At 39.0% G+C, this 129,324-nt stretch overlaps 9 protein-coding genes and 1 long non-coding RNA gene across 15 annotated transcripts; 4 read left to right on the forward strand and 6 right to left on the reverse strand.

Annotated features, from left to right (window-relative positions):
* Positions 1 to 210: 210 nt before the first annotated feature.
* Positions 211 to 7,240, reverse strand: LOC106152533 (uncharacterized). Its single transcript, XM_087008803.1, has 4 exons — positions 6,985 to 7,240; positions 4,132 to 4,270; positions 1,943 to 3,424; positions 211 to 1,651 (listed from the first exon to the last, which is right to left on the reverse strand). Exons 1-4 carry the CDS (start codon positions 7,165 to 7,167, stop codon positions 1,341 to 1,343), a joined length of 2,115 nt encoding a protein of 704 aa, XP_086864929.1. The 5' UTR covers positions 7,168 to 7,240; the 3' UTR covers positions 211 to 1,340.
* A 1,249-nt stretch (positions 7,241 to 8,489) lies between these two features.
* On the reverse strand, positions 8,490 to 11,198 carry LOC147762793 (uncharacterized). The gene is made up of 2 exons (XR_015333466.1): positions 10,019 to 11,198; positions 8,490 to 9,583 (listed from the first exon to the last, which is right to left on the reverse strand). It is a non-coding gene; the product is annotated as an uncharacterized LOC147762793 (long non-coding RNA).
* Positions 11,199 to 19,591: 8,393 nt separating this feature from the next.
* Positions 19,592 to 26,525, reverse strand: LOC147762794 (uncharacterized). The gene is made up of 4 exons (XM_087008804.1): positions 26,227 to 26,525; positions 23,297 to 23,414; positions 21,136 to 22,599; positions 19,592 to 20,937 (listed from the first exon to the last, which is right to left on the reverse strand). The coding sequence occupies exons 1-4, from the start codon at positions 26,413 to 26,415 to the stop codon at positions 20,627 to 20,629; spliced, it is 2,082 nt and encodes a 693-aa protein (XP_086864930.1). The 5' UTR covers positions 26,416 to 26,525; the 3' UTR covers positions 19,592 to 20,626.
* Positions 26,526 to 27,122: 597 nt separating this feature from the next.
* LOC106152536 (uncharacterized) lies at positions 27,123 to 33,594 on the reverse strand. 2 transcript variants are annotated; one of them, XM_087008806.1, is made up of 5 exons: positions 33,135 to 33,594; positions 29,511 to 29,640; positions 28,683 to 28,916; positions 28,141 to 28,260; positions 27,123 to 27,673 (listed from the first exon to the last, which is right to left on the reverse strand). In XM_087008806.1, the coding sequence occupies exons 1-5, from the start codon at positions 33,246 to 33,248 to the stop codon at positions 27,342 to 27,344; spliced, it is 930 nt and encodes a 309-aa protein (XP_086864932.1). In that variant the 5' UTR covers positions 33,249 to 33,594; the 3' UTR covers positions 27,123 to 27,341. The 2 variants fall into 2 exon arrangements, with proteins under 2 accessions (XP_086864932.1, XP_086864931.1); XM_087008805.1 differs by lacking the exon at positions 33,135 to 33,594 and adding an exon at positions 31,598 to 31,884.
* A 2,165-nt stretch (positions 33,595 to 35,759) lies between these two features.
* On the reverse strand, positions 35,760 to 42,478 carry LOC106152537 (uncharacterized). 2 transcript variants are annotated; one of them, XM_087009443.1, is made up of 5 exons: positions 42,145 to 42,478; positions 40,205 to 40,322; positions 38,667 to 38,801; positions 37,659 to 37,997; positions 35,760 to 37,192 (listed from the first exon to the last, which is right to left on the reverse strand). In XM_087009443.1, the coding sequence occupies exons 1-5, from the start codon at positions 42,313 to 42,315 to the stop codon at positions 36,861 to 36,863; spliced, it is 1,095 nt and encodes a 364-aa protein (XP_086865569.1). In that variant the 5' UTR covers positions 42,316 to 42,478; the 3' UTR covers positions 35,760 to 36,860. The 2 variants fall into 2 exon arrangements, with proteins under 2 accessions (XP_086865569.1, XP_086865570.1); XM_087009444.1 differs by lacking the exons at positions 40,205 to 40,322; positions 42,145 to 42,478 and adding an exon at positions 39,374 to 39,703.
* A 1,438-nt stretch (positions 42,479 to 43,916) lies between these two features.
* On the forward strand, positions 43,917 to 46,297 carry LOC106152540 (tripartite motif-containing protein 2). The gene has a single exon (XM_013526152.3). It carries the CDS (start codon positions 44,215 to 44,217, stop codon positions 46,168 to 46,170), a length of 1,956 nt encoding a protein of 651 aa, XP_013381606.3. The 5' UTR covers positions 43,917 to 44,214; the 3' UTR covers positions 46,171 to 46,297.
* A 1,647-nt stretch (positions 46,298 to 47,944) lies between these two features.
* Positions 47,945 to 87,639, forward strand: LOC106152539 (ATP-binding cassette sub-family A member 2). Of its 2 annotated transcripts, XM_087007445.1 has the most exons (44): positions 47,945 to 48,375; positions 49,951 to 50,044; positions 56,421 to 56,532; positions 57,207 to 57,364; positions 57,664 to 57,785; positions 58,195 to 58,764; positions 59,979 to 60,080; positions 60,636 to 60,737; positions 60,978 to 61,040; positions 61,538 to 61,717; positions 62,069 to 62,216; positions 62,539 to 62,663; positions 62,965 to 63,093; positions 63,312 to 63,579; positions 63,862 to 64,447; positions 64,743 to 64,893; positions 70,074 to 70,278; positions 70,783 to 70,974; positions 71,798 to 71,868; positions 72,139 to 72,245; positions 72,661 to 72,792; positions 73,065 to 73,145; positions 73,372 to 73,568; positions 73,910 to 74,095; positions 74,484 to 74,783; positions 75,240 to 75,515; positions 75,732 to 76,361; positions 76,610 to 76,914; positions 77,219 to 77,391; positions 77,711 to 77,885; positions 78,459 to 78,574; positions 79,004 to 79,151; positions 79,479 to 79,602; positions 80,037 to 80,169; positions 80,319 to 80,439; positions 80,632 to 80,703; positions 80,965 to 81,071; positions 81,398 to 81,539; positions 81,851 to 81,985; positions 82,431 to 82,534; positions 83,056 to 83,260; positions 83,601 to 83,738; positions 84,092 to 84,262; positions 85,374 to 87,639. In XM_087007445.1, exons 1-44 carry the CDS (start codon positions 48,307 to 48,309, stop codon positions 85,413 to 85,415), a joined length of 7,767 nt encoding a protein of 2,588 aa, XP_086863571.1. In that variant the 5' UTR covers positions 47,945 to 48,306; the 3' UTR covers positions 85,416 to 87,639. The 2 variants fall into 2 exon arrangements, with proteins under 2 accessions (XP_086863571.1, XP_086863572.1); XM_087007446.1 differs by lacking the exon at positions 49,951 to 50,044.
* Positions 65,667 to 69,527, forward strand: LOC147762795 (uncharacterized). Its single transcript, XM_087007601.1, has 2 exons — positions 65,667 to 66,733; positions 68,392 to 69,527. Exon 1 carries the CDS (start codon positions 65,667 to 65,669, stop codon positions 66,726 to 66,728), a length of 1,062 nt encoding a protein of 353 aa, XP_086863727.1. The 3' UTR covers positions 66,729 to 66,733; positions 68,392 to 69,527.
* Positions 87,640 to 88,142: 503 nt separating the features above from the next.
* LOC106152446 (uncharacterized) lies at positions 88,143 to 89,449 on the reverse strand. Its single transcript, XM_013526030.2, has 2 exons — positions 89,144 to 89,449; positions 88,143 to 88,626 (listed from the first exon to the last, which is right to left on the reverse strand). The coding sequence occupies exons 1-2, from the start codon at positions 89,277 to 89,279 to the stop codon at positions 88,304 to 88,306; spliced, it is 459 nt and encodes a 152-aa protein (XP_013381484.2). The 5' UTR covers positions 89,280 to 89,449; the 3' UTR covers positions 88,143 to 88,303.
* Positions 89,450 to 89,649: 200 nt separating this feature from the next.
* On the forward strand, positions 89,650 to 103,656 carry LOC106152447 (cyclic AMP-dependent transcription factor ATF-6 beta). Of its 3 annotated transcripts, none has more exons than XM_013526031.2 (14): positions 89,650 to 89,831; positions 94,427 to 94,530; positions 95,511 to 95,634; positions 95,992 to 96,071; positions 96,442 to 96,832; positions 97,038 to 97,189; positions 97,677 to 97,754; positions 98,141 to 98,248; positions 98,605 to 98,702; positions 98,956 to 99,252; positions 99,673 to 99,870; positions 100,244 to 100,364; positions 100,736 to 100,820; positions 101,187 to 103,656. In XM_013526031.2, exons 1-14 carry the CDS (start codon positions 89,759 to 89,761, stop codon positions 101,378 to 101,380), a joined length of 2,103 nt encoding a protein of 700 aa, XP_013381485.2. In that variant the 5' UTR covers positions 89,650 to 89,758; the 3' UTR covers positions 101,381 to 103,656. The 3 variants fall into 3 exon arrangements, with proteins under 3 accessions (XP_013381485.2, XP_013381486.2, XP_086863574.1); XM_013526032.3 differs by lacking the exon at positions 89,650 to 89,831 and adding an exon at positions 92,613 to 94,220; XM_087007448.1 differs by lacking the exon at positions 89,650 to 89,831 and adding an exon at positions 92,613 to 92,993.
* The last annotated feature ends 25,668 nt before the right edge of the window (positions 103,657 to 129,324 follow it).

Raw genomic sequence — 129,324 nt, forward strand, 5'->3', positions numbered from 1 at the left:
TCTTCAACCAATTCTGTTTATTTTAACATTGAAAAGAAACGGTTGTTAATATGTGTTGGCCCACATAAAAATCATAGAATATTTTAATAACTTCACTTGCACTGAAATGCTCCACTTAAGCAGTGCGAGATTGCTGGGACCAAATTTTACCTCAAATTGCCACTCTTTTTTTTATGTTTTATTGCATTTCCGCTTGGTCTATAGCACAAATAGAAGAGGGTTTAATGACCTTCGTGTTTTCAATGTATTTCTACAATTATATCCAGTCTGATCAATCAAAGTTTGTAGGTGACACATGGAAACAACTGGTATGTGTCACAACCTAAAGAATTTATGGGTATTGTAAGGCAATATTTAATGCAACTACGGGAAGGGTTTCAAGGGAGAACAGTTTCACACAGGTTTTTTCAAACCCTAAATAAGCTGAAATATTCTATTAGGATCCCTTTCAACATAAAAATGTTATCCTCCAAACATATTTAAATACAAAATGTTATCTTTCGGAGCAAACTTTCAGTTAACAGTCACCTTATTATACATGTGCTTATTCCTCTCATCTATTTACAGTGTAGATACTTTTTAAACAATATACATATGAAAAATAAAATGTTAATCCAAATTCCTCTCTCTAAGACATTCAATCAAAAATAAAACTCATCTTGTGCACATTGTAACCACTTTTTACCAACACCCACACAAAAATCAATAAATCATGTTTTTGCATGCCAATTTTCAAAAACTCAAAAACCCACTTGTAGTGGTTTTAATAATTGTTTGGTCAATAATTGAACCATTTTGGCAGTAAAAAAAATACGCAATTCATTTCAGCTTAGCTATTTTGTTTACTATTAATTTGCAAAATCTCGGTTGAACAAACAGGAGTAATTTTTCAACAATCTTGGGTATATTTTATGTAAAAAATCCCATTTGTAGATTTAACTACTATATTCAAATGTATTAGTAAGAACAGACTTTATGGCGGTTTAATTAAAATGGCATTAATGTTTTACCTATCTACTATTGTCGTTATGGTTCAAATGTACATCAAATCTCAACTTTTAAAAATGACATTTTCCCTGCGTTTACATATAATTATAAAACTTTAAAAAAATCGTTATAAAGACAGTAAAGTTTTTACAACATTTAGGCCAGCCTAGAACATAGAAATGTCCTGCATTTCGCAAATTTTGTTGTCTTGGAGTACGTACGCAGTGCACTTATAAATTGCCTATTCGCAAAATCATGTTTTAAAAGTCATGCAGTAAGTAGGCCTATTGTTGCAGCTTTTTGACCTCTCAAATCACTGTTCACGTGTCTTCTTGTATTGTCACGAAAACTATTTATCTGCAGGTCACGCCGACATCCTCACTATGGCTGCAGTCATTGGTGCCCCAACCCCTGTGACTGCAAAGCTCTAATCTAGCCTCCGTGCCTCGGCAGCCGACGTCATCCAACCAAATTGGTCCGCTGCCCCTTCCGTAGCGTGCAGAGGTCTGAACTGTCACTCTGCCGTATGGGAGGCCTAGTTGTCTACAGACCACTCTGGCGTCTACGGTACTGAAGCTGTCGTCACACACGGTCCCCCATCGGCCGTTGTGGAAGATTTCAACTCGCCCCTGGTAGGATGCTCTGCCACCGACCAGACGGATAACTGCAGGGTAAAATTCAAGTTTTTAAGTTCCAAATACATAAGCCTTATTTAAATTACAACAATTTGATATCACTGAGTTATAAACAATAAATACTACAGTACCATACTCGGGTTAGAAAAAGAGGTGAACTGATAAACTAAGTCAATGAACGCAAAGGTACCAGGCTAATTTATCTCAACTGGAAATTATTCCACTTTGTATAAATTGCGGAACTTATTTCTTTGCAAATATGCTCAGTTATGACAAATAGATGTAAACAAGGTTAAATTTCTTACGAAAAGGCAACTCACGTCGAGTTGACCCTGATCCACTATCTCCTTTGAGGCCCTTTGGTCCAGTTGCCCCTCTTGGACCAGGAGGTCCCCTAGGCCCCGGTGACCCACGCAAACCTTTAAGACCACGGGTACCAGGCTGACCTGTCTGTCCTTTGGCCCCAGTACTGCCCCTGGCTCCTGCAGAACCCTTAATTCCTTTAGGACCAGGCATTCCACGTGGTCCTTGATTCCCCTTCGAACCATTTGCCCCTTTCAAACCTCTAGGACCGGGGGCTCCTTTTGCTCCTTTTAGCCCTGCTGCTCCTGACAGCCCGCGAGGCCCCGGGCTCCCTTTCAACCCTACTGCACCTGGGAGGCCTTTTGGTCCGGTAGGACCACGGGGTCCAAGACCTCCTTTTGCACCGGTTGAACCATTGGGTCCTCTCGCTCCTGGAGCCCCCTTTGTTCCCTGTGGACCCCGTGGACCTTGTGGTCCTCTAGGGCCCTGTATTCCAGGTGTCCCTTTCAGGCCTCGGGGACCAGGAGAACCGTTTTGACCTTTCTGGCCTTTTGGGCCTCTGGCACCAGGAGTCCCTGCCTGGCCTGGAGCGCCTGCAACTCCGCGTTCACCCTTTAGTCCTGCTGACCCTTGCTGCCCTTTAACGCCCTTTGATCCTTTGGCACCTGCAGGTCCTGGGCGCCCTGGGATTCCGTTTGGTCCGATTGGACCCGTTTCGCCTTTCATTCCCCGTCTACCAGGAGGTCCAGCCTCTCCTTTGATGCCCTTGCTCATCGTACCAGACCTCCCAGTTTGCCCTTTGGGGCCTTGCGGTCCCATGGCTCCTTTGACCCCCTTCATCCCTTTGTTACCTTGATTACCTTTTGGACCTGCGGGCCCTGGGATACCTCGTTCCCCTTTCTGTCCTCTAGTTCCTCTAATGCCGGGCTCACCCTTTATCCCCGGCAATCCAATATCTCCAGTGTCTCCTTTTGATCCTTTTGAACCTGGCACCCCATTTGGACCATGTACACCTGGCAAACCTGTCGGTCCTCTCGATCCGGCGTCACCTTTTACACCCTGTGCTCCTGGCAGGCCAGTTAATCCAGGTAACCCTCGCTGTCCTTTTATTCCTTGACCACCGATCTCTCCCTTATCACCTTTTAGTCCAGGACTACCGGCTTCTCCACGGGGTCCACCCGGCCCAGTGCCACCCGGTGGCCCCTCACCACCCTTATCTCCGCGGTTACCCTTTGGCCCTGGCTTCCCGCGGCTTCCCTTCGGACCAGGTTGTCCTGGTGAACCCGGGGTACCACGTTCCCCTCCGGAACCCTTGGGTCCGTTAAATCCAGGAGAACCTGGAATTCCAGGAGCCCCTCGCAGACCCGGTGACCCCTGGGGTCCCGTCTCTCCATTGTTACCATGAAGACCAGGGTCCCCTCGGGGGCCTCTGTCCCCCTTTGGACCTTTTGTACCTGGTTGACCAGGGAGACCTGTATTGCCTGGAGGACCGGGAGGACCTACATGATATAAAGAGACATTGGCTTAAGTGGATTGTTATTGATTTCTCTCCTGTTGTGGTAGACTTAGTTTATGGACATGGAATTAAAAAAAACAACACAAATTTTTACCTCCTTTTCGTTATAAGATAGAGGCCTTAAATAAAATGGTAGATTTTAAGATTGTTATTATTCAACAGACATTTTAAAAGTTCAAGAAGGGGTAGAGATTGAAGGCTGGACTTTAAACAGGCATTTCCATATCTTCATTCATATATTTTATTAGCAGCAAATTTCTAAATTTTGCTTAATTTTTTTAGTGGACAATAAAAACAAGTTAAGTCAAATCAAATTTCAAAAATATTGATAGATTTATTGGCCCACAAACGTCTATTTCCCCCCTGCTAAAACATATCATCTTTCCGTATGGATGAGTTCAGATAAAAAAAAAAAACAAAAATGAAATACCATGTTGTGGTTGTACATGTGTATTATGTATTACTGCAGAGGTAAAGCTTAAGAATCATAATGATGTTTTTGTAACAGTTACGGCTATAGTGATTTCCAAAATCGTACATTTTACAAAATTATCTGGTATTTTTTAGAGCATCTATACTTCTTTTCTTTTCTGCTGTACGTGACATATTTTAACATAACTTCCTTGAACACGTTAGGCATAAATATTGAAATTTACTTTAAAAGCTGCCAATGAGTCCTTTTCTTCTTACCTTGAATGGGCGGTAGTGACGTCTCGTTTATGCGAGAAACCGTTAATTGCAACTCATTGTTTGTGGCCTCCACTTTACTTATTCTCTCTTCTAGGATTTTTTTCTCTTCTCGGAATTCATGAAGAGTTCTTTTGATTCCCTACAAAATCAGAGAAGTGCTCAGAGAGTGCATATCACCGCTGAGACGTCCAGCGCAGTTCTCTTCATCAATGAAGCAATTTACTTCACCGTGTGTATTTTTCTGATGATATATACCAATTAGTATCTACTGGATTCTAAGTTCTAAAAAAATTTCATCATGTCAGAAGTTCTAAGATAATTTATCAAAAAAAAGAAAAAAAAAATCCGTCCATATTTTTTACGTAGATTAACAAACCAATGCACTACAAGCAAAAGCAACAGCTTAAGCAGGGAACTAGAGGGAACTATTCTTTTGAGTTCTCAAAAGTAACCTCTGCCAAGTAGGTTATGTTTCCGCCTCCGCTTGTCTGTTTGTCATGGATATTTTTTTAATGAAATTTTGAGGATAGTTCAGAAATGGGTATATTTAAAAATGATCAGGTGTCGGTGGTGATTCGGATCACCAGCTGGATTAAGGAATTTTACAAAGGATTTCTCAGCATTGCGAGATAGTGTAACGACGTGCTAAGTCGTAGGCCTGTTGCGTTAGTTGAGATTACTTTGCAATCACACCGGTAGATGTCTCTGTGGTTTAAATAAAGTCTGGTGTTCCGCTCTGAATGGACACGTAACGGCGCGTGAACTAGTCTGATTGGTAATAAAGATGGGACTCTTAATAAATAGTCCCATTAAATAAAATGCTCTCTGAAGCTGTCTGCACTCTTAGTTCCGAGATTCAAACTACTTCACACTCAGCTTGTTGTTGAAGATATCTACATAAGCAAGTCATGTATTGTAAGGTAGGCCTACACTTCTCAACAGCCGCGTTACAATAGGGCCAACCTAGCATATTTTTTGCTTATCACTCCACAGATGATGTAGTTATCGGTGAAATTTCAATAATTCAGAAAATGAGAATTAAGTTTATTAATTAACTGATAAATAAAACATGTAAATAATGAAAATAGTGACTTGGTGGAGGTCTGCGCTCTCTGAGTATAATATAATATAAATATAATATAATATAAATATATTATACATATAATATAAATACTTGTTTAGTTTTTTTAGATCAACGCAGAAAAATTAAACAATTTTCTCTCTTTCACATCCTCTCTCTTTTTCTTGCTTATAGATCAGGAACGAGGCAACAAAATGGCAATTTCATATAAACCGATAATTTAGAAATTCATAAACAGGACCTATTGACTAATGCTGTTAACAATCAATGCAATACTTCCAGTTGTGCATTGTGCCTAGGCGGTTTTAGACTCTGCCGGAATAGGGTTTGGCGTGTGACACACACACACACACACACACACACACACACACACACAGTTGTATGAGAGGCCATTTCCAGACCCTGTTGTACTAACTTTGGATTGACATATCACCGAGGGGATTCTCGCTTAATTGCAATTAACTTGAGCAGCTTAAATGTCTGTCACGCCTGCTGAGGCTGACAGGGGGTAATAAACTATCGTTTTGCAGCTTTAGTGGGCGTCCCAGACGTCTAAGCCGCTTGGGCTGAGAGCAATTTATTGAGGGACCTCGTGGAGATGGACCGATCCTGTTAGATCGACCCATCTGGATCGATCTAAATCCCTGGGGAGTCTCACTAAATTGTTGTCAACTTACCGACTTAAATGTCTGGCACGCCTACCGAATCAGCTAGGTGGTAGAGATAATTACCCCCTAACAGCTTTGCTAACCGTGACAGACATTTAAGCCCGTCAAGTTGACAGCACTTTAGTGAGACTCCCAAGGGAGATAGATCGATCCAAATATCTGTCGGAATGGACCCTATGTCACGAGTTCAATGACGACCTAAAGCTGGTGCTGTTTGATAAATCCGGATTCTAATGTAAAGAAGCGCTGCTGAAATTAAATGAAGGAAGAAAACAATAGGCCACATACTGCGAGCGGCCAAGTTTCAATGTGAAAACACTGCATGTGGAGGTTTAAATGCCCTTGGTGTCAGAGTCAATTTAATAAGATCCTGGAGGTTTATTTTTCATTTACAACAAGTTTCTGTACTGCTGTTAAATTTAGAACAGACTTGGGGGTAGGAAAATCTTGGGTATGGAGCCAATAAAAGCAGGATTTCAGTTTAAAAGCGTCTCCTAAAATTAAGGTGAGGGAAGGGGGGAGGCGGGGGTAGCATTACGTCGATTGCAGATGCGTTTGCACACATGGCTTTCTAAGAACCCCCTCCCCACCCCCTCCTTTTCCCCGGCAGTCGGTATCAGTAGTTTTACCATTAAGAATGGCAGTCTTAGGGTGCATACCCAGAGATTTAGATCGATCCAGAGATTTAGATTTAGATTGACCTGACTTGCAGTCAGCCGAGCGTGCACCGTAGTTAATTGCCCCCTTACAGCTTTTAGTAGGCTATTATTTTATTTTTTAAGAAAAGCGTGGTATGAATTTTGTGTGAGTAATAACAATGAACATCCTGTTAAGATCTTCTCAATCTGTTCAATTTTCATGTCTTTCCTTCATCACGTAAAATTTTACTTGCTTCAGATTTACCCCAAACACCATTTACTGACATTTCATGAATCTTTCGACTTTTAACGAAAAATACGTATTTTTGCATTTAAATAAAATTGTAAAATAAAATATTTCAATAATTTCAGTAGCAGTTAGCATGAAAGATAACTAAGAGGTGTAAAGTATTGTCAAATAATCGTCATCCATGTAACACTTTTCGAATTACAAACAATTTCTCACCAGAATTTCAGCTTCAGAAAACGCTTCTCTTTCCTGGGCAAGTAGGAGATTCCATCGATGATCTGCTCCTTCCACGAAATCGTCTCTTTCAGAATGCATTACCTCATATTCCGTCGTTGGCTGACTTTGAACAAAGTGGATAATAACTAATAAAATGAAAAATTTTGAACCGATTATATTCATATTTTCTTTTTGAAGTAAATAACTTTTTAAAAAACGATTGACTGAATCCCCGCGCACTGTGTTGAAATATATATCGAAATAACGGAAATTTTGACTCTCACATGACGGATGTTCAAAGGTCATTTTTGCCAGTTATTTATCTTGTTGCTCATTATATGCTTCCTTCTACAACATGTCAGGTCTTTTTAGCACAAAAGGAGTTAATCCTATATTATATTTTTTTAAAAGTTTTTTGGCAGCAGTCGCTGACAGTCTTAAGAGCTTGTCCACGAGAGAACCAGCCCAGGGTGGCAAGGTGGGGGTCAGCGGATTTCAACCAAATTTGTTGTATGGAGGCATATTAGGAAGTTATTCATGAGTTAGGAAGGAATCCCAAAAATATCCTTTCTTCAGAGAATTATAGCCTATTATAAGTCATGGCTTATGTAGCCTCTTTGAGACTCCATTTTTACCTTGGAAAAATAATGATATATTTTGTGTAAATTAAACAAAAATGGAGAAAACTAAAAAATATTAGACCTTACAATCATTGAAAACAATCATTTGGCTTGCCACAGATATATGTAGAATTCAGATAAGACCCTGCTTGGGCGAGCCACACCCATTTATAACACCCCTCCCCCCAAAGTCCAATTTTGATACTACCATCTTTAATTGCATATATCTCCATCTTCACAGGGTTTACAGCTATAAAACTGCATGAATATTTTAGGCAGATATGGGTCATTCCAAATCAAGTTTCAAAAGTTACTGCTGTATTAAAACAGGTACTGAAAAATACCTCCAAAGTTGGCCATTTTTAAGGCAAAAAATCATGGTGGATTCATTCAAGTCTATGTAGACGATAGGTTTGATTAATTTATTAAACCATTTTGCTCTACAATGATGTTACTAAATTTATAGGGCTGGTGAACATGGAAAGTGGGTGTGTACTAATGAATATCAGGTCAGTAGGTCAAGGTCACTGGGCTTCATATTTGTAAATTGCCATATATGGACTTCTTAATTTATATGGACAAAAAATTTAGAGGAAATAAATCATAGATTCTGTTACTTTGGATAGGCACTGGCAATTAACTTGAGAGTTTACAAGATAATTTTAATATATATATATATTTTTTAATATCATCAATTTGGTGAATACAAATTAAAATCTTAGTTTAGTAGCGATTTCTTTTTGGTGCAATATTTATCATATTGAGATCAGGATATGCCATAGTATTTATGATAGCAAAGCCAGAACAAATCTTTTTCAATTATCAAGAGTTTTTTTTTAATCATCCACACCACTTTTTGGTGACTATTTATGAGCATACAGTAACTAAAAAATTATTCAATTTAGTTTATTGTTGTCTCAGATGAATAATTACAAATAATAAAAAAATCACAAAATTATAATATAGCAATACATGCAAAGCAGTGCAACATTAGTTGTGATCATTACAAACTATATCATAATGTAGCAAAACAAGATAATTTTCTATTCAAAAAGCAAAACTAACACAACCGCAAAATATATCCTGGTGTTATGAAACATCTTTGCAGTTTTGTATCAAACATTACAGCTCATAACATCAAAGTTTTTAATACATTAAAAAATAACTGCCGATTTTTTCTTCCTGAATAGTCTGTAACCCTCCTTACTGACATTTCAATCTCATCTTCATGCTCACAAATGCTAGGTTCTGCTGGCCTGTTTCTTGTGCCCTTCTAAACTCCTTCAGTAAAAACTCCTTTACTTTATTTGAATATAGTTTCAAAGGTTTAGATGACTTTAAAGCTCATCCATTGTGTAACTCAGTGAGATATTCAAGAGGGTGGAGTTCTCTCACAGCTGATGTGCTTTAAGTTTTTCTTTAGTCAGATTGTTGGCCCACTAGACTTTAATTTGATCAAAAGCTGTTTTTTTTTGGCACATTTCATAACTGTGGTCTAAAAAAGGACCTTACAAATACTCTTCAGTCTTAGTAGCAAAAGATTTCAGAGAAAACTTCTCTGGACAAGAAAAAATTTCCCTGTTTGTGATCTTGCTTGGTATAGTCCCAGTTGGCATATTTGCCTCAGAAAAACCCAAATTAACTTTAACATCAGTATCACTCAAGTTAAAACTGCTCAAGGAAGGAAGACACCTTTTCTCATGTTGTAGGAATCAAGAAAGCTAAATTGTTGTAATTGGACACTCCAGTCCACGCAGGTTTGGAAGATGTCTGTCTAGCTGGATGTAGAAAATGGCTCCAACTGCAGAAACTAGGGCCTCATGCATCTCCTCAGCATTTGTTATATTGTGGCTTTCATTTACATACATGCCTTTTTACAACAGCCATCATTTCCACACTAGTTTCAGTTTCTGCAAGACTTTGGACTCTTTTGCTGACCATAAGATCACTGTGTGTCAAATAACACTTCTCAAATATGCCTGAAATATAAATATAGCTTACTATAGACACATGAAAACACTTATCTGAAAGTTAATTGATACATTGATGAAAAATAAATTATTATCCCATTTGTCCATGTTTTATAAGTAAGGCATGGTTTAGAATATTAATTATGATGAGCGTAGCAATTTTGCCAAGACCAGCCCTAGCTTCAATCTAATTCCAATTGTTACCCTTAAATTTATTTTACCCAAGTACCATTAAACCTACATAAATACCCACACAAATATAGCTTAAAAGATAAAATTATCACAGGTCCTTAGGCTGCAATTTCATTATTTGAAAGGGGGTATTTTTCTTTTTAAAAAAATGGAGCGTTTACCATTAAAAAATTACACCTAGATCATTTTTCTGAGTGAACTTTTTTTCTGGATTTTAGCCTGTATTAAAATACAAACAAACCCGTTTCTTACCTGAACCAAGTGGCATCAGTATATTCAAATGGCTTTTTGTCTACACTGACATCTGCAAGTTAATCCCATGACATATTTCGTTATAGGCTCGTTTTCCCGTGTGGATGGTTTCCAGCACAAACCATGCCCATATCCCAGTGCTGGTCACATGGTGTAACCCATTTATTCTCCCAAAGATACTTGAAAAAGTCCAATTGCTGTCATCGGATACAAAAGAATTCACACCTGACAAGAATCAGTGTGCTTTCGTAACTCACGCTGTTTTGCTTCACGTAAACGCGACGAAGATGACTGTTAATATCTCTGTTGCAATTTTTCAATACACTACATGTTTTTTTATATCTGTAGACAGAGTATAAACCACATGATATACGACTTCGTTGAGGAAGATTTGTAAACAAACAGTCTGCGATTTCCGCCATGTTGGATAATGACGTTGTGTTGTTCTGACGTTAATACATTAGTTTCACATGGTTTTAAAATGTGTTAGATGCTTGTTTTAACCAGAAAAAAAATTAGAATAGGTAAAATGAAAATAAAAAGTTCAATAACAGTGTTTTAAACCATTCGTTGACTTGAAAGAGATGGCTGAAGTTCAGTGCACCGATATACGTGTTCGGATATATTTACGAAAAATGAAGAAATTAGGTCATGTTCTATCTGTTACAACGGACAAGTTGTAGAACAGCAGTAAGTTTTGATTTCATGTATAAATAGATTAATGAGTTATCTGTTAGTCCTGAACACGCTTTACCCCGAAGACCTGTGAAGATGAAGATATTGTCAAAAATAGAAGGGGGGTGTTCAAAGCATGTGGTTTGTAGGCCTGAGAAAAACGCTTGGTTTGTTACCATGGAAACAAAGAGAGTGGAAAAAGTGTATATCATTTTAATCCCCTATCTTTACGTTATAATATATCACCAAACTAAATCATTTGGTGACACCTGTATAAACTTTAAGGCCAATCAATATAACCCTGTTTTTCAGAAGAATTTTTGGTTGATAAACCCCCCAAATTGTCACTGGCCATATCTCTGTAAGTAGGGATTTTTTTCAGGAAATATTGCAGCCTCAGATATTGTTCATATAAAGGTTCAAACACACCAAATATGATGTAAATCCGTTCACCCCCACCTTGCCGCATTTTCTACATTTGGTTTGGTTTTTCTCGTGGACACACACTTAAGTTATAAGCCACTCATCACAATATGTATACATGTACATGTATGTATAGTGTCAAAATTAGAATGGGGAAAATAGCGACAAATTATGTGACTTTTTCCTAATTTTTTTTTTCATTATTACATATCATCATCTGTTCAGAGGGGCAGGGAGGTCTTATTATACATACATACATACATACATACATACATACCACCAGGGCACGAGCAAATTGGGGAAAATAGCGACAAAATTATACAAATCATGTGACTTTTTTACTTATTCTTTTTATTTCTATATATTATCATCTGTTCAGAGTTACAGGACCTATTACATGCGCGCGCGCACACACACACACACACGTACAAATGTACAACTAGGGCACTATTCTTTGTTGTTCACGAGGAAGTGTGGTGCTCTATGAGTTAAATATTCACTTCAAAAGTCATCTTTGGTGGAGACATGACATAACGAAGGAAACAATACAATTTGTAATCGTGATGTGGTACCATTACTTCCTGGGTATGAGAGATAGGAAAATATACGCAGTAAACATTTTCCTGTGAAATTAATTTAATGGGTAAAAAAAGAAAAGGCATATGCTTTCTTCACAAACATTTATTAAATATTGAAATAGCATGTTCCTGTCCCAACTGCACCAATCTAAAACAAAAAAACTAACATCGCCAAAAAGTTAATTTTTCGCATGCATAAGCCTAAAAGAAAATAAAGCATCGTCCCACCCTTCGTTAATGTTTGCCATTACAAACGGATATATATTTAGACAGTCAGTATTGTGATAATATGTACTACTTTTGTTCCTTTTCATGAAGTAGAAATATGTACTTGTTTTGCTCATTTTACTGAATAAGACCAAAGCATTATATAGTTACACTTTATCCTCTTTTAAGATTAAAATCGACGAAAAACGTTTCCTGGTTACAAGCAGGTAACCCCCACGTCCCTCTGGTGGGAACAGGAAATACCACCCCGCACACTGTGTTGGCACAGGTCCAATCTGGCCTCTGTGCCGCTGCAGGAGACATTTTGTATCCAAACAGGCCCCTCGCCCGCACCATAGTGGGCTCCAACATGGACAGCTGGGCTAGAATGAGGGAGGTTGAGCTGCTTGCAAACTACCTTGGCGGCCTTGACATTAAAGTTATCATCGCACACGGTACCCCATTGGCCATCCACTAAGATTTCAACACGCCCCCGATATGGCGTTCCACCATTTACCAAACGGAGACGCCATTCCTGCTTGGGATTTTCTAAAAATTGGAAATTGGAAAGAGTATTTATCCATGACAATTACCATTTTGTTGACATTTGAATTTATATATATATATATTGTGACGAAAATCGCATAACAGAACAACACATCAAATTGATAGACAAAGTATGCAATATCTTAATTTTTTTTATCAGTTTATGTCAGCTTCACACCGTGTGTATTTTTCTGATGATTATATTCATACATGTCAAGCTAAAATTTGGAAGCATCACTATTTTGAATAATTATAAAATAACCAAATGAGCTTAGGTAAATATTTTAACCAAATGCTGATGGATAATGCACCCACCATTTGCTACCTTTTTACACATTGAAGGTTTTCCAAATGCATGATATTTTTTTAATTATTGAAAAACAATTTCATGTTTCCGAACTTTTTTAGTCGATTGTATTATTATTGTGTATAGTATAAGATATTCGCCGATACTGAATATAAAGCAGAATACACAGAAAACCCTCTAAAACCTGATTGATCTGTTGGGCTATAGCGAGGTGCTTCATCGTGTATAGTGTAGCTATCTTCATGAACGCAGTCGGCGCCCGGGAGACCAGGGGGACCAGGTGGACCTCTAAGGCCAGGTAAACCTAAATAATAAAGAAACTTAATCAAAGTCTAGATTAAAAGTCTAGATTAACAAATTACAAGCAATTTCATTTCATGTTTTGCATGATCAGTTGGAATTTTTACCGATAACTTTTTATTAAATATGACTAATGCGTATAATGTCATCCACAAAAATACAAGCTTAAACAAACTTAAACACGTTTGTATTTTAATACAAATTTTAATTTTTTTAAAAAAAGTTGAATAAAATCGCATTTCGAATTGTGAACGCTAATGTGCCTTTCGTAAAAATAAAAAGAATATGGCATTCTTCTATCTCATTTCAAATAAGATATAGGTCAGTTGAATAATCTTTTTGTAATGAAGGTTTTTTTTACATACCACTTACTACCTTAAAAGTGGTTTTATTATTAGTATTTCATTGTTGTTATTCATTCTCATAACCAAATATCGTAAAAGTCACTGGTTCTCCCCCACATACCTCGGGGACCAGGAAATCCAATGGAGCCTACTGGACCTCGAATGCCTGGAGCCCCCACCTCTCCTTTTTCGCCCTTACATCCACATCCGTCGAGTTCTCCGATGAGTCCAGCCGACTCCATTGTGCTTCTCCTTCCTATCATCTCTACTTCCCCTTTCGGACCTAGCCATCCAGGGTTGCCCTTTTCTCCGTTTCCGGGCGGGCCAGGAATGCCATTAGTGCCAGGAATCCTAGGGATCTCCGATGATCCCGGAAAGCCCGGAGGACCTAAAAGGATACAGTAACTGACTTGTTCATTCGTCTTAATAAATGATCACAGTATAATAATAAGGATTTTAGTGCCTGACTATAGTTTACGTATAAGGTTTAAAAAACTTTTCATAGTGCTGCACTGCTGAGTCCGACACTCACTCACTCGTCATCATATCATTGATCCAAACAACACGCTCAGACTCCGACCAAAAAATTGAAAAAGAGTGGTGAGCAAGGTTTTATGTGACGCACGCAGTGTAGAGATATATAAGTTTTTCTTTTAAAATTTTATCCTAAGCAGCACAAATAAAGGGAATAACATCAAAGAATGAACAGGGCTAAGATTGATCAGCTTCCTCAGAAAAGAAGACGACAGATGGGAAAGGAGAGAGCTGGTGGCAAAATCCTGAAATGGCGCTCCTACGGTAAACCAGACTGCGGGATAGGATAGGATAGGACAGGACAGGACAAGAAGCAGCGCTGTGTCGGTCTTGCCATATATCCTCTTACTTCTTACTGGTAACTGTGCAGTCTCAGTATTCCGAGAAAGCTCAAATTCCAAGGCTTTAATTCTTGCCTCCAGCTGCTGCATTCGTTGTTCGAATGAAATACTCTCGTTGGCGATCTCTCTTTTGACGGACTGTAATAAAATTAAAAAGCCTGTGAGTAAGGTCTTTTAGTGAAGAAGATAGCAACTTGGGGACTTCTTGTGTCTACTTTTCAATCCTAACCTCTACTTGTCAAGTCGTTAAGTTGCCTTGTTTTTAAATAATTTAAGCTATTTCGTAAAGTTTCTGATATAATATGATTAAGCCTTCTATCAAGGTCAATCAGTGGAGCACGTTGACGTCCATCTTGGATTTTTGCAAAATGCCCAAAGATACTCACTTGCTATCCAACATATACATCCTCGACATTTAATAAAATGTTTTAGATATAAAGGTATACCAAGGCAAAAAAGTATTATTTTTGGGGGAACGTGAAATATGCGAATTAGAGAAATAAGTAGTCAGGTTTGTCAGTACCAATTATCTTATTGCATTGTGTGAAGCACTGTTGCATTACGTAATGTTTGGTGTTTTCTTTGGGTAGTACTCTTTGTGCTGGTCCAAGTAATACTCTACGCGCATGGTTCAACCAAAAACTTCTCAATATTTCGGCATCGCCTGCACAGTAGATATTGAAATTTTGTATATAAGTAGCAAAAACTGAGTGAAGAAGTGTGTGCCAGAATGGCGCAAAACAGATAGACATTGACAGATAGCTTATTGTGTCACATGGAATGCACTGCACTGTCTAACAGTGATATGCCCAGACTGGTGTACCAACACAGAGGCAAAGCCCAAGGCACCCAAAACCTACCACCGGAAACAGAACCCAATGTTCTTCACCCAAACCCAATATAGAGGTGCATTTCACATGCTGAAGTGTCAAAAAATAAAAATGAATGAATTCCAAATTGTATACAATATTTCAAAACATATATGTGTATAGAACAAAAATCCACGACTGTCTCAACTGAAATTCAATTTTTAAATTTTGCCATGTCTTTAACATTACGCAAAGAGCCTTATACCCCCTGTATGGTAACGTATGTTCCAAAAAACCGTACGGTAACGTATGTTCTTGCCATTTAATTTGCATTTTTATGCCGCGTTCCGATATATATTTTTAGTGGTTCAGTCATGGTAAATTAGACATGACGTAAGGACGTTTTTATAAATATTTAAACTGTATCTCTACAAGGGGCTTTGCGTCTACACTTATACTAGGTAACGATGTTCCCTAGAAAAAATGTCAAAATGTTTCATTTTGTTCAAATACTTGTGTGCAAGAGATACAATGTTTTCTTTTGCTTACCGAACAATATATTGTTCCATGATAGTTTGACATTTCTGATATAATATTTGGATCATGAAGGGAAAAAATTTTATTTAATGCTTATTTCACTGTCAGTAGGGTGTATTTTCCCTATTTTTTTTTTAATATTCTGTGACAAGCAAACTAAAGTCAAAAACAATTAACTGCTCTATACAGAAGATTATTATAATTTTTAGCAACGTTATAGGCCTACTTGTAGGAGATAAATCAATGAACAAAACCAGTGATGACTGAATTTTCCAAGTGAGTAGAACGTTTCACAGTTAGACGTTTTGTATTTGTGACAGTAACGTATGTTCCTTTTTGGGGTTAAACGATTAATTATTTTTAATTATTCATGGTTCCAGGAGAGTGAAACTTTAATACAAGCTTCTTCATGTGGGACCCTAAAATAATCAAACACAGTTAGCAATCTGTGCAGTAAATATTTTTAATAACATGCTTGTGACATCAATTGCACCTCTATATTGGGTTTGGGTGTGTTACGTATGACGTTGCTACTCCAACTAAACAAAGACAACCCATTCCCTTCAGACTGAGGGAGAGATTGCCATTAGTAAGTGTTTGCAAGACCCTTTGCTACTACCGGACTGGTTTAAGCAGGTTAATATACCAGGCGACCTCTGAGGAAGCCTCAAAATCGTCGTTCACTTCTGCTATGAGATGGGAACCATCAACCTATTTGGGCACATCATTGAGACCATGTGGTTTTCTCTCATGAAATCAGATTTCATCTGTAACGCCAAGCTGCTCAAATTAGACTTCACAAATATTCCGAATAGACCTCTGACTAAGTGTGGCGGGGCGGTGTATTTAGTGCGGAATTCACGTTGGTGCCAAAACCTCATTGGTAGTCATCGACGGAAACCTGAACTAGATCAAATGCAGGAATGTCCTGGAAACCAGCTGCCTCCCATTTGTTAGTGAGGACCTCGAGAACAATTTTCTCAAACAGAGCACTTGCAATTGAAGATAACTTGTAAAACCAAGGTCTGAGCAGCTACCGCGGCCACCAAGGTCGCCAGATCTGAAGCCTATAGACAATCTGTGGGTAGCCAGTACTCGTCGTATCAACAGCCTACTGATCCTAGAACAACTATGAATCCAGTTGAACAAACTGCTATCAATGCCTGGAATTATATTGTCCCAGATCAACCTCCAAGAAACCTGTCAGTAAGTATACCTGCCGCTTGAGAGCCCTGGTAAGCAGCCAGATGAAGCACCACTGACCGCTGCTGTAACTAGATATGATATGATCACTGATATGATCGTCCTTTGTTGGGCGCATAACTCTTTCACAGGTGATAATTTGGAAAATTTGAAGATTGAAATATCGCTTTTAATGGTCGTTGTATGACTCAGCCATGTATTTTTGTTGTTTGCTCATTTAGCTGAATTCATTAAAGGAAATGATATTAGAATTACCTTGAATTAATTGTAAAAAGGCAATAAAACACAATATAAATCCTTGTTTTCATTTATATATTTAAAAAAATTCACATTAAATGTCAGGTCTGTATATACCATAGTAGTTATGAGGATATTTATGGAAACACTAACATCAACTTCATTTCATAATTCTCTCCCTGCCTTCATACTGTATATTAACTCCCTGTTAATATACAGTATGAACCTCATGCTATTGATATTAAAGAGTATTTCCTGGTCAATGATAAATCTGCGGGCGTGATTCAATATACAACAAAATCAAGAACACAGCTAATGTTAATGTTGATTACATTATCGTTGACGGCTTAAAGATGAATATGTACCGTATGCTATGGAATTTAATACACTTTCCAAGTTTCTGCATTGAGACATGCATTAAGACATGCACTGTGATGTCTTATCAAATTAAGAACATTTTTCCTATCTCGTATCATTGTTTCCCTAGTGTCCCATTACAACCCTTGTTTTCAGATGTACTCTGAGTTATTCTTATTATATAGAGAGATCAGACTAAAAAACTAGACGATCACATATTTTCAAAATTTACACAGTAAACCAATAAAAAATAAAACTGATATAAAGAAAACAAAAATCAAATTGAACGACGAGATATCTTGACATGGAGTAAACTCTTACCCGAATTTCATTTGATCTTTCCAAAATATCATAATCTCCAGTTGTAGTTCTACCCTGACTTTGAACAAAATATAAAATAATTAAGGAGCAAACGAAGTTTTCAATCACGTGCATCTTTCGGGTCTTCTTCAGCTACATTGCCTGAAACCCTGTTGTAACTAATACCCCGTTCACACTACAATCTGAAATATCCGGATATTTGAAATATAAAGGGTGAAAAATTCGATTCGCTTGTCTGGCCACACACAGTACAGCGGAACCGAATCGCATACTGAAAATCCAGATGCGGGTTCAGGTTTGAATAATCGCGCATGCGCAGAATCTATGTATACAAAAAATATGGCGGCAATCATTGCTCTTTTCGCACTCTGTTTTTTCTGCACGTTTGTGTTTGGGACTAGGTGAGACCGGGGCTAGCTGGACCCCGGGGTAAGCTGGACCCCCATCAAGTCTCTCAAGTTAGTTTAAGATGCTAAATTATTTCATTTGGACTCACTGCCGACGCTTTCTTAGCACTATACAAAACGATGTGATCAATTCTTTTTACCCCATAGTTACTTTGTCATAAATTGATGGGGGAAAACTTACCCCGGGGTCCAACTAGCCCCGGTCTTCCTTACTACCTCAATCTTTGCCGCGCTACTAGTGACACTTGGCATCACCTGAACGTGCGGATTTCATTCCGAGCTGTAACATTTGTGCCTTAAGGCTTTGATTAAGACTCTTTGATTAACATTCACATAAACAATATTAGATATACCTGTAATAACTTTCTAAATCTTTTAAAGTGGACAAGAAAGGTCCAAATAGCTTGTTACTAAGATAATTTACTTCCATTGCAACGGTCGCTAAGCAACGCTTTGAAATTTTGGGCACTGCCCTTGAAAATTATCAGCATAGTCCAAAGAACGTTTGTGCCAAGTTTCATGCTTTTTTCACATTCTGAGTAATTTGGACAATTTATAGCACCAATCATCCAGACTAATTGTCTTTCTCATTTTTCTTATTATTAAAAGTTATTTGAAAATATAATCTTAATAAAAAATATTAATGTAGCCTAATAAAAAGTTGTTTCCAACCCTGGCTTCATCAAAGTTACTGACACTGTATACTATTATATTTCTCTATCACGTATTGATCTTAGTGCACTTCTTGATTGATACGTGTAATTATTGATGTAATAGGCTTATATCAATCGATTGATGATGATGGGGTGTTATAACGTGTTGATATGTATTAATATATAATAATAGTAATGTACAGTTGTGTAGTTAAAGTTGAACAGATGTCTTGTTGCGTATAATTTGGTAATACTATAAGTGTTGGGAATTTTCAAAGGGTCGTTCACGGATTTTTTCTTCTTTGAAATTCAGTATTTTCATTGTTCGTTATCTATATGCTCAGAGACATGTCAGGTCCCAACTAAGTCAATATTTATAAGGCTGATATAATTGAGCATAAAGCTAATATTTTACCGAGTTATTGAAAGATGTATAAAAATTCTGCAGAACAGTCTAATTGCTACATTGTAAAGTCAAAAGTAGATGTAGCTCAGTGGTAGAGCGCACGCTTTGCACCCACATCTTCAACTACTTCTGTTTGTATTAAAATTGAAAAGAAATGGTTGTTAATATGTGGTGGCCTACATAAAAATCATAGAATATTTTAATGACTTCACTTGCACTAAAATGCTCCATAAAAGCAGTGCTGAAACCAAATATTTTACCTCAAATTGCCACTCTATTTTTATTTTTTATCGCATTTCCCGCTTGGTCTATTTGTAATATGTCATTTCACTGGTCTAGGGCTCAAACAGAAGTGTGTTAAAAGGCGTTTGTCTTTTTAATGTATTTTTATGTAATTTTATCCAGTCTAAGCAATCAAAGTTTGTAAGTGACACATGGCAACTACGGGTGGGTGTCACAACCCAAAAAATTTATGAGTATTGTAATTACGGGTATGGTTAAAAGGAAGAACATTTTCACACAGGTTTTTCAAACACTAAATGGGCTGAAATTTTCGACTGGTCTCCCTTTAAACATGGCAAATGTTATGCTCCAAACAGATCTATGCAAAATGTTATGTTTTTTCCAGTTTTCGGAGCAAATTTTCAGTTAGCAGGCCCATATTATATTTGTGCGCTATTTTCCTCGTCTACTTAGATATTTATTAACAATGTACATATATAATATATAATATACAATATTTATCAAAATTCTTCTCTCTGAAACACTCAACCAAAAATAAAGCCCAGCTTGTATACATTGTATCCACTTTTTTCACCGACACCCCCACAAAAATTCAATAAATCATGTTTTAGCATGGCACATTTCAAAGGGTCACATAGTTGTTTGGTAAATAATTGAATAATTTTGACATTAGGAAACATACAATATATTTCAGTATTGCTATTTTGTTTACTTTTAATTTGCAAATCTCGATCGAACAAACAGAAGTAATTTTTTAACATTCATGTGGTATATTTTACTTACAAAATCCCACTTGTAAATTTACCCACTATGATAAAAAATAGTAGTTAGAACACATTTTATGGCGCCTTAACTAAAATGACATTGATGTTTTACCTATCTGCTATTGTCGTTATGGTACAAATGTACATCAAATTTTAACTTTAATAACACTTTCCCCGGTTCTACATATAAATTATTATAAAACTTAAATCGTCATGAAAAAAGTAAAGTTTGCACAACATTTAGGCCAGTTTAGAACATAGAAATGTCCTGCATTTCGCAAATTTTGTTGTGTTGGAGTACGAAATACACTTTAAAACTGCATAATCATGTTAAATCATAAGTAGGCCTATTGTTGATGCTTTTTGACCTCTCAAATCGCTATTCAAGTGTCTTCCTGCAAAGTTACGAAAGCTAGTTATCTGCAGGTCACGCCAACATCTTCATTATGGTTGCAGTTATGTATGCCCCAACCCAGATGTGTGCATTGCACTAAGCTAGCCTCCGTGCCTCTGCAGTTGACGTCATCCAGCCAAATTGGTCCGCTGCTGCTTCCGTAGTGCGCAGAGTTCTGAACTGTCACTCTGCCGTAAGGGAGGCCTAGTTCCCTACAGACCACTTTGGCGTCTACGGCACTAAAGTTATCGTCACACACGCTCCCCCATCGGCCGTTGTGGTAGATTTCAACTCGACCCTGGTAGGATGCTCTGCCACCGACCAGACGGACAACTGCGGGATAGAATTCAAGTTTTAAAGTACCATGCGCATTGATCTTATTTACAACAATTTCAATTATAAACGAGTTAAAAATAAACAAGGGAATACGGGAATAATTATTGTATTATTTGCGGGGTTAATTCCCTTGAAAATATGCTCGGCAAAAACAGATATTAGCGAGGTTTAATTTCTGACGAAAAGGTAACTCACCTCGAGTCGACCCTGATCCACGCTCTCCTTTGAGACCTTTTGGTCCAGTTGCCCCTGTAGGACCAGCAGGTCCCCGAGGCCCCGGTGACCCACGCAATCCTTGAAGACCACGAGCACCAGGCTGACCTTTCTGTCCTTTTGCCCCGGTACTGCCCCTGGCTCCTGCGGAACCCTTAACTCCTTTAGGACCAGGCATTCCACGTGGTCCTTGATTCCCCTTCGAACCATTTGCCCCTTTCAAACCTCTTGGACCGGAGGCCCCTTTTGCTCCTTTTAGCCCTGCTGCTCCTGACAGCCCACGAGGGCCTGGGCTCCCTTTCGACCCTACTGCACCTGGGAGGCCTTTTGGTCCGGAAGGGCCACGGTGTCCAAGACTTCCTTTCGCACCCGTTTCACCTTTGGGTCCTCTCGCTCCGGGCGCCCCTTTTGGTCCCTGTGAACCCTGTGGACCTTGTGGTCCTCTAGGGCCCTGTATTCCAGGTGTCCCTTTCAAACCACGTGGACCAGGAGAACCGTTTTGACCTTTCTGACCTTTTGGTCCTCTGGCACCCGTAGACCCTGCCTGGCCTGGAGCGCCTGCAACTCCGCGTTCACCCTTTAGTCCTGCTGACCCTTGCTGCCCTTTAACGCCCTTTGATCCTTTGGCACCTGCAGGTCCTGGGCGCCCTGGGATTCCGTTTGGTCCGATTGGGCCCGTTTCGCCTTTCATTCCCCGTCTACCAGGAGGTCCAGCCTCTCCTTTGATGCCCTTGCTCATGGTGCCTGACCTCCCAGTTTGTCCTTTGGGGCCTTGCGGACCCATGGCTCCTTTGACCCCCTTCATTCCTTTGTCACCTTGGTTACCTTGTGGACCTGCGGGGCCTGGGATACCTCGTTCCCCTTTCTGTCCCCTAGTTCCTCTAATGCCAGGTTCACCCTTTTTCCCCGGCAATCCAATATCTCCAGTGTCTCCTTTTGATCCTTTTGGACCATGTACACCTGGCAAACCTGTCGGTCCTCTCGATCCGGCGTCTCCTTTTACACCCTGTGCTCCTGGCAGGCCAGTTAATCCAGGTAACCCTCGCTGCCCTTTTATTCCTTGACCACCGTTCTCTCCCTTATCACCTTTTAGTCCAGGACTACCGGCTTCTCCACGGGGTCCACCCGGCCCAGTGTCACCCGGAGGCCCCTCACCACCCGTATCTCCGCGGTTACCCTTTGGTCCTGGCTTCCCGGGGCTTCCCTTCGGACCAGGATGTCCTGGTGAACCCGGGGCACCACGTTCCCCTCCGGAACCCTTGGATCCGTTCAATCCAGGAGAACCTGGAAGTCCAGGGGCCCCTCGCACACCCGGTGACCCCTGGGGCCCCGTCTCTCCAGGGTTACCATGAGGGCCAGGTTCTCCTCGGGGCCCTCTGTCCCCCTTTGGACCTTTTGTACCTGGTATACCAGGGAGACCTGTATTGCCTGGAGGACCGGGAGGACCTAAATGATATAAAATGACATTGGCTTTATTTAGTGGACTGTTATTGATTTCTCTCCTTGTGGTAGACTTAGTTTATGGTCTTGGAATAAAAAAACAACTTTCCGTTATAGAATAGAGGCCTTAAATTAAATGATAAACTTTAAGGTTATTATGTCATAGATATTGAAAAAGAACAAGAAGGGAAAGAGCGCAGTGGTAAAGGTTGAAGGCTGGAGTTCATACAGGCATTTCCATTTTTTTATTCATATCATTTTACTAAAAGCAATCTTATTAATTTTACTCAATTTTACTGTTAAAGAATGAAAACGGTTTAAATATAATGAAATTTTGAAAATATTGGTAGGATTATTGTTCCACAAACGTCTTTTCCCCGTTCCAAACCACATATTATATTTCCGCCTGGTTCACTTCAGATGATAGAACAAAACTGAAATACCACGTTGTGGTTGTGTAAAATGTATTACTGAAGAAGTAAATCTTAAGTTTATAATGATATTTTTGAAACACTTACGACTATGTTGATTTTATAAAATCGTAGATTTAACAGAATTAATTGGTTTTACTAAGAGCATCTATTTTTTCTTTTCTCTTCATATGTTTACATATTTAATCTTCACTTCCTTGAACGCGTTAATCATAAATATTACAATTTACTTAAAGAGCTGCCGATGCGTCGACCTCGAACTGTTTTCTCACCTTGAATCCTACACGGTGACGTCTCATTCATGCGAGAAACCGTTAATTCCAGGTTACTGATTCTCTCTTCAAGAATTTTTTTCTCTTCTCGGAATTCATGAAGAGTCCTTTTGATGTCCTACAAACAACAAAATCAGAAAAGTGCTCAGAGAGCGCATATCACCGCCGTGACGGCCCAGTCCTCGTCATCAATGAATCAATTAACTTATGGATACTAATTTGAATCTACTGGATTCTAAGTTCTAAGAAAATTTCATCATGTCAGAAGTTCTAAGAAAATTTATCAAAAATTGATCAAAATCCGTCCACAATTTTTTTTACGTAGACGGTAGACTAATAGAAACCAATGTAGCACAAGCAAAAAAACCTCTTCAGAAGAGGGAACTACCCTTTTAAGTTCTCAAAATTAACTTTTTTAAGTTCTCAAAATTAACCTATGTCGATGAAGTAACATGTAAGCTATGTTTCCACCTCCGTTGGCTGTTAGTCACCAGCGTACCTTATAAATTTATCGATAAATTCTGATGAAATTTTATGTATAGTTAATTTATTGTGCTAATTTAAAAATGATTATGTTTCGGCGGTGATTCAGATCACCATCTGAATTCAGGAATTTTACAACGGATTCTTCAGCATTGCGAGATACCGTAGTGTAATACCGACGTACACTGTAAAAGGCCTGTTGCGTTAGTTGAGATTACTTTGCAATCACACTGGTAGATATTACTGTGGTTAAAATACAGTCCGGTGTACGAAACTGAGGGCACGTGTAACAGACAGTCCGCCCTATATTTAGTAATAATGGTTAGGGTTAGCCTGACCTAAGTGGGTTCAAACTAGGGTGAGGCGTACCTGCACAAATGAAAGGGGCGCAGACTCTCTCTGATGGGGGTCTCTCTGTCACATTGCACCGGTGTTCCGCTTTGAATAGACATGTAACATCGCGTGAACTAGTCTGATTGGTAGTGAGGGGACTCTTTGAAATAAATCTTGTTGTTGAAGATATGTACATAATCCGTAAGTCATGTTTTGTGAGGTACACGGCGTCACGGCCGAGTTACCATAGGGCCAACAAGGTATATTTTGGCTTATAACTCCACAAATATTGTACATGTAGTTACTAGTGAAACCTCAATAAATCAGATAATGGGAATTGGGCTAGCTTATCAACCAGGGGCGGATCCAGGATTATTTGAAGGGGGGGGGGGTCCGCTGATGCGATGCCCCCCCCCCCAGGTGCCATTTGGTAGGGCTTACAGCTATGATTCAGCTATTCAAAATTCTAATTCCAAGAGGGTACCAGAAATCAAGGGGGGGGGGGGGGGGGGGCAGTATCCCCTGACCCCCTCTAAGTTCGCCACTGTTAACTGATAAATAAAAAAGGTTAATAATGAGAATTGAGTTGCCCTGGTGGAGGTCTGCACTCTCTGAGTGTCTTGGCGGAGGTCTGCACTCTCTGAGTGCCCTGGTGGAGGTCTGCACTCTCTGAGTGCCTTGGTTGAGGTCTGCACTCTCTGAGTGCCTTGGCGGAGGTCTGCACTCTCTGAGTGCTACTCTACATATAATATTAATACTTTTTTAGTTCTTTAGTTCAACGCAAAAAAATAATATCATTTAACACCTTTCTCTCTTCCTCTTCCTCTCTCTTTTAATTACTAATAGATCAGGAAAGATTCAACACAATGGCAATTTTACATAAACTGATAATTTAGAAATTCATTAACAGGACCTATTAACTAATGCAATATTCCCAGTTGGGATCCAGTTGGGATTCGGCATAAGTGGATAAAGAATCTGCCTGAAGAGGTATTTGACGTGCGACACACACACACACACATATATATATATATATATATATATATATGTCACGAGTTTAATAACGACTTAAAGCTGGTTCTGTTTGATAAATCCGGATTCTAATGCAAAGAAGCGCTGCTGAAATTAAATGAAGGAAGAAAACAATAGGCTATATACTGCGTGCAACCAAGTTTCAATGTGAAAACACTGCATGTGGAGATTTAAATGCCCTTGGTGTCAGAACCAATTTGATAAGATCGTGGAGGTTTATTTTTCATTAACAACAAGTTTCTGTACTGCTGTTAAATTTAGAACAGACTTGGGGGTAGGAAAATCTTGGGTATGGAGCCAATAGAAGCAGGATTTCAGTGTCTCCTAAAATTAAGGTAGGGAAGGGGGCTTTTTACAATAAGTTTATGTAGGGGTAACATTACGCCGATTGCACATACGTTTGCGTGTCTGGCTTTCCAAGAGCCCCCTCCCTTTCCCCGGCAGGAGATATCAGCAGTTTTACCATTAAGAATCGCGTGATTAAACGTCGATTAACCTGGGACCACTGTGATTAAGGCGTTTGAAGGGCCCAGTAAGATCGATTGGCAGACGTTAATAGTCCCATTCTGAACGTCTCCGTCATGTTTTATTTGCAGTTTTTGCTCCGAGAAACTTCTTATGTTCAAAGACACATCCTATGAACTCCGAGAAAATAAATACGTAAAACAAAATCACCGCAGTTTGGATGACTGGTTTGTCATCAGAAGAATATCTGTCTTCAATATTATTTTACTGTATTTTTTTTACGAAAAACGTGGCTTCGAGTAATTCTGTGTGAGTAATAACAATTTCTATCCTGTTAAGATCTCAATCTGTTCAATTTTCTGATCTTTCTTATCGAATATCCTTTATCACGTTAATTCTATTGGTGTCAGATTTACCCCAATCACCCTTTACCGACGTTTTATGGATCTCTCGACTTGTAATGAAATATACGCATTTATTAATTAAAATCAAATATCAAAATAAAATATTTGAATAATTTTTAAAAAATGTTCAACATCTAAGATAACACAGTATAACCGCTGTCCATGTAAAACCGTTAGGCCCCTATACTTTTCGAATAACAAACAAATTCTCACCAGAATTTCAGCTGCAGAAAACGCTTCTCTTTCCTGGGCAAGTAGGAGATTCCATCGATGATCTGCTCCTTCTACGAAACCGTCTCTTTCGGAATGCATCACCTCATATTCCGTCGTTGGCTGACTTTGAACAAAGTGGATAATAACTAATAAAATGAAAAATTCAAATTTTGAACCGATTATTTTCATGTTTTCTTCTTGAAGTAAATAACTTTTAAACGGTTGACTGGACCCCCGCGCGCTGTTGTGTTGAAATATGTATTGAAATAACGGAAAATTTGACTCTCACATGACGGATGTTCAAAGGTCATTTTTGCCAGTTATTTATCTTGTTACTCATTATATGCTTCCTTTTACAGCATGTCAAGTCTTTTTAGCACGAAAGGAGTTAATCCTCTATTATATATTTTTAAAGTTTTTTTGGCTACAGTCGCTGGCAGTCTTTAAGTTATAAGCCACTCATCATAATAATATGGATACATGTATGTATAGCGACAAAATTAGAATGGGGAAAATAGCGATAAATCATGTTACTTTTTCCTAATTACTTTTCATTTCTATATATCATCATCTGTCAGAGGGACAGGGAGCTGTTACATACATACCACCAGGGCACGAGGAAGTGTGGTGCTCTATGAGTTAAATATTCACTTCAAAAGTCATCTTTGGTGGAGACATGACATAACGAAGGAAACAATACAATTTGTAATCGTGATGTGGTACCATTACTTCCTGGGTATGAGAGATAGGAACATTTACACAGTAAACATTTTCCTGTGAAATTAATTCATTGGTTAAAAAAAGAAAAGGGTTTTGCTTTCTTCACAAAGATTTATTAAATATTGAATTAGCATATTCCTGTCCCAACTGCACCAATCTAAAACAAAAGACTAACATCGCCAAAAAGTTTATTTTTCGCATGCATAAGCCTAAAAGAAAATAAAACATCACACCACCGCTCGTTAATGTTTGCCATCACCAACGAATATATATTTAGTAACAGTCAGTATTGTGGTAATATATACTACTGTTGTTCATTTAAATGAATAAGACCAAAGCATTATAGTTATACGTTATCCTATTAATCGACGACAGGGCGTCCAAGCGTCTCCTGGTTACAAGCAGGTAACCCCCACGTCCCTCTGGTGGGAACAGGAAATACTACCCCGCACACTGTGTTGGCACAGGTCCAATCTGGCCTCTGTGCCGCTGCAGGAGACATTTTGTATCCAAACAGGCCCCTCGCCCGCACCATAGTGGGCACCAACTTGGACAGCTGGGCTAGAATGAGGGAGGTTGAGCTGCTTGCAAACTACCTTGGCGGCATTGACATTAAAGTTATTATCGCACACGGTGCCCCATTGGCCATCCACTAAGATTTCAACACGCCCCTGGTATGGCGTTCCACCATTTATCAAACGGAGACGCCATTCCTGCTTGGGATTTTCTAAAAGTTGGAAATTGGAAAGATTGTTTTTCAGTGACAATAACCATGCTGTTGACATTTGAATTCGAGTATTATGACGAAAATCGCATAACAGAAGAACACATCAAATCGATAGACAAAGTATGCAATATCTTAATTTTTTGATCAATTGATGTTAGTTCACACCGTGTGTATTTATCTGATGATTATATTTTTACATGTCAATCTATCCTCGACCAAAATTTTGGAAGCATCGCTATTTTGAATAATTATAAAATAATCAAATGAGCTAAGGTAAATATTTCAATCAAATACTGATGTATAATGCACCCACCATTCGTTACCTTTTTACACACTGAAGGTTTTCCAATCTGAAAAATAATTTCATGTTTCCGAACTTTTTCGTCAAGTGTATTATCATTGTGCATAGCATAAGATATTTGCCGATACTAAATATAATGCAGAGTACACACAAAACCCTCTCGAACCTGATTGGTCTGTTGGGCTATAGCGGGGTGCTATATCTTGTATAGTATAGCTATCTTCATGAACGCAGTCGGTGCCCGGGGGACCAGGGGGGCCAGGTGGACCTCTGAGGCCAGGTAAACCTAAATAATAAAGAAACTTTATCAAAGTCTAGATTAGAAAATTATAAGCAATTTCATTTGATGGTTTGCATAAATAATTGGATTTTTTTTCCCAAATTTTTTATTAAAATTGACTAATGCGTATAATTTCATCCTCAAATACAAGCTAACTCAAACACGTTTGTATTAAAAAGTTAAGTAAAATTGCATTTTGAATTGTAAACGCTAATGTGTCTATTGTAAAAATTTAATACTTTTTCGGCTATCTTCTACCTCATCTCAGATAAGATATACGTACATGTAGGTCTGTTGTATAATCTTTTTGTAATGAAGGTTTTTACATAACATTTACTTCCTTAAGTGGTTTTATTATTAGTATTTCATTGATGTTATTTATTTTTATAACCAATTATCGTGAAAGTCACTGGTTCTCCCCCACATACCTCGGGGACCAGGAAATCCAATGATGCCTACTGGACCTCGAATGCCTGGAGCCCCCACCTCTCCTTTTTCACCCTTACATCCACATCCGTCGGGTTCTCCGATGGGTTCAGCCGACACCATGGTGCTACTCCCTCCTATCCTCCCTGGTTCTCCTTTCGGGCCTCGCCTTCCAGGGTTTCCCTTCGGTCCGGGCAGACCAGGGCGCCCCGATGGTCCCGGATATCCCGGAGGACCTAAAAGGACACGGTAACTGATTTTTGCATTCATCTTCGGAATTGACAGGTCATACTTTGTGATCAGCCACAGTGAGACAGTTAGGTTTTAGTTGAGTGTCTGACCTCAGTTTACGAGGTCAAACAAGTATTGTATTTCTTGCAAGGAAAAAATTGAAAATGTAGACATAATACTACAAGCACAACTGCATGTGGTTGATTGTCAGGAAGAGCTATGCACTAAGCCTTTTGCTAGATGACTAGATGTCGACTACTTTTCTTTACGAAAGAGCTTGCTCTCCAGCATTCTTTTGTTTACTGGAGAACGAGCTCTTCAGTAAACAAAAGAAGTCAACATTACAAAAGGCTTCTTGCATGTAATGAAGTTAGGTCCGGATGCCGGTCCAAGACTATTTGCAACATCGAATTTTGAGCTTTCAGTAAAGGCCAAAAACTTCCTTAATGCACTCTTCCACGTCAGTGTGGTTGAGCAGCATCCATACGACAGATGTGAGTGGAGAGAGCCGGTAGCAAAATCCGCAAGTGGCGTCGAGACTACGGGATAGGATAGGATAGGAAGCAGCGCTGGGTCGGTCTTGCTCTATATCGCCATACCTCTTAGGGGTGACTGTGTAGTCTCAGTAATCCGAGAAACCACTAATTCCAGTTCTTCGACTGTTGCCTCGAGTTTCTGGATTCGGTGTTCAAATAAAGAACTCTTGTTGGCCATCTCTCTTTTGACGGACTGCAATAAAATTAAAATGCCTGCGAGTTATGTCTTTTAGTGAAGAATATAGTAACTTGGGGACTTTTTGTTTCTACTTATCAATCCAAACCTCTCCTTGTCAAGTCGTTAAGTGGCCTTGTTTTTAAATACTTTTAACTATTTCGTACAGACTCGACATTTAATAAAATATTTTAGATATAAAGGTATGCCTAGGTAAAAATACATTAATTTTTGTGGAACGTGTAACTCGTGAAAGATGCGAATAGAGAAATAAGTAGTCAAGTTGTGAGTAACAATTAAATGACTGCCTTGTCTGAAGCACGAAATGTGTGGTGATTTCTTTGGGTAGTACTCTTTAGGCTGGTCCAAGTAATACACTGGACGAGAATGGTTCAATCAAAAACGTCTCGATATTTCGGCAACGCCTGCACAGTAAATACTGGAATTTTGCATACTGTAGCAGCTGTTATGACACGTAAACTGAATGAAGCAGTACGTGTGTTACACCACTTTTGCTCTGTGCTAAAATGGCGCAAAACTGGACTGGTTTAAGCAGGTTATTATACCAGGCGACCTCTGAGGAAAACTGTAAATCTGCGTCTATACTTCTGCTATGAGTTGGGAACCATCAACCTCTTTGGGCACATCATTGAGATCATGTGGTTTTAACTTATGAGGTCAAATTCAGTCTGTACTGCTAAAATTAGACCTCACAAATATCCCGAAGAGGCCTATGACCAAATGTGTTTCGATCCCAGAGCGACTTGGGGGGGGGGGGGGGCATATTTCGTGCGGAATTAACGTTGGTGACAAAACCTAGTTGGTAGTCATCACCAGAAAACTGAATAAGATCAAATACAGGAATATCCAGGAAACCAGCTGCCTACCATTTGCTAGTGAGCACCTCAAGAATAATTTCATTTAACAGAGCACTTGCAATTGAAGGTAACTTGTAGAACCAAGGTCTGAGCAGCTACCGCGGCCACCAAAGTCGCCAGATCTGAAGCCTTTAGACAATACTTGTCGTACCAACAGCCTACTGGTCCTAGAACAACTATGAATCTAATTGAACAAACTACTACCGATGTCTGGAATTATATTACGCTGCATCAAACCTCAAGAAACCCGTCAGAAGGCATAGCCTGCCGTTTGAGAAACCTGGTAAGCAGCCAGATGACGCACCTCTGACCGCAGCTGTAACTAGACACCGATATCAGCGTTCTCTGTTGGGTGCATAACTAGTTACACTGGTGATAATTTGGAAATTTTGGAATAACGCTTTTAATGGTCGTTGTATGGCTTAAATTTATTTAGGTGAACTCATTTAAGGGACTGATGTTAGAATTACATTGAATTTATTGTTAAAAGGTAATAAAACAACACAAATTCTTGTTTTCGTTTATATATTGGAAAAACAAATTCTACATTAAATGTCAAGTCTGTATATACATGTACCATAGGGGTTATGAGGATATAGAAAACACATCGTTTGATAATTGATACTTAAACTCTATGGTAATATACAGGATGACCCTCATGCTATTGAAATTAAAGTGTATTTCCTTGTCAATGATAAATATGCGGGCGTGATTAAATAAACAAAAACATCAAGAAGACAGCTGTTAATGTTGATTAAATTTCCGTTCCTTAAAAATGGATATGTACCGTATGCTATGGAATTGTATACACTTCCCAAGTCTCTATACTGTTTCACATGCACTGTGATGTCTTATCAAATTAAGGACATTTTTCCTATCTCGTATCATTGTTTCCCTAGTTTCCCATTACAACCCTTGTTTTTGGGTGCACTGTATCAGTACTCTGAGTTAGTCTTATTATGTACATAAAGTACACTAATAACTAGACGATCACATATTTTCAAAATTTACACAGTTAACCGATATAAAATAAAACAAATATAAAGAAAAAAATCAAATTGGACGACGCCATATCTTGACATGGAGTAAACTCTTACCCGAATTTCCTTTTCTTGTTCCAAAATATCATCATCTCCAGTTGTAGTTCTACCCTGACTTTGAACAAAATATAAAATAATCATGGAGCAAACGAAATCCCCAATCACGTGCATCTTTCGTGTCTTCTTCAACTACGTTGCCTAAAACCCTGTTGTAACTAATACCCCGTTCACACTACAATCTGAAATATCCGAATTTTTTAAATTTGAATAACGGGTGCAAAATTCGATTCTCTTGTCTGGCCACACACACAGTACGGCGACACCGAATCGCCCACTGAAACTCCAGGTGCGGGTCCCGGATTGAATAATTGCGCATGCGCAGAATATATATATATATATATATATATATATATATATATATATATATATATATATATATATATATATATATATAGCGGCAATCGTTGCTCTTGTCCCTTTTTTTCGTGCCTTTGTGTTTGGGACATCAAATTCAACCAAAAGGCTGAAGTTGCCTTGTTTTTAAATACTTTTAGCTATATGGTAACATCCTGGATTTTCGCAAAATGACCAAAGATACTCACTTGCTACCCAACAAATACATCCTCGACATTTAATAACATATTTTAAATTTAAAGGTATGCCAAGGTAAAAAAGCATTATTTTAAGGAACGAGTATCGCGTGAGATATGCGAATAGAGTAATAAGAAGTCGGGTTTGACAGTAGCAATTATCCTACTGTCTTGTGTGAAGCACTGTTGCATTACGTAATGAGTGGTGATATCTTTGGGTAGTACTCTTTGGACTGGTCCAAGTAATACTCTGGGCGAGCATGGTTTAGTCAAAAACGTCTCCATATTTCGGCAACGCCTGCATAGTAATTATTGAAATTTTGCATACAAGTAGCAGATTATATGGCGCATAAACTGAGAAAAGCAGTGTGTTACAGCATTGGTGCTCTGTGCCATAAAAGGCGCAAAACAGATAGACATTGCTTATATTAGAATTACCTTGAATTGATTGCTAAAAGGTAAAAAAAACAATACAGACCCTTGTTTTCATTTATTTATTGGAAAAACAAATTCCACATTAAATGTCAAGTCTGTATTTACATGTACCATAGGAGTTATGAGGATATAGAATAAAACTTAAATCAACTTCATTTGATAATCGGTAGGGCCTACTTAATCTCCATGGTAATACATGACCCTAATGCTATTGATATTAAAGAGTATTCCCTAGTCAATGATAAATATGCGGGCGTTATGTAACATACAAAAAAATCAGTGCTGTGGAATTGAATACACCTTCTAAGTCTCTACTGTTTCATATGCACTGTGATGTCTTATCAAATTAAGAACATTTTTCTTATATCATTGTTTCCCTAGTGTCCCATTACAACCCTTGTTTTTGGGTGCACTGTATCAATACTCTGAGTTAGTCTTATTATATACATAAAGTAGACAATAACTAGACGATCGCACATTTTCAAAATTTACACAGTTAACAAAAAATAAAACTGATATAAAGAAAAAAATTGGACGACACCATGTCTTGACATGGAGTAAACGCTTACCCGAATTTCCCTTTCTTGTTCCAAAATATTATCATCTCCAGTTGTAGTTCCACCCTGACTTTGAACAAAATACAAAATAATCAAGGAGCAAACGCAGTTCCCAATCACATCCATCTTTCGGGTCTTCTTCAGCTACGTTGCCTTAAACCCTGTTGAAAATAAGTATTATATAAGTGGCGCGTGGGGTTACATCAAAGGAAATCAAGACATTCGGCGAGGGTCCAAAGGTCCTTTTCACCAATTATCTTATTTCCGTATTGCGCTATCTGGAAGCACTTGTATTTTGTACTGTAGACCATGCACGTTTGTTCTGTATACAATGTGAGCTTGACCTACTAAGCAAAAGGCGAAAAGCTTTTTTTTTCAAAGGTCTCCCGACGGTACATGTAGACATGTACCTACATATTAAATCAAAGAAAGCAACGGAGAACAGAATTGCAACGGTAGAGAAAAGCAGCTGGGTGCATAGGGAGCTGCACACTAAGGGCTCGTTCCCATTGAAACTATCGGTCTACGTAAATTGGTCCAACTCCGCGGACACATGTTAGTTACCACATAGGCTACACATTGTGTGGGTGGTAAGGGTATGGAAAACACCAAAAAAACAAACTTAATTTGATAGTGGAAATTTATCTTTCCAGTTGCCATTAGTTGAACCCCCGTATGCTAGTATTCCTGTGGCACATGGCAGCCATCTTGGAATTTCCCAAAATGCCCAAGAACACTTCCTAGTTATTCACTACATAAACATCATGTGGGTAACAAAGATGTGGAAAAATCTCAGAAACAGACCTAACTTGTTAGTGGACAACGTATCTTTCTAGCTGGCACTAGTTGTGCACTAGTATTCCTATGGCTGTTTCTATGACATACATGTATGACGGCCTACTTGGATTTTTTCAAAAAGTTCAAGGGAACTTGTTTGCTATCTGACATATATGCATAATATGGGTAATAAGGATGTGTAAACATGAGAAAATACTTTATTTGATAAAAATCAACATAGGTATGTATATATTTCTATAGAATTTCAGAAATTGGCGGCCATTTTGGATTTTTTTACCAAACGGTAAATTGTTTCAGAGGGTTTCAGAATTTCTAATTTGATTACGAATATCAAAAGGTAACTACATGCCAAATTTGGTGCTTTTATCCGCGATTTTTTTCGTTAAGCCACCCCACTAGGAGTCTTTCGTTGAATGCAATCTGATTAACAGATTGACATGCCTCCTCCACACATTGCGTAAATAGAGAACCTATGTTGGAAACAAGAGGGGAAAGAGCAAATCAGCTATTAAATGGTCGTCTGTGGAATGCCTTAATAACTAATGCAACTTAAATATATGTATTCAGGCCCGTAGCCAGGGGGGTTCGGGGGGTTCGAAAGAACCACCCATTTGCTTGGAAAAAGTCCACTCTGGGTAAAATTTGATCTATGTACTTGAGGATTTTATGTTTAAAGGTCCACTTTTTCAGAAAACGCCCCCCCCCCCCTCCTCTGAAATTGCTGGCTACGGGCCTGGTATTAATTAGAAAAAGATCACCATTTAAGTAACTCGTCAGTGTAAGAGTCTAAATATGGTGTTTTAAAGATTCAAAACTCCCGACACGCTTTGACACTGGTGGGGGCTTTATCTACTCTCGACTTCTCCAAGACGAGCAACTGGAGCCACCCATAATATGTGATCACCGGAATATAAGAAATAAAGCCTCGGTCACAACCGGAAGCACGCATTTTAGAATCGCACGTCCCCTACGATTTTTGGGTGCAGTATAATTCGTGGAGTTCGTAGAAGTAGAGGAAAGTTTGCAATGGAAAGGCGCAAGTCTCCCTTGCAAGTCGCTTTGCGGCCTCTCTGTTCGCAGATTATTCGTAGAATCTTTTGGACATGTCCAACGTCCTCCGTACGTGCTTACGGGCTGTCTGCGAAGTCCAAATATCGCAAGAAGGACTTGCGCGGCACGTGAGATTCTGCGCAAAATTTGGACGTAAACAGGCCATAAGGGCCCGTTGTGACCGAGGCTTAACCGCGACGTTGAGATAGTTGATGACCATATGAATTTTGCTTGCGTGGACGAATGACTAGGTTTTAATCTATCCATCTGCCTTAACGATATCTGCCCAGAAACTTGAGTTTTTCGATATGTTTTTTTAACAAAATCGAAAACTAAAATGAAATATTGATGCGGAGTCTAGCAGTCATACCATCGCATTCTTCTCACTACGGGAAAATACAGGGAAAGGGTTCACGGTGTTTAGGCAAGGCATATAATTAAAAGATAATTGACATCTCAAGATGTAGGAGATGTGACAAATGACAATTACGGAGGTAAGAAGCAGTTAATTGGCGAGTTTATTACGGAATTCGTTAGCCTAATTTCACTGATATGACTGCGAACAAAGACTCTACTTCCCTTACGACGTGGAAAAACATTCAAAACACAAAGATATGTATTGTGTTAAATGAAGTTTTCTGATTCTTATAAAACAACACTTAGGTGTACCTTGAGACATATACATGCTGTCAAATTTTATTTCACATAAATGCAGTAAAAGCAATTTGAAGTTAAAATGTGGATGGCAGACACATTACCTCTCACGCGATGCGTTTATGTTACCGTCACACGAGCGCATCTGTTTTTGTGTCATGTTTTTTTTTTTCATTTCGTCGGCGTTTCTCCCTTGTTGGAGATGGAAAGTAGAAAAAAAAAACTGTGCTAATTTTTCAAATTCGGAAAACGAGATTTTAGTTGATTTTGTTCATTCATTTAAAGATATTTTGTTTGCCAAATTCTTTTCAGTTGTCATTGCTTCGACCAAGCAGAAAAAGTGGGCAGAAATAACAGCATGTTTAATTTTTATTTTCCTTTACTTATTTGTAATTTTGAATTCATGATAGTTTTTCTTTGTTTATTCTACGGTAATATCAAATGTTTTGTTTATTTTTTAAAAATTTCCTTTAAGTAAAAGTACCTAGCTCAGCATGTACATGGTGTTCTTGCTATTTTGATATGCGTCTTTTGTTCCATTCTACTTATAAATTTTTATTGAAAAAATATATTTTCAATTTACTTTTAGGGTGAATTTAGTCTTTAATTTTTAAAGAACTGAGAAACATATCAAAAGGAAATGGCAGAATCTTGCTAGTGCATGAAAGAAAAGAGAGGCTGCACGGAGGTCTGAAATGACAAAGACTTGCCCCGGGGGGGGGGGGGGGGGGAGTGTACCAACCCCATTCTTCCAACCCATTTGATGAGAAGGTATGATAAAGTATTAAATTAAAACATTTTAATATGTTGAACATTTTAATGCGTTCTTAAACATGTGTTGAAATTGTATTATTATCAATTTAAAGTAAATATTGCATGTAAAGTTGAGAATTGTATTTTTATATATATCCAGTTAATAGTTATGTATTTTTTTCGCAGCGAGTTACAACTGGTCGGAGGCAGTTGTAAATGTATGTGCATATTTATAACAGTTTGTAACTTACAAACCTTCGAGAATACCCCATTACGAGAACGATGGGACTTACGTGAAAAGTTACAAGAATATGCATGTTACATGTACACCCTTTCTAGAATACTGCATCACAAACGAATATATTTTGAGGCAGTCAGTGTTAGGATAATATGCACTTGTGTTCATTTTAATGAATTAGACCTCGACATTATAGTTATACTTTATACACTTAATCGACGACAGGGTGTCCAAGCGTCTCCTGGTTACAAGCAAGTAACCCCCACGTCTCTCTGGTGGGAACAGGAGACACTACTCCGCACACTGTGTCGGCACAGGTCCAATCTGGCCTCTGTGCCGCTGCAGGAGACATTAAGAATCCAAACAGGCCCCTCGCCCGCCCCATAGTGGGCTCCAACTTGGACAGCTGGGCTAGAATGAGGGAGGTTGAGCTGCTTGCAAATAACCCTGGCGGCCTTGACATTAAAGTTATCATCGCACACGGTGCCCCATTGGCCATCCACTGAGATTTCAACACGCCCCCGGTTTGGCGTTCTTCCATTTACCAAACGAAGACGCTTTAATTGTTTGGAATATTCTAAAAAGACATTGGAAAGATTATTCATCTACGACAATAACCATGCCGTTGACACTTGAATTGATATAGAACGTTGAAATCACATAACAGAACAATACATACAACCGATAAGTACAGCAAAGTACGTAATATCTTACTTTCTTGATAATTTGATGTACGTTTCTGGTGATTATATTAATACACGAGAAATGACTCAATCTACACTCGACCAAAAAGTTTGGAAATATCGTTATTTTGAAAAATAACCATATGAGCTAAGGTAAATATCTTATATGTATATTGCACCCAACATTCATTAGTTTTTTTATATACACTGAAGGTTTTCCAAACACATTATATTTTTTTAATTACTGAAAAACAATTTACGTTTCTGAAGATTCTGGTCAAGTGTACAATAATTGTGCATAGTATAAGATATTCGCCAATACTTAATACAAATCTGAAAACACAGAAAACACTATCAAACCTGATTGCTCTCTTAGGTTACGGCGGGATGCAAAGTCTCCTTTAGGGTCGCCTATAGGGTCTTCATAAACGCAGTCGCCTTGAGGGTCTCCATCAGGGTCTTCATAATGGCAGCCGCCTTTAGTCTCTCCTTTAGGGTCTTCATAATCGCATTCGCCTTTAATGTCTCCTTTAGGGTCTTCAGAAAAGCAGTCGCCCTTAGTGTCTCGTTTAGAATATCCATAAACGCAGTCGCCTTTAGGGTCTCCTTTAGGGTCATCATAAACGCATTCGGCGCCCGGAAGACCAGGGGGGCCTGTTGGACCTCTGATGCCAGGGGCACCGTTAGGACTAATGGGACCTTAAATATAACAGCAACATAACCACAATCTTGGTACAAAATTTACCATTTTTTACACTTCATGACATGGTTTGCATAATCATTTGGAACTTTCACCATGACCTTTCATTAAAATTGCCTGATGCGCATTATGCAATTCGTTATACAAAACGTTTCTATTAAGATTTTTGATAAAATTGCGTTTTGTATTGAAAAGGCTATTGTATGTCTAATGTAAAAATAAAATTAATGCGGTTCTCCAGTATCATCATCTCATATAAGATATACATCAGGGCCTAGTTTCATTTACACTGGATAGCGCTATCCTTTGGATAACACTGTCCTTTGGATAAAATTGTTATCCTCTGGAAAGTTATATTGACGATAGAAGCCTTTTTTTAACCACTGGAAAGCAATATCAGAAACAAAAATAAGTATCTAGTTTAAAGTTAACATTATTTTACCCACAGGATAAGAGTCCAGAGGATAACAATTTAGCCCAAAGGATATGTTATCCAGAGGATAGCGCTATCCAGTATTGATAAAACTGGGTATAATCTGCTTGTGATGAAGATGTTCGTTTCATCCTACTTACTACCTCAAAAGTGTTTTTATTATTAGTATTTCATTGTTATTATTTAGTTTAATAACCAAATATCGTGAAAGTTCTCCTGGTTCTCCCCCACTTACCTCGGAGACCTGGCAACCCAGGAATTCCTATTCTCCCCAGTTCCCCTTTCGGGCCTCGCTTTCCAGAGTTTCCCTTCGGTACGAGTAGGCCAGGAGGGCCAGAGCGCCCCAATGGTCCCGTATAGTCCGAAGGACCTAAAAAGATACGGTAACTGAACTGTCCATTCATCTTCGGAATCGACAGACCATAACGTGTGAACAGTCTCAGTGAGATGCCTGGCCTCAGTTTACCTGTAACAAGTACACAATGTACTGCATTTCTTCCCAGGAAAAAGTTGAAAGTGGTATTTCTCTCCCCTCCGACCACATATTGATTCGGTTTAAATCCCCACAACAAACGAAACACATTGAATGCTCAGTGCATCAGAATCCTTATTTATTTAAAAAAAAAACACACATATTATAAAATAAAGATCATATGAAATAAAATAAAACCCACAGAACAAACAAAATCAGCAGTTCAAACATGTATACACACATGTAATACAGCAAGCACACGTGCATGTGATTAATTTTCATGTCAAGCTGTGCACTAGGCCTTTTGCGGCTAGATGACCAAGATGTCAACTTCTTTTCTTTTCTGGAGAGCTTGCTTGCCCTCCAGCATTCTTTCGTTTGCGGAATAGCTAGCCCCAGTTACAAAAGAAGACAACATCTAGTCAGCTAGCTGCAACAGGTCTCTTACATGCAATGAAGCTTGCATTTACACTTCACCACCATAAGTCTGGATGCCAGACTTTTTGCAACATCGAAATTTGAGCTTTCAGCAAAGGCTCAAAACTTCCTAAATGCACTCTTGCACCTTGTGGCACCGATTGCCTTCCACGCGCAGCATCCTCAGGCGGCAGATTGGAGTGGAGAGAGATGGTAGCAAAATCCGCAAGTGGTGCCGAGACTACGGGACGGGACCAGACAGGACAGGAACGGATAGGACAGGACAGGACAGGACGGGACCAGACAGGAAAGGATATTACAGGACAGGATAGGATAGGACAGGACAGGACAGGACAGGATAAGATAGGATAGGATAGGATAGGATAGGATAGGACAGGACATGACAGGACAGGATAGGACAGGACAGGACAGGACAGGACGGGACCAGACAGGACAGGATAGGACAGGATAGGATAGGATAGGATAGGACAGGACCAGACAGGACAGGACAGGATAGGATAGGATAGGAAAGGATAGGATAGGACAGGACAGGACCAGACAGGACAGGATAGGATAGGATAGGACAGGGTAGGACAGGGCGGGACCAGACAGGACAGGATAGGACAGGATATGATAGGATATGACAGGATAGGACAGGGCGGGACCAGACAGGACAGGATAGGACAGGATAGGACAGGGCGGGACCAGACAGGACAGGATAGGACAGGATAGGATAGGATAGGACAGGATAGGATAGGATAGGATAGGACAGGATAGGACAGGGCGGGACCAGACAGGACAGGATAGGACAAGATAGGATAGGATATGACAGGATAGGACAGTAGGAAGAAGCGCTGTATCGGCCTTGCTAAATATCTTCATACCTCTTGTGGGCGACTGTTTAGTCTCAGTAAGCCGAACAACCACTGGTTCCAGTTCTTTGGTTGTTGATTTCTGGATTCGGTGTTTAAATAAAATACTCTTGATCTCTCTTTTGACGGACTGTAATAAAATTAAAATACCTCTTAGTTACGTCTTTTGGTGAATAAGGTAGCAACTTGGGGACTTCTCGTTTCTACTTTTCGATCCAAACTTCTACTTGTCAATTCAAGTAGTAGCCTTGTTTTTAAAAACATTTAGCAATTTCGTAACAAACAAGCCATATTTCTTAAACAAAACACCTGGGCTATGATTTAGCCTGCTATCAACGTCAATCTGTTGAGCACGTTACGTCCATTTTGGATCTTCGCAAAATATCCAAAGATACTTGCTACCCAATAAATACAGGCTCGACAGTTAACAAAATATTTAAGATATAAAGGTATGCCTAGGTAAAACGCATTATTTTCGGGGAACGTTTACCTCGTGAAATATGCGAATAGAGCAATAAGTAGGCAGGTTTGTCAGTACCAATTATCTTACTGCCTTGTGTGATGCACTGTTGCAGTAAGAGATGTGTGGTGATTTCTTTGGATAGTAATATTTGGACTGGTCCAAGTAATACTCTGGGCGAGCATGGTTTAGTCAAAAACGTCTCAATATTTCGGCAACGCCACACAGTAGATACTGACATCTTACAAGTAGCAGATATTAAGGCACATAAACCGAGTAAGGCAGTGTATTAAAGCAATGTTGCTCTGAGCCAGATTGGCGCAAAACAGATAGACATTGCCTGACAGTATTCTGTGTCGCAAGGAACGCTCTGCACTGTCTAACAGTGATATGCACAGACTGTTTTCCTACACAGAGTCCACACCTAAGGCATCCATAACATACCACCAGGAAACAGACCCCCCTGTTCTTATGACCTTGCTTAACAACTAAACAAACACAGCTCATTCCCTAAAGCTTTAGACTGAGGGACAGATTGCCATTAGTAAGTGTTTTCAAGGTCCTTTGTTACCACCGTACTGGTTTGAGCAGGTTACTATACCAGGCAACCTCATAGGAAGCGTCAACATCGTCGTCTACTTCCGCTATAATTGTGAACCATCAACCTCTTTGGGCACATCGAAACCATGTGGTTTTTACTTATGAGGTCAACTTTACCGCCAAGCTGCTCCAATTTGACTTCACAAATATCCCGAAGAGGAATAACGCTTTTAAATGTTGTTGCTTGACTTAAAATCAGCCACGTATTTTTGTTAGCTCAATAAGGTGAATTCTTTTAAGGAACTTGAATTGATTGCTAAAAGATAAAAGATAACACAAATCGTTGTTATCATATATTAGTCAAAAAGTCGGAAAAAAGAAAAATGATTTGGAAAAACAAAATCCCTTTTTAATTTCTGTATATACCATACGGGTTATAAGGATATGGTAAACAGGAAAATTAACTTCAGTTGATAATTGGCACTTCATCTCCATGGTTATATATAACCATCATGCAATTAAAGTGTATTCTCAATGGTAAATCTGCGGGCATGATTCAATAAACATTAAATCAAGAAGACTGCTGCTTACACCCTGCTCTGAAAATTTGTTTAATGTTCAATAAATTTCCGTTGAAGGCTCAATGATGGATATGTACTGTATGCTAGAAAATTGAATACACTCACAAGGATTCTGCCATTTTATATTTAGATTAAATTTAAATTAGTAACTTTTTTCCTATCTAGTACCATTTTCTCTCGTATCCCATTACAACCCTTGTGTTCAGATATTATTTATCAGTACTCTGAGTTAGTCTTATCATATAAAGAGAGTAGACCAATAACTAGACGATCACATATTTTCAAAATATCCTCAGTGAACCATTGAAAAATAAAACTGATATGGAGAAAACAAAAACCAATATATATCTTGACTTGGATTTAACTCTTACCCGAATTTCATTTGCTTTTTCCAAAATGTTGCCATCTCTAGTTGTAGTTAGACTCTGATCATGACTTTGAAGAAAATATAAAATAATCAAAGAGCCGACGAAGGTCCCAATCATGTGCATCTTCCGGATCTTCTTCAGTTTTGTTGAAACTATGTTGTTACCAAGTGTCATTTTTAAAGTGTCGTGTGGGGTTACGTCAAAGGAAATCAAAATATTCGGCGAAGCGAGGCGAGGTCCTTTTCACCAGTTATCTTGTTTCCGTATTGCGCTATCTGGGAATACTGGTATTTTGTACCGTAGACCATGCACGTTTGTTTTGTGTACAATGTGACCTTGACCTGCAAAGCAAAAGGCGAAAAGCTTTTTTTTTTCAAAGTGCTCCCAGTAGTACCTATATATTAAGTCCAAGAAAGCAACAGAGAACAAAACTGCAAGGGTTGCAGCGGAAGAGAAAAAGCAGCCCGACGCATAGGGAGCTGCAAACTGAGGGCGCATTCCCACTGAAGAAATCAGTCTGCGTGGCTGATCCAACTCTGCGGGGACTTTCGCTGAATGCAACCAGATTAAAGCCTAGGTCCCGACCGAACGTACGGGCTGCTACTTGTGATCTACGGCCAAAAAATTGGGGAAAACCTGGGAGTTCGTGCGTGAGGAGCACGTCCATCGCAAACAGCACGTAGAAACTTTTCGACATGATCAACAGTCGCTACCTGCGATCCAGCTAAGTCCTAGCCGGACGCAAGGAACCCAAAAAACCGTGCGTCCAAAACGTAATAATACTTTTAGATCATGTTTCTACATATAAATGTCATGAATAAATGACGCCACCTTCTGACGAGCATTATTCAAATTGTCATTTGACAATCATTACTTGACATTGTTTTAAATCGCACGGAATTCGGGAGTCAGTGTGAGAATGGAGCTCGAAGGGATGACAAAATTTGAAAAAAAAAAGCATCGTTTAAGCTTTTAATGTCCCCAGCTTGTAACAGAATTATGGCGAGTGTCAGGAAAGTATGTTAAAAGGTTGAAAAGAGGTCATAATCGCACGAAACTTTAAATATATTTGTTAATCAGAAATAGATCACTATTTAAGTAACTCTTTTATGTAAGTCTAAATAAGTAGTTTTAAAGCTTCCAAATTCAAGAAACACTTTGACGCTAGAGGTGCTTTATCAACTCTCGACTTCATCCATGACGAGCCACTGGAACCATCCACAAGTAGGCTTATATGGTTATCGGGATATTAAAAATGACCGCGACGTTGAGATAGCTGATGACCACATGAATTTTGCTTGCGTGGACGAATGACTAGATTATTATCTATTCATCTGCTTTAGCGGTACCTGCACAGTAGCTTGAGTTTAATATACGGATGTGGTGATCCAAAGACAGAGGTGAGTGTATTGGGCTCAGGTACAAATTGTTTAGCACTTTTGGAAGGCGATTCTCGATATGCTTCTTTGAAAATCAAATGAAAATCTAAACGAAATATTCGTTTTGAGTTTCCCACTGGTGTCATCGTATTCTTTATAGTACAGGGAAATAAAAGGAAAGGTTTCGCGGTGTTTAGGCAAAATATATAATTAAAAGATAGTTGACATCTCAAGATGTAGGAGGAGATGTGATAAGTGACAATTACGGAGGTAAGGAGCAGTTAATTCTCGAGTTAATTACGGAATTTGTTAGTCTAGTTTCACTGACATAACGGTGAACAAAACTTGGGTTGTAGGACACCTTCGCCATTTACAGCAATGTTAGGATCTTATTTATTTCTTGCTTTTGGCATGAAAATACACACTTCACGTACAAATATGATAAATTTAATACATTATTGTAGATTATTCATGTTGTTCCTATGGATGTTAAAATTTTCGCTTTGAATTTTATAGTGAGGATAATTCTCATATTTATAATTTCTTGTAAAAGACAAAGAATATGTAATTTTACTCTTTATGTAGGCCTATTGTAAAGTATCTATTATTGTTGTTTCCTAGATTCGCTTTCCTCCAAGTCTAAAAAAAAGTTATCAAATTTTGTGTCATTTTCAGAAAAAAAAAAAAAAACACCATGACGTCCAACTCCAGTCTCGCCCACGCCATAGAAAAAGACGTTCTAACGTGTGTTCTCTGCAAGAAGGTTTTCCAGTCACCCAAAATTCTGGAATGTCTTCACACCTTCTGCGAGGCTTGCTTGGAGAAGGTAATAATTTTTACTTCGGTGGATAACTTCAAGTTCCCCTGCCCGACCTGTCGCGCAGAGTGTTACGCCCCACCGGACCGCGCAAAGGGCATCAAAGACAACGTCTTCTACGAGAAGCTCAAGCGCCTGGTTCAAGAGAGACAAAACACCGACGAACAGCCTGTGTGCGGGCTTTGCTCGGAGGACGCCATAACGGTACCGGCCACCGTTCGCTGTTTGGACTGCAAGGATTTTCTTTGCGGTAATTGTGAGAAAATACATCGTAAAATAAAGAGCTCCCAGCGGCACCAGCTCTTTGCTGTGGAGGACCTGGGCGGGGAGGCATACCAGAGAGAACTGTTCCGACACGAGCTCTCTTTTTGTCCCAAGCACGAGGAGACGGTGCAGGAGTTCTACTGCGTCAAATGCAAGCAGCCCGTATGCATACGTTGTAAAATTCTCTCTCACGACGACCACAAGTGCGTACAAATAGAAATAGCGGCCCAGACCCAAGTTAAAGAGATCCAGGATTTGTTACAGAAACTAGCAACGCAGAGGGAAAGATATGAGAGCACACAAGCGTCTCTCGGAGACGTAGAGACCGGCCTGGATCACCAACAACGCGATGTCCAGTTTCGCGTCGATCACCAACGCCAGGTCCTCCTCTCGCGAATTGACCAATACGCAAAAGACATTGGTAACGAAATAGACGAGAAATTCGAAGCGGAGGAGAAGCATGTCGAGGCAGCCAGCGAAAACGTAGATAACATGCTAATGGCCATTGATGGCATCTCGCAAATTTCACACCGCCTGACGAAGGATGCTTCGCCTGCCGAAATTGTCAATATGAAAGTGCAGTGCGCAACGAAAATTCAGGCCATTCTTGAGAAGTCCCCTCCGACTGTGCCTGAGATACCTAAGCTCTGTTTTAAATTTTCCCCGACTACTAATGAACTTCTAAAAGGAGGTTTCGGTTATTTATATTTGGATGACGGACGCCCTTCGATGCTGAATAAAATCCGCATACCCCTCTTGTCACGTAAAAAAGAAAGACTCTATTCTCTCGACTCTTCGACCTCGGGAGACATAATCATCTCTACTTTTTGTGAAAAAGACCCCGCATTAAACCGGATATTCATATTGGACAGAGAGGCACGGGCCGTTAAACAAAAATTTGGCGTTCCGAACATGTCCAGTATGACGTATCTTGCGGCTTCTGTTACGTCACATCACAAAGAGTGTCTGGTTGTCACAGATCCTAAGCAAGGGATGATTTATGTTTTCGATACAGCAGGTATTTTAATTTCATCGCTTATCTGTCCAAAAGCACTTGCCGTGACGGCAAATAGCAAGAATCAGCCCATCATTCAAACGCATGGTCACCAAGATGACCGCATCCATCGCCTGAACCTAAGCGGTGGTGTCATTAAGTCCTTCTCCGATGGAAATGCGGGGGACGACAAAGGTGTTGTCCAGTTAAAACAGTTATCGTGTTCAAAATCTAACGGCGATATACTCGTGTCCGATCCAATGAATGCTTGCGTTCGTTCATACAGCCAAGAGGGAGAGCTGAAATTCACTTACACTCCTCAAGGGGCAGGCTCTACTCCAAGCGAGCCATTTGTCCCATTTGGAATTTGCACTAACGAGAAAGGGGACATTTTTGTCACCGATACAAATAATAAGACTATCCATAGGCTCTCCAGCAAAGGGGAATTCAAAGAGCTTGTGTTAACTAAAGCGGACGGTTTGTCATCCGAGCCAATGGGTGTGGTGGTCAGCGGTAACGGACAGCTGGTGGTCGGTCTCCAGGACGGTTGGGTTAAAGTGTACAGTTACCGTTGACATCGTTGGCATATCAATTCTGACCTAAAAAAGGGGGAAGCACTTAGTGGATATTTACCTTGAGCGTTTAATTCGGAGTATACGGGAAAGTTGCGTTAAAAAATAAATAAAGTTATTCAAAAGCTTTTATTTAGCTTTCTTTTTTGAAAACGAACATCAAATTTATGAAAATATTATGTAGGGGTGTGTGACTTAATCGACGTTTTTAAAAGATTTAATTCATTTATCAATTTAATTAAATTCATTAATTGATTATATATATTTTTTATATTGAGAGGGGAGTGGTGGGGGTAAATAGAAAGATTCAGGTGAAGTTGACATGGGTCTGCACTGGTCGCCATCCAAGGGTGAACTTTTCTGTATTCGCATAAGATCTATAAGATATATATATGAATATCTCTCCATAATAATATTAGACTGGTTCAATATTGAAAGTAGGATACAGAATAAAGCTCTGAATGCTAGTTTGAAACTAAAGTGTGCCGATCATTTTTTTTTCGGAGGTGTGCAAAATTCTGACTTTCTATATAGAATGGAACAATATTCGATGTCTCAGATTGGCTCACGTATTCCCATTTTGCAGTTGCTTTTAAATGGTGAAGCTAAATAAAGGAATCAGCTCCATAAAACTAGATAAAAAGGGCATTTTACAGCAAGTGTCATAGCTTTTTGCCAATTGCAGTAATTTAAACGATTTTCTGACAGGATCTCTAAACATAGGGCAACTGCCTGTCCGACAGGTCATGACCGCTTGAAATGCCAGAGGACCTGCATTTTTTATATCGCAGATATATTGCAGATCCAGGATTATTTGGGGGGGGGGGTCTGGTTTAATTATAGGAATGACAGACCGCGGATGCGAAGCCCCCCCCCCCCCCTCCTCGGCGTGGGGTTCGGGACCTGCTGAGGGGTACCGATAAATTGTGGTAGAGCCTATTTTAGAAGGCGATCGGTGCCATTTGGTACGGTTTAGAACCATGATTCAGCTAGTGAAAATTTTAATGTCAAGAGGAGACCATTGATGTGATTTTTTCAGAAATCAAAGGAGAGGGGGGCAGGAACCCCCTGACATCCCCTTAAATCCGCCACTGGGACCACAGTATCTCCAAAGTTCTCCCCATGTCTGGATCTCACCTAACGCAATATTAAAGTATGACACACCTAACAAATTCCGTTTGCCTCTCAAAATGAGGCAATGCTGGTACGTACATTTTTTCGAAGCTAACAACGTCGATTAAAGCAATCCCATTGACACAAATCGAGAAAAGTAGCCTTTTTGGTTAGAATTAAGACCGAGTTTAATCAGGGACGTATGTCGTCCTTGGTTTAATGAATCACCATCACCATTCACGTTCTTTTAAAGAAAAGTTTGTTCAGGGCCATAGCGTTTGTGTGTGTTGGGGGGGGGGGGGTCAGCTGGTTATCTAATGGCCTTCTGCTTCTAGCACTCTGACTGGAGGACAAATAACAGATCTTCGATGCACTTGTGGTGGACTGGGAGAAAAAAAGATATACAACTAACACTACATGTACATAGAGCCCCCTTACGTAAGGAACTGCTGTTCACAAACAGTGGGGTCGAACAACATGAATGTACATATAAGAAAGGAGCTGACAGCAGTGGTCTCTGCGCGTAATTTTATCAGTATTTTCGCGCATCATGAGACTATATAAATGTTAATGCTACAAAGGTATTCACGTGGCTTTGTTTACATCTTTATGTTTACCCACTGCGCTGTTTCAGAGCTGCACCAATCAGATCGCGAACAAGTGGTCACGTGATAAAAACAGCTGGTGCAGCAACATGGTGGATGTGATTTTTTTCGTGAACAGCTGAGTGAAGGAAATATACGAATTTTTATCTTATGCTTCTCCATATCTCAGCCGTCAATGTTGCAGTTTGCTGGCCGATACAAAGTGATGTTTTAAAGTTTATATTTATCTTATTTCTGGGTATTTTACAGTTTATGCCGAGCATTTTTTGATAAACTATTGAAATCTGAGGGAATGATTGGCATTGTTTTTGAGCTGGCGACGTAGACTTCAACATAAACTGCTGTTACTCTAGTCGTTACTCTAGTCAAAATCAGGATTGATTTTGCTCACGAATGATAGCTACTCTTAGATGTGACCACCATGACAGGATTCTTCCATCAGCTCCGTCTTCTGCTTTGGAAGAATTTGACATTGAAGAAACGAAGTCCAGTAAGTGAATTTAACAGTGAATGTCAGACTTTGTCTTGGCTTTGGTCAGTGTGCACTTTGCCCCAGGCACGATCGATATTACACTGTTTATTTCTGACAATTACGTCCATTAAAGAGTTTTTAGTATAAATAGCCAAGTATTTATTTAGATTAACAAATCTCAGTTATCCTTTTTTGTAAAACATTCCTTTAAAACAAACCGACAACAGCAACAAGTTAACACGTACAGAACAAACGAATCGACCCCTAGCACGACCCCCAGCCAAAGCTACCTTAAAGAGACTGTGGAATTTAAATGGTATCAAGAAAAAATCTGTATGTGATGTTTTTTTATGTGGAGGATTCCTATGGAGTTTTAAAATATGTTAACATATCATTAATTATCTAGACACTTTGACTGCCCATTTCATCATACATTAGCCCAGAAATCCTCACTTGGCACCTGTGCTGACAAGCCTGTAGGCAGGGGAAGGCAGAAATTACTGATCCAAAATATGATCTAGATATTGAAGAACAATTGTATAGTAAGATGAAACAGCACAACTCCAATATAAAGGTTCCAAATTTAAAACTGTTCATTTTTCAAGTCTACATTGTTAAAAACTCAAATATTTGATTCAGTATTTATTATGCAAACAAACAGATACATGTGGTCTTCTTGTTATCATACACAGGCACAGTAGTGTCTATATTTATGGCTGTCACCTTCATCTGTCTGTGTCAGTGGAGTTTGACCTCAATCAACCAGAGTCTACACCTTTCCCTTTCTCATTATGTATTCGTTATATTTCATTATTCATTTATACAATAGTTTAACATTATTTAACACAGACAGGGAAAAGTGTGCAGGGAAATTTGGCAAATGTTTCATGCGTCATACATTTAATCACTGCCCTTATTTACGTCTTCACTAATCACTCAGTAAATATTAATTCAGTGAATGTTATGCTGCATGTATAGCTTTTGTTTATGCTGGACATCTTTTGTGTGACAGTTTGAATCCTCTCCCTCCCCCAGCATACAGTTTGTAGACTTGTGAAAATGGCGATAAAAATGGATGACCCCTATCACGTACTATGACAAGGTTAAGATTGTTCATTGGTTCACCTTAATGATGACCTTAAACCAGTTCTTGTTAAAATATATAAGGTATATGATGCTAGAGTCTGTGTGACTGTAAAAGAACAAGTCTCTGCTTCTTAACATTACATTGTAAACTCAGACAAGTCAAATTCTATGTTAAAATGGTGCCAAAATAATTTATGTTTCAATTTATATAAAAATTTATTCGCTTAGTTGGCAGTCACCTTATTCATTTTCTCCTGCTATGCATAGAAGTATTTACCCCCGAAAAAGACCTCTTCTCCCTTATTTTCTCCTCTGTCTCTTGCTCATTGTCATTTCTATGAAAAGCTTTTTTCACTGATGTTTCAGTTGACAGGGGTGTACTAGTATGTTGCCTGTTGTCCAAAACTCAACATGGAGGAAATGTTGGCCATCAGCAAGCTAACTATAATTATCCTTGTTTGCATTGGATTCTTGCTATAGATTTAATTATATCTATTTTACTTTCAGTTTGTGCTCTTGTTTGAGTTGTGCATCCCCCTTGTGCTCTTTTTTATTCTGCTGGGGATCAGAAAAAAACAACCAGCACATCAAGCAGGAGCAAGTAAGTATGGGGTTGACAGAGAGGGTGAGAGAGGAAGGGAAAGAGGGTAAGGTGGGGGGGGGGGGGGGGGTTAAGCTTTGCAAAAACTAGTAATATGGTACGATTTAAAAGAGGGCTGGTGGAGAAAATAAAATGGAAAAAAGTAGTTGAGTAGAACCAATTGATTTAGTATGTAAGGAAAAAAAGTCAGTTGTCAAATCAAGTAGAAAAAGTGTATAGATGTGAAAGAATCACAGAGATATGTGTGACAAAAATGTAATAAAATGGAAATGGGTGTTTTCAGTTATTTACTTGAAAAGTAGCTTTCTCCATTCATAGCAATATACTGGTTTTGACAGTCTTCCAAATTTTCTTTGTTGATCCATCCTCCATTTTTGACCGTCTTCCAACAGAAAAAAATTAGATTCCCGTCAATGTAAACTTGAAAATCTGACCCAGAAGACGCCCTCAATCCACCCCTGATACATGTATAAAATATTTAATACATACTGAAGATAATAATAATAATAATAATAATAATAATAATAATAATAATAATAATGATAATGATAACATTTTCTTAGCATATAATTAAGAATGTTTATAAACGGTGAAGTCTAGAAAATTTCGTTGGTCGCATATAGAACATCACTTGAAAAGGAATGAGTCATTCTCACTAGATAATGGCAACTAGCCAGATAAATTACATGTTCTGGGAAATATCCTGTATTGGCTTTGATCCAATCCATGATATACATATATATTTAAACCTACAGCTTGTTTTCTGTCCTCGGAAGACCTTTTATGATGACATGACTGACTCTGCTTATTATATATTTAAACCTGGTACCATTTCTAGATGCCCCAGAATGCTCTTAAATCATTTCCCGCAGAACTCTAATGTCATATAATATCATTCTTACAAATATTTTGCTTTTAATCCCAGTAAGATCTTTGAATCTATCGAGCATCTGTCATGAGGTGGATATGACCCAGACATGTTCTAGTTTAGGACAGTGTTATCAAGCAAATAAGGTTAAGTCCTGACAAGTACTGGTAAAGTTCAGTTTGTAGTGTCTTTGATGTTTGAATATATTATATTTGCTTTATCCTTGGTGTGTGGTTCTCAATTTCTCCTGCATTTGACAAGGGACTTCTTTTGCCACCAATTTGATAATGTGATGGTCAAACGGAGCAAAAATGTTTCTTTTCTATGCTCTCTACACTAGTATTATTAAATAGATCTTGATGGTAGTTTGTAGTAGTGGATGTTGATGAAGTCAAGCCCAAAAATTTAGATTAAACTAAAACACCTGTGGCAATTAATGTGATTCTCAGGTAGTGATAATTGATAGGATGTCTGGAGACAAACTTGAAGTCACACCAATGTTGTGTGTGGGAGTGGTTAACTCATGCCTTTGTCAAAACCCTTGTGATGCAGGATCATTAGTCTTTGGTTTTCAGCCTGAATACTTTTATGGGTATTTGATGTTTGTGTAACACACCTGTCTCAATTGTTTATATTAAAGTTACATAATGTTATCCAACTTTACATAAAGATGCTCAGTTATATACATGTTATAGATTTTGTAATTCCTTTGTTCAGTTCCATTTACATAACGGCAGCTTAACTACTATTTATTTCCAAAATACTTTTATGTAAGTGAGTTGTCGTATTGATTACCTTATTTTACTGGATAATAATCAAGTTTCATAGCTGTTTTTGTCATTGAATGAATGGTGCCTGTGTTCTTGATGATATCAGGTATTCTCTTTTATGTTTCATGTGCAAGCATGCATGCATTTGTTTGGAAGGAGTTCTTTTTCAATATATATATATATATATATATATATATATATATTCCGTCTTGAAAAAATGGTGCAGTCATGGCAATTAACATTTAAAATATTTTACAATTGGTTTAACATATACACAAACCATTTTCTTTGAGATGGTATTTTGATTTATTTTTAAAAACGGTGCAGTATAGAGGGGTGTACAATTTAGAGCTGAAATTAACATCACTTCTGTTTTTCTCAATATGACCAGAAATGATTTTTTATGTACAGACACAGATGTGTCTGTACATATAGCCATCATCTGCGTCTGTCGTCGCCGTCGCCGTCGTCGCTGTCGTCGCCGTCGTCGCCGTCGTCGCCGTCGCCGTGCACTTTTACCGATAACACGATAAATGGAAAACTGTTTTTTCTTTTGGTATGAAACTTACAGAACTGATGAATATTCATAATACGCAGGTCAAGTTCGAAAATCAGCATGATCGGGTCACTTTTAGGGAATTTATGCTGTTTTTTCACTTTTTTCAGCATATATGCAGCACTGATAACACGATAAGTGGAAAACCATTTTACCTTTTGACTTGAAACTTACAAAACTGATGAATATTCATAATACGCAGGCCAAGTTCGAAAATCAGCATGTTCGGGTCACTTTTAGGGAATTTATGCTGTTTTTTCACTTTTTTCAGCATATATGCAGCACCAATAACACGATAAGTGAAAAACCATTTTACCTTTTGGCTTGAAAGTTACAGAACTGATGAATATTCATAATACGCAGGTCAAGTTCGAAAATCAGCATGATCGGGTCATTTTTAGGGAATTTATGCTGGTTTTTCACTTTTTTCAGCATATATGCAACCCCGATAACACGATAAGTGGAAAACCATCCTACCTTTTGGCTTGAAACTTACAAAACTGATTAATATTCATAATACACAGGTCAAGTTCGAAAATCAGCATGATTGGGTCATTTTTAGGGAATTTATGCTGTTTTTTCACTATTTTTCAGCATATATGCAGCACCGATAACACCATAAGTGGAAAACCAATTTACCTTTTGGCTTGAAACTTGTAGAACTGATAAATATTCATAATACGCAAATCAAGTTCGAAAATCAGCATGATTCGATTATTGTTAGGGAATTTATGCTGTTTTTTCACTTTTTTCAGCATATATGCAGCACTGATAACACAATAAGTGGAAAACTGTTTTTTCATTTGGCTTGAAACTTACAGAACTAATGAATATTCATAATACGCAGGTCAAGTTTGAAAATCAGCAAGATCGGGCAATTTTTATGGAAGTTATCCTGTTTTTTTTTTCAATTTTTTCAGCACTTTTATAACACCGATAACATGATAAGTGTAAAAATGTTTTTCCTTTCCTTGGATTGAAATTTACAGAACTGGTGAATATTTATTATACGCAGGTCAAGTTTGAAAATTGGCATGATTGGACTATTTTTACAAAAGTAATGCTGTTTTTTTCCCTTTATTCAGCATACATGCAACACTGATAACGCATTTTAAGGAAAACCAATCAGCCTTTTGTCTTGCAACTCACAGGAGTGATCAATCTGACCAGTATACAGATCAAGTTTGAAAATAAGCTTGATCAGTTAAGTTTTGATGAAGTTATTAGCCTTTTTGTATATAAGTGGTTTTTCTTCAGATTTAATTCTTAAGCATGTTAACAGTCTCATAACGGTACTAATTGGATATGTTAAAGTGTTGTTTTAACATTTTCTGCTTCTTAACAATATTGTTAGTTGATTATATAAAAATGACGGTAAACCTATTATCCTGCATTGTGTAATAAAGTATCAAAAATGGAAAGGAACTCATCATTGCAGTTCGTCAGATTCAATCATTCACTATGTTCAGAATCTCCAAATGGAGCTAATTGGACATTATAAATTGTTCTATTGATATTTTTCCTATGTCAACAATTTTCCTAGTTGATCATTTAAAAATGACAGTTAATTGATGATGGTTTTATGTAAAAAAGGTGTTGAAAATGGGAAGAAAATCATTTCAGTACAGTTATCTCTTGTTAACATTTTGGCATTTTGAAAGTGTGACCCTAACTTCCATGTCCTTGGAGACCTTTCCATATCACATTTTCTGAATATCCATGATACTTTTATTTTTTTATAAAAAATTTGATGGTCATTATGCTGTTAAGTATTATGTTATATTGCATGAAAGTTAAAGAAAACCCTATTTTGGACACTGCTGCCAGGATAGCGATTAAGGGAAAACCATGTTACTTATGATAATCAACCTTACTGAAAAGAGTGAAGTGCAGCTTGTGTTGGAAAACCATCGTAATTGTTTTCTGTTTTGAAAGCAATGCAGTACAGTGCTATTTGGTGCAATAAATGTATATGGATAGTAGGCAGTTAATTCAGGGTTATAAAATAATTTGCTTAATTGATTTTCAAGTTATTTCAGGGTTATAAAATAATTTGCTTAATTAATTTTCAAGTGGGTATTAAATGAGATTACATAAACACACATTGGGATTTCATTGTAAAGTCCCATCGGTTTAGCTTTCTTAACTGTGTCACATAATTAGGAATCGATGATTATTATGCAGGTAAATGTTATTTAATATGGAAAATAAGTTTACAAAAAAAAATTTGTGTAACGCTTACATTAATGCTAAAGATGAATAACAGTGCCTTATTATTCTCAAACTCAATAGGGTTATTCATATCATGTTAGTAATTGTACAGCTAGATTAAAAGTTTGAATAGCAGCTTTATTGGTATTTTTTGTTATGTTTTATTTTACATTTTCTTTTAATTTTTTTATGCTGTTTTTTCACTTTTTTCAACATATATGCAACATTAATAACACAATATAAGAAAAACAGCTTAGCCAATTGTCATTATACTCACAGGAGTGGTCAATCTTACAAAAATGCAGGTTGAGTTCGAAAATCAGTGTTATCGGGCCATTATTTTAGAAGTTGTACTGTTTTTTCAAATTTCCTCAGATTCAATTCTTAGGCATGTTAACAGTCTCATTATTGAACTAATAAGATACGTAAAAGTGTGTGTTTGATATTTCCTGCATCTTTACAACATTGTTAGTTGATTATGTAAAAATGATGGTAAACTTGTTATCATGTATTGTGTAATCAAGTGTCCAAAACGGAAATAAACTCATATCATTGCAGTTTGTCAGATTCAATCATCCACATCTGCCATGATGACCATGATGGGAAAACCGTGTTCGTTATGATTGTCAAACTTTCAAAAAAGAAACACAGGACTAAAATGCAGCCCAAGTTGGAAAAGCAGTCTAATGGGCTTCTTTTTCTGGAAGTTATTCATTTTAGTGAAATATTCATTATCTTTTTGGCATATTCATTGTGGGACTCGGAGCTCCCATGGACATGAAGCCGGATGGTAATCAAATTTTCTACATGTTCATGCTATTTATAGTCAATAATCAAAAATTGGTGATAATTATTCTATAATTTATTATGTAATGTTACATCAAAATTGACAATAATCTTTTTGCACTGCTACTGCAAACATTATGAAAAGAAAACTGTGTTATTTATTATTATATTTAACTTAAGAGTATGATTTTTAGGATTGGCATGCAGTTCAAATTAGAAAGCCAGGTCAATTGGGTTATCATATATATATATCAAACTGAAAGATTAAAAGTTTGAATAGCAGCTTCATTGGAATTATATTTACCTCTGCCAAGGAGGTTATATTTTCACCCCTGTTTGTCATCAACATAACTCAAAAAGTTATGGACCGATTTTGCTGAAATTTTCAGGAACTGTCAGAAGTGGGCCAAAGAGGACAAAAATCAATAATAATCAACAATTGCTACCTTGGCAGAGGTCTGCACTCTCGGAGTGCTTTTCTAGTTTTGTTGTTTTCCTTTATAATTTTTTCTCAAACACTTGCATTTGTGACTTTAAACTCTCATCCGCCTGAGACTCTGACATTTCTGTTTTTCCACATAAGCAGTTGTATTGTTTTTTATGTCTTTAAACATTATGTTACTTATGTAATATTATTTTATGCACTGTCATCATTTTTCAAATATTGAGACTTACATCATGTGAATTTGAACTCTCATGGTCCTGAAACTGTAATCTTATTGAAAGGGTAGATTGAGACCATCTTCTGGGACTTCCGGAAGACAGTCAGGTTATTAAGTTTATATTGCCTGGTATCTATTTTTTCTTCTGTTGGAAGACCATCAAAATGGAGGATGGATCAAAATAGATACTTTGGAATACTGTCAGAAAATATCTCTGGGTCCGCTCATGTTATTGACCATTTTACCTGTTGTGCATGATTAAAATTCAGTGTTGACTGACAGTGCTATTATAAGCATTATTTATTATTGCATCAAAATTGACAAAATGACCTATTTTGCATCTTTATTTTCTGTTTTTTGTCTGTACATTTGACAGCTTTGCTGCCTTGTTTCACTAGCTTATCAATTAAATCTAGGTAAAGCCATTAAAAATGTTTTACTATATCTTTGACAAAACTAAATATCTATATTGAGGATTTGGTTAATGTAACTGGAACTGATGTTGTTATTGTTGTTTTTTAAGGCTTTTTCCATGCGCGGCCTCTGCCCTCAGCGGGGACAGCTTCTATTTTACAAGCTTTCTGTGATACACCATCCAGAGATGAACATGGCTTCCCAGAGTTTCCCAAATCCTCGTAAGTATTAGTCAAATTAGAACCATTTGGATAACAAACTGACAAAAAAGTGGTGATTTGGCTAAGGGAAAAAATTGCTAGCGCTGCCCCAGATATATATTTTACAGTCGGCAGCAATTAATTGACCAAGCCCATATTATTATTATTAAGCAGAGATATATACGTTTCTGATAAAAGATAACATGTGACTCATAGTCATTCTATATACTTAATGACTTGATGTAATCAATATATTGCAAGCTGGTTCTAGCTTGCAATTCACCTTTAATGTAACACTGGTGTAGACTGGTGTAGTTTTGATGCCATTAAAGCTCATAGAAAAGGCAGTTATACAGCTTGCACTTCTGATTAAATATCACATGAAAAAAGGACTACTTTACAGGATTCTTACCACATATGACATCTTGTATGTTCTGAAAATGTCTTTTCACCTCCTTTGACACCAATTTGATGCAAGAGAAATATGAGATGCAATCTTCATTACTTATGAAAAAATATATTTTGGAAGAAAGAAATTAGTGATGAGGGGAGGGGGAGATGCACAAATAAATACAAAACAGTCACTTCTCTGTATTTTTGTCTTTACAAATTTTATAACTCCTTGTGTCTTAATAGATATGTAGATTTCACGTCAACATTTTTCAAATATTCATATGTTTTTAACATTTTTCTAGAATAAAAGATTTTCTCAGGAGATTCAGCAACATAGCAGAGCACAACAATTTCTTCCAACCTGGCTTTACGCCAGAGGAGATGAGCGAGATTCCGTCAATTTATAGAAGCATTATTGAGGACCCAGTTGCGCTACACAAGCAATTCCAGCAGGCACAAAGTAAGTGAAATGAATAAGATGTTCCAATTTATTAGAACACAACAGTGGATCTTGGCTAGCAGTTTAAACAAACGCATTAATATACATGAATATATAGTCTCTGTCTATGTCTATAGTTTCTGTCTACAGTCTCTTACTTAGTGTCTGTCTAATGATGATAATTTGTTTTGTCATTGAAGGTAAAAGAAAAGTCAAAAATGATATAAAGCTGAATCTCTTTTCTTACTGGTTTCATTATATGTTTGTATGTTATAAATTTTAGAGATGTTGTGTAAAAAAATATTTTGGTGATATTTCAGATTTGAAGTTGAGCTCCATCTTCCTGAATACCACCTCTCTCCATGTTTTTTTGAGGCGTAACCTGTCCATTCCAGAGGAGGATGTCAACACTCTCCTGAACTCGGAACTGAACTTAAAAGAGGTAAGATATTATAATATATGATTATGGTCCATTTCACAATATTAGTACCCATTTGTGGCTTGTTTTGCCAACTATAATTATTACTACTATGCCTACCAGGTGAGGTATTCCATGGTGTAGTCTTTATGAGTTGCAGTTGCATTAATAAAAGAAACATTTTTTCAGATGCCTGAGTTATCATTTTGGTAAGGGGTGCATTGCCCCTCTGTCTGTCTGTCTATTTCTCTGTCTGTCGGTTAAACATTTCTTTCTGTATTTTAATTGTGGATTATTTAATTGAATGTGGCCAGTGGTCTTGAGTATTAACTGTATTTCAGGGTAGAAAAAAACTAACACTATAACACGCCATTTGCCTCCCAATGTTTTTAATGCTGTTTCACTCTCCATCCATCAAAATGCTTCCTTTCAGATGTTCCAGCTTCTGTTTGCTGGGGATGACTCTGCTGCAGATCCTGTACCCCACCAAAACAGCTCCAGAGAAGTAAGAAGTGTTGCTGACAATGAAATTGATGATACTTGGAGTCCTGGGACATCCAGAGTTCCTCCCATATCAGAGCAAGAGTCAGCAAAGACCTTTCTTCAAGACAAAATATCTGACATTGCTCAACAGATGGCTGGGAAGAAATTACCCAACGTAAATTGGAGGGAACATTTATCCCAGATTGCAAAAAACCTTCAGAATGCACCAAAGATGCCAGAAAACTCAGGATCTCAGTTTAGTGAAATGAATCCACAGAAAATGATGGAAGGAGTTTCAGGGATAAAGCCAATGTCTCTAGTCATGAAGAACATTGCAGACTTGCTCAATTCCACCCAGATACAGGAGGGCAGGGAACAGCCAGAGGGACTGGTGTATAGAATACTGGAGGGGAGTTTATTGAATGACAGCAAGGTGGTTGATACCATTAGTCACGTCCTAGGCTTTGGGGGCTTGGATAATAACACCGTGACTTCTGTACAAGTGATCAAGGCATTAGAGGTATGTCTTTGTAATTCAAAGGCACCTTTTGTGGGATGTTACTGCTTTGAGGGTGGGGAGGGGAGGATGTGTGTGTGTGTGTGTGTGTGTGTGTGTGTGAAAGAGAGGGAGACAAAGAGGGAGAGAGAAATGGAGATAATCCATTGCATCAGGATCAGTTTCAAGCTACCACTTTTCAACACTTTATCCTGTGTCGATTTAATAGGTTTAATAAATTAACATTTTAAGAAGGTCATCTTTTCTTGAATAAACCCATTAGATAGGATTAAACATTCCCTGCATGTTTAGTTAATGTGAAATTAAATCATGATACATGCCTTTTAGGCATGAGGACAATCTGGGTGTGAGACAGAAGTAAGATGGAAAGACATTTTATTCATGATCTGTTTGTGCTTATAAAGAAAGGATATTTATATCATGTCAATTTTTTTCTTGTTTTTGTATGTTCTCAAAAGGAATAGATCTGCTTAGATCTGCTGCATGATGTTAATTAAAACAGCAAGAGATCATAAGGACTAGAGCCTATTTACAAAGTTCTCATTAGCTAACAAGAGCTCATAAATCTCTCATTAGGGAGGAAAAGATCTCAGGAAGCTCTCATTAGTTCTCATGCCTGTTGCTGTGTTGTTTCCATGTTTTATCATACACATGCATAATAAATGAAACAAAGGTTGCTTAGGTACTGCAGATTGTTTTTATGGAATAGGGCTCGTCTTTTATTACAGTCAAACAAAGCAGACGAAACTGTATGATTTCAGCCTCTTAAAATTAGAGAGTTCGGGTATTTGTGACCCTTATTACAAAAGATTTCCACTTTGTCAGACTGTTTTGACAGTGCAGTGATAAATGAAAAAAATTGCAGTTAAGCTCTAAGAGAGAACTTATCCATAATGCATGGTTGAAAATCATTAAGTTTTCTCATTAATGACCATGTTTATTAGAATACTTCTCATTAGAAAACTTAACTAAATTATGTTCAAAAACTTAAAGCTTTGTGAAACAGGATCCTGGACAGTATAAGTCCAGATTACGTATACTAGATATAGAAGTGATACAAAATTACCACAAGAAAGTTCAACACACTTGTCAGCTAAAAAAATAACCCCTTTTATCTGAGATCATCACACAGCAACACTTGCTATGACACACCACATTCTTATTTTGAGAAAAGATTTCTACAAATTCATAATCAACACATGGCCTCCATGTTTCAGGTGGTAGTTTTATCTCCTGAAGCTCTGCAGACTGCAGCATGCAGAAGTCAAGAAATGCTGGCTGTGTTACATCCTATGAAGAATGAAACTAGCCACAACATGGTACGTATCTCACCTATTGGGGTACTGGGTGCACTCCTGAACAATAAATTTTCTCCAAATTTGTCACTGGCGGTGTCCAAACTTTTGATTTCCCTTATTATCCAGCTGTAAGATTATGACATTTTATCTAGAGAATTTTGGTATGTGTATTAAACTTGATTTCCAGAGCCAATATTATATCTGTTACAGTGGTAGAAATAAAGAGAAAAACTTTTTGAGTAAGATAAACTGTTTCAATAAAACTTCTTGTTGGAGATAAACTTTTTTACTATCAAAGTTTGAAGAGACGAGTATTAATGTTGCAGTTAAACTGTGGGGCATTTAATTGTGTAGAACTGTAACAGTTGTCTAACTCCTATGGTTATGGTATTAATTATAATATATTATTTCTTAATAAGGTTGCACAATGCATTAATTTCTTACCTCTAATCACATAAAGCTGTTAAGCACTGTTAAGAACAAAGATTGTCAATAAACACTTGATATTGTTTTAAAACTACAGTTTTGCACCTAAAACATTCCTAAATAAAAGTAAAAGTTATGGCCTCATTCCAGACACATGCCCTCAAAGCACTGTGCAATATGACACAAGACCAGTGGAAAAGTCTCTCCCAAGAACTCCAAAGAATGGTAGATGCTAAGAAATTATCAAAAATGGTGAGTAACCTTAGGCAAAGGAACAATTAAGTGTTAACCCTTTGCTGTATTGTCAATATAAACATCTTAGTAGGCGTAATGATATTTCTCATTAAATATACACTATTATATACTATATATAAAATTTGTAACCATTATATTCAGTATCTCTGTTAATCCCTTACTTTGGTGTATTGTTTTTTGGTAATAGAGGGCATATGTATAAAATAAATCACTTAATGTCTCACCTCACTATTTCAGCTGAAAATGTCAGAAATGAATATCACTGCTGCAGAAAAGAGGGTTAAGAAACTGGATGTGTATGTAAGTATGTAAATAGGAACACATTATCCTAAGCTGTTGGACAGATATCTGCTGCTTTGACAACAGCTGAGGATTTGATTATCTCCTTGATAGCAGCTGTCTCTTCATCAACAGCTTGGATTATGATGTTTGTAAAACAGTTGAAATGACAAAAAGTTTAAAGAGAAACATGTCCCATGTCTGCATGTGCTTGTGAGTATACATGCACCCTTATCAGGTTTAACCTTGTAAAAATTTACAATTATTTCCATGAAAGGTTATTTATTAAGTGGTAAAAATGAATGTATATTTTTTAGATCTTATTTTTGCATTTAGTAAAATATGTAAGCTAACATCAAGTCAACTTAATAGTAACCTTTAAAATCTCATTGTTGTGTTTTGATATTTGTCTTATCACTAACAGTAAGTGTTTTTCATGTCATTTCCTGTGTAGCATAAGTGCTACAGCTATCTACTGGCCCTTAAAATAATATTTTGATATGTTTCTCTTTTTATAGGTGAAAAAGTATACATGGTTCCAGAAAAATTTGTTGGAGTTAAGTCAGTTTGCATCAGCTATGCCCCAAGACTCATGCAGAGGAAACATTGATCGCTATGGTAACATCATTACGACGACCACCACCACCACAACAACGACTACTCCCTCATCATTTCAAGAAGCTGTACACATCGCAGAGGTGGGTTGATTAGTATCATTTTGTAATTCATCATTTGCCTGTTGGATCAATCAGCTGTTTTTCTGATTTATTAGTACCAGGCTTATGTCAAGTATCTTTATTATGCTTATTATGCAGTTTTGGTTTTTGTGTTTTGTGTGGTTTTTCTGTGAATTTGAAATGTTACTAGTTTTTTTTAGGATTATTGAAAAGCTTTTGAGAGATGCCCATATTATTAAGGAGAAAATAAACTGGGGACTTTCTTCAAATGTATCTCCATGAAATGTTTGAAAAACTGCTTCATGCACTGGAAGTGACAATATTTTTGGGAAGTAATGACAGTGACTTGTATAAAAACACTGTTATTTCTAGCCTCCAGAGAAGACGATGACCAAGGTGAAAGATAACAAGTTTGCAGGTTTAATGAAAATCTGGAGTGGATTGCAGAAGACAATATGTGGCAAACCTTTTAAGCTCACTGACGAACAAGTACAGCAGTTTGCAGAAGACAGAGACTTCAGTAAGTAACACACATTTTCATTTCAAATTCTCAATCATTTGTGGCCTAATTTCAGTTGATATGTGATTGATGTTTTGATATACAGGTCTTAGCTTGCTCCAAAATAAAATTTCTTTTTGCAAAACACATGGAGGTTTTTATTCAAATCAAAATTTTTTACTATTTAAGGATAAATTTGATGAAGATTTATTGATCTAAAGTTAAAAATTAAGCCTCCAAGATTAGTTCCAGAAATGTATAATAATAATAATAATAATAGGTGTTTTTAGTATATAAATAACTGTGCTTTTATTTTGTACTGACATCTTTGCTCATATTTCAGAGTCTCTGGGGTTGTCTAAGGAGCAGGAATTTGAGATTGGAATCTTGGTCCACGTGTTGTACAGTAATCCAAAGGTGTTATTTGCCCCAAACAACTCTGCTGCTGTGCAGAACATCATGAAAAAGGTATGGTTCCAGACATATGTTTTGTATATTTTTTTCGGTACCAGCATATTGGCCATAAAATATTTGATCTTTAAAACATACAGGCATATTAGACTTTGTACAGTAAATTCTTTTGTTTATAAAAAAAGTTCTCTTATGAAAAATTGGAGTCATCCTAATAAGTTATATTGAAGCTTAGCCTAGTCAAAAAAAAAAAGGTAAAAAAGGATCTGCTCCTTCGTCTAAAGTCAAAATTTATGCTATGCAATATTTTGTAGAAAAGCAGACCATTTTATGATGCAATGTTAATTATAAATTTTAGGCCAATGAAACATTTGCCCTGTTTGATGAAATCACCCAGTATGCCAAGCAGTGGCTGAAAGTGTCATATGATCTGCGGGACTACCTGAACCAATCAGCTACCAGACAAAACTTGCTGTCATTGCAAGAAGTAGGTCACTTTTGTTTCATAACCATTAACCAATTTGTCTGTGATATAGATTTATATCTATTTTATTCAGAAGTTAAACTGAATTTTTAATTTTGTTGTTTACTTTTCCATATTTTAAATGGTTTTATCCTAGTTTTAGATGGAATCTCATTCTTCAATACTATAGTCCTTATTTTAGATGCAACCTAACATTCTGACTCCTGCGATTCCAATTTTAGATGCAGTCTACAATTAGAAACCAGTACAGCATCCTGCCACGACTGAATATAAAGCACCCAGGCATCAACACATTCATCTACAACCTGACCATTCCCACAGTGGATGAATTCCTCCATGAACTTGACGGCATTGACAGCGCTGCCTGCAGCTGGATCACCCTGGTCAATGGCATCAGTTTCAATATATTTGAAGGATTTAGGACAGAGAAGGAACTGGTGGACTATGTACTGCATAAAGCTTTCTCTCAAAATAAAACTGTGCTTGCTAGTAAGTTCCTTCTTCACTTTGTCAGGTTTTTCTTGAAGGGTAGCATTACACTGTTACATGTCTTCTCTTGGCACATGTCATGGCTGACTGGTTTGTATTTAGCACCCAGACCAGATATTTTTATATGGTTGAAAGGGTAAGAAGTCTTTTTTGTTTCACCATTAAGTGTCACTGGGGTTTTATTAATGTCAAAGACCCCCCCTCCCCATTTGCATTGAAGTTTTTAATAAAAGTGGCAATGTTATGATGTACTCTTTTTGATGAAGAATGTGTATTTTTCAGGTGTTGTTTTCACTAATATGAGGCCAGATGGAACCTTGCCACCGCACGTTGTCTACAAAATACGCCAAAATGCCTCGTTTACAGAAACCACCAAGGCCGTGCGTCCACGCTACTGGAGCCCAGGCAACAGACGCAATGGGTTCAAGTACTACTTCTTTGGCTTCGTCTGGATACAGGATGTGGTGGAGAGAGCCATCATAAATCTCCAGACTGGTCGCGATATCATAGAGCCTGGCAGTTACATTCATCAGTTTCCACAGCCCTGCTTCATGTATGATCAGTTCATCTTAATGATAGAGCATGTGATGCCATTGTGCCTGACCATCTCCTGGGTCTACTCCGTCGCCATGCTGGTCCAGGGGATAGTCTACGAGAAAGAACAGCGGCTGAAGGAGGTGATGAAGATGATGGGACTGAACAACGCTGTCCACTGGCTGGCCTGGTTCATCACCAGTTTTGGACAGATGACTGTTACCATGGGGATGGTGACAATCATTTTGAAGTATGGAAATATTCTGACCTACAGTGATCCCCTCTTGGTGTTCTTGGTGCTGGAGTGCTTCGCTTTGGCCACCATATCGTTTTCGTAAGTATGAGGAGCAGTATGGGAATCACTGGATTCTAATGGGCCGTGGAGAAATCTGGAGTGTATTATATTGCAAATTTACAAAGATATGGATCATTTCAAATTTATTGCCTGTTTTTCTTTTCTACTGCTTAGTATTATCTCTAGTAGGGAAGTGCTGAATTTTACAGGGAAGAATATAGTTAAAAAGCAGTTTGTTTTGATTTACCACAATGTAACACGTAAAATTGTAGTTTTAACATTTAGTATTAAAATATATTTAATATTTATGAAAAATATTTTACACACATTTTAGGTTTTTCCTGAGTGTGCTGTACTCTAAGGCTAAGCTGGCAGCAGCCTGTGCTGGAATCATCTATTTCCTGACTTATGTACCTTATATGTACATAGCCATCAGGGAGGAAGCTGCAGGGGACAAGGTGTCTGCTGTTACCAAGTCTATAGCTGTAAGTACAGGGCAGGGAGACAACAAATAGGTTTTTTTTTTAGGGCTAGGGCTACTTAGTATTATGAAGATTTATGGTAGAATTCAGTATAGTGCTCTGTGGTTTTAATGAACTTTGAGTTTTACATTGAGTGGCTTTCAGTTAAGAATGTGAACCACAGATTTGGGTTTGGTGCCAAGAACATGGGTTTTGTTTATTTGCCAAGAACTATAGACTTTGATTATTTCCCAATCTGATGTGGACCACAGCATTGTTTAAAATAATCCCCAAGTACTTTAAATTTTTTTATTAATTGCCTTCCAGTCTTGAAAATGGACTGCAGGTGGTTGGTTTGGGTGGCTAGTACTTTTGACTTTTTCACTGATAGCCTTCCCAATCTGATGTGGACCACAGCATTGTTTAAAATAATCCCCAAGTACTTTAAATTCTTTTTCGTAAGAAGAATTTCGTTGGTCTTAACTGAGATCCGGTTGCGCGCGCAGGGCACTTTAGGTTGCACGCTAGTTGAAGCAAGGAGTCTTGGTGCAATACTCCTTGGTTGAAGGGCGAATTTGTCTAGTGGCGCTGATTTTTTTCACCGAAACGTGGTTTTGGGTGATTTTTATTGTGCACGTGGTGCATGCTATATCGTTATAGACAGTGGTCTTGCCGTTTGCAACGGTATTTGGCGCAATTTCAGTCAGGTTTCGTCGTCTGCTTCTGAACACGTGGTGTCATAGCGGACGAAACTACATGTAGTACCATTACTAAAAATGGACCTGAACACGTGAGTGATGGCAGGAAGGGTAAAGGGAAGTCGGCTTCCAAAAACCCTAAGTCTGTGGAGAAATCCTCGTCAGAGGATAATATTATCCTCTGACGAGGATAATATTATGTCATTACTTGTATCTTTAAAAGCCTCTGTGGACGCTCAGGACGGCAGGTTAGAGAACATCGTCAGCCGTATTGATAATATGGAGGCGCAATATGCTCAGTATGACGACGAAGTTTACGTCGATAATGAATGTGTTGAGCCGGAGGAGGCAGGCACAACGGGTGAAAAAAGGAAGTTGGACTCGTATCTTCCCGACACGGAAGACAACCTGTTTAAGCACATGGCCAAGAAGTTTAACATGTCGGAGGAAATGGCCGACAACGTGGATGATGTGCTGGCCAAAACTGTGAACGATCTTTTTATGAATGGCCTGGACGAACAACATTTAAACGAGTTGATTAAACAGAACCACAGGCCAGGTAACTGTGATTACCTGCAAGTCGTGAAAACCAACCAGTTGATATGGGACCAGGTCCCAGGTTGGACCAAAGCAAACGATAGGAAAATGCAAAACATAGCACATACTTTGGTTAAAGGTGCAAACATTTTAGTTAAAACTGTAAACCAGATGGCCTTATACGAAAGGAATCCAGAAAAGGACACGAGTGATCATATTGGCAGCATGATCGAAAACTGCAACGATGTCCTAGCACTCATGGGACATATGAACAGGCAGATAAATATGACAAGGAAAGATTTTTTGAAACCGCAATTGAGCGGAGAATATGCTCACCTCTGCAGTCATGAGCTGACTTACAGCCAAAAATTTTTATTTGGAGACGATCTTCCCAAAATGGCAAGGGATATAGAGGATTGCTCAAAAATCAAACATAAATTGTTTGACAGATCTCTCAGAGGACGTAGAGGACGTGGTGCCAGAGGCCGTGGATCTGTGTACAGAGGTGTTAATCGACCTACTGGAGGGGGAAGACCCAGAGTGTGGCAGGATGATCCTGGAGCAGGGCCTTCTTTTGCAAAAAACTATGTACGCAGGGGACAGAGGAATCTGCCCAAGCAATAAATGAGGTAAATAATTATTTTGAAGCAGGTAGATTGGCTGACTTTATTGATCAATGGAAACTGATTACAAGTGACCTATTTATTCTTGACATTGTAAAGCATTGTCATATTAATCTAGATTTCAACGGTGGGATTCCCGCCATTGTGAAATCAAATTGCAAGTTTAATAGGTTAGAAATGTCCATTATTGACATAGAAATTAAAAAATTATTGGACATGAAAGTGATTATTCCTGTGAATAGTGAAGCAGGCCAAATTTTATCACCGATTTTTTTGAGACAAAAAGAAAATGGTGAATACAGATTAATTCTGAATCTAAAGGAATTAAATCGGTTCATTCCATATCAGCATTTTAAGATGGAAACCTTTGAGAAAACCCTACCATTGATAACCAAAAATGTAAAAATGGGGTCTGTCGATATCCGTCATGCTTATTATTCAATTAAACTTGCAGATGAACAGCAAAAATTTTTTAGATTCCAGTGGAGGGATAAAATCTACCAATATACCTGCTTACCCAATGGGGTCAGTGAAGGCCCGCGATTGTTTACAAAACTTCTTAAACCAGTTTTTGGGAAACTGAGAAGTTTAGGTTATGTTAGTTCAGGGTACATTGATGACAGTTTAATAATTGGCAGTGATGATTTAGAATGTACGGAGAACTTAAATGCAACAGTTACACTTCTGTCCAAATTGGGTTTCATCATAAATGAAGACAAATCAGTTTTGAGACCAACAAGCAAGTTAAAATTTTTGGGAAATGTTATTGATTCTGACAAAATGATAGTAACACTGCCACTTGACAGGCAGGAGAAAATAATTTCTGCATGCGAAGAGTTGTATAATGTTTCAAAGGCACCTATTAGACAAGTGGCGAGAGTCATTGGGTTGTTAGTAGCAAGTTTTTCAGCTGTGGATTATGGCAAACTGTACTATAGGAAGTTAGAAAGAGCAAAGATTAAGGCTTTACAAGAATCGAAGGGTAACTATGATGCACCCATGATAATATCAAACAGTATGAGGTCAGATTTAATTTGGTGGATTGTCAACTTGAAATCCCAGCATAGGGTTATTGCTAGACCAAACCCCTCAGAGACTTTACATACAGACGCATCCACTTTAGGTTGGGGTGCAAGTTATAAAAACAATAATTTTGGAGGTAGATGGACGGATGTAGAGGGTAAATTGCCTATTAATGTATTAGAATTAATGGCCATTTTGAATGCACTCAAGTCCCTCAAACGTGATCTTAAGTCAAAGCATATTAAGGTGATGTCAGATAACACTACGGCAGTGTCATACATTAACAACATGGGAGGCACAGTTTCTGAAAACTGTAATAAAGTAGCATGTGACATATGGATTTGGTGTATATCACATGATGTCTGGTTAACATGTACACATATAGCTGGCAAAAATAATGAGGCAGCAGATAAGGCTTCCAGAGAATTCAAGGATGATCTTGAATGGAAATTAGACAGCAAGATTTTTCATAAGATATGTAATTTTTGGGGAATCCCAGATATAGACTGCTTTGCATCTAGAATAAATGCTCAAGTAGAAACATATTGTTCATGGAAGCCTGATCCAAACTGCTCTTTTGTTGATGCTTTTACCATTGACTGGGAAACTTTTAACTCAGTTTATTTGTTTCCACCTTTTAGCTTACTGGGAAACTGTGTGCAGAAAGTCAGACAGGACAGAGCCAAGGGAATCATTGTAGCACCAATGTGGCCCACACAAGCATGGTTTCCGAGACTGATGGAATTGTTGGTGGAGAAACCAGTCATAATACAGAAAAAGAAGAATCTTTTAAGACTTCCTCACCTGCAGTTGAAACACCCTTTGGAAGGGAAATTAAGACTGATTGCTTGCAAAGTGTCAGGAATAGTTTCAGAGAACGAGGATTTTCAGAGGACTCTACCAAAATACTTATGTTGTCTTGGAAAACAGGGACACAAAAACAATATAACACACACATTAACAGGTGGTTTCAGTACTGTAGTAAAAGGACGATTACTCCACTTTCGCCAACTTTGGAAGCAGTAATCGAGTTTTTAACTGAACAATTTAATAAAGGTTTGGGTTATGAGAGTTTGAACACTGCACGTGGAGCTCTCTCAGCTTTAGGAATAAACTTTGATGGATTCAGAATTGGAAATCACCCATTAATTATCAGATACATGAAGGGTGTGTTTGCAGCCAGACCATCACAACCCAGATACACAGAGGTGTGGGATGTTGAAAGAGTATTGACATATTTGAGGAAACTTTCTCCTGTTAAGCATATAACTCTCAAAGATTTGACATTAAAGCTAGTGATGCTCATGGCTCTGACTCAAGCTGCACGTACACAAACTTTGCAGTTGTTAAGTTTTCAAGGTTATAAAAAATTGAGAACTGAGTTTTTGTTCAAGTTAGATGGTTCTTTAAAACAAAATAGGCCAGGTTATAATGTTGTTTCAGTATCTTTTAAGGCCTACCCTCCAGACAGGAGGCTTTGTGTGTATACTGTATTGAAGGAATATTTGTTTCGCACAAAAGTCATGAGAAATGACAAGAACTGTGCACGTTTGTTAATAAGTTACATGAAACCACATCATAATGTCGCAAGAGACACAGTAGCAAGATGGATAAAAACTGTTATGAGTAGAGCTGGTATAGACACTTATACATTTAGCTCTCACAGTGTTAGAGCTGCAGCTACCTCTAAGGCAAAAGCCTCTGCAGTACCTATATCAGTCATTATTGACAAAGCTGGTTGGTCTAAGAAAAGTACTTTTGCGAAGTTCTATGACAAGCGCATTGTAAGTAATCAAGACAGATTCCAGGATGGAGTTCTGGGTAAATAAAGAATCTTTTGAAATGAATGAAATGTTTGTCACATCAAGCTTTAAAGTCTCAGTTAAGACCAACGAAATTCTTCTTACGAAAAAGAATTTAAAAAATTAAACGAGACTTACCTTGGTTAAGTCGAAGTTTGATTTCAATTCTTTGAGTAAAGAATTGAGGGAGGGCTTAACTGCCACCCTCCCACCCAACTTTGGGTTACAGCTCATTGCTTGTATTATAGAGGAAGAGAGCTGTGGGGAATTAATGTAATTAATTCCATGTGGTTAATGTGACAAACACTTTGAAAAGTGCCCTGCGCGCGCAACCGGATCTCAGTTAAGCCCTCCCTCAATTCTTTACTCAAGGAATTGAAATCAAACTTCGACTTAACCAAGGTAAGTCTCGTTTAATTTTTTAAATTTTTTTATTAATTGCCTTCCAGTCTTGAAAATGGACTGCAGGTGGTTGGTTTGGGTGGCTAGTACTTTTGACTTTTTCACTGATTGCCTTCCAGTCTTTGATGTCAACCACAGCATTTGGTTTGGGTGCCAAGTACTTTGCGTTCTATGAGGAGGAGGGGGTTGGTGTCCAGTGGAGCAACATGAACATCTCTCCAGTGGAGGAGGACCAGTATAACCTGTACTATGTCACTGTCATGATGCTGGTGGATACTCTCATCTATGGGATCTTAGTCTGGTACATAGAGAATGTCCACCCAGGTAAGATAGAGCAACACATTCTGAAGCCAATTTCACAAGAGAATTAAGACCAAAAGTTTGTCTTTAGTTTTAAGCCAAATTGTGTAGTCTGTTTCGATCTAGGATAGGTATATAGTAACCTATTTAAATGAAATTTTGCACCTGGCTTATAAAAAGAAAGAATAAATGTTTAAATTTTGAGACCAGGATGAAGCAGTCTATGACAGATATGTCCTGATGTAGTAGGCTTAAGTAGCCTGTTGTAAGTTAAGAGCAACTTTAAGTTTGAAGTCCTTTTCTGAAACTGTCCCCGTAGATATATGTACGTGATATTTGTGTGTGTAACAAAAGATTCTGGAAAGCAAATTGTGCTCAAGTCAGATTTTATTTTTGTAATCGGACAATTATAAAACTTTAAGTGATGAGGTATTTTGATTTTAAGTAAAAGTGAAATATTTATGAGGTTTGAGCATTTCTTGTTTTTGACATTATTACAATACTTAACCATGAAGGTGATTTCTTCAGGTTCCTACGGTCTTCCCAAGCCATGGTACTTCCCTCTCACCAAGTCATACTGGTGCGGTCATGCCATCTACACTGAACACAAGCCGTGTGGACTGCGTAGCCTGTGGTCCTGGTGGCGAGATAGAAGTAACCAGTTTGATATGTCTGTCATGGAGGAGGACCAGGCTTGTGCTATGGAGCAGAGACCACAGGGTAACTAGAATATGACATGACATGATATAGCATGACTTGATATAACATGACATAATACATTTTATGACATATTATAACATGACATGATATGACATGACTTAGTTTAATGTGTTGTGACATGATATGACTTGACATGATACAATGTTATATGATTTATAATAAAGTGTGATTATGCTCTAAAGTTTATGAAAAACATGTGTACATTTGAATTTGTAAACTTTCATGTAGGTTAAAGGGATAAGTAAAAAAAGTGAGGAAAAAGATTGTTTTACTAATCAAAGGAAATGACATTTTCTTGTGAAGAAAGATGTTACTTGGTAGAATATCTTTTAAAATAGCTCATTGTTTGTTTGTCATCTGGCATAAGAAACTTTGATTTGACTGTAATCTGTGCATTCAGCCATTTCAAAAGTCATATTGATGTAACTTTTATACCCCCAGCTGTTTTGCAATAAAATGTCAAAGTTGACACCATCACATTAAAAATTGCATCACACCACGGGGCAAACACACTATTAGATTATTACGAATTGTACAGTTTTAACATTGTACTAGCAGATGTGCCATGGTCTTCCCTGTAACATGTTGCACTTATCTAATTTTATATTCAATATGTCAAGTACTGAACATATTGCAGAAGATCATTAGGTATTGTTCAAGATGTTAACATGGTGAATGCAGATTTTTGCACTTAAGTCATTCTACATCAATATGTCACTTGCTGAACATGTTGTTGCAGTTATCTCACTTTATATTCCATATGTCAACTACTGAACATGTTGCAGTTATGTCATTTTATATTTAGTAAATCATTTCATTATAGATGACAGCCAGTGCTTTGAGAGGGACCCCTCCCATCTGCCCCTGGGTGTCCATATTGATAACCTGGTGAAGGTGGGTGTAGGCAGTGTGTTTTTTTTTGTCAACCTTTTTGAGTCATAAAACTAAAGCTAAAAAAGGGAATATGAGCTCCTTTTCTTCAAACAAATTGGTATCATACTTGGGGATTATCACAGGTTGCTCACATGTTTTATTTAGAAAAATGGCTCCTTGGGAGTCGTAATAATCTATGTGAGATTGGTACCTCAGTTTCCTTTGAAAAAGAGTGCTGTGAAAGAGGAAATAATTTTCTTTTATTCTTATATGAATGGTTTCTTCTATTAGGTGTACAAGAATGGCAAGCTGGCTGTGAACAAGCTGTCACTGGACTTGTTTGAAGGGCAGATCACGTCATTTCTTGGGCATAATGGAGCAGGGAAAACAACAACAATGTATGGCAATTTTGTTCCATGGAGATTTTTTTAAGAAACAAGAGATTTCCTTCATCACAATCATAACTGCTTTGTATCTCGAATATAAAAGCTATTGATATTAATAGGTATAATATAAAGCTCATCAAGATGTAAGACTTAAGATTTTGAATATAGACTTAAAGATGATTATAACATTAATTTCTTCAAAACATATTGATCACTCAGTTGTAGTTGTTTTCTTTTGTGATTGTTGTAGCAGCATTTTCTGAAGATGGTGACAAGAAAGACACTAGAGTGGAAAAACTAATTTTAGCTGTTGTTGTGAAGAAGCTATCATTGTGACTGAGTGTATTATAATGCAGCTGTTGAAATTGTTTACCGAAATAAACTGACCTATAGTACTTTAAAATGAATTTGATATCCAATTATACAGGTCCATCCTGACTGGATTGTTTCCCCCTACAGCAGGCTATGCCCAGATCTATGGGTTGGACATTAGGACAGACATGGAGGACATCAGGAAAAGCCTTGGGATGTGCCCACAACATAATGTCCTCTTTGACAAGTATGAAACATTTATTTACTTCCTATAATGTAGAAAAATCCAAACACTTGAAACTGAATCAAAACATACTACATATTCATAATGAGTAGCCAGGTTACTTCTAAAGATTTGACAATGTTATTTTATGTTATACAAGATTTACAATGACTTCTGTCGTTCATTTGGATTTGTGTGTTTCCAAATATATTTTCAGTTTGCCCAATATATGATTCATTGATAATTTAATATTTTAGTAATTGCTCTCTGTAACTATACATTTTGTTTGTTTTCAGAATGACAGTAGAAGAGCATCTTTGGTTCTACTCCAAGTTAAAGGGAATGGATGCCAAGAGCATGAAGGCTGAGATGGACCAGTATGTAAAAGATCTTAGTAAAATATTTTAGAACTGAAAGCTTCTCTTAATTTTTAGGCCAAATATTTCCCTTTTGATATTCAGGATATGTTGGTAGTAGTCCACTAAGGACCATGATTTTAAAATATCAACCTCTTTTCTTATAAAACAGGTCAAATATTTCATTTAGGTAAACTACTATAGATTTATCTTGGCTCATAAACGTTTCTCTTTTTGCTCTATCTAGAATGATCTATGACCTGGGTCTGCCAAAGAAGCGTCACAGCCCTGTGGACTGTCTCTCAGGTGGTATGAAGAGAAAGCTGTCTGTTGCCATTGCCTTCATAGCTGGCTCCAGGACTGTCATCCTGGACGAACCAACATCTGGTGTGGATCCCTATGCCAGGAGACAAATCTGGGATTTACTGATTAAATACAAAAAAGGTGAGTGTTGTATTTGTATGTATGTAGTCTGCAGTGGTGATTTTGGCCCCATACCAAATGCCAATAAATTCAGGGGCTGGAAAGGAAAATTAATACCTTTGTTCTGTTGATGGACACTGTTTGCGCTTGGGTTTGTAAATTCTTAGGCTCTGGTGTCCTGAATTGCCTGTAGACTAAAATGGTTTTGGCACAGACTGAGACTGCCTTGAAAGTTAATATAAAGAGATGCTGATCAAACTGTTAGAATATTAAGAAGAAGGTAAATTTTAGATTTGTTTGGCTGTACTGCTGCAATAAGAATATAACACTGGTAAAACGAAATACATTCTGATGTTTTCCAGATCGTACTGTGCTCCTGTCAACTCACTACATGGATGAAGCTGACCTCCTGGGTGACCGGATAGCCATCATCTCTAGTGGTCAGCTCAAGTGTTGTGGGTCATCTCTGTTCTTAAAGAGTACCTTTGGGGATGGGTACCATCTGAAAATGGTCAAGAAGCCCTCTGAAGTGGATGCTCATAGTATCAGTGAGTCTTTTTAATGCCCCCAGTTTATCTGGTTGTTTTTGCTTCTCATGTTCTATCATGAATTGTTAATCTGAGTGACTTAAATGCAGTAATACTGTAACAGTAGATTTTTTTTATTGTGCAAGTTGGGAAATATTTGGTGCTGTTGGCTCATTATTTTATTTTTATCCCTAATTTATACCTGAACTTACTGAGCCACAAATTATAGAATAAATCTGAAAAATGGAGCCTTTAGTGTTTTACACTTTCTTTGGCATAACGAATTCATTATTAGACATGGTTCACAAATTGATATTGCACTTGTGAATTTGTTTGGTTAGAACCTCTAGGGCATATGTCGCCATATGTTCAGCAGCAATTTTATAAAACATGTCTTTATCTTTCACAGATGACGAGCCCGATACGATGCACCCCTCAAGCTCCTTCATAACTTACTGCGTGGAAGATACAGTCACAGAGTTTGTCAAAAAATATGTCAGCACGGCCTACATTACCAAAGCCACCAATCACGAGCTGCATTACATCCTACCCTTTGAAGAGGCCAAGAAGGGGAACTTTGAGAAACTGTTCCATGCACTGGACTCTCACCTGGACCAGCTGGACATCAGCAGTTATGGGGTGATGGACACATCACTGGAGGAGGTGTTCTTAACAGTGACCGAGAAACCAAAAAAGAATCCAGAACTGGGTATGGCTGAAGTGAATTCAGTGTGCATAGTATCCTGAGTGTATAGTGGTTGTGGAGTTTTATGGTTATAGAATTGATTCTTTTACTTTTTTCACCTATGTGCAGTTTATAATTCAAATGATGCTATTTTGCAGCTATTGGCTTGGAACAGTTTCACAAAAGAATTTCAGACCAAAAATTGATCTTTAAATAACCTTCTATTAATTCATGATAAATCTGAAGTAGTACATTTAAAAGAAAGTAAACCACAGCCATGTCTTTATTGTTATAAAAGAGGTGCAATACTTTGTTTAGTCTGACAACCACTGATTTATCTTTGGTCAAATTAAGCAAAATTTCTGGTCTAAAAGTTTGGACCAAATTTTGGTCTTTCGTTATTTTGTGAAATTGGTTCATGATCCTGTCCAGTAATAATTCAACCATTACTTGAGCATTTTGTCTTGCTTTGTGCTTTAGATGAGGAAGAAGTGAAGAACTTAGAAAATCAGACCATCCAGTTTCCCCTAGATGATACATATGGCATGACGGGCCAGGCGAGTGATGGTGACGAGGCCATGATTGACTTGGAGCCTGTGCTGTCCTCTGGTGGTGATGTAGAGCTGGGTGACCTTGGCACAACCTCGGCACACAGGCGGCAGTGGAGCGATGGCTCTATACATCATGTGTCTCTACACACAGGACCACATGCCCAGTATGCCAGGCTGGTGAATGAGGACACACAGAGTATAGCTAGTATGTATTGCAGTATGTTATGGGGAGGGGGCTGGTGAGGGGTTTATCAGGGTGCCATAGAGAGGGATATATTTACTTCAAATTAAATTTTGCATTTTTATTGGAGGACCTGATATATTTTGTTTTTGAGATTTCATACGAAACATTTACAAATGATATTTAGAATTTTTTATAGAATCATCTTCATCCTTGTCACATATGTTGTACTATTTGCAGGCAGTGACCATGAACCCCAGCCACACCCTGGGGCAGGATCATACATAGTCTCTGGTGGCATGCTGAGGTTCCAGCAGCTCCTGGCTGTCATTGTGAAGCGGTTCTACTACATACGAAGAAACTGGAAGGGCCTCTTCTCCCAGATCTTGCTGCCTGCCTTGTTTGTTGCAATCGCCATGACAGTAGCCCTCTCGGCACCAAAGCTCCGCAATCTACCTCCATTAACTCTAAGCCCAGCTCAGTACTACAACTACACCCAGCCAAGAGGAAACTATGTGCCTTACAACAACCAAGCCAAAGACAGTCCAAATGCAGTTGGAAAGCAGACCAAAACTCAACAGATGGCAGACAGTATCATCCAGACTTTCATGTTGCCTTCAGGACTTGGTGCTACCTGTATCCTCAAGCGACCAATCAATAATGCTTTTGATGCCGATCTGACGCGTACTCTGACGGGGAATTATTCCCAGAAGACATTCAAGCTGTTGGCAGAGTACTTTGAGCCTGGCTGTGAGAGCGTGTTTGTTAAGGGACTGCCTCTGAGTTATTTTGTTCCTCCACCCCCCACAGCACCACCTGTGGATGAAGACACCCTGAACCTGCTGGACAATGATACAGAGTCAAGTAGCAGTAAGTATGCATAGATGTTTGCCCTTTACCTTGGTATAAGAAAAAATGAACAAGAAAAAAAGAGACATTGTGTAGTTAGCTGAATTAAGAAAAAGTACATTTTTATGCAGTCATACACAAGAAATAAGATATGCATGTAATCTTCCAATGTACTTGCATGCTTTTGTTGCAGGTTTGTGTTTGCCTAATGAGAATATGTATACAATTCTTAATAATCCCCAAAACTTTCTCTCTAATCCTCACTTCAGCTACCCACTCTCCAGATGGCCCCCATTTTTACCCCCACTGCATCTGCGCCAAGGACGGCAGTGGGTTTGTATGTCCACTCACTGGTTTCTTAAACCCAGAGGAGAAGAAGCTGGTGACCAGTGACATCTTAGTGGACATCACCAGTCAGGACACATCCCAGTACTTGTTGCACACCACCAATGCCTTCCGCCTGCACAGGTATGGCGCGGTGTCCGTGGGGTTGGAGAGGGATTACGTACCTGATAGGTTTGGAGAGCATGCACCACCTTTGTTCAGGCAGATTGCTGTGAAGAGGGTCTCAAAGGTAGGGTGTTTGCTTTATCATTGCCTACATGAAATTTTAATGCAATACATGTCTTTTGGTTGTATATCTGCTAAAATTTATGTGCAATGTAGAACTTATTAATGAGTATTATTAGAATTAAAATTCAGGTGACAAAGTTTGTATAAAAATAAGAAAGCCATGTAAACACATTAACCAAATTAAATTTCAAATTTATTCTAAAATATATTGAACATCAACAGTGTTTAGGCATTTCTTATGATATATAAAACTATACAGGAAATTTCCAGGCATGAAATGTTCAATTAAAATACTAAATTTTCAGGTTTGGTATAACCAGAAGGGCTATCACTCCATGCCTACCTATCTGAACACTCTGAACAATGCCATTCTGAGGGCAAATCTGCCCAAGAAGAAAGGGAACCCAGCAGCTTATGGCATCACTGTCGTAAACCACCCCATGAGTAATACAAATGATCAGCTCAATATAGAGTCCATGTGAGTAACACTAATGATCAGCTCAATATAGTGTCCATGTGAGTATTGTCGCAGACAATGTTTTAAAATGGGTTAATACTTTTTAATTTTCTCAACAGTGTTGGAATGGATATACATTATAAAATAAGTATCATTTTGAGAGAAAAAAATGACCGTCCCCACCTGCACCCCACCCTCACCCCTACCCCCAGCCCCAAGTGGGCTGGCTATAACCTTTGGAGCACAAAACAGTGAACTCCAGACCTTGGTCTCTGTTGAGAGACTGGCTGTTGATATTGCTTTATTTTGACCATTATATTATTTTGTTATTTCATATCAGCCTGAAAGGCTCAGACGTCCTGATCGCCATCTTCATCATCTGTGCCATGTCCTTTGTGCCAGCCAGTTTTGTGTTGTTTCTTGTGTATGAACGGTCCACCAAGTCCAAGCACCTGCAGTTTGTCAGCGGAATTGACCCCATCATCTATTGGCTGGCCAACTACATCTGGGATATGGTAAAGAAATAATAACTCACAGCCTTGGTATATTTATTTTGTGTAAATACCTGTAAAATATGTCTGTGATTAGCATAATCATCTTCAGAGACGGAAGCGTCAAGGCTGACCTGCCGTGGCACATGCAGATTAGCATAATAATTAGTATATAATGTATGCAATGTGTGAAATCTTAGAAATAAGGACTTGCTCTTTTAACGAACTGAATTGTATGTATTTATATCTGAATGCCTTTTATATCTAATACTGAAAATTGTCCAAGGGAAAATGTTATTGTTTCTTGTTCAGAGTATATCTAAACTATGAAAATTCTCAGACACAAGCCTAAAATTTTCCGTACCGTTAGCTTACGGCCAACCTGGTCGAAGGCCTTCATCAGACTGATGTACGGAAAATTTTAGGCTTTTGTCTGAGAATTTTCATATTTATCCAACAACCAAGCTAATGAACATTTTTGCTCATATATCTAAACTATTTTGAAAACTGTAAGGCACCTTCTAAGAACAAATGCAAAGTCAACCAACCACCTTAATACTTGATAGTAATATTGATGTGTACTTTCCTGATTTTCAGTGTAACTACTTGATTCCTATGTCCTGCTGCATCATCATACTGCGTGTGTTTGACATCCCATCTTATGTCTCTGATACCAACTTTCCAGCAGTGGTCTCCTTGTTTCTTTTATATGGGTAAGTCAGTGCAACAATCTTAGTACTAATTGTATCCTAAAACATGTATCACATGTATTGCAAATCACATTTCACACAGGGGAATGTATGAAGTATGAAAGGTTTGTATAAATAGTTTTTGCTGGAGTTCTGTGTGCATGAGTGAGTGGGCTTCCACATCGCTGCCCGAATTGGGGACAATTTTTGCAATGCGCTATACATCATTACCTCTATGACCTTGAAGGGTTAAGGGTCTGATTAGATGGGAGGAGGAGGAGGAGGAGGTGTGTGTGTGTGTGTGTGTGTTTTTTTTTTTTTTTTTTGTGAAAAAGACCAGATATAGTGGATTAGATCTCCAGACATTCGATTCTCTTCTGGGATTTCACAATACTTTGTATTCATGAATGCTACTACATTTGTATTTTTGTGTTTATATATAATTTATTTCAGGTGGTCTATCACCCCTCTGATGTACCCAGCCTCCTTTGTGTTTAAGGAGCCCAGTACAGCGTACATCTTTCTCATCGTGATCAACCTATTCGTAGGCATTACATGTATCATCACAAGCTTCTTACTGGATATGTTTGACTATGACAAGGTAAATAAAGTTATGCATAATTTCTTTCCATGTGTATTTCCCATAAGATTTGTTTGCTAAATTTGCAACTTGAATGTGCATCTAATAACAGAAGACCTTTTGAGCAAGACTTGTTGTTATTACAGTTCAACACAGAATTCCTATATATCATAATCTAAAAATTCTGTTAATTTCTGTTTTTTTTTTTTTTTTTTTTACAAACTTTTTGGTTAAATCTGGCTTTTTCATTTGATTCTTAGGAATGTAAAATTTCATAATGCAAAATATATGTTTGAAGAGAGTATTAATTTTGATATTTATTTATTATATCTGTTCTTCCTATTCAAGGATCTTCATGAAGTTCACAAGGTGCTGAGTGTTGTTTTCTTACTATTCCCTAACTATTGCCTGGGAAGAGGTCTGATGGATATAGCCTTCAATGAGTACCACAACGAGTACTATTACAGAACTGGTAGGATGCTACTCTGATTAGCTCTCTTAATCAAAATTTGATCTAGTTTCTGTGCCAATAGTGAAACAGTCATAGATTTAATGGTAAAAGATATCATGTAAAACTAGACTAGTATGAAATTAGTGAACAGTTAAAACTGAATGGGACACCTAGAAAAGGAGACACTATGATCATAAATTCAAGGAAGTTTATGACAGCAACTTCCTGGTATATGATGACATCTTGTTTCCAAAGTATCACACTGAGGTGGGGAATTGCCATTCACCTGTTCAAGGTCCATTGCTGGTGGATTAAAAGGTAGTGCATTACTGTTAAGAAAAACTATTTAATCATCTCATCCAAAGGCCATGAAAAGCCTATTTATGTACATACACACTGTGTATGTGTAGCTGTCACTGATTTGTAACTGTAAAATCATGTGTTTTTCTGAACAGGTCAGTATGGGAAGGTGATGTCCCCCTTTGACTGGGATCTGGTGCCAAGGAACCTGGCTGCTATGGGCAGTATGGGCTTTGTCTTCTTCATTATCACACTCCTTTGTGAATACAGGTTCTTCATCAAGTCCAAGTGAGTTGAGAAACCATTATTACTGAGCAGTTATGCATTAGAAGTACCTATGCATTGCAAACAAAAGTTAAATCTAGCCCATTTGTTGTATAAGAAATAATAGAAAAATGATGTGGTATGTACTAAAGCAATACTTTCTAATTTGCCAGGCGTCTTAAAGTTGAAAGCTCAGTTATCACAGATGATGATGAAGATGTAGCTGCAGAGAGGAAGAGGGTGCTCAGAGGCAGTGGCAGAAATGATATGCTGAGGCTGGAAAATCTCACTAAGGTAAACTCTGGACCTTGGCTGTGGACATTTTCACTCAAATACAATAAACAATACAATTATCAAGTAATTCATTTAACAGATATATGATTGTATATAAATATTACGGCATGTTAAACTTGTTTGCTTATTATATTGATAGCCACCAGAGTAGACTACAATATAATAATATGAAAAAAAATACATTTTTGTTAGATATACAAGACGAGAAAACTAGGTCGCCATCTTGCTGTGGACCGCCTGTGTCTTGGAGTACCCCAGGGAGAGGTCAGTGATTCTATTGATGTGTGTGTGTGTTTGTGTATGTGTGTGTGTGTGCACGCACACTGGTGTGTTTGTATCAATGTCACACAGATATTTTCTGATAATATGAGGTAAAGAAAACTGTGTTCACTCTTATCTAAGATACCATTGTTCTCAAGAGATATGAAAGACTATTTTTGTTCTGAATTTGCTAGCATTTAAAACAAAATTTTTAGAGCTATTTATGAGGATGATTTATCAAAATGACATTGTATTTCTCCCCAGTGTTTTGGTTTACTTGGAGTCAATGGTGCTGGTAAAACAACAACCTTCAAGATGCTGACTGGAGATATTCAGCCCACAGGAGGTGATGCTTTCCTCAATGGATACAGGTAAAACATCATGACAAGGTTACCAAAGTAAAAACAAATAAGATCTGTATGTTAGAAAAATTGTTTTAGTGTGACTAATTGGGGTGAAACTGTGAAACTTGACAGCAGTCTGAAATGAGGTTTAGTTTGGGCTGTAAGAAAACTATTATATCTGTATCATTTATTCCTTTACATTCATATTATAGATGTGTGACCGTGAAACTATCAGAGCTTGTGGGTTTGGCACTTTTCAATTGAAACTCTCTTTTTCTTTCCAGCAGACTAGTACACTAATCTATGATTGAGTTCTCATTTTGACTGGTAAAAATGACACAATTGTGTTTCAGTATCCATGCAGACATGTTGAAGGTCCAGCAGAACATAGGTTACTGCCCCCAGTTTGATGCTTTGTATGACCAGCTAACAGCCAGGGAACACCTGCAGCTGTATGCCAGACTGAGGGGTGTACCATACAAGGATGAGAAGATGGTGAGTTCAGTTATATCAGGGATTGTAATGTCCACATATATCAGCGATTCTTATGCCTACGTATGTATGTCAGTGACCACCATGACCACATCACTGACTACTAATGGTTAATTTTTATGGTCAGACTGTGTGTTTGGAGATGTGGAGCTCACTTGCATCTGTCACCTTCACCTTGCCATTTCTGTTGCCCTTTCCTCTTTTTAATTTTTTTTTTAAGTTATCATTTGTAACTGGGCATTTTTAAGTGTGCAGTAAACACAACTCACTGTTATTGTGTGGAGTGTTCACCTATTTTTGTTTCCAATCTTCAGGTAGTGCAGTGGGCTCTGGAGAAGTTTGATCTGTTGTCTCTAGCAGATAACCTCTCTGGCTCTTACAGTGGTGGTAATAAGAGAAAACTGTCCACAGCTATTGCACTGCTAGGTAACCCGCCTGTTATATTCCTGGTAAGTGATATGGAAATTTAGTATTTAGAAACAATTCAGTAATGTAATGTTTTATATTCCTGGTAAGTTGAATGGAAATATAGTACTTAGAAACAATTCAGTATTGTAATGCTTTATATTCAGAATATTTTGCACAAAGGAAGGCATTGTTTTTAAAGTATGTGAAATGAGTGTTTGATTGCATTTTATTATTTAGTAGTACCAATTTTGAAACAAGATCCCTATTGGCCAAATTATGGTCCTGTGAGGTGAACAAAATATATTGCACCTCATTTTCAGGGATTTTAATCTATTGTAGGGAAATACTTTCAAACAGAATGCCTCTGCAGGTCTCTAAATATAACTGATAAATATCTTTCTTTGTGGTTTAAATCCACTTATTCCCTCAGTTTGTAAATATACATGCATCGGGTCTGATAAAAGCCTGTATTTTGCTATTCTCCAGGATGAACCCACCACCGGGATGGACCCACAGTCCCGGCGCTTCCTGTGGGATATAATCCTCAACCTCATCAAAGATGGAAGATCAGTAATTCTCACATCGCACAGGTCTGTACGTCTGCTAATTATTATAAGCTGTTTTCATGACAGTTTTAACAACTGCCATGCAATCAAAATGGTTTAAGAGTGATTTTGTTGTCTTAGGTTGTTTATTGGAAAAAAAACCCTGAAATTATTTTAAAGGTGGGTAGCTGTGTGGAAAGTCATCTACACAGACATGCTAACTGACCTTAGCCAATAAATTACTGATTTACTGGTCTGTTTGCCCTGTGGCCGTTTTTGAATCTAAAACATTTTTTGAACAAAAACTGACTTGGAGGCAGCTTTAGATGGGTTTGTGCTTATGGTTTCACATCCTGTCATAAACACAGTCTATTTCTGTATGTATTTACATCTGTAAAGAAAGAAAATTTCTCACAAATTATGACATTTGAACACCTCATTTGTCCTGAACATTTTGTCTGCTTTTCAGGTATTAATTAAATCGACAAAAACTGATTTGGGAAAAATAATTCATTTGTTTGAAATTTAGTTACTGACTTCTTTACATGATTGAATCTTTCTTCCAGCATGGAGGAATGTGAAGAACTGTGCACTCGTCTGGCTATCATGGTGAACGGTCATTTCAAATGCATGGGAAGCATACAGCACCTCAAAAATAAATTTGGCAAGGGGTACACTGTAACTGTTAGGGTTAAAGGTCATGATATTGATAGAGAGGTCAGGGCAGTCAGGCGCTATATGAATAGGCATTTCCCAGACGCTGAACTGAAGGTAAGGAGAAATCAATGTTAAATATATATGTAAATTTGCTTACAGCCTTTACTTATCTTGAATGTTTTCTGTGTGAAACATTTTTGTGATATTCAAAGATTTGAGTTACACAATTTTTATATTGATGTGAGGTAATATAAGAAAAATGTGCCATATGATATTTTCTTGTGATAAATGATAATTTAGATTATTATGTGAAGAGTTTATTTCTTCTGTTGATCAAATGACTGTACATGTCTAAACTTTGCTGTCTAATTTTATTTGACACAATTTCTTCTTATAAATCAACATGCTTGAGTGTTTCAAATTTTCTGTTCATGAAATAAGTTTTGTCCTCCAGGAGCAGCATCACAACACTGTCCAGTACGAGCTCGCGTCCAGCACTCTCTCCCTGGGGACTGCCTTTGCCAAGATGGAGGAGGCCCAACGTGATCTCAATGTGGAGGAGTACTCCATATGTCAGAATACATTAGATAATGTAAGGGACCAGGGTTATTTATTTTTGATTGTGTATATTTTGTAGATTGATGCTGACCTGCTGATAGCTCTTCTGTTCTTTATCACTATAGCAGCATGCATTACCATCCCTGGTGAACAGATACTCCTACCTTGTACATTGAATATTCTGATGTGCTGTTCATGTTTTCAGCAGTTTGAAAAGATGATAAGATTATTTAACAATTTGATCAAAGTTGTTCCCTAGGGGATATCAGTTTGTTTACATGGATATTTTTATGAAAGTTTAAGTTATCTAGATCTCAGAGTCTTTGGCTTCCTTTAAGAAAAGAAATCATTACATGAGGCTCTGAAATTACAAATTATTATTCACAGGTATTTATCAGTTTTGTGAAAATGCAGTCAGAGCTGGTGCGCGAGAGGCATGACACAGGAGAGACAGACCTTCCTTCAGAAAGGAGCCAGACGCTACACAGAGCTGAAGATGATGATGATGAACCACTACTTGATGCTGGTGATGACATGCCATTGGTGGGCCAGTCAGGGGTAACTAGGATATTTTTGTACTAGGAAGAAGAGCAAGTTTGATTTGATTAAGCATTTAAGACAGGGATCATCAGTTAATTTACAAAATGTGGTGAAATTATAAGGGTGCAATTTTCTAATGATATTTTTGAAGAATGTATAACAAGTTTATAAAGTGTGTACAGTTATAGTTTATAGATGATAAAAACATAAATTTAAATCTAAATAGTCATCTGTGTTTTCAATAAAAAGCATAAATTTACACACACACACACACACACACACACACACACACACCACCCTGAGCTTCAGAGATAACTTGACACTAACCTCTTCACAATAGCCTATCTTCATTGTGTCAAGTTACCTCTGACCACATTCGATTGCCTCTGCCGCCCGCCAATCAAATTTAAAGCCCGCACTCAATGACTCATTGAACGATCTAGCCAATGAACGCGAACGAGTCAAAGCGTGCTTTGTTCAAATCCGGACCAATCAAAGATAAGGCTGAATATCAGGGACTTGCCGTAACCTGTGGGCGGCACGCAAAATACATCATCCCTCAGTAGATAATGATGCAGGGCCTCAAACTGCTCTGGTTTCAATTCCGATATACTCATATTTTGCAAAGAATCAAGAGATAACTTAACACATTATTTTACGGAGTCACTCGTAGGAGACGCCATGCTTTCTTTGTGTACGGTTATGCACTCGGTACTACTCGGATGTCTCCGCACTCGACAATAACTTTGTTGTTAGTATAGAGCTTGCGGAATCAGCCGAAGATTGCCGATTGACGGTCAACCAATCAGTGTTTTCACCAAACTTTGGTGAAAAATTTTGAAACTTGGATTCGATTGGCTTATATAAACTAGGTCAAACTATTTTCGTCAGAGGTAACTTGACACGATGAAGATAGGCTATAGTGAAGAGGTTAGTGTCAAGTTATCTCTGAAGCTCAGGGTGACACACACACACACACCAAAAAAAATCATTTTCTTTCTATGTTTATTGTTTTTCCATGTATCATCCTCATTTTGTGTTTAAATACAAACATTTGTCGCACAAAAACTTTTTATGGACCGGAATTTATTTCGGATGTGTATAATTAATATTTGGGGCTTTTTTTCAGTCAAGACTGGCATTTATGAGCATGGAAGTCATGGACTGCTGATGTAAGGTTGAAAAGAGATTAACCAAGACAAGCCACACAAGCATTAGAACTTTTGTGCTCCTGTCCAGGCATTTGTGCTATTGATGTGCCTTCAGACTGGGTTAGAATTAACATTGATAAGAAACCCAACAATACCTTATGGACAAAACTCTCATTTTTGCAGTCCACTGTTCCTCAGTCTTGAGTAATTTTAATCTCAAGGAGTCATCTAGGCCCTTAAGCAAGCATAATTATATTTTAAAAAGAAATAAGGCATTTGTGAACTGTATTAGAATAATGATGGATTGTTTGCATTTGATGGTCTTAAATGAAGTGTTTATATTACTTTTTTTAAGCTATTTATAAACCACTATCAAAGCATTTGAAAGTTTGTTTTAATACTTCTGCAGCTGGGCAGCCCTTTTGGGAAGTGTTTTGATAAGAAAGAAAGGATTAAAAAGAAGTGATACATTTATGACATTCCTGCATTATCAAACATTTGTGCAAAAATTATTCAATAGAGACTCAGAAATTGTGGGTCTATCTTGATAAGTCTTTTTTGACAAAAATTCAAAACATTCAGGTACTTAAATGTACTGCTATTTCTATTTCTGTGTGTTATTTCTTTTCTTCTTGTCTAAAATTAATAAAATGCTAGTCTTAATTGATTTGGATTCTTACCGTAGTTGGTTCTGTGGTAATGCTTTCATTACTGAAGTAGTCAGTTGATTAAAATATTTTATAGAAGTTGCCAATCAGAAAAAGTGGAAATGCCAATTGAAGTGTTGGGATATGTTGGTTATCCAGACTAGTCTGTAATCAGATTACTATATAGGTTTCCTGAGCCATAGCATGACTGGACATTTATTTATTGCTCTTTTACCTGAAAGTTGGACCGTGTAATAACATTGAATATGTTGAAACTTATGTGAAATAGTGCAACTGGTACACTTGATGTTGAGATTGTTTTTACAATATATATAATATACACATATATTGCTGATCTTATTTATTTTTAAGTGTAATCTATTGTTATTGTCATAATCATGTCATCATATGTTATTTGTGCGTAAGCACCTCATTTACTTTATTTTACACTTGCGTTCTCAGTTATTGTTGCATGTTATATTATAAAGATGACAGTTTTAAAGTATATTTGAAGGCACCTGGATTTCTTCTGCTGCATTTATATATGTTTCCACTTCTTCTTCCTTGCATGAATTTTCTCAGTTATGGGATTATTAATAATTTTTTAGTACGATGATCTGTTCAAGTTAAAGTGTTTAATGTAATAGATAATAATGTTTAGAATAATATATAAATTATGAACTGGAGCATATCATGTGTAAAGTATGTGGTGATTTGCTCACAGCAGAACCATGACATAGTGTTAGGAAGCTACAAATTGCACTTGTAATGTCACTTTAAGAGCCCTTTTTACATGGAGTGGTACACTTAACCAGTCCAGAACACTATGAGGGATAACCAACTTCATAGCCTGGCTATTCCTTTAGTAAGTCACCTAAATGGCACCCCTGTTTCAGCAGGAAACAAACTTGTAAGAGATACTATAGTAGAATCACTTTCAAAGTATACTGGTCCAATGTCATGTAAGTGTATTGCTCAATGTAAGAAGTACCTAAAAATCTATTTTAAAAGGATAATAAAGAATTGCAATATTTTTTAGGTATATCCTATGTACTTTTCCAATACTTATTTTATAATCATACAAATGGCCTTTTAGTGAAGCTCAGATGATTCAGCATTTAAAATTTCAAAGGTAACTGAGGTCAAACAAAATCAATTAGTTACATTTTCTCCAAATATGTTTTTGTTTTCTGTTCCTTAAACATTTAATAAATAGGTACTTATGTACTGTTAAGAATAAATTAGATAAAAAGAAATTGGTGCTTAAAAATTAATGAGAAACTGCAATGTGCAATAATGTTACTGATGTGATTCCCAAATCATAGCTGAGGTTTAAATAAAGTATATTTGTACTGGCTTAGAACTGTCAAAGTACTTCAGGTTTCCATGTAATTGTTCAATAGTAAGTGGCACTGATTTGATGAGCAGCAGAGGACTTGTCTGAGGAATGACTGCTGAATCTTTATACCTTATCACCATAACATCAGGATTAAGCTAACGTACTTTCAAACTTAAGGGTTGTATTTTTGTCCTTCAGAACTGGCCTTAAAAATATATGGAAAAAAAAAAAGAAAATAAATCTATTCAACCAACTAGATATTATAAGTGTTTCTAATATTTTTCTATGTGAACAAGATTATTTACACCTCAGTTGTACAAGAAAGCACCAGCACCATATTTTGGTAAAAATTATTACAAAATAGAACCTCGTAAAGGATGATAATAAGTTATCGTTTAAAGGGATAACAACTCATTTTGGCATGAAAAGTGCCATAAAATGAATTTTCCTGGAGTATATGTCAATTTCCCATACTTCCCAAAGGTGAATGAATTTGTTCCAACATTCAAAGTCCATCGATTTTTTTTTCAATGTTTTTAGAAATAGATTGTTACAGATGACAGCACGCTATCTTGCAAAACCAGGATATTACAATTAACTGTCATTTTGGTGGAAAATTGCAATTTATTACATTGTTGTGTATTTTTTGCAATATATTTACTGGGGAATTTTGAATCTCATATGAAGATTTATTTTGGTCTGAAACAGTTGACCTTAGTATAATACATTCCTTGACAAAAGTGAAAGTTTTTGTCGCATCATTAAACTCATAGTTCTTAAACTTTATTTCAGTGAAAAGTCCACATTTTTACATTTTTCTTCAAACTCATCCCTGGTCAGATACACAGCCACAGGACTAGCAAGTCTGTTACATTTCTGACTTTTTTTTTCAATTGACACATTTTTGCTGCACTTATAATTGCTATCGACATGGTGCTTGTACCCCAGTGGATTCAACTTGGCTTTTTAATTCATTAATGGCTTCAGACAGTCTGCCACCCATCTTCTGAAGCTCCTCGTAGTAAACCTTCAAAGTCTCGGGGGCAGCACGCAGGTCTTTACTGAGTTCAATAAACTGTATCACTTTATTGTAAAATTCACTGACGTCAGTGTCCCTGTCCTCTGAATGCTGCTGTTGTGATGGCTGGGATATTGTGTTAGGTGTGACAGTGGGTGTGCCTGCAGCACAACTCTCATCTGAAACATCCATCAAACCACTGGCTTCAGTATCATTAGACCCAGACTCTGGAAGGAGATAGGAATCTATTGTCTTCAATAATGTAAACATTGTAAAGGGAAGATTTGTAAATCATTATCTGAGCAAATGCATATTAATTTTTTTGATCCTTCTCCACTTCTATGAACCATGAAAATTACATACTAGTAGGCAATTTCATCTTGGGTAAATCGTTTTAAGAGACCATGACTTCTCTCTCTCTCTCTCTCTGTGTGTGTGTGTGTGTGTGTGCGTTTGTGTGTGTGACTAGTAAATACAAGAAATATGAATAAACTCCAAAGGTTGTGACAACCTTGGCAAATGGTGACAGTTAAATCCAATCAAACAGTACTAGTGATTAGTGCACAAATGTACAAAGATACAGAATAGCACACTAATCTTTTTTTTTTTTTTTTTAACTTTTAGACAGGTTACTGAGGTATTAAAACAACTTAAGGTATCAGGATGGCTAGAATCAATATATCAAAGGCAAAAATACATGAATAAATAAAGAAAATTAACAATCAAATGACTAAATCTAATGACCTTCGAAAATCTTTTTTATCATGGTATATACAACATCGCCCGCTGTGACGTGTTGCAGGTCTCCCTGAATTTGTTCCAATGTAGGTGGCTCTGGCCTGGCAGGTAGAACGGGGACGGGGGGTTTCTTCTTCGGCATATCTTTACGACCAATACATAAAACGCCGTACTACTCGTAACTGTAGGTTTGGACAATTTTCCTATTTACCTAGAAACACAAAATATGGAATGCCATCATACCAGTAAATCCACTTGCGATGTTTTCTACAGAATAGCTTTTGCACTTTAGTTCACTTATTCGTCACTAGATGAAGCATGTGCTCTGTTATTACAAGATAAACTCCCTCTGACAAATGCTCAGGTCGTTATCGATTTCAAGAGCAATTAGGTGAAAAAAGATGCCAAAATATATTTTGTAACTTTGGGAGTTAAATTTAAGAAGTATGGCATTTAATCAATTTCATATGACAACGGCCAAGAGATTCACACTACGTATCAGATTGGCATGTAAAAGTGCCACCTATCGAGTAAATAAAGCGTAGCACACGCAGACATTTATCTGGAAAATTACAGCATAAAGAAATCAATTCTGGTGTTTTTTCACAAGTTTAACTGGCCATGGCGGCGGATGTTTTATCAGCCACTGATACCCAGTTTTTTGCGGATAATTTATTGTCGAATGAAGATTGGGGTAAGTCTATTTTTGCTAATAAGATGCCAATAATTGAGTTGTTGCCAGGTACGAAGAAATCGCACCTGGGCCATACACCCACAACCCGGATGTTTCTTACCCTGCGATGTCTCTCTGGAAATTCTACTGGGGCGTATCTAAAGGTTCCGTGAAATGAGCGGTATAGTGTAAACCATGTTGTCGTCTGTCGTGTATCGTTCCACTCTGATATTGTATGTTCCGTTTCCTGCATTTGTCGGCTTTGGGAACTGAAAATTGTAAATTGCTAAATAGTAGCTTTTAGTTTCACACTACCAGTTCTAGGGAACAAGGCGTACTATATTGCTGCAACAGTGTGATGTCATGTCTTATCATACAGTATAACTTGATTGTAGCAGTAAAACAAACAGTGCTTTGATGTCATTTATGTAGTTTTTCTTCCCAAGGCAAGGTTCACAAAAATATAACAGGGTGAAGATAAATACATGTATGTTTAGGATGTAAAATCTTTTACTATTCCTTATTTTTCATCATTTTTTGCACTTTTTATGTTTTTTCCGGATTAAAAATAAATTACATGTTCAGTGATGTTGCGGAAAAACACACAAACACACAAGAATTTTGGCATCAGCAGCTGATTAGGAAATTATGAAATGTTTCATGAAATTGCATAACTTTACATGTTAGCTTATTTCATTTTCTTCTGTATTCTAGATTTGTTTTTATACCACTGATGGTACCTCATTGTGTGAAGAGATTTGATATTATTCATCACTAATTTTGAAAAATATCACATAATTTAACAAAGATTTTTTTAATTAATTATATATTGAGTAGCTTGCTTGTGGCTTTAATATTATTTTTTTTAAAATTCAGTTCAGTCTTTATAACAGAGTATGGCGTAAGTGTTTGAAAATGAGTGTGATCTATTGTTATAAATTATCTTGTTGTGACAGTGATAATAGAGACATTTAAATTGCCTTAATGATGATAATTAAAACTGTACTAAATGGCACTTAAGTACTGATAAGATATTTAAGATATTATCTCTTTTACAACCCTCTTCCTGTGATGCTACTCTATGGGAAATCTTACTGTAAAGCAATGAGAAAGATAACAATAATTAATGTTCATTGCTAACTGACTTATATACTGTAGTGACAAATTTATAGTTAGGATACTAGTTTATGAAGAGGTGATATTTGGGTGCATGTGAAACATTAATGGAGGATGATAACTCTAAAATCTACAAAAAAATGTACTGATTATGATATCATTTACTCTTTAGAATTTTGTAAGATTTAAGTGATCAAGTCCCCCCCCCCCCCAAAAAAAAAAATATATAACATTTAATAATAATAATAACAAGTTAAATAAAAGATCCAGGCAACCAAAGTGAAAAAAAAGAGCACCTGTTTAGAAGACTGACTTCTTTTTGCCTTAGATGTTTTAAGACTAAACTAACATTTTGTCATAATCTGTACTAGTGTATGTGTTTTAAACTGATATCTTATTCAGAGTGAAGCTATAAGGTGCTGCTTGTTTATAACTACAGAAGGTCATGGACTTATTATACATGTATATAAAGGGTCCCACATATGACTTTATAATTGCTTTTAAAATGCCATATTTTGTCTGCTGGCAATAAATCAATATTCCCAACATTTAATTACCTTATTTTTCCATGCTATACTTTCAACGTAGCTTTTTAAATTAATATTTATGAAGTATCAGTTCACATAGCAGTGAGCACTATAAAGACTTTGTCTCTTTGTCTGATAATGTTTTGCCTCAGGTTATCATCCTATCATACAATAAACAAAGTTATCCTCTACAAACAATTGCCATTTAAGTACAAACAATCATATTTTATTACAATATGGCAATAGTAATAGTTTTGTGTTTATATTATTGATTTTATGTTTCTGTCACCTCATTTCTGTTTGCAGATATATCTCTGTTAGATACTGTGTATTGTGTCCCAATTGCTTGATGTTGGCCTCATTTTTCATATAGAAGTAACTTATTTTTCATGAGAAAATGTCATTCTGTTGGCATGATTACAAAATATGCAGGGTTATTATTTCAGGATTTAATAATTCAGTTTTGCCTGATGATGTAGTACGTAGCATGCAGAAGATAGGGGTTGTCATTTCCACCTGAGAAATTAGTGTGACAACAGGACTTTTGAGAAAACAGCCTGAAAAAAATATCTGCCACATTAGTAATGCACTTCAGCAGAAAAAAAAAGAGAATTTAAGTCATTAGAGAACTAAAGAGTGGTGAAAATAATTTTTAATGGGTAGCATGCCTAGCAACCACAGATTGGTACAGTTTATTTTAGTGAATATACTGTAACTGCAGCATTAAAAGAGTTTACGATGCATGAATATTCAGCTTGATTGCTTACAGGTAGAAAAAGATTTAGACTGAAGAAGCTATTGGGATTGATTATTTATGAATGTAGGAAATCAGACCATTCACTATGATGATTGTTGAAATACTGAATTTAGATATATATCTGAAAGCATTCTGCTCATCATGCCTGTTTTACTGTGTAGCATTCTGAAGTCCATTTTTTTCCCAAGAAATAGTATGAGTACAAATATTTTCAGTCTTCTTTTGACCAAGCAATAGTTTCCTGTTATATGAAGTGAAGTGTGTACAAGAGCAAAGCCTGATCTTAACTCAAAGGAGATAAGTCCATGTATTGTTGGGTGATTACATGTCTAATATTGAACTGAAGAGGAAGTCGGGTCATTGTTTGTGGAAAAGCTAATGGTGGTATAACTATAATTGTTCCATATATCTTTGTTTCATGCACTACGTCACCTGTCTATTGTGTTACAGCTACAATACATCAAAAGCTTGGATCAATTTGTCAGGTCAAATATGATTGGTCATTTAACACTTGCTATGATGCGGGCACAGGTAGCATTTGTAGTCTTTGTTTCTTTGTCTCTTGGGAGTTTCACTTGCTGGTTGATTATTTTTGGTCTTGCATTTTCTTCTGTGTTTTTTGCCATGGAACAGAACTGGCCGTTGCTGGACTCAGCTGACCCTTTAGATGTGGTGTACGCAGAATATTTTCAGTGAATAATATCTGGTTACATCAGCCACAAAAACAAGCACAGAGTTGAGCTGGGGATACCATGTGGTCTATAAATCATCTCACTGAATTAAGTAATTGCCATTTAATTCAGTTGTTTTGAATTTTTTAAAACTGCTTTTGTACTGTTCTTCCATGTGGAAATGTGAAATGGTCTGGAGGACTTCTGGCATGGGAAATATCTCTGAACTCTTTATTAAGCAAGATGATCATGTGCCTATAATATAATATAAATATCACACTGCATGCAACTGTTCTCATGTTTAAAAACTTATCTTGAAGAAGGAAACCAGGGAATAATTGTTAAACACTTAAAGAAGAGCAGAAGAAAACAAGTGTTGAAATTACTAGTTTTGTAATATGCGATGTCATTTTTTTTATGCTGATGTTTCTTCTTGAAAAGAAGTGATTGCTTTGCTTTGGAAAGGAGGCTGCTAGGACTAGAAACTCGGGTTTTCTGGGAAAACAGTATCAGAGCATTGGAAGCCAGGTCATATATAAAGTAAAAACCTACTGTACATCCTTTGCTGCAGGCAGGTGGGCTTGCATATATGACACTGGCGGCTCTTAGAATTTCAGATATATGCAAGTGTCACAGATGTTGTAGCAAGACTATAACACATTTTATAGCCAGTAGCAGTCATTATCAGCAGTAGTTTTCATACATGAATGATTGGAATAGCTTTATTCTTGTGCCTTGTTATGGCAATTTTGGGGATGGAATCTTGAAAACAAGAGAAAAGGGATCATTTGTGGCAGTTTCCAGTTGATTTAAGAAGGCATGCCTTCGGCGCAAGAACCCACGTTCCAAGACTTGAGACTGTAATGACTCTGTGATGTAAGAGTTATATCAGAGCTACAGTGGTACTGGTTTTTATGCAGATTTTTTTATTCAGCTATATTGGGATTGGTACCAAGAACATGGCTTTTGTTGGTTTAATGTTGCTGGATTTTTTGGCAACTTTAAAAGCAAGGCACCAAAGTTCAGAGATCTAACAGTCACGGAGTGAAGATACAACCTCGAGCAGTTCTTCTGATTGTAGTAGAGGCATAAGCTGAAGGCTAGGCAATACAAACCTTTACCTGTCTCACATCTTACACTTTATAATACCAGCATTGAAAAATATTGCTTGTGTGCTAAATTATTAAGTATTCTGAAGTGAGTTATTTCCAACGCATTGCTTGGAACTTAAACGACGGAAAGATTGGAGATCTATACAATTTTGCAAGAGGGAAAGAAAGACTTGAAATGGCATATGAAAAAGCATTTTCTTGGTTGAACAATGTGTTTGGATACGAAGGTTGGTTACAAAAAAGAAAATTATCAGTATATCTCACAACAGGTTCATGATTTTATGATAATGTTGAATGGTTGAGATCGCACTGCATGTTTCTTGCGGAGAAAGATGGGTGTACTAGTACAGCAGTTATGATGACTCTCTACAACCAAACAAAATGTGTTAACACAAGGACAAGTTAGGTACCATAATATATGTAATCTTTCCAGATCCAGCTCACCTGGACAAGTTAGATGACTTCTCCAGTCTCATAGATGTGGAGGCAAGTTTAGCCTCTGATGAACTGCTTCACCAGCTGCCACAGGATTTAGAGGTATGGAGAGCTATCTTGAATAATGAAGAGATTAATTAATGAAATGAACATAATTTTTTGCTTTGCTTGATAATGTCAAGGAAAGTGGACAATTGGGTGTCAGCTTTACACAGGGCATGTACGAGCATGCATCTTTGTGTTGAAATTTAAAAGACTGTTGACTTAGGATTATCTTTGGTTCACTCAGTGATTTCAGATCTCTGTGGGTTTTCATACTTTTTGTTGCATATAATATGAAGTTTTTTTTAAAACAAATTGTTCCCTCCAGAAGTGCAGTCAGTGAAATGAATCCCACTGCCTCTACAATGTTAAACTTAGTGCTAAGAATGTTGCTTCTGTGGTGACATTAAGTAGACTTGAAGTAGACTGGGTTTATAAAAACAACTTCACACTGAAATTATGTCCTCATTTTAAGACTTTGAGAGAGATTTTGGTCTACTTCAATTTGGGATAAATCTGCAGTTACTCATTATAAAAACAGTAGTCATTTTTCTTTTTATAAACTAAAGGCCATTTTTATTTAATTTGACTACTACTTATTCAGATATTGGTTCAAAGGGGGCTAAATGATTTTGTCTAAAAGTGTAGTCCAACATTCAGTGTGAAGGTCCTTTGTGAAACAGACTTTGCGGGCCAGGTCAGGAATAATCTCAAACTGAAGTAGGCCATACTTTACTCAAATAGATAAGACCAACTTTTAGGCTGTATTCCCAGAGCTTTTAGATCGATCTATCCCCGCAGGGAGTCTCACTAAATTACTGTCAGATAATCCAAATTAAATGTCCGTCCCGCCTACTACAAGCTGTAAGGGGGTAGTTAACTTTCGTGTCTGCTCGGCTGACAGCTATTTAGCGTGAACCCCCAGGGAGTTAGGTCGATCTAAAGTAGATCGATCTAAACTCTGGAAATGGGGTCTTAGTCTCAAGTTGTTTTGTAGAAAGGGACCCCAGTACCTCACAGTATCCCCTCCTTGTTTTCAGCTGCCTATGTTAGAAGATGGTATGAGTCCTGGAGAGTTGGGGGAGTTTGACTTTGGTCCAGACTGGATGGAAACAGACGGGTTGAGGGACCCTGGGGATAACAGCAGTGACAGTGGCATCAGCAGTAAGTAGACAGCTGTAATCAATGTCACTTAAAATTGCTGAACAGGGTGAATTGGAAGATGTAAACTGGTGTGCTGAAATGGAAGAAAAATAAAAAATATGTCATCTTTTAAAGTCATACAGAATCACACTGTGAAAGATATTCTTTTGTTTTTGTTGAATTTTTGTTGATTTTTAAAAAAATAAATTCTCACAGTGAAAATACCAATGCTATTGTAATTCACAGTCAACTAGATCACAAGAAATATGTCAGAAATTCTCTAATTATCAGCTTCATTAAGTTTGTACATCACTGTAGCTAAAATAAAATTAAATACATTAGTGAGGCATTCATAAATGTTGTTGTTTTTTCTTCCAGGTGTTAGTATCAAACAAGAACCTTTCTCCCCTGCTCTATCTCATACCTCAGATTGCTCTGGTGACTCCTTCCTTCAGCAGGTAAGAAATATTACTTGATGCCTGGATTTAAAATGAAGTCTGCAATATTCACTATTGTAATGAAGTTGTGCTGTTTTGTTGTTTATTAGTTATTCATTTTCTCCGTGCAGCATTTGTATTTAAGCATCTTGTTAAAACTCTTTAAATTTGTGGGTCTGGTTTAAATTGGTATGTCTAAGAAAAAAACAGGTTCAAGGAAATAACCTTTTACTCTGATGGAAATTCATGTGTGTAGTAAGGTTAAGTCATTACATAATCGCACAATGTTTGATTTCTATACAACTATTCTGCAACCTACCCCAAGATTTTTGTGTCACTTCATCAGTAATGTAGGAACTGAGTAATGAGAATATAAACGTTGTTGTTGCAGACCCCCCTTGATCAGCTGCCATTACTGAACCAGTTTGATGTGAAGCTTGAGAGTCCTCCTCCAACTCCTCCCCAAGACAACAGTGACAGTGCAGTCCAGTATATACAGCCTTCAGCCATTAGTTGTGGTGTCACATTCCAGAAGGGGGCAGCAGCAGCAGCTCAACCCGCACACAGCAAGCCACACATTACCACAGTAAAACTGACACATGTAACGGGACTGAACCCAGACAGTAAGCCACTGCCACCCGAAGTTGTCAATGTGTTGAATTCTAAAGTGAAGATACAGCCCAAGTTACCCAATAGTTCTGCCTGCGTAACCCCTGCACCCTCCCCACCGCCACCAACGCCACCTGGTGTAGCACCTGGCTCACCCTGTGCAGGTAGTCAAGGTAAGATGTAGGATTGGTGATGAAATCTCAGTGTTTGTGTTAATGTGGAAACCATGAGTTCTTTCTTTGATGTCATTTACACCAAAACCAGTACGAATCTGTGTATAATGCAGATTATGGTTAGAAGACAAAAGACTTTTTTTCCTCTTGATTATTAGTGAAGAAGAAGACTGTCTAAATTTAAAAGTATTTTCCTCTATGTTAGGCACAGCTGCCTCCAAACCCCTAGTTCTCACAGCTGAAGAGTTTGCCCGGCTTACTGCCCAGGGAGTACTGAAGTTCCATCCCCCAGAGCAGGAGGCCAACAAGACCAACAGCTCAGTAGCACAGTGTATCCCAGTACCACAGGGAGAGGATGTGAGTGTTTGGAAATGATAGCCTGACTTCTACAGCCAACATGGGCTAGCTCCTTAAATATTAAAATGTTGTGGCCTAACTTCATTGGCAGTTGATTGAAGTTTACTGTACCAGTCAAAAATGGTGTATAGATGGGTCTGTTCATTTAGGGTCAGAGTCTGATAAAAATGCATATGTGATAGTTTGAAAAAAAAAAAAAAAACAAGCACACAAGGTACCTGAAAGTCTGGGTAGCCTTTTCCCAGGTTGTAGTAGTTTGATAAGTCTATTTTAGATGCATGCCAGCAACATTTTCAGTTGTGACCAGTTTTAAGAAAAGTCATTCAAATGATGGTTGAAGTTTTCACGTATTTGCAAGTGAATTTAGATGTGATTCAATGATAAATGATTTGTTTCTTGTTATTGCTTTGTGCAATTTTGGTATATCAAATTATATCAGAATTTTATTACCAAGTTTTAATATGTCTAATCCATTTTGTCCACACAGCCAAGAGTTTGGAAACGACAACAGAGAATGATAAAGAATAGAGAATCTGCAAGCTTGTCAAGAAAAAGGAAAAAAGAGGTATATTTCATAATATATTAAAGTGGTTCTTACAAACATTGTGTTTTTAAATGATTTGAGAAAAAGTTGAAAACTGACTTGAAAACAGCTGAAAAAAAGCACCTTGTGGAACTAAGGCCTTTATATGATTGGATGATGGGAATTTTAATCTGGATTTTGACACGAAAAAATAAATAATGCCAACAAATTTTGATGTAAACTTTCTGCATTCTATCATTTTTGTAAAGTAATTTTTGAAAGGGATATGAATTTGATTTTGTTAAACATGAAACATGTCACAGCAGCATAAACACATCTGTTTGAAAAACAAAAAAATGTATTTGATATGTAATGTCTTAACACTTATTTGAAAATAAAAGTAATAGAAAGCAAAATATTTTTTTCAGTACATGACTACAATAGAAAATCAACTTCAAGAGATTTCAAGAGAGAATGAGAAACTCAGACAAGAGAACCAGAATTTGAAAAGAAAACTTAGTTTATTAAATTCAGAGGTAAATATTCTGTAATTAGAACACTTCAAATAGATATTTAAAATTCTGTGCAGTAAATTTTTAAGGAGAATTTTATATCTAAGTCTCCTGCATGATTTCATTTGTATTTTGTGTCAACTATATTTATGTCCACTTGTCTATATCTATTTGTGTTTATGTATTTATTTTTTAAAAGAATCTGTTAGCATTTTTGTTAAATTTTTCATTAATTTTAATCTATTTTATAAATTGATTGACTTAGGATGAATGTGCACTCTAGATTACATTACAGTAATATATATAATTATGGATTAAAATTACATTATGAATTTTCACATTAATTTATAATGATTTGTCATCCACTTTCCTATTTCTAGAACATGGCATTAAAGCGCAGCACAGGTTCAACAAAGGTGACAGCCACCTGCCTACTTACAGTTCTCTTCATGTTTGCCCTCAATTTGGGGCCCATAAAGTAAGTTAACCTGCTGACATAAAATAAACAGTCTCTTAAGTTAACTTAAGTATCAAAAAGCTACAAAATTTATTTTGTTGTTTGGAGGTTTTCACATGATTTTTACTATTATATTAAGCAATGCCTGTTTATTTTTGAGACGTAGAAGAAATAGATCTAGAAGAAAAATTGCCAAAATTTGAATTTTCTGCCATGGAAATGGTTTTTTGATTCAACTTGTGCTGATACAATTTGTATTATCCATATATTCCAGCAATTTAGTATTTAAAAGCTCATCAGAAACCAGCCTAGCTGCCATTCCAATGAGTTCGGTCCATCCTGGAGGTGGGCGCCATCTATTAACCTATGATGAAACTATGCAGCAGCCCATTAGTGGGAAGTATTTCCCAAGGAGCAAAGCAAGCTTTGAAGACATTGAGAGCACATTAGCCGAACTGAAGAGGGGATTTGAGAGAGAAAAGTTTTTCAGAAAAAATAAAGACTTCATTGCATTTAATAGTGAGCTGGAGTCCCTCTGTCCAGTGTACTTCAATAAAACTGAATCTCAAAGGTAAGCATGGAATACAACTGTGATTGTTTTTATTATCTCTGCTTGGGGAATGACCCCCATTCCTCCTTGTCAACCTACTCATCTGAAAAATGAGTGAATAAGTGTGTTTTTGATTTTGTTGCACTGGCTTGTCAGTTAAGCTTGTAGAGAAGCTGTTCCATTTCTTTGTTTATGGGTATGTTTATGTGCATTTAAGACCATAATAGCACAATCTGCCTCTTAGCATTTGTCAGTGTATTTTATTTCCCTGCTGGGAGCACATTTGAAAGTGCTTGCAAAAAATCAACCTCAGTGTTCTTATTGGATATGTTTTCGTGTAGGCTGTGTGTGTGTGTGGGTGTGGGCACGCGTGTGTGCATGTACATGGATGTATGGGTTCTCGCCTGTCTTTATAACATATGTATAACCACTGTGTTCCAGGCTGGCTAACGAGCTGACGGGGTGGGTCTTGGCACACAAAGAAGCCCAAAAGAAAAAGAAAATTTTAGAAGAAAACATCAGGGAAAAGAAGGCTGTTGAGGCCAAGAACAGAAAACCTACCAGGAAGAAGTATGTGAAACCAAAGACATTGCACGCCATGATGAAAGGAGATTTGGACATTAAATATGCAAAGGATAGGTGAGTTGATATTTCACAGCTGTCACCATAAGGTGAACATAGGATTAACGTCTGATTGTATCAGCATTTCTACTTTGCTTCTCACCTCCTTTTTTCAAACAAGTAATTGTTCTACTTCAGTTGTCTTTATCAGGGCTTTAAGTCAGCTGTCACTTAATGCAAAGGAAATTTACTCTGTGACTGTGAAACATATTCCTAAGGCTGTTTTAATTTCTTTTATCCAACCTGTTGTAGTTATAATTTGTGTTTCACAGCATATATTCCCAGTTGCCTTGTTACACAGTTTTTGGCTGTAATGGAGAAACATAGCATAATTTCAACAGCAGCTGCTTATCAGGTTATTGATGTTGATGTTTCTCCTTTGCCCTTTCAGTTACCCTGGCAGTAGCCAGTATCAGGTTCAGGTCTTCAACAGCCCAGACAAGAGCTACATGGATTTCTTGGATTCCATTCACAGAAGAAATGACACATTTTACGTGGTGTCTTTTAGAAGGGTGAGTTAAACCAAGATGTGTTCTCTTTGTATATTGAACTTTCTTTAGAAGTGTGTGCATGCATGCATATTTCAGTGTGAAGATGTTTGTCTTTATACACCAAATATTAGATCAGTGTTTGTGATATGTGATTCCAATCTGTCAGTCAAGCAGGACTTTCGGTCATAGAATTAATTATCTTAATCTTCTAATAATTTGCAAACTGAGGTCCATTTCTATCAGAGGTTCTATTATGTCTGAACTTTGGCTCATTTCATTTGTAATAAAACTCAGGTGGGTAAAGATTGTAATAATTTATGGCATTTATTGCTTGTATAAAGTACATTCTTGTTTTTATTATATTTATATTTTATATATTTCCTGTGTTCTAGGATCATCTTCTCTTGCCAGCTGTGGCTCACAATAAAACCATGCGGCCCAGGATGTCCCTGTTGATGCCTGCACTGCCACTGAATGGTGAGAAACGCCACAGATTTGGTTACTTCATATTAGTTCCTCTCCAGTTATTTATTACACAATGAAAAGTGTGCACACGGGGCACCTGTCACTTCTGAGTAGATTGTTGAAGTGTTGTTTGGGTTGCAATAGAATTATTTCAGTTTCAGGCTCGTAACTGATTATTACGGAAAAATTTTTAAGTGTTTAGGTATTTTCTAAGAGGAAATGCCTATTACAATGCTTCTTCTTATACTACCTCTGCTTATAGTAAAGATTATAAAAGTGGTCATAATGATGATGATAATCCCATCTTAAAGACATGTGATTTTAAAACTCTTGTAATTATCACAAATTGAAATCTAAAAGGTCTGTTCCCTGTTCCAGAGACTATGCAGCCCCCGCCAGGTGACATGGCCATGATGCAGATAGACTGTGAGGTGATGAACACGCGACTCTTGCACATCAAGAACACCGCTGTGCCGTCTTTTATGAAAGAACCTCCCAGCAACCTGACGCACACTGTCGTAACAAACACGGAGACTCCAGACCATTTGCCGCGAGAGGAAGTGATTCCATAAGAGAGACTGTTACGTACCTGAAGCTTTGAAGTACTTGTTGCTGTGAGGAAAAAAAGGCAAAAAGGGCAAAACGAGACTCAGGCAAATTTCTGCAGTTTTTCAGTGTAGTCTTTTCAGGTTTGCTGTACAATACCTCAGTGACATTGTAAGTGCCTCGACATTGTAAAAATTGTAAAAATATTGGGTCAAGCAAAGCATAGACCAGGTTAATACTATGACAGCTGTGAAGATGTAAGTTGTGCTATAGTAGAGGGAGAATCTCTCTCACAGTTCACTGACCACAACAGTTGGTGATTTCCCATAATAATGGCAGCACATTCCATATTGTAAACATCATAGACTCGGTCTTTCTTTTTCTCTTTCTTTGTATTAGATTAGACATTTTTTCATTTTGTTTCATTCTTGGATAATAGAATGATTGTGAATTAAGTATAATTGTTTTCATGATTTCATTTATTTATTAATTATTAGAAGAGTAAATGCAGAATTAGGCAAAGATTTAGGCAAGGCAGTTATTTTTTAAGTGATGTCCAGGGCTCCAGAGACTTCTTGAGATTTTGTATCCATTCAGGATCCAGAAATTTAGACAGGTGACAGATTGCTCAGAGGTTCTGGTACATCATTCATTATACTCTCTTGATATATGTGTCATATTTGTATGTTTTTTTTTTTTTTTTTACATAAGCCATTTCAGTTTTGCAAAGCTAATATATAGCGTTGAGTTATATCTAAATCATGGTGAAAAGTAAAGAAATTAGAGAGGTGCATGCTTATGGAGGAGGATTTTTTATCTACTGGATTCTCCTTTTTTCTGTTGTTTTTTCTTCCTGAATTTTATATGTGGTAGACCTATCCATATAAATATCCTTATGTTTTCTAGTCCTTGGTTTCTAACAACCAGATTTGACAAATAGTTTATTAGAGTTTTATGAAAGAGCCCTTCAGTTTTTATTTCTTTACATTTTTATACGGTGCATATAGTTATAGATTGTTGTTGTGTGGACTAAAGATGCATGATGAATGCAAGTTTTGTGGTCTTGTAAAGATCTCAGATGACAAATCTTATAAATATAACCATTGATATTTATGAAACGGTGTATCATATTACAATATTGATTCCTTCTGTGAGGGAAGACAAATAAGATTTTTTTATTGTTGTTATTAACAGTTGAGAATATCATTTTAGTAGGAGTAAGATAATAACTTCAGATGTAGGTGGATGATTATTCGGGATAAATTATTTGTAGTTTTTTGACATAGTGTACTTTGTGCCTGGGATAGTCTTCTTTTAGATTGTAACTCAAGTCTTGTAATTTACTTATGTTTTTTTTAATTAATTTTGATTATGAAATTTGATGTGTATTATATTGTTGTAAATGGGTAGGGTGTAATCATGGTGAAATTATCTATTTGTTTTTATATATATGCATTAGAATGTGTCTCAAATGCAAGATTTCAAAGTTGTCTCTGTAAAAACATGTAAGTCTATGTTCAGTAAAATATTGGAATCTGTTTAAAGTGAAAAGAAGTATCTAGATTTGATTGTTGTTGAATTTTACAGATGGAAAAAACTTATTAGTATTTTCACATTTTAAATATGTTTCGGAAAACAACATTATTATTATTATTATTATTAGAAGGGGGTGCGTCCAAGTGCACTTCAATATCTGAATACTAAATTTATTTACAATTTGGTTTGTCAGGATAGACTAATCTACAGTTATGATAGTGCAATTGAAGTTTGAACATTTTCTGAACCAGTTATGGTAAAAAATTAGAGGTCATCAAACATAGTGCAATTTTAGAATATCAAGATTTTAATGCATTGTTTCTGTTGTAGGTTTGATATGTTTATATAATGTGTGAAGTCAATATTGCTATATTCAAGAGTTGATATGATGTAAATAAACTGGGCAATCATTGGAATTTGAGCATAACGTGAAATTGATATTGAGCACAAATTTGTTCCTTATTTCAAATGTGATTTTAAAGACACAACTGTGGCTGTTTTACACATTTTGTGTGTTAGCTGAGCTTTTAAGATATCATACCAAATCATTCATATTTAATTTGTTTAGCTGGGATTGAGCTTGAATCCCGTGTTCAGCACTCGGTGAATATTCATTGGTGAAAGAGAGTATCGAGCTAGCAAGGCATTCCTGCTCTTACTTTTCTGCTTCAAGTATGTGTAATGTTATTTTCACATTTTGACTATGAAATTCGTAATACTTTTTGGTTGACAAGGGATTATAATAAATACTTATTTCTGTAAAGAATGTGGGTATTATGCATGCTTTATGTGTACCAACTGGTTGTAGTTACAGTGGACAAGACATGAATGTAGTTTTCATGCCACACTTACAAACGTCTCAAAGAATACATTTCACCATATTTCATGTCTACCATACGTACCCTGATATATGACAAAATTTTGAAAACACTGCGAAATGACAACTGATCACTTCAATGAACAAACTCCAATAATTCTCATTTTTATAGCTTCCAGAAAAAAAGCTTGTTTTGGTTAATATAATTGTCTACTTTTCCCTTTGCTGAAACGTTTTCGTTGACGGCCAGTATATTTTAACTTAACGTAATTTTATGGAAAGCCACACGGAGTTAGTTATAGCTCAATTTAAGTTCGAGATCTGTGGCACCAATAAAAGGACTTTTAACTGAAGAGAAAGGAAATAAAATTGTCGACGCAGATGTAAACTTTCTAAAGTATACCGTATTATTATGCAAAAGGTAATTTGCTAGGTCCCACGGGCGCCCTCATTCGTTCTCGTCTGGTGACATCCCGATTCAGGGGCCAGGTCGTTGTCGTGATGGACTGACGTGCCTCATCCGGGACTCGAACCCGTGACTTTGCGTTACCAAGGTTGATGACGTTTTGGATGTCTCATTTGCATCCATGCACGCTACCGACTGCTCCGTGACGGACCCGCCCACCCTCCGTACGTGCGAGTTTCTTCTTATAGTAATCAATCGCAATTTTTAATAAAAATCAATTCTGGCAAAAACACTCACACCGTTGCTGCTGCGACTCGAACCGGCGTCCGTGCGTCTGCTGGTTGGCAAGACAGCAGAGTTACCACGCAGCCACGACAGCTCCGTTGATACGATGTCTTCGGATGGAAACTTTCAACCTCGTCACGGAGAGCGCCAGATTTGGTGTACATGTGTAGACCTGCTGTCGCAATCGATAATCCTGGTGCCGCATTTCAGCCCACGCAACCCCAGTCCCCGACATGAACGGTAAAGTTCGTGATGTACACGAAGTCGTGTTTGACAACCCGACTCGGAGCTCGGAGTTTGTTCTATACTAAGATTGTTTTTGGCTTTACCCATGATATTAAAGAGTACAGGGGGATCAGAGGCGGTGCACAACAGGCGGGTTTTACTTTTAGCGAGACCAAAAGAGGAGAGAACAAAAAAATACAAAACATTCAAGTGTTTAATTACTGGCGGCGATTGCAGCCATGGGAATTTGGAGTAAAACATATATTTGGCAAATAATTCCGCCGAGGAGATATCGTTTTTCTACCGAACACGGTGAACAGGTGGTATGACGTGCTGTTGTACGGCCGGAAAAGCTACAGAATCAAAACAAGTTGGATCGTATTCATTGATAGGCCTGCTCTGTACGTTCCTAGTGAGATGACTTCGGATGCTTTTATTTTCATTTGGTTTTGCATTGAGATAACGTTTGGTTTCACCTTTGACGTTTTAGAGCACGATGACGTCCACAGCCGTTCACACCTCGGCGGTTTTAGTATTGAGTAGTCTTTACTCTTTCCAATGTCGACTGCGGACCGTATGAACATATGAACAGTCTTGAGAACCAAGGGCCCAAGATGGGAAAGGAGGGGCATAATGAGACAAAACGTGAGCCTGATAAAAGGAGTAGAGGTGACGCGACTTTTGTAAAAAAAAAAAAATCAGAAGTTTTCTCTCTGCTAATCCCACCAAAAAGATGGCCCATTTTGATGAAATGCAAGCCACACGGAGTTAGTTATAGCTCAATTTAAGTTCGAGATCTGTGGCACCAATAAAAGGACTTTTAACTGAAGAGAAAGGAAATAAAATTGTCGACGCAGATGTAAACTTTCTAAAGTATACCGTATTATTATGCAAAAGGTAATTTGCTAGGTCCCACGGGCGCCCTCATTCGTTCTCGTCTGGTGACATCCCGATTCAGGGGCCAGGTCGTTGTCGTGATGGACTGACGTGCCTCATCCGGGACTCGAACCCGTGACTTTGCGTTACCAAGGTTGATGACGCTTTGGATGTCTCATTTGCATCCATGCACGCTACCGACTGCTCCGTGACGGACCCGCCCACCCTCCGTACGTGCGAGTTTCCTCTTATAGTAATCAATCGCAATTTTTAATAAAAATCAATTCTGGCAAAAACACTCACACCGTTGCTGCTGCGACTCGAACCGGCGTCCGTGCGTCTGCTGGTTGGCAAGACAGCAGAGTTACCACGCAGCCACGACAGCTCCGTTGATACGATGTCTTCGGATGGAAACTTTCAACCTCGTCACGGAGAGCGCCAGATTTGGTGTACATGTGTAGACCTGCTGTCGCAATCGATAATCCTGGTGCCGCATTTCAGCCCACGCAACCCCAGTCCCCGACATGAACGGTAAAGTTCGTGATGTACACGAAGTCGTGTTTGACAACCCGACTCGGAGCTCGGAGTTTGTTCTATACTAAGATTGTTTTTGGCTTTACCCATGATATTAAAGAGTACAGGGGGATCAGAGGCGGTGCACAACAGGCGGGTTTTACTTTTAGCGAGACCAAAAGAGGAGAGAACAAAAAAATACAAAACATTCAAGTGTTTAATTACTGGCGGCGATTGCAGCCATGGGAATTTGGAGTAAAACATATATTTGGCAAATAATTCCGCCGAGGAGATATCGTTTTTCTACCGAACACGGTGAACAGGTGGTATGACGTGCTGTTGTACGGCCGGAAAAGCTACAGAATCAAAACAAGTTGGATCGTATTCATTGATAGGCCTGCTCTGTACGTTCCTAGTGAGATGACTTCGGATGCTTTTATTTTCATTTGGTTTTGCATTGAAATAACGTTTGGTTTCACCTTTGACGTTTTAGAGCACGATGACGTCCACAGCCGTTCACACCTCGGCGGTTTTAGTATTGAGTAGTCTTTACTCTTTCCAATGTCGACTGCGGACCGTATGAACATATGAACAGTCTTGAGAACCAAGGGCCCAAGATGGGAAAGGAGGGGCATAATGAGACAAAACGTGAGCCTGATAAAAGGAGTAGAGGTGACGCGACTTTTGTAAAAAAAAAAAATCAGAAGTTTTCTCTCTGCTAATCCCACCAAAAAGATGGCACATTTTGATGAAATGCAAGCCATACGGAGTTAGTTATAGCTCAATTTAAGTTCGAGATCTGTGGCACCAATATAAGGACTTTTAACTGAAGAGAAAGGAAATAAAATTGTCGACGCAGATGTAAACTTTCTAAAGTATACCGTATTATTATGCAAAAGGTAATTTGCTAGGTCCCACGGGCGCCCTCATTCGTTCTCGTCTGGTGACATCCCGATTCAGGGGCCAGGTCGTTGTCGTGATGGACTGACGTGCCTCATCCGGGACTCGAACCCGTGACTTTGCGTTACCAAGGTTGATGACGCTTTAGATGTCTCATTTGCATCCATGCACGCTACCGACTGCTCCGTGACGGACCCGCCCACCCTCCGTACGTGCGAGTTTCCTCTTATAGTAATCAATCGCAATTTTTAATAAAAATCAATTCTGGCAAAAACACTCACACCGTTGCTGCTGCGACTCGAACCGGCGTCCGTGCGTCTGCTGGTTGGCAAGACAGCAGAGTTACCACGCAGCCACGACAGCTCCGTTGATACGATGTCTTCGGATGGAAACTTTCAACCTCGTCACGGAGAGCGCCAGATTTGGTGTACATGTGTAGACCTGCTGTCGCAATCGATAATCCTGGTGCCGCATTTCAGCCCACGCAACCCCAGTCCCCGACATGAACGGTAAAGTTCGTGATGTACACGAAGTCGTGTTTGACAACCCGACTCGGAGCTCGGAGTTTGTTCTATACTAAGATTGTTTTTGGCTTTACCCATGATATTAAAGAGTACAGGGGGATCAGAGGCGGTGCACAACAGGCGGGTTTTACTTTTAGCGAGACCAAAAGAGGAGAGAACAAAAAAATACAAAACATTCAAGTGTTTAATTACTGGCGGCGATTGCAGCCATGGGAATTTGGAGTAAAACATATATTTGGCAAATAATTCCGCCGAGGAGATATCGTTTTTCTACCGAACACGGTGAACAGGTGGTATGACGTGCTGTTGTACGGCCGGAAAAACTACAGAATCAAAACAAGTTGGATCGTATTCATTGATAGGCCTGCTCTGTACGTTCCTAGTGAGATGACTTCGGATGCTTTTATTTTCATTTGGTTTTGCATTGAGATAACGTTTGGTTTCACCTTTGACGTTTTAGAGCACGATGACGTCCACAGCCGTTCACACCTCGGCGGTTTTAGTATTGAGTAGTCTTTACTCTTTCCAATGTCGACTGCGGACCGTATGAACATATGAACAGTCTTGAGAACCAAGGGCCCAAGATAGGAAAGGAGGGGCATAATGAGACAAAACGTGTGCCTGATAAAAGGAGTAGAGGTGACGCGACTTTTGTAAAAAAAAAAAAAAAAAAATCAGAAGTTTTCTCTCTGCTAATCCCACCAAAAAGATGGCACATTTTGATGAAATGCAAGCCACACGGAGTTAGTTATAGCTCAATTTAAGTTCGAGATCTGTGGCACCAATATAAGGACTTTTAACTGAAGAGAAAGGAAATAAAATTGTCGACGCAGATGTAAACTTTCTAAAGTATACCGTATTATTATGCAAAAGGTAATTTGCTAGGTCCCACGGGCGCCCTAATTCGTTCTCGTCTGGTGACATCCCGATTCAGGGGCCAGGTCGTTGTTGTGATGGACTGGTCGTGATGGACTGACGTGCCTCATCCGGGACTCGAACCCGTGACTTTGCGTTACCAAGGTTGATGACGCTTTGGATGTCTCATTTACATCCATGCACGCTACCGACTGCTCCGTGACGGACCCGCCCACCCTCCGTACGTGCGAGTTTCCTCTTATAGTAATCAATCGCAATTTTTAATAAAAATCAATTCTGGCAAAAACACTCACACCGTTGCTGCTGCGACTCGAACCGGCGTCCGTGCGTCTGCTGGTTGGCAAGACAGCAGAGTTACCACGCAGCCACGACAGCTCCGTTGATACGATGTCTTCGGATGGAAACTTTCAACCTCGTCACGGAGAGCGCCAGATTTGGTGTACATGTGTAGACCTGCTGTCGCAATCGATAATCCTGGTGCCGCATTTCAGCCCACGCAACCCCAGTCCCCGACATGAACGGTAAAGTTCGTGATGTACACGAAGTCGTGTTTGACAACCCGACTCGGAGCTCGGAGTTTGTTCTATACTAAGATTGTTTTTGGCTTTACCCATGATATTAAAGAGTACAGGGGGATCAGAGGCGGTGCACAACAGGCGGGTTTTACTTTTAGCGAGACCAAAAGAGGAGAGAACAAAAAAATACAAAACATTCAAGTGTTTAATTACTGGCGGCGATTGCAGCCATGGGAATTTGGAGTAAAACATATATTTGGCAAATAATTCCGCCGAGGAGATATCGTTTTTCTACCGAACACGGTGAACAGGTGGTATGACGTGCTGTTGTACGGCCGGAAAAGCTACAGAATCAAAACAAGTTGGATCGTATTCATTGATAGGCCTGCTCTGTACGTTCCTAGTGAGATGACTTCGGATGCTTTTATTTTCATTTGGTTTTCCATTGAGATAACGTTTGGTTTCACCTTTGACGTTTAAGAGCACGATGACGTCTACAGCCGTTCACACCTCGGCGGTTTTAGTATTGAGTAGTCTTTACTCTTTCCAATGTCGACTGCGGACCGTGTGAACATATGAACAGTCTTGAGAACCAAGGGCCCAAGATAGGAAAGGAGGGGCATAATGAGACAAAACGTGTGCCTGATAAAAGGAGTAGAGGTGACGCGACTTTTGTAAAAAAAAAAAAAAAAATCAGAAGTTTTCTCTCTGCTAATCCCACCAAAAAGATGGCACATTTTGATGAAATGCAAGCCACACGGAGTTAGTTATAGCTCAATTTAAGTTCGAGATCTGTGGCACCAATATAAGGACTTTTAACTGAAGAGAAAGGAAATAAAATTGTCGACGCAGATGTAAACTTTCTAAAATATACCGTATTATTATGCAAAAGGTAATTTGCTAGGTCCCACGGGCGCCCTCATTCGTTCTTGTCTGGTGACATCCCGATTCAGGGGCCAGGTCGTTGTCGTGATGGACTGACGTGCCTCATCCGGGACTCGAACCCGTGACTTTGCGTTACCAAGGTTGATGACGCTTTGGATGTCTCATTTGCATCCATGCACACTACTGACTGCTCCGTGACGGACCCGCCCACCCTCCGTACGTGCGAGTTTCCTCTTATAGTAATCAATCGCAATTTTTAATAAAAATCAATTCTGGCAAAAACACTCACACCGTTGCTGCTGCGACTCGAACCGGCGTCCGTGCGTCTGCTGGTTGGCAAGACAGCAGAGTAACCACGCAGCCACGACAGCTCCGTTGATACGATGTCTTCGGATGGAAACTTTCAACCTCGTCACGGAGAGCGCCAGATTTGGTGTACATGTGTAGACCTGCTGTCGCAATCGATAATCCTGGTGCCGCATTTCAGCCCACGCAACCCCAGTCCCCGACATGAACGGTAAAGTTCGTGATGTACACGAAGTCGTGTTTGACAACCCGACTCGGAGCTCGGAGTCTGTTCTATACTTAGATTGTTTTTGGCTTTACCCATGATATTAAAGAGTACAGGGGGATCAGAGGCGGTGCACAACAGGCGGGTTTTACTTTTAGCGAGACCAAAAGAGGAGAGAACAAAAAAATACAAAACATTCAAGTGTTTAATTACTGGCGGCGATTGCAGCCATGGGAATTTGGAGTAAAACATATATTTGGCAAATAATTCCGCCGAGGAGATATCGTTTTTCTACCGAACACGGTGAACAGGTGGTATGACGTGCTGTTGTACGGCCGGAAAAGCTACAGAATCAAAACAAGTTGGATCGTATTCATTGATAGGCCTGCTCTGTACGTTCCTAGTGAGATGACTTCGGATGCTTTTATTTTCATTTGGTTTTGCATTGAGATAACGTTTGGTTTCACCTTTGACGTTTTAGAGCACGATGACGTCCACAGCCGTTCACACCTCGGCGGTTTTAGTATTGAGTAGTCTTTACTCTTTCCAATGTCGACTGCGGACCGTGTGAACATATGAACAGTCTTGAGAACCAAGGGCCCAAGATAGGAAAGGAGGGGCATAATGAGACAAAACGTGTGCCTGATAAAAGGAGTAGAGGTGACGCGACTTTTGTAAAAAAAAAAAAAAAAATCAGAAGTTTTCTCTCTGCTAATCCCACCAAAAAGATGGCACATTTTGATGAAATGCAAGCCACACGGAGTTAGTTATAGCTCAATTTAAGTTCGAGATCTGTGGCACCAATATAAGGACTTTTAACTGAAGAGAAAGGAAATAAAATTGTCGACGCAGATGTAAACTTTCTAAAATATACCGTATTATTATGCAAAAGGTAATTTGCTAGGTCCCACGGGCGCCCTCATTCGTTCTTGTCTGGTGACATCCCGATTCAGGGGCCAGGTCGTTGTCGTGATGGACTGACGTGCCTCATCCGGGACTCGAACCCGTGACTTTGCGTTACCAAGGTTGATGACGCTTTGGATGTCTCATTTGCATCCATGCACACTACTGACTGCTCCGTGACGGACCCGCCCACCCTCCGTACGTTTCACCTTTGACGTTTTAGAGCACGATGACGTCCACAGCCGTTCACACCTCGGCGGTTTTAGTATTGAGTAGTCTTTACTCTTTCCAATGTCGACTGCGGACCGTGTGAACATATGAACAGTCTTGAGAACCAAGGGCCCAAGATAGGAAAGGAGGGGCATAATGAGACAAAACGTGTGCCTGATAAAAGGAGTAGAGGTGACGCGACTTTTGTAAAAAAAAAAAAAAAAATCAGAAGTTTTCTCTCTGCTAATCCCACCAAAAAGATGGCACATTTTGATGAAATGCAAGCCACACGGAGTTAGTTATAGCTCAATTTAAGTTCGAGATCTGTGGCACCAATATAAGGACTTTTAACTGAAGAGAAAGGAAATAAAATTGTCGACGCAGATGTAAACTTTCTAAAATATACCGTATTATTATGCAAAAGGTAATTTGCTAGGTCCCACGGGCGCCCTCATTCGTTCTTGTCTGGTGACATCCCGATTCAGGGGCCAGGTCGTTGTCGTGATGGACTGACGTGCCTCATCCGGGACTCGAACCCGTGACTTTGCGTTACCAAGGTTGATGACGCTTTGGATGTCTCATTTACATCCATGCACGCTACCGACTGCTCCGTGACGGACCCGCCCACCCTCCGTACGTGCGAGTTTCCTCTTATAGTAATCAATCGCAATTTTTAATAAAAATCAATTCTGGCAAAAACACTCACACCGTTGCTGCTGCGACTCGAACCGGCGTCCGTGCGTCTGCTGGTTGGCAAGACAGCAGAGTTACCACGCAGCCACGACAGCTCCGTTGATACGATGTCTTCGGATGGAAACTTTCAACCTCGTCACGGAGAGCGCCAGATTTGGTGTACATGTGTAGACCTGCTGTCGCAATCGATAATCCTGGTGCCGCATTTCAGCCCACGCAACCCCAGTCCCCGACATGAACGGTAAAGTTCGTGATGTACACGAAGTCGTGTTTGACAACCCGACTCGGAGCTCGGAGTTTGTTCTATACTAAGATTGTTTTTGGCTTTACCCATGATATTAAAGAGTACAGGGGGATCAGAGGCGGTGCACAACAGGCGGGTTTTACTTTTAGCGAGACCAAAAGAGGAGAGAACAAAAAAATACAAAACATTCAAGTGTTTAATTACTGGCGGCGATTGCAGCCATGGGAATTTGGAGTAAAACATATATTTGGCAAATAATTCCGCCGAGGAGATATCGTTTTTCTACCGAACACGGTGAACAGGTGGTATGACGTGCTGTTGTACGGCCGGAAAAGCTACAGAATCAAAACAAGTTGGATCGTATTCATTGATAGGCCTGCTCTGTACGTTCCTAGTGAGATGACTTCGGATGCTTTTATTTTCATTTGGTTTTGCATTGAGATAACGTTTGGTTTCACCTTTGACGTTTTAGAGCACGATGACGTCCACAGCCGTTCACACCTCGGCGGTTTTAGTATTGAGTAGTCTTTACTCTTTCCAATGTCGACTGCGGACCGTATGAACATATGAACAGTCTTAAGAAGGGCCCAAGATGGGAAAGGAGGGGCATAATGAGACAAAACGTGAGCCTGATAAAAGGAGTAGAGGTGACGCGACTTTTGTAAAAAAAAAAAAATCAGAAGTTTTCTCTCTGCTAATCCCACCAAAAAGATGGCACATTTTGATGAAATGCAAGCCATACGGAGTTAGTTATAGCTCAATTTAAGTTCGAGATCTGTGGCACCAATATAAGGACTTTTAACTGAAGAGAAAGGAAATAAAATTGTCGAAGCAGATGTAAACTTTCTAAAGTATACCGTATTATTATGCAAAAGGTAATTTGCTAGGTCCCACGGGCGCCCTCATTCGTTCTTGTCTGGTGACATCCCGATTCAGGGGCCAGGTCGTTGTCGTGATGGACTGACGTGCCTCATCCGGGACTCGAACCCGTGACTTTGCGTTACCAAGGTTGATGACGCTTTGGATGTCTCATTTGCATCCATGCACGCTACCGACTGCTCCGTGACGGACCCGCCCACCCTCCGTACGTGCGAGTTTCCTCTTATAGTAATCAATCGCAATTTTTAATAAAAATCAATTCTGGCAAAAACACTCACACCGTTGCTGCTGCGACTCGAACCGGCGTCCGTGCGTCTGCTGGTTGGCAAGACAGCAGAGTTACCACGCAGCCACGACAGCTCCGTTGATACGATGTCTTCGGATGGAAACTTTCAACCTCGTCACGGAGAGCGCCAGATTTGGTGTACATGTGTAGACCTGCTGTCGCAATCGATAATCCTGGTGCCGCATTTCAGCCCACGCAACCCCAGTCCCCGACATGAACGGTAAAGTTCGTGATGTACACGAAGTCGTGTTTGACAACCCGACTCGGAGCTCGGAGTTTGTTCTATACTAAGATTGTTTTTGGCTTTACCCATGATATTAAAGAGTACAGGGGGATCAGAGGCGGTGCACAACAGGCGGGTTTTACTTTTAGCGAGACCAAAAGAGGAGAGAACAAAAAAATACAAAACATTCAAGTGTTTAATTACTGGCGGCGATTGCAGCCATGGGAATTTGGAGTAAAACATATATTTGGCAAATAATTCCGCCGAGGAGATATCGTTTTTCTACCGAACACGGTGAACAGGTGGTATGACGTGCTGTTGTACGGCCGGAAAAGCTACAGAATCAAAACAAGTTGGATCGTATTCATTGATAGGCCTGCTCTGTACGTTCCTAGTGAGATGACTTCGGATGCTTTTATTTTCATTTGGTTTTCCATTGAGATAACGTTTGGTTTCACCTTTGACGTTTAAGAGCACGATGACGTCTACAGCCGTTCACACCTCGGCGGTTTTAGTATTGAGTAGTCTTTACTCTTTCCAATGTCGACTGCGGACCGTGTGAACATATGAACAGTCTTGAGAACCAAGGGCCCAAGATAGGAAAGGAGGGGCATAATGAGACAAAACGTGTGCCTGATAAAAGGAGTAGAGGTGACGCGACTTTTGTAAAAAAAAAAAAAAAAATCAGAAGTTTTCTCTCTGCTAATCCCACCAAAAAGATGGCACATTTTGATGAAATGCAAGCCACACGGAGTTAGTTATAGCTCAATTTAAGTTCGAGATCTGTGGCACCAATATAAGGACTTTTAACTGAAGAGAAAGGAAATAAAATTGTCGACGCAGATGTAAACTTTCTAAAATATACCGTATTATTATGCAAAAGGTAATTTGCTAGGTCCCACGGGCGCCCTCATTCGTTCTTGTCTGGTGACATCCCGATTCAGGGGCCAGGTCGTTGTCGTGATGGACTGACGTGCCTCATCCGGGACTCGAACCCGTGACTTTGCGTTACCAAGGTTGATGACGCTTTGGATGTCTCATTTGCATCCATGCACACTACTGACTGCTCCGTGACGGACCCGCCCACCCTCCGTACGTGCGAGTTTCCTCTTATAGTAATCAATCGCAATTTTTAATAAAAATCAATTCTGGCAAAAACACTCACACCGTTGCTGCTGCGACTCGAACCGGCGTCCGTGCGTCTGCTGGTTGGCAAGACAGCAGAGTTACCACGCAGCCACGACAGCTCCGTTGATACGATGTCTTCGGATGGAAACTTTCAACCTCGTCACGGAGAGCGCCAGATTTGGTGTACATGTGTAGACCTGCTGTCGCAATCGATAATCCTGGTGCCGCATTTCAGCCCACGCAACCCCAGTCCCCGACATGAACGGTAAAGTTCGTGATGTACACGAAGTCGTGTTTGACAACCCGACTCGGAGCTCGGAGTTTGTTCTATACTAAGATTGTTTTTGGCTTTACCCATGATATTAAAGAGTACAGGGGGATCAGAGGCGGTGCACAACAGGCGGGTTTTACTTTTAGCGAGACCAAAAGAGGAGAGAACAAAAAAATACAAAACATTCAAGTGTTTAATTACTGGCGGCGATTGCAGCCATGGGAATTTGGAGTAAAACATATATTTGGCAAATAATTCCGCCGAGGAGATATCGTTTTTCTACCGAACACGGTGAACAGGTGGTATGACGTGCTGTTGTACGGCCGGAAAAGCTACAGAATCAAAACAAGTTGGATCGTATTCATTGATAGGCCTGCTCTGTACGTTCCTAGTGAGATGACTTCGGATGCTTTTATTTTCATTTGGTTTTGCATTGAGATAACGTTTGGTTTCACCTTTGACGTTTTAGAGCACGATGACGTCCACAGCCGTTCACACCTCGGCGGTTTTAGTATTGAGTAGTCTTTACTCTTTCCAATGTCGACTGCGGACCGTATGAACATATGAACAGTCTTGAGAACCAAAGGCCCAAGATAGGAAAGGAGGGGCATAATGAGACAAAACGTGTGCCTGATAAAAGGAGTAGAGGTGACGCGACTTTTGTAAAAAAAAAAAAAAAAAAAATCAGAAGTTTTCTCTCTGCTAATCCCACCAAAAAGATGGCACATTTTGATGAAATGCAAGCCACACGGAGTTAGTTATAGCTCAATTTAAGTTCGAGATCTGTGGCACCAATATAAGGACTTTTAACTGAAGAGAAAGGAAATAAAATTGTCGACGCAGATGTAAACTTTGTAAAGTATACCGTATTATTATGCAAAAGGTAATTTGCTAGGTCCCACGGGCGCCCTCATTCGTTCTCGTCTGGTGACATCCCGATTCAGGGGCCAGGTCGTTGTCGTGATGGACTGACGTGCCTCATCCGGGACTCGAACCCGTGACTTTGCGTTACCAAGGTTGATGACGCTTTGGATGTCTCATTTACATCCATGCACGCTACCGACTGCTCCGTGACGGACCCGCCCACCCTCCGTACGTGCGAGTTTCCTCTTATAGTAATCAATCGCAATTTTTAATAAAAATCAATTCTGGCAAAAACACTCACACCGTTGCTGCTGCGACTCGAACCGGCGTCCGTGCGTCTGCTGGTTGGCAAGACAGCAGAGTTACCACGCAGCCACGACAGCTCCGTTGATACGATGTCTTCGGATGGAAACTTTCAACCTCGTCACGGAGAGCGCCAGATTTGGTGTACATGTGTAGACCTGCTGTCGCAATCGATAATCCTGGTGCCGCATTTCAGCCCACGCAACCCCAGTCCCCGACATGAACGGTAAAGTTCGTGATGTACACGAAGTCGTGTTTGACAACCCGACTCGGAGCTCGGAGTTTGTTCTATACTAAGATTGTTTTTGGCTTTACCCATGATATTAAAGAGTACAGGGGGATCAGAGGCGGTGCACAACAGGCGGGTTTTACTTTTAGCGAGACCAAAAGAGGAGAGAACAAAAAAATACAAAACATTCAAGTGTTTAATTACTGGCGGCGATTGCAGCCATGGGAATTTGGAGTAAAACATATATTTGGCAAATAATTCCGCCGAGGAGATATCGTTTTTCTACCGAACACGGTGAACAGGTGGTATGACGTGCTGTTGTACGGCCGGAAAAGCTACAGAATCAAAACAAGTTGGATCGTATTCATTGATAGGCCTGCTCTGTACGTTCCTAGTGAGATGACTTCGGATGCTTTTATTTTCATTTGGTTTTCCATTGAGATAACGTTTGGTTTCACCTTTGACGTTTAAGAGCACGATGACGTCTACAGCCGTTCACACCTCGGCGGTTTTAGTATTGAGTAGTCTTTACTCTTTCCAATGTCGACTGCGGACCGTGTGAACATATGAACAGTCTTGAGAACCAAGGGCCCAAGATAGGAAAGGAGGGGCATAATGAGACAAAACGTGTGCCTGATAAAAGGAGTAGAGGTGACGCGACTTTTGTAAAAAAAAAAAAAAAAATCAGAAGTTTTCTCTCTGCTAATCCCACCAAAAAGATGGCACATTTTGATGAAATGCAAGCCACACGGAGTTAGTTATAGCTCAATTTAAGTTCGAGATCTGTGGCACCAATATAAGGACTTTTAACTGAAGAGAAAGGAAATAAAATTGTCGACGCAGATGTAAACTTTCTAAAATATACCGTATTATTATGCAAAAGGTAATTTGCTAGGTCCCACGGGCGCCCTCATTCGTTCTTGTCTGGTGACATCCCGATTCAGGGGCCAGGTCGTTGTCGTGATGGACTGACGTGCCTCATCCGGGACTCGAACCCGTGACTTTGCGTTACCAAGGTTGATGACGCTTTGGATGTCTCATTTGCATCCATGCACACTACTGACTGCTCCGTGACGGACCCGCCCACCCTCCGTACGTGCGAGTTTCCTCTTATAGTAATCAATCGCAATTTTTAATAAAAATCAATTCTGGCAAAAACACTCACACCGTTGCTGCTGCGACTCGAACCGGCGTCCGTGCGTCTGCTGGTTGGCAAGACAGCAGAGTAACCACGCAGCCACGACAGCTCCGTTGATACGATGTCTTCGGATGGAAACTTTCAACCTCGTCACGGAGAGCGCCAGATTTGGTGTACATGTGTAGACCTGCTGTCGCAATCGATAATCCTGGTGCCGCATTTCAGCCCACGCAACCCCAGTCCCCGACATGAACGGTAAAGTTCGTGATGTACACGAAGTCGTGTTTGACAACCCGACTCGGAGCTCGGAGTCTGTTCTATACTTAGATTGTTTTTGGCTTTACCCATGATATTAAAGAGTACAGGGGGATCAGAGGCGGTGCACAACAGGCGGGTTTTACTTTTAGCGAGACCAAAAGAGGAGAGAACAAAAAAATACAAAACATTCAAGTGTTTAATTACTGGCGGCGATTGCAGCCATGGGAATTTGGAGTAAAACATATATTTGGCAAATAATTCCGCCGAGGAGATATCGTTTTTCTACCGAACACGGTGAACAGGTGGTATGACGTGCTGTTGTACGGCCGGAAAAGCTACAGAATCAAAACAAGTTGGATCGTATTCATTGATAGGCCTGCTCTGTACGTTCCTAGTGAGATGACTTCGGATGCTTTTATTTTCATTTGGTTTTGCATTGAGATAACGTTTGGTTTCACCTTTGACGTTTTAGAGCACGATGACGTCCACAGCCGTTCACACCTCGGCGGTTTTAGTATTGAGTAGTCTTTACTCTTTCCAATGTCGACTGCGGACCGTGTGAACATATGAACAGTCTTGAGAACCAAGGGCCCAAGATAGGAAAGGAGGGGCATAATGAGACAAAACGTGTGCCTGATAAAAGGAGTAGAGGTGACGCGACTTTTGTAAAAAAAAAAAAAAAAATCAGAAGTTTTCTCTCTGCTAATCCCACCAAAAAGATGGCACATTTTGATGAAATGCAAGCCACACGGAGTTAGTTATAGCTCAATTTAAGTTCGAGATCTGTGGCACCAATATAAGGACTTTTAACTGAAGAGAAAGGAAATAAAATTGTCGACGCAGATGTAAACTTTCTAAAATATACCGTATTATTATGCAAAAGGTAATTTGCTAGGTCCCACGGGCGCCCTCATTCGTTCTTGTCTGGTGACATCCCGATTCAGGGGCCAGGTCGTTGTCGTGATGGACTGACGTGCCTCATCCGGGACTCGAACCCGTGACTTTGCGTTACCAAGGTTGATGACGCTTTGGATGTCTCATTTGCATCCATGCACACTACTGACTGCTCCGTGACGGACCCGCCCACCCTCCGTACGTTTCACCTTTGACGTTTTAGAGCACGATGACGTCCACAGCCGTTCACACCTCGGCGGTTTTAGTATTGAGTAGTCTTTACTCTTTCCAATGTCGACTGCGGACCGTGTGAACATATGAACAGTCTTGAGAACCAAGGGCCCAAGATAGGAAAGGAGGGGCATAATGAGACAAAACGTGTGCCTGATAAAAGGAGTAGAGGTGACGCGACTTTTGTAAAAAAAAAAAAAAAATCAGAAGTTTTCTCTCTGCTAATCCCACCAAAAAGATGGCACATTTTGATGAAATGCAAGCCACACGGAGTTAGTTATAGCTCAATTTAAGTTCGAGATCTGTGGCACCAATATAAGGACTTTTAACTGAAGAGAAAGGAAATAAAATTGTCGACGCAGATGTAAACTTTCTAAAATATACCGTATTATTATGCAAAAGGTAATTTGCTAGGTCCCACGGGCGCCCTCATTCGTTCTTGTCTGGTGACATCCCGATTCAGGGGCCAGGTCGTTGTCGTGATGGACTGACGTGCCTCATCCGGGACTCGAACCCGTGACTTTGCGTTACCAAGGTTGATGACGCTTTGGATGTCTCATTTACATCCATGCACGCTACCGACTGCTCCGTGACGGACCCGCCCACCCTCCGTACGTGCGAGTTTCCTCTTATAGTAATCAATCGCAATTTTTAATAAAAATCAATTCTGGCAAAAACACTCACACCGTTGCTGCTGCGACTCGAACCGGCGTCCGTGCGTCTGCTGGTTGGCAAGACAGCAGAGTTACCACGCAGCCACGACAGCTCCGTTGATACGATGTCTTCGGATGGAAACTTTCAACCTCGTCACGGAGAGCGCCAGATTTGGTGTACATGTGTAGACCTGCTGTCGCAATCGATAATCCTGGTGCCGCATTTCAGCCCACGCAACCCCAGTCCCCGACATGAACGGTAAAGTTCGTGATGTACACGAAGTCGTGTTTGACAACCCGACTCGGAGCTCGGAGTTTGTTCTATACTAAGATTGTTTTTGGCTTTACCCATGATATTAAAGAGTACAGGGGGATCAGAGGCGGTGCACAACAGGCGGGTTTTACTTTTAGCGAGACCAAAAGAGGAGAGAACAAAAAAATACAAAACATTCAAGTGTTTAATTACTGGCGGCGATTGCAGCCATGGGAATTTGGAGTAAAACATATATTTGGCAAATAATTCCGCCGAGGAGATATCGTTTTTCTACCGAACACGGTGAACAGGTGGTATGACGTGCTGTTGTACGGCCGGAAAAGCTACAGAATCAAAACAAGTTGGATCGTATTCATTGATAGGCCTGCTCTGTACGTTCCTAGTGAGATGACTTCGGATGCTTTTATTTTCATTTGGTTTTGCATTGAGATAACGTTTGGTTTCACCTTTGACGTTTTAGAGCACGATGACGTCCACAGCCGTTCACACCTCGGCGGTTTTAGTATTGAGTAGTCTTTACTCTTTCCAATGTCGACTGCGGACCGTATGAACATATGAACAGTCTTAAGAAGGGCCCAAGATGGGAAAGGAGGGGCATAATGAGACAAAACGTGAGCCTGATAAAAGGAGTAGAGGTGACGCGACTTTTGTAAAAAAAAAAAAATCAGAAGTTTTCTCTCTGCTAATCCCACCAAAAAGATGGCACATTTTGATGAAATGCAAGCCATACGGAGTTAGTTATAGCTCAATTTAAGTTCGAGATCTGTGGCACCAATATAAGGACTTTTAACTGAAGAGAAAGGAAATAAAATTGTCGAAGCAGATGTAAACTTTCTAAAGTATACCGTATTATTATGCAAAAGGTAATTTGCTAGGTCCCACGGGCGCCCTCATTCGTTCTTGTCTGGTGACATCCCGATTCAGGGGCCAGGTCGTTGTCGTGATGGACTGACGTGCCTCATCCGGGACTCGAACCCGTGACTTTGCGTTACCAAGGTTGATGACGCTTTGGATGTCTCATTTGCATCCATGCACGCTACCGACTGCTCCGTGACGGACCCGCCCACCCTCCGTACGTGCGAGTTTCCTCTTATAGTAATCAATCGCAATTTTTAATAAAAATCAATTCTGGCAAAAACACTCACACCGTTGCTGCTGCGACTCGAACCGGCGTCCGTGCGTCTGCTGGTTGGCAAGACAGCAGAGTTACCACGCAGCCACGACAGCTCCGTTGATACGATGTCTTCGGATGGAAACTTTCAACCTCGTCACGGAGAGCGCCAGATTTGGTGTACATGTGTAGACCTGCTGTCGCAATCGATAATCCTGGTGCCGCATTTCAGCCCACGCAACCCCAGTCCCCGACATGAACGGTAAAGTTCGTGATGTACACGAAGTCGTGTTTGACAACCCGACTCGGAGCTCGGAGTTTGTTCTATACTAAGATTGTTTTTGGCTTTACCCATGATATTAAAGAGTACAGGGGGATCAGAGGCGGTGCACAACAGGCGGGTTTTACTTTTAGCGAGACCAAAAGAGGAGAGAACAAAAAAATACAAAACATTCAAGTGTTTAATTACTGGCGGCGATTGCAGCCATGGGAATTTGGAGTAAAACATATATTTGGCAAATAATTCCGCCGAGGAGATATCGTTTTTCTACCGAACACGGTGAACAGGTGGTATGACGTGCTGTTGTACGGCCGGAAAAGCTACAGAATCAAAACAAGTTGGATCGTATTCATTGATAGGCCTGCTCTGTACGTTCCTAGTGAGATGACTTCGGATGCTTTTATTTTCATTTGGTTTTCCATTGAGATAACGTTTGGTTTCACCTTTGACGTTTAAGAGCACGATGACGTCTACAGCCGTTCACACCTCGGCGGTTTTAGTATTGAGTAGTCTTTACTCTTTCCAATGTCGACTGCGGACCGTGTGAACATATGAACAGTCTTGAGAACCAAGGGCCCAAGATAGGAAAGGAGGGGCATAATGAGACAAAACGTGTGCCTGATAAAAGGAGTAGAGGTGACGCGACTTTTGTAAAAAAAAAAAAAAAAATCAGAAGTTTTCTCTCTGCTAATCCCACCAAAAAGATGGCACATTTTGATGAAATGCAAGCCACACGGAGTTAGTTATAGCTCAATTTAAGTTCGAGATCTGTGGCACCAATATAAGGACTTTTAACTGAAGAGAAAGGAAATAAAATTGTCGACGCAGATGTAAACTTTCTAAAATATACCGTATTATTATGCAAAAGGTAATTTGCTAGGTCCCACGGGCGCCCTCATTCGTTCTTGTCTGGTGACATCCCGATTCAGGGGCCAGGTCGTTGTCGTGATGGACTGACGTGCCTCATCCGGGACTCGAACCCGTGACTTTGCGTTACCAAGGTTGATGACGCTTTGGATGTCTCATTTGCATCCATGCACACTACTGACTGCTCCGTGACGGACCCGCCCACCCTCCGTACGTGCGAGTTTCCTCTTATAGTAATCAATCGCAATTTTTAATAAAAATCAATTCTGGCAAAAACACTCACACCGTTGCTGCTGCGACTCGAACCGGCGTCCGTGCGTCTGCTGGTTGGCAAGACAGCAGAGTTACCACGCAGCCACGACAGCTCCGTTGATACGATGTCTTCGGATGGAAACTTTCAACCTCGTCACGGAGAGCGCCAGATTTGGTGTACATGTGTAGACCTGCTGTCGCAATCGATAATCCTGGTGCCGCATTTCAGCCCACGCAACCCCAGTCCCCGACATGAACGGTAAAGTTCGTGATGTACACGAAGTCGTGTTTGACAACCCGACTCGGAGCTCGGAGTTTGTTCTATACTAAGATTGTTTTTGGCTTTACCCATGATATTAAAGAGTACAGGGGGATCAGAGGCGGTGCACAACAGGCGGGTTTTACTTTTAGCGAGACCAAAAGAGGAGAGAACAAAAAAATACAAAACATTCAAGTGTTTAATTACTGGCGGCGATTGCAGCCATGGGAATTTGGAGTAAAACATATATTTGGCAAATAATTCCGCCGAGGAGATATCGTTTTTCTACCGAACACGGTGAACAGGTGGTATGACGTGCTGTTGTACGGCCGGAAAAGCTACAGAATCAAAACAAGTTGGATCGTATTCATTGATAGGCCTGCTCTGTACGTTCCTAGTGAGATGACTTCGGATGCTTTTATTTTCATTTGGTTTTGCATTGAGATAACGTTTGGTTTCACCTTTGACGTTTTAGAGCACGATGACGTCCACAGCCGTTCACACCTCGGCGGTTTTAGTATTGAGTAGTCTTTACTCTTTCCAATGTCGACTGCGGACCGTATGAACATATGAACAGTCTTGAGAACCAAAGGCCCAAGATAGGAAAGGAGGGGCATAATGAGACAAAACGTGTGCCTGATAAAAGGAGTAGAGGTGACGCGACTTTTGTAAAAAAAAAAAAAAAAAAAATCAGAAGAAAGGAAATAAAATTGTCGACTCAGATGTAAACTTTGTAAAGTATACCGTATTATTATGCAAAAGGTAATTTGCTAGGTCCCACGGGCGCCCTCATTCGTTCTCGTCTGGTGACATCCCGATTCAGGGGCCAGGTCGTTGTCGTGATGGACTGACGTGCCTCATCCGGGACTCGAACCCGTGACTTTGCGTTACCAAGGTTGATGACGCTTTGGATGTCTCATTTGCATCCATGCACGCTACCGACTGCTCCGTGACGGACCCGCCCACCCTCCGTACGTGCGAGTTTCCTCTTATAGTAATCAATCGCAGTTTTTAATAAAAATCAATTCTGGCAAAAACACTCACACCGTTGCTGCTGCGACTCGAACCGGCGTCCGTGCGTCTGCTGGTTGGCAAGACAGCAGAGTTACCACGCAGCCACGACAGCTCCGTTGATACGATGTCTTCGGATGGAAACTTTCAACCTCGTCACGGAGAGCGCCAGATTTGGTGTACATGTGTAGACCTGCTGTCGCAATCGATAATCCTGGTGCCGCATTTCAGCCCACGCAACCCCAGTCCCCGACATGAACGGTAAAGTTCGTGATGTACACGAAGTCGTGTTTGACAACCCGACTCGGAGCTCGGAGTTTGTTCTATACTAAGATTGTTTTTGGCTTTACCCATGATATTAAAGAGTACAGGGGGATCAGAGGCGGTGCACAACAGGCGGGTTTTACTTTTAGCGAGACCAAAAGAGGAGAGAACAAAAAAATACAAAACATTCAAGTGTTTAATTACTGGCGGCGATTGCAGCCATGGGAATTTGGAGTAAAACATATATTTGGCAAATAATTCCGCCGAGGAGATATCGTTTTTCTACCGAACACGGTGAACAGGTGGTATGACGTGCTGTTGTACGGCCGGAAAAGCTACAGAATCAAAACAAGTTGGATCGTATTCATTGATAGGCCTGCTCTGTACGTTCCTAGTGAGATGACTTCGGATGCTTTTATTTTCATTTGGTTTTGCATTGAGATAACGTTTGGTTTCACCTTTGACGTTTTAGAGCACGATGACGTCCACAGCCGTTCACACCTCGGCGGTTTTAGTATTGAGTAGTCTTTACTCTTTCCAATGTCGACTGCGGACCGTATGAACATATGAACAGTCTTGAGAACCAAGGGCCCAAGATAGGAAAGGAGGGGCATAATGAGACAAAACGTGTGCCTGATAAAAGGAGTAGAGGTGACGCGACTTTTGTAAAAAAAAAAAAAAAATCAGAAGTTTTCTCTCTGCTAATCCCACCAAAAAGATGGCACATTTTGATGAAATGCAAGCCACACGGAGTTAGTTATAGCTCAATTTAAGTTCGAGATCTGTGGCACCAATATAAGGACTTTTAACTGAAGAGAAAGGAAATAAAATTGTCGACGCAGATGTAAACTTTCTAAAGTATACCGTATTATTATGCAAAAGGTAATTTGCTAGGTCCCACGGGCGCCCTCATTCGTTCTTGTCTGGTGACATCCCGATTCAGGGGCCAGGTCGTTGTCGTGATGGACTGACGTGCCTCATCCGGGACTCGAACCCGTGACTTTGCGTTACCAAGGTTGATGACGCTTTGGATGTCTCATTTACATCCATGCACGCTACCGACTGCTCCGTGACGGACCCGCCCACCCTCCGTACGTGCGAGTTTCCTCTTATAGTAATCAATCGCAATTTTTAATAAAAATCAATTCTGGCAAAAACACTCACACCGTTGCTGCTGCGACTCGAACCGGCGTCCGTGCGTCTGCTGGTTGGCAAGACAGCAGAGTTACCACGCAGCCACGACAGCTCCGTTGATACGATGTCTTCGGATGGAAACTTTCAACCTCGTCACGGAGAGCGCCAGATTTGGTGTACATGTGTAGACCTGCTGTCGCAATCGATAATCCTGGTGCCGCATTTCAGCCCACGCAACCCCAGTCCCCGACATGAACGGTAAAGTTCGTGATGTACACGAAGTCGTGTTTGACAACCCGACTCGGAGCTCGGAGTTTGTTCTATACTAAGATTGTTTTTGGCTTTACCCATGATATTAAAGAGTACAGGGGGATCAGAGGCGGTGCACAACAGGCGGGTTTTACTTTTAGCGAGACCAAAAGAGGAGAGAACAAAAAAATACAAAACATTCAAGTGTTTAATTACTGGCGGCGATTGCAGCCATGGGAATTTGGAGTAAAACATATATTTGGCAAATAATTCCGCCGAGGAGATATCGTTTTTCTACCGAACACGGTGAACAGGTGGTATGACGTGCTGTTGTACGGCCGGAAAAGCTACAGAATCAAAACAAGTTGGATCGTATTCATTGATAGGCCTGCTCTGTACGTTCCTAGTGAGATGACTTCGGATGCTTTTATTTTCATTTGGTTTTGCATTGAGATAACGTTTGGTTTCACCTTTGACGTTTTAGAGCACGATGACGTCCACAGCCGTTCACACCTCGGCGGTTTTAGTATTGAGTAGTCTTTACTCTTTCCAATGTCGACTGCGGACCGTATGAACATATGAACAGTCTTGAGAACCAAAGGCCCAAGATAGGAAAGGAGGGGCATAATGAGACAAAACGTGTGCCTGATAAAAGGAGTAGAGGTGACGCGACTTTTGTAAAAAAAAAAAAAAAAAATCAGAAGTTTTCTCTCTGCTAATCCCACCAAAAAGATGGCACATTTTGATGAAATGCAAGCCACACGGAGTTAGTTATAGCTCAATTTAAGTTCGAGATCTGTGGCACCAATATAAGGACTTTTAACTGAAGAGAAAGGAAATAAAATTGTCGACGCAGATGTAAACTTTCTAAAATATACCGTATTATTATGCAAAAGGTAATTTGCTAGGTCCCACGGGCGCCCTCATTCGTTCTTGTCTGGTGACATCCCGATTCAGGGGCCAGGTCGTTGTCGTGATGGACTGACGTGCCTCATCCGGGACTCGAACCCGTGACTTTGCGTTACCAAGGTTGATGACGCTTTGGATGTCTCATTTGCATCCATGCACACTACTGACTGCTCCGTGACGGACCCGCCCACCCTCCGTACGTGCGAGTTTCCTCTTATAGTAATCAATCGCAATTTTTAATAAAAATCAATTCTGGCAAAAACACTCACACCGTTGCTGCTGCGACTCGAACCGGCGTCCGTGCGTCTGCTGGTTGGCAAGACAGCAGAGTTACCACGCAGCCACGACAGCTCCGTTGATACGATGTCTTCGGATGGAAACTTTCAACCTCGTCACGGAGAGCGCCAGATTTGGTGTACATGTGTAGACCTGCTGTCGCAATCGATAATCCTGGTGCCGCATTTCAGCCCACGCAACCCCAGTCCCCGACATGAACGGTAAAGTTCGTGATGTACACGAAGTCGTGTTTGACAACCCGACTCGGAGCTCGGAGTTTGTTCTATACTAAGATTGTTTTTGGCTTTACCCATGATATTAAAGAGTACAGGGGGATCAGAGGCGGTGCACAACAGGCGGGTTTTACTTTTAGCGAGACCAAAAGAGGAGAGAACAAAAAAATACAAAACATTCAAGTGTTTAATTACTGGCGGCGATTGCAGCCATGGGAATTTGGAGTAAAACATATATTTGGCAAATAATTCCGCCGAGGAGATATCGTTTTTCTACCGAACACGGTGAACAGGTGGTATGACGTGCTGTTGTACGGCCGGAAAAACTACAGAATCAAAACAAGTTGGATCGTATTCATTGATAGGCCTGCTCTGTACGTTCCTAGTGAGATGACTTCGGATGCTTTTATTTTCATTTGGTTTTGCATTGAGATAACGTTTGGTTTCACCTTTGACGTTTTAGAGCACGATGACGTCCACAGCCGTTCACACCTCGGCGGTTTTAGTATTGAGTAGTCTTTACTCTTTCCAATGTCGACTGCGGACCGTATGAACATATGAACAGTCTTGAGAACCAAGGGCCCAAGATAGGAAAGGAGGGGCATAATGAGACAAAACGTGTGCCTGATAAAAGGAGTAGAGGTGACGCGACTTTTGTAAAAAAAAAAAAAAAATCAGAAGTTTTCTCTCTGCTAATCCCACCAAAAAGATGGCACATTTTGATGAAATGCAAGCCACACGGAGTTAGTTATAGCTCAATTTAAGTTCGAGATCTGTGGCACCAATATAAGGACTTTTAACTGAAGAGAAAGGAAATAAAATTGTCGACGCAGATGTAAACTTTCTAAAGTATACCGTATTATTATGCAAAAGGTAATTTGCTAGGTCCCACGGGCGCCCTAATTCGTTCTCGTCTGGTGACATCCCGATTCAGGGGCCAGGTCGTTGTTGTGATGGACTGGTCGTGATGGACTGACGTGCCTCATCCGGGACTCGAACCCGTGACTTTGCGTTACCAAGGTTGATGACGCTTTGGATGTCTCATTTACATCCATGCACGCTACCGACTGCTCCGTGACGGACCCGCCCACCCTCCGTACGTGCGAGTTTCCTCTTATAGTAATCAATCGCAATTTTTAATAAAAATCAATTCTGGCAAAAACACTCACACCGTTGCTGCTGCGACTCGAACCGGCGTCCGTGCGTCTGCTGGTTGGCAAGACAGCAGAGTTACCACGCAGCCACGACAGCTCCGTTGATACGATGTCTTCGGATGGAAACTTTCAACCTCGTCACGGAGAGCGCCAGATTTGGTGTACATGTGTAGACCTGCTGTCGCAATCGATAATCCTGGTGCCGCATTTCAGCCCACGCAACCCCAGTCCCCGACATGAACGGTAAAGTTCGTGATGTACACGAAGTCGTGTTTGACAACCCGACTCGGAGCTCGGAGTTTGTTCTATACTAAGATTGTTTTTGGCTTTACCCATGATATTAAAGAGTACAGGGGGATCAGAGGCGGTGCACAACAGGCGGGTTTTACTTTTAGCGAGACCAAAAGAGGAGAGAACAAAAAAATACAAAACATTCAAGTGTTTAATTACTGGCGGCGATTGCAGCCATGGGAATTTGGAGTAAAACATATATTTGGCAAATAATTCCGCCGAGGAGATATCGTTTTTCTACCGAACACGGTGAACAGGTGGTATGACGTGCTGTTGTACGGCCGGAAAAGCTACAGAATCAAAACAAGTTGGATCGTATTCATTGATAGGCCTGCTCTGTACGTTCCTAGTGAGATGACTTCGGATGCTTTTATTTTCATTTGGTTTTGCATTGAGATAACGTTTGGTTTCACCTTTGACGTTTTAGAGCACGATGACGTCCACAGCCGTTCACACCTCGGCGGTTTTAGTATTGAGTAGTCTTTACTCTTTCCAATGTCGACTGCGGACCGTATGAACATATGAACAGTCTTGAGAACCAAAGGCCCAAGATAGGAAAGGAGGGGCATAATGAGACAAAACGTGTGCCTGATAAAAGGAGTAGAGGTGACGCGACTTTTGTAAAAAAAAAAAAAAAAAAAAAAATCAGAAGTTTTCTCTCTGCTAATCCCACCAAAAAGATGGCACATTTTGATGAAATGCAAGCCACACGGAGTTAGTTATAGCTCAATTTAAGTTCGAGATCTGTGGCACCAATATAAGGACTTTTAACTGAAGAGAAAGGAAATAAAATTGTCGACGCAGATGTAAACTTTGTAAAGTATACCGTATTATTATGCAAAAGGTAATTTGCTAGGTCCCACGGGCGCCCTCATTCGTTCTCGTCTGGTGACATCCCGATTCAGGGGCCAGGTCGTTGTCGTGATGGACTGACGTGCCTCATCCGGGACTCGAACCCGTGACTTTGCGTTACCAAGGTTGATGACGCTTTGGATGTCTCATTTACATCCATGCACGCTACCGACTGCTCCGTGACGGACCCGCCCACCCTCCGTACGTGCGAGTTTCCTCTTATAGTAATCAATCGCAATTTTTAATAAAAATCAATTCTGGCAAAAACACTCACACCG

This window comes from Lingula anatina, chromosome 3, assembly GCF_051362555.1.
Source record: "Lingula anatina isolate TDL-2025a chromosome 3, LinAna3.0, whole genome shotgun sequence".
NCBI lineage: Eukaryota > Metazoa > Brachiopoda > Lingulata > Lingulida > Lingulidae > Lingula > Lingula anatina.

Bases quoted from the DNA above. Each gene is read 5' to 3' on its own strand.
- LOC106152533 (XM_087008803.1), bottom strand. From the start codon at position 7,167: ATGAATATAATCGGTTCAAAATTTTTCATTTTATTAGTTATTATCCAC. The intron at 4,271-6,984 runs GTGAGAAATTGT...CTGATTTTGTAG, and splicing joins TTTCTGAAGCTGAAATTCTG to GGAATCAAAAGAACTCTTCA. The intron at 3,425-4,131 runs GTAAGAAGAAAA...TATATCATGTAG, and splicing joins GTCACTACCGCCCATTCAAG to GTCCTCCCGGTCCTCCAGGC.
- LOC147762794 (XM_087008804.1), bottom strand. From the start codon at position 26,415: ATGAAAATAATCGGTTCAAAATTTGAATTTTTCATTTTATTAGTTATT. The intron at 23,415-26,226 runs GTGAGAATTTGT...TGTTGTTTGTAG, and splicing joins TTTCTGCAGCTGAAATTCTG to GACATCAAAAGGACTCTTCA. The intron at 22,600-23,296 runs GTGAGAAAACAG...TATATCATTTAG, and splicing joins GTCACCGTGTAGGATTCAAG to GTCCTCCCGGTCCTCCAGGC.
- LOC106152536 (XM_087008806.1), bottom strand. From the start codon at position 33,248: ATGGATGTGATTGGGAACTGCGTTTGCTCCTTGATTATTTTGTATTTT. The intron at 28,261-28,682 runs GTATGTGGGGGA...TTTATTATTTAG, and splicing joins TGGATTTCCTGGTCCCCGAG to GTTTACCTGGCCTCAGAGGT. The intron at 27,674-28,140 runs GTTCGAGAGGGT...TCCAACTTTTAG, and splicing joins TAGCCCAACAGACCAATCAG to AAAATCCCAAGCAGGAATGG.
- LOC106152537 (XM_087009443.1), bottom strand. From the start codon at position 42,315: ATGACACTTGGTAACAACATAGTTTCAACAAAACTGAAGAAGATCCGG. The intron at 40,323-42,144 runs GTAAGAGTTAAA...ATTTTATTACAG, and splicing joins AAAAAGCAAATGAAATTCGG to TCCGTCAAAAGAGAGATCAA. The intron at 38,802-40,204 runs GTATGAAGATAT...GTATCTTTTTAG, and splicing joins TAAACAGTCGCCCACAAGAG to GTCCTTCGGACTATACGGGA.
- LOC106152540 (XM_013526152.3), top strand. From the start codon at position 44,215: ATGACGTCCAACTCCAGTCTCGCCCACGCCATAGAAAAAGACGTTCTA.
- LOC106152539 (XM_087007445.1), top strand. From the start codon at position 48,307: ATGACAGGATTCTTCCATCAGCTCCGTCTTCTGCTTTGGAAGAATTTG. The intron at 73,146-73,371 runs GTATGTAAAAGA...TGCTCTATCTAG, and splicing joins ATGAAGGCTGAGATGGACCA to AATGATCTATGACCTGGGTC. The intron at 76,362-76,609 runs GTAAGTATGCAT...TCCTCACTTCAG, and splicing joins TGATACAGAGTCAAGTAGCA to CTACCCACTCTCCAGATGGC.
- LOC147762795 (XM_087007601.1), top strand. From the start codon at position 65,667: ATGGCAGGAAGGGTAAAGGGAAGTCGGCTTCCAAAAACCCTAAGTCTG.
- LOC106152446 (XM_013526030.2), bottom strand. From the start codon at position 89,279: ATGCCGAAGAAGAAACCCCCCGTCCCCGTTCTACCTGCCAGGCCAGAG. The intron at 88,627-89,143 runs GTCATTAGATTT...ATCTCCTTCCAG, and splicing joins GATAAAAAAGATTTTCGAAG to AGTCTGGGTCTAATGATACT.
- LOC106152447 (XM_013526031.2), top strand. From the start codon at position 89,759: ATGGCGGCGGATGTTTTATCAGCCACTGATACCCAGTTTTTTGCGGAT. The intron at 94,531-95,510 runs GTATGGAGAGCT...CCTTGTTTTCAG, and splicing joins AGCTGCCACAGGATTTAGAG to CTGCCTATGTTAGAAGATGG. The intron at 100,821-101,186 runs GTGAGAAACGCC...TCCCTGTTCCAG, and splicing joins GCCTGCACTGCCACTGAATG to AGACTATGCAGCCCCCGCCA.